This window comes from Mauremys mutica, chromosome 1, assembly GCF_020497125.1.
Source record: "Mauremys mutica isolate MM-2020 ecotype Southern chromosome 1, ASM2049712v1, whole genome shotgun sequence".
Classification (NCBI taxonomy): Eukaryota; Metazoa; Chordata; order Testudines; family Geoemydidae; genus Mauremys; species Mauremys mutica.
Window position 1 is genome coordinate 222,499,528 of NC_059072.1, and position 144,179 is coordinate 222,643,706.

The window sequence follows — 144,179 nt, forward strand, 5'->3', positions numbered from 1 at the left end:
TTCTTTACTGAGTGGAAGCAGTGGGCTTGGGCAGGGGGTTGGCTTTACAGAGACAGTGATACAAGCCAGGTGAAGCTTTGGGAAAGCACAGTGCAGACAAGCAGCTTACATTACTGTGACTCATTATTGAAATGGCTTTTCAAAGCCTCTCAGATACACAGTGCCCTCTCTGTGATCTTTTTATTGCCCTGGTGTCTGGATGCTCAAAAATGGCTGCCATGTGATCTGTCTCAACTGCCCACCCCTGCAGAAAATCCCCCCCCCCCTTTTTTTACAGATATTATGGAGCACACAGCTGGCAGCTATTATGGGGATGTTCTCTTCACTAAGGTCCAACCTTATTAGTAAACTTCTCCAGCGCCCTTTTAAATGACCAAAGGCACATTCAACTACCATTCTGCAGTTGCAGAGCCTATAGTTGAATTGTTCCTTACTGCTGTCCAGACGGATGGTGTATGGCTTCATGAGCCATGGGAGAAAGCGGTAGGCTGGTGTGGGCAAGGGGTAGGCATCTCAATGTCATCAGTGTTCATTTTGTAGTCTGGAAAGAAAGTCCTGGATTGCAGCTTTTTGAACCAACCCAAGTTCCTAAAGATGCACCCGTCATGACTCTTTCCCAACCATCCTGTGTTGATGTCAGTGAAACATGCCCTGTGATCCAACAGTGCTTGCAACACCATTGAAAAGTATCCCTTTCGGTTTATGTACTCTTTGGCAAGGTGGTCTGGTGCCAAGATGGGGATATGCATGCCATCCCATCGCAATTAGGGAATCCCATCATGGCCAAACCATCCACTATGTCCTGCACATTTTCCAGACTCACTACCCTTTGTAGCAGAAGTCGATTAATAACCCTGCACACTTGGAGCACAGCATCTCCCATGGTTGATTTACCTACTCCAAATTGATTCCCCACTGACTGGTAACTGTCTGGCTTCCAAATAACGATGGCCACTCGCTTCCCCACTGTCAGAGCAGCTCTCATTTTTGTGTTGCTGAACTGCAGGGCAGGGGAAAGCTCTGCACAAAGTTCCTGGAAGGTGGCCGTCTGCATTCGAAAGTTCTGCAGCCACTGCTCGTCATCCCATACCTGCAAAACGATGCCGTTCCATCAGTCAGTGCTTGTTTCATGGGAGCAGAAACAACACTCAACAGAGTGCAGCTGCTCTGTGACTGCCAGCAGCAACTGTGAATTGCTTTTTTCAATGGCTTTTCAGGGCTGCTTGTAGGACATCGCTATGTTCCGCATGACGGACCCTACTTCAGCTCTGGAAATACTGCAGGAGAAGGTGCAAAGTGTTTGAGATGCTCACAGCAAGAGTGCACATCTGGGGTTATGGCATACGCATGGCAGTTTTACTGCACGAAAACCACTGGTTCTTTGCCATTGATAAGAGGGAGGGAGCACAGTGCATCATGGGATGCTGACACAATGTTCCCATTCTCTCCTGTGACAATGTTTTGGTCCCATGAGGCATTGCACAAACTTCCCAAAACATACTGCAGCATGATGCACTTTGGGATAGTTACCCACGATGCACTGCTTTGTGGATCAGTGCAGGCACTGCTAGTGAGGACTTACTCCATTGAGACAATGAGCATGGTGTGGCCACACACAATCAACTTAATTAATTTGGAGGCTCGAGGTCAAATTAGATAAAGTCAACTTAATTTTGTAGTGTAGATAAGCCCTGAGGAACATTCCAATAAATTTGTCCTTTCTGTGACATCACAAATATTTATCCTATTTCTGTTCATAAAAAAAGTCTCAGAACAATTTGCAAAGAGTTCTATTGGAAATTAAATAAAAACCCTGAAATGATGCTTTGTCCTACTTTACTTTTATGGTATTATAAATGTACCTATTACATGTTTACAGTCTCAGATGCGGGTGGGGGGGAGGAAGAACTATGAGCCATAGTTTTAAAAATGTATTTTATGTAGTTTAACCCCATTGCTGCTAGTCCTTGCTAAAGTTTCTGTACTACAATGGAATGAAGTGGTGTGTTGGGCAAAGATCTGACATACCTTGAAGGAACCTGATTTCAGAAATACTTAGCCATCTAGATCCTATCAACATCAGGTCCCTTGAAGGTGTCAAGCTGGACACCCATGAACATTTAGGCCAAAATGTTTGGCTACCAATGAAGCATAGAAAAATATTTAATATTAAACATATACTTGAATCGCATCCAAAACAAAATGATTCTAACCATAAAACAGAAAAAGTTTAATTCTTTTCTGAACCTGTGCATCTACCTCTAGATGCACTGCCTCTATGGAACTGTGGGTAGAAGATTGCAATTTGGGAGGAATCTAGAACATCAAGCCACATGGACAAACAGGCATAGTTTTGGCATAAAATGTGGAGTGGTGCACAGATGGCCCATCTTTGTGCTTATTCATATTTGAATCTGAAATTTGGATTTTGACAGGGATCTTCTATTGACTGCCTCTGCTAGCAGGTGCTGGGACCATGCAGTGAGAAGCTGACTCACTGTGGCTAATAGTGGACTACATATTTTTTTGCTAAAAAAGGAAGATTCCAGTCGATCAAAATGTGTCACCAATTCATATCCGTTTTGGCAAATTGCTTAAGCCAAAATGAAAAATAACAAAAAGTTTGGTGCTTTTCAGGCTAGACTAACTGGGAACTTTAGAAGAGGAGATGTCACCTGGCACAGAAGAAGAGGTGGAGGGGAGGTGTGCTAATGATCTTTAGCCCCAGGGACAGGGCACTCATCCGCATAGGCGGCAGGTTATATATGTTTGCGGTGCTCGAGCACCAGGAATATTCAGGGCTGGGGGCTCTGCTCCAGCAATATTTGGAGCTGGGTCTCTCCCCTGGCCCTGCCTGGATCAGGCCCCGGCCCTCGTGGGTCTTCTACCCCCGCCCCGCCGCGTCCCTGCCTGACAGAAAGCAGCGCGGCGCCTCTCCCCTGGCCTGCTTCTGCTGCCGGAGTAGAACGGCTCCCGGCAGAACGGCTGTCTGCTGCCCCAGTGTCCTAGCGCACGCCATCCCCTACTGGCAAGGCAGGCTGCCCTTACCCTGCCCTAGCCCTGAGCCTCTCCAATGCCCCAAACCCCTCAGCCCCAGCTAGAGCCCTCATCCCCCTGCATCCTAATCCTCTGCCCCAGCCCTGAGCCCCCCCCTGCATCATGAACCCCTCATCCCCAGCCCCACAGCCCTCACCCCACACCCCAACCCTCTGTCCTAGCCCTGAGCCCCCTCCTGCATCATGAACCCCTTATCCCCCAGCCCCAGCCAGAGCCATCATCCCCCTGCACCCTGATCCTCTGCCCCAGCCCTGAGCCCCCCCGCAGCATGAACCCCATATCCCCCAGCCCCACAGCCCTCACCCCTGCACTCCCTCCTATCCCCAAACTCCCTCCCAGAGCCTGTACCCCTCACCCCCTCCTGCACACCCACCCCCTGCCCTAGCCCGGAGCCTGCACCCTGCACCCCTCCTGCACCCTAATCCCCAGCCCAGGACCTGCACCCCAGACCCCCCCCCCAACTCCTCCCAGAGCCTTAGGCAGGTGGGGGCAGAGTTTGGGGGGGGTGGAGTTGGGGGGGTGGGTTCTGGGCACCACCAAAATTTCTACAAACTTGCCACCCATGCTCACCTGAGGGGAGGAGGGAACAACTTCAACAGGAGAGATTGAGAGAAACCCATCTCCAGAACAGCCATTCAGCCTGCTTGTTAGGGCACTCACCTGAGTAGGTGGAGACCTGGGTTCACTGGGCTATTGGGAATGGGGAGGGCGCTTCATTTCCACTTTAGTTCTATGAGCTGTCCTTCATTTCCTTTGCTTTTACCGAAACCAAACTGTTTTGCTTGATCCAAAATGAAAATGTCACAAGGTTTTGATTTGCTAAACATTTCAGTTTGGTTCAATTCAAATGGCTTTTTCTCTCTCTTTTTCAGAAATGCCACCATATAAAAAATCAGTTATCTGCCCCGCTCTAGATATTAATTATTAATGGTGTCATTTGTATAAACATTGTGGGAGTGTCTCTGTGGACAGAAGGAATTAGCATCTAGAACACAAAGGTGTATGAACTAAGAATCCAGAAATAGCCAAGCTGGGAGAGAAAGCATAGACTATGGTTTCTGTTTTTGATGATGTTTGAACGACTAACGGGTATGTTTGACATATATTCAGTTTCTTTAGATTCTGTTGAGATCAGGCTGGAAACGTTACCTGCTTCTATGGATCACTAGGTCTCAGTTTAAAAAAAAACGTTGGTGAAATCTTGGCCCTACTGAAGTCACTGGGAGTTTAGCCATTGGCTTCAATAAAGCCAGGATATTGCCTTTAGACTCAGTGGGAAAGCCCTAGTGGTGTTATGCATACAAGGGTAACAATCTGTAGTAGGTATGTTATACTCCAATTCAGATTGGGAATGTCAAAGCAGCTGGCACCAAACTGTCATGTTATTACATAAGATCAGTTACTGAAGGCGCCAAACCAGAATGTCAAATCTCTAAAATCCTTCCTAGGAAAGACAAAAAAAGCATTTAAATATTTATTTTTCCTTTATCAGGTAATTCTGGTCTTAATTGGCAGATGAGTGGATGAACTAATGGTTAGATCAAGTAACATACTACAGCAGACTAGCGGTTGCATGGCACTCTCCTTATTGTCCCAAAGTACTGGGCAAGCAGGAATTTCATGGTCATTTACAACTCTACAGTGATTCCACAAAATAAGGCTTTAAAAATAAATGAGAAGGAAACAAGTTTTCCTGTTGCCCTTTTTTTTTTGTTTTGATTCTAGGGAATCAGTTATATTATGCAGTCCCTTATGTTTAATATAAATGACTCGGATGACAAAGTCCATTACTGTTGGTAAACAACAGAGAAAAGATGATCCATCCCCTCCAAAAAAACCCCAAAACCCCACAATTTTTATTTAAAGTTTGGCACATTACCTGCCAATTATTTCATTACTTTTGGAATGCAAAGGCAGCATTTATGTTTAATGTGGTTAGCGAAAAGAAATGGAAAGGGGGAGGGGGATGTCTTAATTAAGCTTAGTAGTGTGCAAGCTGAAATGCCTTTTTGTCCAGACGGGTCAGACAAACAGCTGTGTGGTTGGTGAACACCCAAATGGTATGGTAGTTTTATTCTGTAACTTTTGCTCACCCCAGAGGAGCGCTTTCTCTGCTAGAGTCCCAGGCTACAAAGAGACTGAAAAAATACTGCAAAGCAACTCCTTTATATCACCAGGGATTTATTTGTATTGCACAGTGTTATAAAAGCAGTGCTAGGAAGTCTATGAGAATGCTACAAATAGCACCGGAGTATGATCTGCCTGGCATAGAGCTACTTAAGTGTGCAGTACCTATTTTGGGTTGAAACTTCTACTCAGGTGTAACATGTTACTTAGTAATGATGAATTGTGATGATCATGCCCCCTGGAGTTTTCATTAAAAGGACATCAGTGCTCATATTGCTGACAGCTATTCAAATCTCTTATTTAACTCTAAAGGGAGAGTCGTTTTCAGATGCATTCCTCTTTAAATTCCAATAAGGGAGGCTTCTCCCAGATTGAAAAGAGACTGATCACAAAATTTCTGTGTGGTCTAAAAAGTGCGAAGAGGAAATCACTGATTTCCAAAGGACTGCTGCTGTGCTACTAGAGCAGTGGGGGGTAATCCACTGGCGGGCTGCCACAGTTTGTTTACATTTGTACAGCCGCCCGCAGCTCCCAGTGGCTGCGGTTTGCCATTCCCAGCCAATGGGAAGCGGGAAGCGGTGGCCAGCATGTCCCTGTGTCCCGTGCCACTTCCCGCAGCCCCCATTGGCCGGAAACAGTGAACCGCAGCCACTGGAAGCTACAGGCAGCCGTGCAAATGTAAACAAATTATCTGGGAGCCCGTGGGCCACAGGTTACCCCGCACTGTATTAGAAGATGTACAAACATCTGTTCTCTGTATAGCGTGCAGTGCTATACAGTCAACAGGATACTTTAGGGGAGCTTCTAGATCAGGGGTTCTCAAACTGGGGAGGGGGGTCACAAGGTTATTACATGGGGGGTCGCAAGCTGTTAGCCTCCCCCCCAAACCCTACTTTGCCTCCAGCATTTATAATGGTGTTAAATATATAAAAATGTTTTTAATTTCTAAGGGGGGGAGGGTCACACTCAGAGGTTTGCTATGTGAAAGAGGTCACCAGTACAGAAGTTTGAGAACCACTGACCTAGATGTACGGTGTTGTTGATGTATCATTAACAGATCTGGAACTGGAAGTTATTCAACACTGGGCAAGTTGTTTCTAGAGAGACAAAACGTGCTCTGTCCCTTGTAGTACTGTTTCACTCTGGAGTTTCCCCAGGTTAATACAGACAACTGTATTCTAAGGCATGTTTTTCAATTGATCATGGGCGGCATGTATTGTAGGCTGGGGGAGGCTATGCCTCCCCAAACAGCCCCGCATGGCCCCGCCCACGCTCTGCCCCGAGGCCCCTCCTGCTTGCAGCTAGTTGGCCCCAGCCCAGGCAGGCTGCTCCCTTTTAAACATCAACATTAATGATTTCACTGCTCATAAAGGCATGTAAGAAAGAAAAGGACATATCAAACTATGACGATCTATACCGGTTTTAAGTGTGGGGGTGTGCTGGAGACCTGCTGGATCTGCAAAGATGTATTAAAAAAAACCATGGATGGACAGGTCTTTAACAACACATAGCAGGTTTAAAGGGTGCATGGTAGGTTTTAGTTTTCCAGAAAGGAAGCTCAGGGTATGTCTACACTTAAAACATTGTAGTGGCACAGCTGCACCACTGCAGCCCCTCAGTGAACGCACTACCTACACTGATGGAAGGTTCTCCCGTTGTTCCTGAGAGGCGGAATCTAGGTCAACAGGAGAATTCTCCCATCTATCTCTCTTTGTATACACGGGGGTTAGGTCAGTTGAACTGCATTGATGAGGGGTGTGGATTTTTCACATCCCAAATTGATGCAGTTGTACTGACCTAATTTCCTGGCGTAGACCAGGCCTCAGCTTTCAAAAACATTAGGGAAATGCTGGTTTAGATAACTGAAATTCATGGTACTAAATTTTTTTCCCCATGCAATCATCCCAATTAACCAGAAGGGCCTATTATCAGGATTCAGTGTAGAATTTGTTGTAGTTAAAGGAATAATGGAAATGGAACTTTTGTAAAACAAAATAGAAAATGTGCAATTTCACTTGAAACGTAGAGAATAAGTTTGTGTTCATTCCAGTAACCAAAGAAGACTTGAGTTCACATCTTAATTTTGTTTCAAACTAAACTGCATTTGTGTGATTACCTGAAGAGAATTTACCTCCACCTGTATGTTTTTAGACTGAGGTTTTTGTTTGATTTTATTACCTTTCTCTGAAGAATCAGATGCTGAGCACCGCTGTAGCCAGGATACCAAATTAAAGGCTTGATTGGCCTGTGTTACATAAGAAGTTAGACTTGGTGATCACATTGTCTTTTCTGGCCTTGGAATCTCTGAATCTTGCTCCTACTGAAGGTAATGGAAAAAAGTCCTCCTATTGATTTCAGTGGGAGCAAGAACCTGGTCCTAAATAGGCTGTTGTGGTATGGGAAACCCAGTGCTCCTCATCTGTCTTTTTTTTTTATGGCAACATTGAAAAACCACTAGACACTCTGGCCTGATTGTCTCTGTCTCTTCTTAAGAGTGTGATTGAATTGTAAGAGGAAGGGTTCTTTCATTTAGGATTAAAGTGCATAGACAAAGCCATAGGGTGAGAAGCTGACCATTTTAGCCTGCACAACATCTCAAGCAACTAACACATATTCACACTGTAGGTCACTAAATTCACTCACATAAGAATCAAATATATGGGTAACTTTCTAGTTAAAAGGCTCAACATTTGTTGTCACTGAAATATGCAGCCCAGGGAGCCCATTGTATTTTTCAGGAGCACTTGCCAAAACTCTTGGTACTTTAATGTTATACAGTCAACCTCTTGATTTAGTTCTCAAGTTTCATAGCTCTTTGCTTAGTCTCCAGGAAACTTTAATACCCTTGTTAAACATAAATTAACCAGGAGGCAAGCTTGAATCATTTACTGCTGTTTTGCATATGGGCTAGCTTGGCCTTCCTCCCAGTTTGTGAGCAACTGGAAATTTTTTTTTCTCATATTGCTCTGAAAACTCTGTGGGGTTTTTTTGTTTTTAATTTATATGACGTGACACTGTGGCTTGTCATGAAATTTTTTTAAAGAGTTTCTTTTACCCAGCAAATATTATTTATTTCAGATAGAGGCTATTCACGGTGAAGATACTGGCAGAGGAGAATGAAGCGAGTGTCTTTGCATTTGTTAGCAGCATGATACTGCATGCTCATTTCTCAAACTGAAGTCTCTGCTATAATACATTGCTTAAATTACTGTAAATCCTTCTTTGATTAGCTACTACCTACATATCAGAATAAATTAGGTATTTTGCTTTTCCAAAAGAGTGTTCTGGGTGGTATTTTAAAATGTTATAAAATGAATAAAAACACATTTTCCCTAATAATAATGCAGGAGAAAGGAAGGGGGAAGGGTATAAATCATGACTGCAGTCACTCCATGTTTAATTATATTGTATAAATAGTCCACAAACACTAAGTGGGAGAATCACCTATCAAACTAAAGAAGGAATTTTTACACTAAGGGTGGGAGTTATGACCATACTGCAGCACATCAAGGAAATACTAACAAAAATGTGATTGTTCACACCATCTGCAAATGACAAAACAAAGATGAAGGCTGAAACAAAACAACCCCCCCCTCAAAAAAAATCAGACTAGTTATTAGAAATACGCAAAATCTTTAGTTTGCAATCATGTGAAACTTGAAGTGTTTTGGTGTTTGATCCCAAAACAAAATTCAACATTCTATTGATGGACTGTCTGTAGCCTGATTCCCCCAAACCCATAGTATCTTTGAGGTGAGGGGGGCTGGGAAGATGACCGGCTCTTCCCAACTCTTCTTTAGCAATAGTGGCCTAAATACTCAACGAGGATCTGGTTCTGTAGTTGAATTTGTCCATTATCTCTAAGCGATAAGCTTCACTTGCTCTTTTGTCTGTGCCCTATTTGAGCCCCAGCTAAACCCCTAAACTGAACCCTAAATGGGCTTGGATCTCTTATCCTTAAGAGAACAATCCTACTCAGCCCAGGTTAGAGCAAACAAAGGAAGTCTCTGTTTTAAAGAACAGCAAAAGAAAATATAGGAGTGGCAGTGAGCAGGGGCGGCTCTAGGCGTTTTACCGCCCCAAACACGGCAGGCAGGCTGCCTTCGGCGGCTTGCCTGCGGGAGGTCCGCCAAAGCCACGGGACCAGCGAACCCTCCGCAGGCATGCCGCTGAAGGCAGCCTGCTTGCTGCCCTCGCGGTGACCGGCAGAACGCCCCCAGTAGCTTGCCGCCCCAAGCACGCGCTTGGCGTGCTGTGGCCTGGAGCTCCCTCTGGCAGTGAGGAACCTACAGCATTGTGAAATATCTTACTTGGGATCCTGCAGAAGTCTAAGAAAGCTAATACTGAATAATACTGGATACATTCTATAGTAAATTGCTGGACCACACTCTGAAATATATTTAAGACACAAAATAGCCAGTGTCAGGTTTATTGTTCTAAGCTAATAATAATTTAGTACATGAAAAATGATCTATACGATACCAGCCCCCAGGAAGCTGTTTTGTGCAGCAATGTTACGTTCACCTTAAGCAGAGGGTGTGCGCCCAAAAATCTAACCCATCAGTTTGTCCCAGTTCTCTAACTTCTTGTTCTGTTCCTTCCTTATCTTTGTTTGGGATACTAGCATTCTAGGTACTGGTCTGTGAAGGTACTCTAAAGGACTGGGGCATAGGCGGTCTGGCCTAGCGGTCACAGCTAGGCTGAGGTCTGCCCACCAGGAACAGGAGTCATTGGGCAGGAGTTGGAAGAATCATAAGGCCAGGTCCTGTAAACGGGGGTCAGAGTCAGGCTGGAGTCAGAGGTTGGAGATCAGAGGCAGTACCAAGCTAGAATCAAGAGAGAGAGGAATTGGGGTCAAAGTCAGGTTGGAGTCACAGACCAGGAAACAAGGAAAAGTCTGGTATTGCAGCAGTCCAAGGTCTGTGCAGTTGCCTAGACAACTTCCTGGGGCAACCCTTGGGGTTAAGTATGGGCACTTGGCCAATCATAGGACCTCGGGGTACTATCACTCTGGGGTACTATCACTTCCTGCAGCACCTACTCTCCACAGTGCTCCCTCAGTCTACCTCTGTATATATAAAAGCAGCAAAGAATCCTGTGGCACCTTATAGACTAACAGACGTTTTGGAGCATGAGCTTTCATAGAATCATAGACTTTAAGGTCAGAAGGGACCATTATGATCATCTAGTCTGACCTCCTGCACAATGCAGGCCACAGAATCTCACCCACCCACTCCTGTATCAAACCTGTCTCTGAGCCATTGAAGTCCTCAGATCATGGTTTAAAGACTTCAAGGTGCAGAGAACCTTCCAGCAAGTGACCCGTGCCCCATGCTGCAGAGGAAGGCAAAAAAACCCCAGGGCTTCTGCCAATCTGCCCTGTAGGAAAATTCCTTCCCGACCCCAAATATGGCGATCAGTTAAACCCTGAGCATGTGGGCAAGACTCACCAGCCAGCACCCAAGAAAGAATTCTCTGTAGTAACTCAGATCCCACCCTATCACAAGCTACAATGATGAAGGAGGTCAATTCACCCAAGCTTGCATGACTTTTTCCCGGTGACTGCAGGCAGCACCTCCTCTGCACCTTTGGGGATGGGATCCCAATGCCCAAGCCTTTGGCCAAATGCTTCTGCTGTGCTTCCACCTCCCCTTGCAGGGCAGAAGCGAGGACCCCCCACTCTTTCGTGGGTGAATACCCACTTCGTCAGATGACATGCATCCGACGAAGTGGGTATTCACCCACGAAAGCTCATGCTCCAAAACGTCTGTTAGTCTATAAGGTGCCACAGGATTCTTTGCTGCTTTTACAGATCCAGACTAACACGGCTACCCCTCTGATTCTGTGTATATATATATATATACACAAGCTAGCCAGCATATATTAGTCAACAAGACAACTTATACATTGTTAATTGTTATAATTAAGGTGACACGTTGGACAAATTAATATATGATGCAGTGGTGAAAGCCTTTATATTGATTTAAAGTGTCTTACCAAAATGTCTAAGCAGCAATACATAATTAACAGAGCTAAAATTAATACGCTTTGTAACATAAGCAAAGCCTTAAATGCAACTTCTATCCTAGTGTGGGAAATCCATGTTTCAAGATCCCCATCATGGGCAAAGTCATTCAAGGCTTGTTTTGCCTTGTGCACATCATTGCTAAACTGAATAATGTGTGTCTTTGTCTAGTAATGTTTTTAAATTTAAAGTGAGTGGATTTAATATGCATGTTCATACTGGTAATACCTTTCAATTTCAGACTGATATTGGGGTTCACTTTGGATAATAGATTTATTTTGATAAACTGCCATAGGCATTATTATAGTGTATCCTACAGTGCTATGTACAGGAGGAAAATATAACAGAAATTTGGAGTAGTGACAAGTTAGGCCTCCACATGTAAATTCCTTGTAATTCTTTATTACACAGTCCAGTCCAGTTATATTGTTACCTTTACTGCTATCCCATTGTCCTAGCGTAAGCCGTTGTAACCACACACTGCAGTTGTGATGTTAAAAACTTTCCTGGAACTACAAGCTGAGTGCAGTGCTCTTCAAGCTTCCATTGCCACATGATACACCAGTAGTTGAGGTAGATCCATTTGCTCCTTGTAGATTCTGTCTTCCAGATAATCTACTGAATGGACAGTAGCTAATTTGTCAAACAATGCTGTGTCAGGATCCAGTACTGGTAGTGATAATGTAAAAGAAATATTCATGGAATTAGACACTGAGCAAGATTGTTTTGAATAATATGTGCCTCGATTAGGATGTAGTGTCACTAACCCCAAATTATGAATGGTACTAAAAAGGAATTTGTCTACATGAGTCAAAACACTGCCAGTTAGTCATAGTTTTTTGTTATACACTGAGGGCATTATCTGTTAGCTAACTGTTCATCTTTATTAAATTCAGGCCTGGCTGGCTGCACAAGTGTATGTGAGATTAATGAACACTAGCATCCCACCCTTTACTGAGTATTACCCTCCAAACAGTTAGGTCGGGACTGCACACTCCTTGGTTTAACTGATGTTTTGGCTAGATGACTCCTGGTTAGGAGAATCTTCATTCCTACAACCAGCATGATATGTGATACTCTCCTGAGACACAAGGCAGGTGAGGCAATGTCTGTTATTGGAGGAACTTCTGTTGGTGAGAGAGCATAGGCGCCAACTCCATGGGTGCTCTGGGGCTGGAACACCCACGGGGAAAAATTAGCAGGTGCTCCGCACCCACCTCCACTCCTCACCTCTTTCTACCCCCCCCAGCGCACCATGTCCCTGCTCCTCCCCCTCCCAGAGCTTCCCTCCCCCTCCAGCTGCCTAACAGCTGTTTGGTGGCACTTAGGACTTTCAAGGAGGGAGGGAAAGGAGTGGGGACCTGGCGTGCTCAGGAGAGGAGGTGGACAAGAGGCGGGGCAGGGGCGGGGACCTGGGGGAAGGGGGTGGAATGGGGGTGGGAAGGGGGTGAGACTTGGGGGAAGAAGAGAGGTGGGGCGGGGCCAGGAGTGGGGGGATGTAGCACCCACCGGGCAGATGGGAAGTTGGCACCTATGTGAGAGAGACAAGCTTTCGAGCTACACAGTGCTCTTCTTCAGGTCTGGAAAAGGTACTGAGATTGTTACAGCTAAATATAAGATCAAGTAGATGGTTGAGCATAAGGAGTTAGTACATATTCTAAGGGACCATTCAAGGTGAAATGGCCTGTTAACATCCCCGTAGTCATAGGACAAAAAGGGGGGTTAGTGGGTGACAAATTGCTGTAATAAGCCATAGATCCAGTGTCTTTGTTCAGACTATGAGTTAGTGTCTAGCCAAGCTATGAATTTAAGCTCCCAGGCTAGTCTTTGAAAGTGGTGTGTGAAGATGAAGACTGACAGGTCAATATAGAGTGATCGCTTTGTGAAAAATATTCATCCACAAGTGATAGGGTGTCTGTTATTTATCACTTTCCTGTGTGAGTTCATTCAAGAGAATAGTGATTGTCTAGTTTCACCCACACAGTTGTTTTTGGGGCATTGAGTACTCTGGATGAGGTACACCACATGTAATAGGCATATGTAGGACCCATGGATCATGAAAGGTGTGTTGATCATTGCAACAGTGGAGATATCTCTGCAGGTTTTGCATCTGTTTGTTGTGGCAGGGTGTGGTGCTGCCTTGAGTTTGTGTTTCCTGGTCCGTGGGGATCTTGTTTCTGATGATAAGCTTGGAGAGGCAGGAGTGTTGTCTGAAGGCCAGAAAAGGAGGTTTGGAAAGATTTCTTTCAGGATGGAGTCCCCATCAACCATGGGTTATAATTATTTGATGATATTACATATGGGTTCCAGTGTGGTGTGGTAGGTGACAACTAGGGATATGCAATTGAAGGGGGTTTTCTTTTTGTATTGAGTAGGTCATCTCTGGGTATTTGGGTGGTCCATTCCGTACTGTGAGCTACTTCTCTGGTGGAGTGTCCTTATCTGGTGAAGGTGTTTTTGAGTGTGTTAAGGTGTATATCCCAGCTATAGAAGGACCTTTACTGTGATGCCCTGTCCTTTTAAATGTTTGAGCACCCCCTTCCCCCAGTGAAAAGCCCCATTTTCATGTTAGTTTCAGTTTTGCAGCCAGAACAATAAACCACCACAACTGTTTTTCTATCAGCTCCCTCTATGTCTATCTCCTTCTCTGCTGGATCCAAATATAACACTTAGGGCATGGTTACACTTGAAGATGTAAAGCATTTTGAGTTAAACCAGCCTTCGGAGAGTGCAGTAGGGGAAGCACTACAGTCTGTCCACACTAACAGCTGCAAGCGCACTGGCATGGCCACATTTGCGGCACTTGCAACAGCATTAGGAGCAGTGCATTAGGGGCAGCTATTCCACAGAGCACCTCTTCCAATTCTGGTGCTGTGGCTTGTGGGAAGGGTGCGGGGCATTCTGGGTCCTGTCCCAATGCCCCATGATGCATCGGTTAGCATCCCAGCAATCCCTGTGTTTCCGTCCACATTTGGTGCCATCTTTCAATGTTTTTTTGTGCTGTGCGCTCTGTCTTCCCTTTTTGGTCTGTGGGAATGGAGCCCAAACTGCTGAGGAATATGCTGACGAGTCTCGCCAGCACATCACGTTTGGCAGTCAAGTTACTCCTTAAGATCCAAACTGACGGTGAGGACTCCAACCATGATATCGACTTGAGTAACACATATGACACGAGATTGCTTGTGACATTCACAGACATGCTCACCACCATGGAACGCTGCTTTTGGGCTCGGGAAACAAGCACTAAGTGGTGAGATCACATCATCATGCAAGTCTGGGATGACAATAAGTGGCTGCAGAACTTTTGGTCGAGAAAAGCCACTTTCATGGGACTGTGTGATGAGCTCGCCACCACCCTGCGGCGCAGGGACACGAGATTGAGAGCTGCCCTGATGGTGGAGAAGCAGGTGGCTATTGCAATGTGAAAGCTGGCAACTCCAGCCAGATACCGATCGGTCGTTAACCAGTTTGGAGTGGGAAAGTCGACCATTGGAATCGTGTTGATGCAAGTTTGCAGGGCCATTAATCGCATCCTGCTCAGAAAAACCCTGACTCTGGATAACATGCATGACATTGTGGCTGGCTTTGCACAAATGGGTTTCCCTAACTGCGGAGAGGCGATAGATGGGACGCATATTCCAATTCTGGCACCAGCCCACCTAGCCACTGAGTACATTAATCAGAAGGGGTATTTCTCTATGGTTTTCCAGGCACTTGTGGATCACCATTGGCATTTCATTGACATTAATGCAGGCTGGCCCAGAAAGGTGCATGGCGCACGCATCTTTTGGAACACTGGCCTGTTCAGGAAGCTGCAAGCTGGGACTTTTTCCCAGACCAGAAGATCACCGTAGGGGAAGTTGAAATGCCAATTGTGATCCTTGGAGACCTCGCTTATCCTTTAATGCCGTGGCTCATGAAACCCTACACAGGGTGTCTTGACAGCAACAAGGAGCGGTTCAACAACAGGCTGAGCCGGTGCAGAATGACTGTGGAGTGTGCTTTTGGCTGTTTAAAGGGCTGCTGGCGCTCTGTGTATGGGAAGCTGGACCTGGCTGATGACAGTATCCCCGCGGTTATATTCATGTGCTGTACTCTCCATAACATTTGTGAAGGGAAGGGTGAAAGATTCACTCAGGCATGGAACTCGGAGGTTCAACACCTGGAGGCTGAATTTGAACAGCCAGAGATCAGGGCTAGTATAGGGGCCCAGCGCGGGGCTGCAAGGATTAGGGATGCCTTGAGAGAGCAATTTGAGGCTGAAAGTCACCAGTAATGTTTGGTGCCCTGCACAGGAGTGAATTGCAGTGGTTCCAATGTTAGTAGTAATCTATGTTTGCTACACAGACTTTCAGTGCCTGTTGCTTTCCTGGGCTAAGATATCTTTTACTTTATGCAATAATAAAGAATGTTTTCAAAGCCAAAAAATCCATTTATTGAAAAGAAAATGCATTTATTGAAAAGAAACACAACTGTTTGGGAAACAGAAAGGGGTGGGGAATGGTACAATCACAGATTTGCATATGTCCTGTTATCATACTCAGCCTTTCTGTCTGGAGTGCTGTGCAATGAGTGCTGTACTTCAGGATGGCTATGCTGCATGGTGATGGGGGTTGAGTGCAGTGGGTAAGAGTCGTAGTTTTCAGGGCTGGGTGGTGAAGCTACAGGTGTTGGAGGCAGCTGGTGGTGGTAAGAATCCGGATGTTGGAGAAAGTGGGTTGGAGGAGAAATGGGGGCACAAGGGAAAGAGTTTTGGGACAAGGGCTTCAGGGGTGGGGCGGCGGCACGGTAGTGCTCCACCTGCATGGCTACAAGCACCTGGATAGAGTCCGCTTGGTGCTCCATGATGCTTATCAGCTGATCCGTGCTTTGCTGCCGGAGCACCGTGCTTTTGTGGCGGCACTCCTCATTCTGCTAGCAGATCCTCCTTTCGCTCTCCCTCCACTCCTGCACTTTTAGATTCTCATTAAGTGACTGCTGCATTACTTTATGCAGCATGTCTTCTTTACTTCTACATGGCCTCTTCCTGATTCTTTGCAGTCTCTTGGCCGGTGATAACATGGATGGCTGAGATCTCAAAGTTGCATCTCTAAAGGCAAAATGCAACACTTAACAGAGGCAGCATTGTTCACACCAGACAGAGAAATGATTCCCCCATACTTAAGGAGGGCAAGCACAGCCTACACAATAGCATAATTTGCCCGTCCCAAAGCGAGCGCACATAACCCATGGGAGCCCCAAAATGGTGAGTAAGAACAGGGTCAAGCATGACTGATTGTTTCACGGCTGTACTGTCCTCTGGGCTGCTGTGCCTTGGGGAGAGCCAACAGCTGCAGAGGGCACCTATACTGAATGCTGTCCTCACATTTTCCACAGGAGTTCATTCTGGAAGATATCTCGCTGTTCAGGGTGACCTGGGAAGCAAGAGAGGGTCTTCTGCTACAATGAGACTTATGCCCTGGCCCATATGCAGCTTGCCTGTGTGCAGCAATGGTCTCCATGCCCTCCACAGCACAGTGGCTTGGACATGTTAGCCTAACTGGGACAAGGACCACAGTGGCTCTCCCAAGAAACTTGCACAAGGGTATTGCCCAAGTTCTGGATGAGACCTTTGAAGAGATCACTGAGGCCGATAACTGCAATATGAGAGAGCATATCAACGCCCTGTTCCGCATCTAGGCATGCATGCAGCCATAACCCTCCTCGCCCCAAGAGCCCACACTGAATAACTTCCTTCCGAAAATAAAAGCTGCTTACCAGGAACCTCCTCTGATGTTTGTCCTTCCTCAAGCACTGGCCGCCATGACTGGCTACTTTCCTCTTGGCTTGAGAACAGTTCCTGGCTGCATGCATCTAGGGATTCCGGGGTGTCTTCCTCCGCCTCAGCACCCTCGCTCCTGCTTTGCTCCTCCTCCTCCTCCTGCCTTGTTGGACTGGGCTCTGAAGTGTCCATGCTGGTACTCGGAGTGGAGGTGGGGTCACCCCCAAGTACCGTGTCCAGCTCTTTGTAGAAACAGCCGGTCACAGGGGCAGCACCGGAGCGGCGGTTTACCTCGCGGGCTTTGCGGTAGGCATTCTGCAGCTCCTTCACTTTAACCCTGCACGGCAGAGCATCCCCGTCATGGCCCCTTTCCATCATGTCCCTTGATATCTGCCCGAAGGTATCGAAATTCCTATGGCAGGAGCGCAGCTGGGACTGGGCAGCTTCCTCCCCACAAACACTGATTAGTTCCAGCACCTCGCCATTGCTCCATACTGGGGATTACCTCGTGCGTGGAGGCATGGTCACCTGGAAAGATTCGCTGAGAGCACCACGCCTGGCTGAGCAAACAGGAAGGGGATTTTCAAAATTCCCAGAGAATTTAAAGGGCGGGACTGATGGTTGGTCACCAGAGGACAGGGCAGTAGAGTTCAAACTGATGACCAGAGTGGCTAGAACAGGCATTGTGGGACACTTCTGGGAGCCGATAAGAGCACATTAACAGACCAGGACATCCACACTGGTGCCACAGTGCTCCAGCGGATGCACATCAAACATTATTCCACTCGCCAAGGTGGATTACCAGGATTGCTCTAGCCACGGAGTCAGAACGTTCTACGTGCCTTGCCAGTGTGGACACGTTGTGAGTTAGAGCGCACTGTGCTGCTTTAATGAACTCTAACTTGCAAGTATAGCCATGCCCTTAGATTCTACTTAAGGATCCAATAGAGGGGAACATGGTCACACACACATATAAGGCCTTGATCCTGCTTAAGCATGGATGTAACTTTACTCATAGTCCCACTTACTTAGGTGAGTAAACTTTATACCTGTGCGATGCTTAAATATTTGCAGATTTGGGGATGCAGTGAAGTCAATGGCAAATGAATCCAATGATATCAATGAGAGCACGACTAGATGATGTAGGGGAGACACAACTCATAAATTAGTTCCCTTTATTTTGGCCCTTTAATTTTTGCTACCTTTCTCTAGCTGAAGTTCCCCCTAGGAATCCCTTTAAAGGGGTGCTCTGCACAGCCTCATGCTATTGGTTTGCTGAGGAATCCCCATATTGTTGTTTGTGTCCCTCCTAGCCCTATGCTGTGCTGCCCCACCAAACGCAAGCCCAGCTACTACCTGCTTGTGAAGGTATAAGGGATACCATTCCTTTGTGGTCAGGGGCCTGCAGCTGGGTGGATTGCTGACTAACCCTGTCTGATGCACCTGGAACTGAATTAGCTGATTCTTGTAAAGAAGGTCAGCAGGAAATGGAGGAGGGGACTGCAAACACCCTCCAGGAAGCTGAGGCGATTAGGGGCAGTCCTCCCACTGGACCGCTACTGAAAAGAGGAATTGCTCCATGAAACCAAATGGACAGAAGGGAGATTATGTGGAGTCTTCTATTCCTGAGGTAAAAGACAAGAAATTTTGGTTCCTGGAATTACTGCCATGAGGGTTGGGGAAGGGACAACTTGGCCTGCCCAGACTTTTTGAGGGAAGAGTTTGTAAGGTTTTGATTTTTTTTGTTCCTAAACCTGCTGGAAACTGTTTCCCTGGATTCCCTGAGAGAGCTCAGAGCAAATTAACCCAGGGAGTGAACTGACTCAGCAGGAGCAAAGCTGGGTCTGGTAGGAGGAGGGCACTATAAGATAGGCCCTAATCTTTTTACCTTGCCTCTGCTCCCTGTTTGTGCAATGCCTCAGTCCCAAGTATTCTGGTTGCTTGGGGCTCTTTGAGTGAGTGTTTCTGGAAGACGAGGGATAAGAAGCCTTGGTTATGGCTTGAGCACATTTTGCATGTGAATTGGGGGTATGATCTGGTCCACTGTAAAGACTTGACCCAGGGTTAGTTCTAAGAAAGTTAGGAATTATAAATGGGAATAGGAACTATTGTCCTTAAGAAGGACAAGAGCTGTGTAAAAAGCTTGAAGGATGGTCCTATAGCTAGGTCCTACTCTGGAGAACTGGGTTCAGTTTCTGTTTCTGGCAGTACCCAAATTCCCAGCTGGGACTCCTGCCCCTGCTTCAGCCAGGTTTTCCCACCATGCTCCAGGTCCACCCAGTCTGCCCCTTCTCCAAACCAGGCCTCTCCCCCCAACATACTCAATCCAGGCCCCTTTCTTCCCCACCCCAAACATACACACAGATGATATGGATCCTAGGACACAGCTACGCTAGAGAGTATAGTGGTGCATATGCAATGGCACCACTGTAAGCTCTCGAATGTAGCTGCTCTATGTTGACAAGCAGTCTCCGGGTCAGCTTACCTTCTGCTGCTCACAGGGGCTGGAGTAGTTATGTCAGTTAGAGAAGCTGACATAGTGCTGTCCACACCAGCCCTTATGTCAGTGTAACTTATGTCACTAAAGAGGATGAATAAATCTTGCAGATATAAGCTGTAATGTAGACATAGCCTTAATCATTCTTTTTTTGGCCCCAGATGTTTAAATTTGCATTCCCTTCATTTCCCCCTCCACTCAAGTTCCCAGCTCATATAGGTCAGGGAGAGGGGCCCAGAAACTCTTAATTCGTCTATGATTCTAGGGTTGGAAGAGACCTCAGGAGGTCATCTAGTCCAGTCCCCTGCTCAAAGCATGACCAGCCCCAACTAAATCATCCCAGCCAGGGCTTTTTCAATATGGGCCTTAAAAACCTAAAAGGATGGAGACTCCACCTCTCTAGGTAAGCCATTCCAGTGCTTCACCACATCCTAATATCCAATTTAGACCTTCCCCACTGCAACTTGAGACCATTGCTCCTTGTTCTCTCTTCTGCCACCACTGAGAACAGCTTAGTTCCATCCTCTTTGGAACCCCCCTTCAGGTAGTTGAAAGCTGCTATCAAATCCCCCCTCACTCTTCTCTTCTGCAGACTAAATAAGCCCAGTTCCCTCAGCCTCTCCTCATAAATCAGGTGCTCCTAATAATTTCTGTTGCACTCTGCTGGACTCTCTCCAATTTGTCCACATCCTTTCTATAGTGGAGGACCCAAATCTGGATCTCCAGATATGGCCTCACAAGTGCCAAATAGAGGGGCATAATCACTTTCCTCCATCTGCTGGCAATGCTCCTGTTAATGCAGCCCAATATGCCATTAGCCCAGGGCCACCCAGAGTGGGGGGGCAAGTGGGGCAATTTGCCCCAGGCCCTGCAGGGGGCCCCATGAGAATTCTGCGGCCCCAGCCCCACCTCCGCCTTCTCCCATCACCCGGCGCCTCAGCGCGCTGAGTCCAAGAGCGGCCCTGGACAGAGCTAAAGCGGCGGGGCTCGGGCAGGGCCTGAGCTCCTCCCTGCTCAGAGCCGCATGGTAAGGGGGCAGGGCTGCGAGCTCCGGGCCGACCGGCAGGAACTTGAGCCCTGCTGGAGCCATGCTGCTGCAGCGCTGTCCAGGGCCACTCCTGGATGCAGCGCGCTGAGGCTCCGGGAGAGGGGGAGGCAGGAATAAGCAGCATGGCAGGGGGCCAGGGGGATTGGATAAGGGGCAGGGAGTCCCAGGGACAGGGAGAGGGAAGAGGTTCTAGGGGGGCGGTCAGGGGATGGGGAAGGGGGGGTTGGATCGTGGGCATTCCGGGAGTCTGTCAGGACTGGGGTGGGGGTGGATAGGGGTTGGGGCAGTCAGGGGACAGGGAACGGGAGGGTGGTTGGGGGGGACCTGGGGGGTGACGGGACAAGGATGGGTTGGGGATTCTGAGGGGAGCAGTTGGGGGGCAGGAAGTGGATGGGGGTTGGATAGGGGGCAGGGCCAGGTTGTTTGGGGAGGCACAGCCTTCCCTACCCTAAATCTCATTAAACAGTTTGAGGCTTGCTGACAGCTATTTAACACAAAGAGCCAAGCTGTTATTTTTTCCGTAGGGGAGGGATCACTTGAGAAGAGCAATATCCTACAACACCTACCTAGTTCCTAACCCTACCAAGGGAGACCCCCGCCCCAGGCATTCTCTGAGGCTTCAGAGGGGTTAATTCAGTGGTTCTCAAACTTTTTTGTACTGGTGACCCCTTTCACATAGCAAACCTCTGAGTGTGACCCCACCCTTATAAATTAAAAACACTTTTTAAAAAATATATTTAACACTATTATAAATGCTGGAGGCAAAGTGGGGTTTGAGGTGGAGGCTGACAGCTCATGACCTCCAGTAATAACCTCGTGACCCCTTGAGGGGTCCCGACCCCCAGTTTGAGAACCTCTGGGTTAATTTAATTTTAGCACCCTGTGTCCACATGCATGTGCTATTTTGAGCATTTTAGTTTTCACAACATAGGCTCGTTCCAGAATCTGGAACAAGCTCAAATGCTCAGTTCGTGGAGTATAAACAGTCTATACTAAAGACAAACCCACAGTAACCATCTCCAGTTTGTGAGGGACCCTGTGGAGCCAGTCTCTAGGAAACAGATACATTCATGGAGGTTAAGTCCATTAATGGCTATTAGCCAGGATGGGTAAGGAATGGTGTCTCTAGCCTCGGTTTTTTAGAGGGTGGAGATGGATGGCAGGAGAGAGATCACTTGATCATTACCTGTTAGGTTCACTCCCTCTGGGGCACTTGGCATTGGCCATTGTTGATAGACAGGATACTGGGCTGGATGGACCTTTGGTCTGACCCAGTATGGCAATTCTTATGTGCTAAACTAAATGACTCCAAAGTTATGGAGACAGATCTGAGTCAAGGAAGCCAGCAGAGTATCAGAAACCTGGAAAAATCTCTGACTGGATGGGCTTAGGCATTTGGTCGCAAGCTGAGGTGATTGAAAAGTTTTGGATTTTTTTAAGCAGAATTCTTTTTATTGTTTCTTTAAACAAACACCACAAGCAGCAAATATTTGGCCACGCACTTCTGAAAACCCAAACCATGTTCAGGTTTTGGCAGACTAATTTCAGCTTTTCAATTAAAAAAAACACAACAAATTTTGAAGAAAAGCAGACATTGTCCGTGATTTTTTTCTGCTTTTTAAAACCCCCTAGTTTTCGATCCAAAAAAAATTTTGACGGAAAATATTTGTCCAACCCTTTTAATGAGCTTTAGTGCTTTTTAGCACTAGCTGATGCTGAGAACCAGTGATACCTTGCAAAGGTGACTTGAAAAGAAGTTTTCTCAAAACTGGGTTTGTGCTGAGATGTGGAAGGCTTTTAAATGTTTATTTTTCCCAGGGCTGCCTGGGGGGGCAATTTGCCTCAGGCCCCACAGGGGCCCCCATGAGAATATACTATTCTATAGTATTGCAACTTTTTTTTATGGAAGGGGCCCCTGAAATTGCTTTGCCCCAGGCCCCCTGAATCCTCTGGGCAGCCCTGCATTAGAATCATAGAAGATTAGGGTTGGAAGGGATCTCAGAAGGTCATCTAGGCCAACCCCCTGCTCAAAGCAGGACCAATCCCCAGACAGATTTTACCCCAGTTCCCTAAATGGTCCCCTCAAGGATTGAACTCACAACCTTGGGTTTAGCAGGCCAATGCTCAGCCTTCTTGTCAACAAGGGCACACTCCTTGAGCTTCTCGTTCACTGTAATCCCCAGGTCCTTTTCTGCAGAACTGCTGCTTAGCTGGTCAGTCCCCAGCCTGTAGTGGTGCATGGGATTTTTCCGTCCTAAGCGCAGGACTCTGCACTTGTCTTTGTTGAACATCATCCGATTTCTTTTGGCCCAATCCTCCAATTTGACTAGGTTACTCTGGACCCTATCCCTACCTTCCAGCATTTCTACCTCTCCTCCCGCAGCTTAATGTCATCTGCAAAATTACTGAGGATGCAATCCATCCCATCATCCGGATCATTAATGAAGATGTTGAACAAAACCAACCCCTGGGGCACTCCACTTGATACCAGCTGCCAAGTAGACATGGAGCCGTTGATCACTACCCATTGATCCTGATCTAGCTAGCTTTCTACCCACCTTATAGTCCATTCATCCAACCCATATTTTTTTAACTTGCAGGCAAGAGTACTGTGGGAGATCGTATCAAAAGCTTTGCTAAAGTCAAGATCTGTCATGTCTACCACTTTCCCCAGATTCTCCTTCTTCCCTTTTTTAAAGATGGGCACTAAATTTGCCTTTTTCCAATCGTTCAGGATCTCCCCGATCACCACGAATTTTCAGAGATAATGGCCAATGGCTCTGCAGTCACATCAGCCAACTCCCTCAGCACCTTTGGATGCTTTAGATCTGGGCCCATGGACTTGAGAATGTCCAGCTTTTCTAAATAGTCCTTAACTTGTTTTTTCACCACTGAGGGCTGCTCACCTCCTCCTCATAAGAGCAGAGTTCCCCCAGATCCCAGAATAAACAGACAGGGAGAAGGGCTCAGACTTCTGTAGTGGAGTAGGGCTCCTCCAAATCCCAGGACAGAGACAGAAAGGGAGACTTACCTTTAACCCCCAAAATTCTCTTCCACCCCTCACATTCTCCAAACACTGTCATCTTCCATCCACTCCCCCTAATCCCTCCCTTCCCCCGCTCCTTACCTGATCTCCCAACCCCTCTTCCCTCCCCTGCCACCTATTCCCATCCCTCACTGCAGACACAATCATCTCTACCCCTATTACCATGTACTCCTGCACCCCATAATCACCCTGCCCATCCCTTCCCAGTGAACATTTGAATGTGTAATTTATTTTCTTTTCAAAAATAGTTTCAGTGCCTTCTGAATTTTCTTCTTTTCGGATTACATTTCTAAAGCAAAAACAAACTTTGACAGTGGCAGATTTCTCCCCCCATGTTCATTTTAAACTTCAAAGTTGCAGGAATCTGCAAATCTTATGAAATGGAGATTCGTTGTTTTTTGTTTTTTCTGGGGGCTGCATCTTGGGAACCCCTGGCTCAAACATCCCCATATGTGGATCCCTACCCTGAACTCCTACGAGGCATAGCAAATTTAAGACAGTCTGTGTAAGCATGTGGATTTTAAAGCACTAAGAAGAGTCCTCCTTTTAACAGGAAGGGCTTCTCAAATCCCAACCTTGGTGAGAGTAGAGCTGGTGGTCCATTATAATATTGTATGAAATTAGAGGAGAATGGAAGGAAAGGTCTCTGCACATCCATCAGAATCAGAGCAGGCACAGAGAGGTGTGAAGTGGCTCATTCATCTCAATAAGATGTTCTCAGAGGACAGAATAGCCAGTGGGGATGAATATAGCCTGAAACAGTAGCTCTGAGATGTGTGAATTGATGGCTCAGTTCATGTTAAGGGTCCCCCCCCACCCCTGCTGGAGAGTTTCCAGTAGGCATCAAGCATACCCATTCTCAGCTCCTCACCCCAGTCCCAGTAGGGTTCTTGGTGAATGCTCTGAGCATGTCTGTTCTGAACTCTGGACCCAGAGGGGCAGGACTTCCCCAGATCCTGGGTCACATTGGAAGGAGTTAAGGAGAGGAGCTCAGACACTCACAGAAAGGTAAGCCTCCTCTCTCCCCCCTCCCCTGGCTCACATGGAGGGACAGACCCTAATAGATGAGAACAAGCACCCAGATACTGGTGTGCATGTGGTGGGCAGGAAGTGGGTCTCAGATGTCCCTGGGGCAGAGTGACCCCAGATCACATGAAGGTATTAAGGAGTGTGGTGCAGACACCCCAGAAATGCAACCCCCTTCTCTAGAAATTGGCTCACATGAGGTAAGACAAAGTGGGTGTCAACTGCCATAGATTGACTGGGGCCTGCCATGTCATGGTTCACACATGGCCAGGCCTCTTTGCATTTTAGTTACGACAGTTTGGGGCATTTTGGTTAAAGGACCGTTACATTTTTTGAGTTTGGGGCCAATAAAATGCTGTTGACCTGGCTGGGAAATACATGAACAAGACTTTGAAAGGGCCTGGCCATCACCCTGATCGTGACCACTGTCACATCCAGTTGGTTAAGGGAGCCTAGCCAGAGCTAGGAGAAGGAAAGAGAAGCTCCCACTTCTTGCTGGGAGTGCCTTTCTGGTGGTCAGGGCTCTTCAAGGATCATCTCTGTCCAAGGGCTCAGCTCAGACTTCTGCATAACGGTGAATAAAGCAGAGTGGCAGCATCTGAGCTCTGTAACATCCATTGCCTAGGAGGCTTATGCTGAAGCTACAGAGAGCAGCCTACCTAAGGAACTCTGGTATGGTCTGCCTTGCCTAGCAATTAAAGCTGAAATGGTGCCAGCTTGGAGCAGCACCGGCAGCACTGACCTGCCAGAATCCTTGGACTTCTCCAAGCCAGGACAGCTAACTGTGTGTGCAGAGGAGGGAAGTGGCCAGAACACATCAGCTACTCACAACTGCCAGAAGAGGAGTGAAGTTGAGACTAGTATTAAGGCACCCTGGAGTGAGGGTAGGAATCTTGCCTCATAGAATTTAACTGCTGATTTTTCCCAGATCTATTCTGTTAACATTCCCCTGCCTCAACCCTCCCACCCTCAGACACACCATAAAGTTTTCTTTATTTTAACCCCTTATCTCCATGCTTATGCATAAAGAAGTATTGCCCAAGGTGGTGTACATAGTTTCCCAGGTTTCTGGGTAGGGGATTGGGCAAGTATCAGTCTCTAGAAGGAACCCCTAGAAAATTGAACCTGGCCTTTTTTGCTACCAACAACACTTGGCAGAAGTTACAATAATAATGTTAATCCTCCATCCCACCCCATCAGCATATGTTACTCATTTCAGATGTCTACTAAATGCCAAATTGTTGCAAGCTTCATAATTCTGCCACTTGCACCTACCAATGTGACCAACAACATACAATGGTTGTATAGTTTACATTACCTCTGAAGAACCTGGTAGAGATGCCCAGCTGCCGTAAATTAATGATGCTATTGTGACTTACACCAACAGGATATCTGGCCCCTCAATACTTGCTTTTTCCAGATGCAATCTGACCATATGCCTAGATCTGCCTTCCTTTCTATGAGGGCAGGAAAGCAAAAGCAAGTACAGCTTAGGTATGATGTTTGAAAGATAAGCAAGGGCTCCATAGCATGCTCCTCTCCTTCAGAAGTCCATGGCCTGATCACTTCACAAGTTTGATTTTTTATGCAGGAATCTAGGGGAGGAACCAGGAAGCAGTCACACATGCAGTATGCTCTCCTTGTGATTCTTGTGGAAGTTGTGTCGCACGGGGGCACAGGACATGGTATAGTACAGATGGGGCAGTCAATGGTTCTATTAGGAATACTTTGACTGGAGAGTTCCTACAGCTGCATAGGTGTCCTTTGCTTTCCCTGTGGATCTTGTGGCTTTAGGGGGGTTGAATTTTTCTACACTGCAGCTAGGAGGTGTGATTCCCAGCCCAGACAGACAAACTAGTGTTTTGCTCAAGCTAGCGTGCTAACAGTAGAAATGATAATATCATGGCATCGGTGGCAGCTCTGGCTGGCTAGCTAAGTGTAAGCCTGCCTAACCCCCTGGATAAAGGTTCAGGTGATGAGCCTGAGGCGCTGCCCATGCTACAGCATCCACTGCTATCTTCAGCATGTTAGCTCAAGCAGAGCGAGCATGAGTCTGTCTACTCTTGCTTAGAATCACACCTGCCTGCTGCAGCATAGACATAACCTTATACTGAAGGATGCAGTGCAAACTCTATGAAGATAATTTTAAAGGGTTTCCATTATACCTACTCCAACCCAGGAGGTTTTTCAGAGGGTGGGAACATCTGGCCTTGTGTTAGCAATAGATTCTGCAAAACATACACTCCTACCATAAATATTCATATACTTTTACTCATGACAATTGGTTTTGGCGATAACTGGGGTCCTGTTATCTTTGGATCAGGCCTTTTGACTGTAATGGGCTTTGGATTAGGTTTTAGATGAATAAAATGTTGGGAAAGCTGAGAAGGAACATCAGATTTTTCTATCAGTTTCTTTGAGTCTATGGGTATGTCTACACTGCAATGTAAGCCGAGTGTTAGTGGGACTCAAGCCATGGGTTCTCTAGCCCAGGGTCAGCTGACTTGAGGGTCTACATTAAGAATTGTCTAATGTCCGCTCAAACCTGGGACTCTGGCATTCACACTACAGCACATAGACCTGAGTCAAACCAACCATATTCCAGACTCCCTCATACTCTCCCAAAATGTGGTTGCTTGAGCCCTTTGACCATGGGAAACCTTGACTGTGCCTCCTGAATGTAACAGGAAGTTTGAACAGTCTGCCAATATATCTTGCAAAACAGTCATTTTTTTGGTCTGTATGCTACCAGCACTGTCGATGTGGAGGAAGAGTCATTGTAAGAACAGCTCTTGCTTGTGCTTTCACTCCTGTGTCAGGAAATGGGCAGAGCTTCCTTGAGATGCTGATGGACATTATCTGCTGCAGGTGCTGTGGCATTAAAAACCTTTCTTCTTCCCCCCCTCCCCCATCCTCCCGAGTATGGCCCCAGATGTGCTGCTACTGCTGCAAAGCCTCCTCTGGGACCAGTTTCAGCAACAGTCACTTCACTTAGCACCTGCTGCTGACTGCGATCAGACCCCCATGCTGGATTCTGGTGCCAGCAGGACACCTTCCCAGCTGACCGAATCATTGTGCACCAACATTGGCTCTGTGCTCAGCATAGTATTCAGCACACAGTCAAACTCCTCAGAAAATGGACATGTTGTCGATGAGTTGCCTGAGGCACGGTCCTGGGGTCTGATTTTTCTGGTACTAGCTCTTGAGCAGCTTAATCCACTCCCTGCATTGGTCACCGGTCTCATAAATTTGCAACTCTGCTAGCTTCTTTGCTATTTCCTGGCATGTGTGATCATACCTGGTGTTACTAACGTCTGCTGACCAAGGGTGGGTGGGGGTGTGTTTCCCTGGAGTCGACTGGAGATTCTTGGGATAGAGAGAATAAAGGAAGTTGGCCTATGAGCTTGTGAGATACTTTTGGTGGACTGCCAAGACCCAAGTCAGGAGGGGCTGCATCTACACTGCAGAGTAATAGCGCTTGAATCTTGGGTCCCATCTTAACTCAAGCTCAAACCCTCTTTTGCTGCAGGCTCCTAGGACTGTAGGCCCAAGCCTAAGTCTGGGAGACTTGTATAGACAGAAGCAGGAATGTGGGGGAGAGGGGATTGGATTCAAGCCTGAGTCTGAGCCCAGGCTTACATGGCAGTGTAGACATAATCTATGTGGTGGACTGTGGAGTCCTTACTCAGACTGATCACTCTATTTCTGCAAGCAGTCTCACTGAAACCAATTAGTCTAACTGTGTGAGTCAGTGGTAAGCTGCCTGGCCTTAATTTGTCTTTCACAGATTTGGGAATTTTACTAACACAGTGCATCAAAATCCAAAAGCTAGTGGTTTTGGATTAAAGTTGTTTCTGGTGAGGATGTATCATTGCTGATTTAATGAATACATTTATGATGAAATGGTAGGAATTCTTGGTGTGAAACTATTAGGTAGTGCGAGACCACTTGGACTTTCGTTATTCTAGTTGTCACATTTTCAAAGTGGTGTTTGCAGACAGGGAACAACAAGATGGCAAGCTCCCTATATGAAATGTTGGATGCTTTGTGCAGGATGAAATAGGTACTTTAATCCCAGAGTGTATGAACCAGACAACTGGATCCTTTTTATTCTAGTGCAAACTCAGATTTCCATTTATTAGTGAAATTATGGTGTTGAAACTGATATTCCAAGCAAACAGTTATTACTGACTTAAAGGTCACTGACATTCAGCTTTTCAAAACTATCCATAACAATATCCTGAAAAAGAAAAATCTGTCCTCTTCACTCAGAAACAAACAACAAAATACAATAAACAAAAAACCTTTTTAATATTGGAAATTTTTAAAGCCAACTATTTTCTGTTAGAATGCAACTTTTTCCTGTGGTATCTCCTCATGTCAAGCTTATTCATCTATAGTAGTAGAGCAGAGAGGGGAATCTCATCTATTTTCCTCAGGCCTAGTCTAGAAAGGCAAAGTACAGCATCTCTGAAAAGGCTGAAAGGATGGCTGGTACATGCTTTCCATGCAATAACAGAAGGTTCATCTGAAGGTGTTTCTCTTCATTACTATAGTGATGCCCAGCTTGCTTTGCTAATATGTTTCTAGGGTAGATCAACCACACCACCAAATATATTAAGGCCCATGTGTGTATATTGATCAATACAAATATCTGTCTCTCTCAAAATATAAGTATACTGAATACTTGCACATGGAAGCTTAGTATTTGCTTTCTACAAGCATTGGTGAGCACTAAATTTGATTGCTTTCATATTGACCAAGGCCCCAGGCCTGCAATCAGACCTTTGTGGGCAGACACCGCCCCTATACACACTGTCCTGAGCACAGGCCCATTCATTTGGAAGGGAATGCCTGCAAAAATCCAGTTTCAGAATTGGAGCCTAAAAGTGAACACCAATAGGATACAAAGCTGAAGAGAATTTATAACGAAATTCAAGCAAATATGGAAAATACTGTTTGCCCACTTCTAATTAGTTTCTTGAGGGGTTACTGTACTTCAATCTACACAAGAATTACTGTAGTTCAATCTACACAATACATCTTGTCAAATTTTAATATGGCACCAATATAAACAATACTATTATAATATGATAGTGTGGCTAGCAGCTGTCTGAATATGCTGACCAAAAAGAGTAACACTTCTAATATCCATGAATATTTACTTTTAGTCCCTCAAAGGGGTTGATGTTTAAAATCATCTCTTTTGGGGGCAAAATGGGCATTTTTAAACTCACACCTCTTCAAAAAAAGAAGCTGTGATTCAAACATACTTTGCATACAAAGTGGATCATCAGTCTATCATTTACCATATATCATGAGCCACATTTTTCAAACTTGGCTGCCTACGGTTAATAGGCACTTAAGTATGTAGTCTGATTTTTCTAAGTTTGATAACTTCAGCCATGCCTCTAGGATTCTTGCTGGTTCCAAAGTGTTTGCATTTCTCTTCAGTGTGAAATCTCCCTGGTGTCTTGTATTCAAATTCAATAACTCCTCTGTTTTGGGGGAAGAGAGTTGACACATCCATTATGGCCATTGCTTGGCAGTTTGTTTTTATTCTTCTATGGTGCCTTAGTCTAACGTGACAAATGTGTTGTAGCATTCTTTCATTTAAATGTGGCACAAGAAATGGTGTAAGATGACTGACTTGTATGACAGATATTTAGTGTGGAAGCTGAGTCTCCAGTTTCCCCAAAGAGGGACCAATCTTCCAAGGTGCTTCATTATCTCCTGTTGGTATTAAAGTGCCCTCAACTGGCAGTGAAATCTGTGGGCATTAGGGTTGTTCAGTCCCTTGAAAGTTTGGGCTCTTGTATCGTAGCCTCTATGAGGTGTGCATTGTGTCTCACTCTATGAATTATACAGTGCCATGCACTCTCTCCTCCACTGTAATTTAGACCTAGCTTTCCTATCAGGCCAAGCCTCCTCTCGAATTGGAATAATTCATTTAAGGGGGGGTGTATTTGGTGTGAATAAGAACATGATTCTTATAGTGCCGTAAGAAAACAGCAAGGCACCACCATTATCATATATTGTGTCTTTTTGCATAGGCAAAACAACTCCTCACTGGAAAGCAAGGCTTGCTGTCCTGATGTATAAATTGCTATATCTGAGAACACACTATTTTGTTCTCTTGTTCATAGAAAAGAGACAAATCAGATAATGCAGCTAAAATATCCTTTCTGCAGGCAAAGGCCTGAAAGGTAGAGAGAGAATTGGCGTTCAAATTGTCCTTGCTGACAATCCAACAGGAGCAGGAATCTCCTAATAAGATATCATTGCATTTTGGTTTCCAGGGGCGGCTCCAGGCCCCAGCACGCCAAGCGCGTGCTTGGGGTGGCATGCCGCGGGGGGCGCTCTGCTGGTCGCCGGGAGGGCGGCAGGCGGCTCCGGTGGACCTCCCGCAGGCGTGCCTGCGGAGGGTCCGCTGGTCCCGCGGCTTCGGTGGAGCATTCACAGGCACACATGCGGGAGGTCCACCAGAGCCGCGGGACCAGCGGACCCTCCACAGGCACGTCTGCAGGAGGTCCACCGGAGCCGCGAGACCGGCGACTGGTAGAGCGCCTCCCACGGCGTGCCGCCCTGCTTGGGGCGGCAAAATGTCTAGAGCCGCCCCTGTTGGTTTCATAAGTACGTAAACCTTCTTGAAAACAAAGAACATTAAACAATGGTGACAGGTTTCAGAGTGGTAGTCATGTTAATCTGGGAGTCGATGGGTCATTACACAAACTAAAAACTATTTCCCCATGCTAACTTTTCCCCCTGTTACTCACACCTTCTTGTCAACTGTTTGAAATAGGCCATCCTGATTATCACTACAAGGTTTTTTTTCTTCTGCTGATAATAGCTCACCTTAAGTGATTTGTCTCATTAGAGTTGGTATGGCAACCCCTATCTTTTCATGTGGTGTGTGTGTGTATACACACAGATATAATCTTCCTACTGTATTTTCCACTCCATGCATCTGATGAAGTGGGTTGTAGCCCACAAAAGCTTATGCCCAAATAAATGTTAGTCTCTAAGGTGCCACAAGTACTCCTGTTCGTTTTTTTTCATTAAACAATGAGTTTCACTGCAATGGATATTTTTAGCATCTGCTGGTATGTTTTGCTGATGCTAGCAACTTTTGATGCATAGTAGGAATTTCTTAGACTATGTATTGAGAGAGAGCACAAAACTGTATACATTATCACACTTGATCATAAGCAGCTGTAAGCACAAAATAACAAATTAAACATGTATCTCAATTTTTGCACCCTGGGGAAATGCAGAACAAAGTCATGCAGTGATTACACTTCCATCAGCATGCCATTAACAACTCCAGATGGCAGCACTTTAGCTGCAAAAATTGCCAGGTGAAGTGAGGAGGCTAAAAATAACTAAACAGTAAGACATGACCTGATGACAAAATGGTGCATATGAATAGACAACAGGGCTACTTTATTTAGCTGACTGGAAAAGAGGTGGGGGGAGGGAGGGAGAGAGACCCATGAACAAGTGCATATAAATGTAATATTTTTAAAGATGAACACGTGCAAACTTTGTTCTATCCTTACATTAGCCATATGGAAAATGTGAATTTCCCTCCTTCATACTCATAAGGTTTGTATAAGGCAGCAATAGCTCTGCTCCTTTTAGTAATGGCTGTGATCCTCACTATCACCTTTTGCTGGTGTTTGTACCTGCCTTTTAGCAGACAGGATTGGCTTAAAAAAAAGAAAAATTAAAGTGAGGCATTGAAATTTCACTACTTGCAACAAAAACAAAGGAAGGAGAGATCTTTGCTTTATTGCCTACAAAATACCATGGCATGTTCAGCATAATTGTCCATGTAACAGAGAATTTTATTTACTTCATTTTCTAAGCACTAATAATCCTAGTATCTATAGGCCTGATCCAAAGCTCGCTGAAGTTCATGGGTTCCCCATTGATTTCAATGGGCTATGGATAAGGTCCTTAATGCTGTACTTCAGAACTGGAAAAAAATAAAAGGCGCCCAGTTCCTGCTCCCTTTGAAACACATGCAAGTTCTACCATTGCCTTCAGTGGGAGCAGGATTAAGCCTATAACTTACAAATTTCTCATTGTTGACATGAGGTGAAATGCAAAACAGCACAATGTTAGCCAGCTCTATATCCAGCACCACCTTGCATCATGCTCTGAAAGTTCACTGTGAGATGGTGAGTGCGTTTCAGCTGAGAAACCTTTAGCACTGGTTTTGGAGAACTCAACTAAATCAACTAGCAGCAACAGCTTCTCAACTCATCTTAACCAGAGTGAGTATATGGCGTGATGCATTTTCCAGGGAAATAGTGAATTATTTATATATCCATCTTAAAAAATCACTATTTACCATAGTAGTATGGAAGTGTGTGATCTATTTTAGCACCAGAATACATCCCTATTGACTTATGTTGGAGGACTTTTTTTTATTGTACTCCTAACATTTAAGTACAAATAAAGTTAAATAAAATATTTTCAGCTCAGAACAGTACACTTATAGGTGGCCATGCTCATCAGTTCTAACAGAAAGGCAGTGTTGAAGAGTTATAGATAATTAAACCACAGCAAGAAACTTGTTAGTACAGAACTGTAAATGTATGTCATGTGATTTCAGTGTCTCTGTATATCCTCTTAGAGAAGGCTGAGTGTCTCCAATATGCCAATAAACAGGGTTGTACTTGACTGACCTTCTAAATAGGTATAGGAGAACAAATTTGGCTAAACTACCTGCAACCATTAGCCATCATTCAATTCAATGTTAATTTAACAATTAATCCTTGTTTCATTTATGTGCACCTCTATAAAGTTCCAGAAGACAATGGAAGCAAAAATACTAAAATACCACAACTTTTTCCCCCCCCACATGGCTTACCAGTCTGAACATTTAAATAATGTACCAGAGGTCTCCCAAGAGACTGGCTAACAGTCTAGTCAAAGGGTCCAGCCTTGCAAGATGCTAAGCATCTCCATTGAAGGGCTGATCACCATCAACTCTAACTGCATTCTCTGGGAGTTGAGTATCAGAGGGGTAGCCATGTTAGTCTGCTTCTGGGAGTTGAGGACTCTCCAGGGGCTTTTTGCATACAGCCAGATGTAATGTACACATCTAGGAACAATGAATTCAGGCCATACTTGCATGATATGGGGGGGGGGGTCTCTATATGGGAAGCAATGACTCTGAAAAACATTTGGGGGTCATGGTGGATAAGAAGTTGATCACTAACTCCTACTGTGGTGCTGTGGCCAAAAGGATGCAATTTTTGGGAGCATAATAATAGTATTAGAAAAGTTTATATTAACTCTGTATTTGGCACTGGTGCAACTACTGCTGGAAAATTGTCTACAGTTCTGATGGCCACAGTTCCAGAAGGATGTTGATTTAAATTGGAGAGAGTTCAGAGAAGAGTCATGAGAATGGTTAAAGGATTGGAAAACGTGCTGGTAGTTATAGACTCAAGGAGCTCATTCTATTTAGCATGAAAAAGAGAAGGTTAAGGGGTGATTTGATCAGTCTGGAAGTACCTACGTAGGAGCAAATATTTGATAATGAGCTCTTCAGTCTAGCAGAAAAGGAATGAGATCCAATGTCTGGAAGCTAAAGCTAGATGAATTCAGATTGGAAATAATAAAAGCCTTAAGTAGCAAGGGTAACTAACCATTGAAACAATTTACCAAGTGTTATGGTGGATTCTCAATTATTAGCAACTTTTTAAAATCAAGATTTTGGATGGTTTTTCTAAAAATATGCTGTAGGAATTATTTTGGGAAAATTCTATGGCCATTAGACAGGAGTCAGATTAGCTCAATCGTCTTTTCTGGCAGTAGAATACATGAATGTTGCCTCACTTTTTGGAAGCCCAAGAGGCTTAAATAAGCAGCCACACTTTGGCAGCTCACCCAGATTAACCTTTGGACCCTTTTGAATGGACTCATTGCTAAATCTAAATTACTGATACTGTCCTGACTAGAAGAGAATATGAGAGAAAATATTCCATCTTTACTGCAACACTAATTTTACTTCAATTTTGACATCTATATATTAACTGAGTGGTTTAAAAGTATATTAAATAATGTGCCTTTTTTGCTCAAATATCCTCTGCCTTTTGAGTTCTCTAATCTGTCTGAACATCCCAAGACACAAACAAATGTGATTTCTCTGAGTCAATGTCCTAGAAAATGTAGGTTTTATTGGCACATAGTACTCACAGCTTCACTGGATATAGCATTTAACTTCACTATTACAGTCTACAAAGGCATTTTAAAGTACTATCCACCCCTCCTTTGCATTCAATTTTAGTTATGGGAAGAGTTTTATGGTTTCCTTTTTTGGAAGTCAATGCATCTTTTCTTCTGCAGTGTACATAGAGTCACAGACTCTATCTTGCCTCCCTCAGAAGGGACTATTGTGATAATCTAGTCTGACAGGCTCCTGCACATCACAGGCTACAGAACCTCACCCATGCCCTCCTGTCATAAACCCCTAACCTCTTGCTGAGTTACTGAAGTCCTCGAATTTAAATACTTCAAATTACAGGGAATCAACCATTACCATAGTTTAAAGCAACAAGTAACTTGCGCCCCCACCCTCTGCCCAAGATCTTTGCTAATCTGACCTGGGGGGAAATTCCTTCCTGACACCCAAATATGGTGATCAGTTAGACCCTGAGCATGTCCGCAAGACCCAACAGCCAGACACCTGGGAAAGAATTCTCTGTAGTAATTTATAGCTTTCCCCATCTAATGTCCCATCCCCAGCCATTGGGAATATTTGCTATTAGCAGTCACAGGTGGGCAGCCTCCTCAGACCATCCCCTCCATACACTTATCAAGACCAGCCTTGAAACAAGTTAAGTTGTTTGCCCCCACTTCTCCCCATGAAAGGTTATTCTAGAACTACATTTCTCTGATGGTTAAAACTGTCGAAGAAAAACTCAGTTCTCGCTTTTTGTTTGGGTGCAGCAAAATCAAATACTTTTTATTTCTCCAGTAATTACAATGGAGGGAGAGAGTGCCATAGGACACAGGGTCCTGGACAGGTCTCTCCACTGGTAAACAATTACATCAAGCCTTTATACCTTTGTTACGGACAAGCTTAGACACTCATGGAGACAGTAAAAAGCAACAAATACATTTTGTTTATACATAAGCTTCTCTGCTATCTTACTAGAAAAAGCAAGACTGCACATTGCAAGGTCGTAATACTTTCACACAGTTCACTCTGTCTTACATTATCTTGCTTCTACAAATCTCACGTCATAAGGGTCACAGTATGGCCTGACTCTTGCTAACTGACTAACATGCATTAAAATCCCCTTCAAATCCTTATTAATTCTTTCCTTGCTTCCACAAAACCTTTGGCTAATTTCAAGACTAAACTTGTCAATGGCCAGTTTATATCCATTTGTTCTTGTGGCCACATTGGCACTTAAGTTAACTTCTCTCTCTGTCTCCCTGGTATTTATCCCTCTGCTGCAATTATAGAGAACAATCATCTCCCCTCAGCCTTCATTTGGTTAGGCTAAATGAGCCAAGATTCTTGAGTTAAGTTTTCCATTCCTCTGATCATCCTAGTAGCCTGTCTCTGCACCTGTTCCAGTTTGAACCATCCTTTTTTTTTTAAAACATGGGTGACCAGAATTACATGTAGTATTCCAGATGAGGTCTCACCAATGCCTTGTATAATTGCAATAACACTTCCCTGCCTGTATTGGACATACCTCACCTGATGTATCCTTGGATTCCACTAGCCTTTTTCACAGCTGGATTATATTGATCACTGGATGATTTGCCACCAACCAATACACCCAGGTCTTCATCCTACTCTGTCACTTCCAACTGATATGTCACCAGTTTATAGCAAAAATTCTCGTTGTTAGTTGGTGAGTGCATGACTCTGCATTATTAAATTTCATTTCTAATACTCCATTTTTAAAGGTCCTCCAGTTCTTTTATGATATTCTAGTCTTCCTCCATTCCAGCAATATGTCCCACCTTTTGTCATCTGCACACTTTATTAGTGTGTTCCCATTTTATGTGCCAAAGTCAGTAATAAAAATGTTAAATGAGATTGGTCCCAAGACCAATCCCTGAGGAACTCCAGTAATAACCTCCCTCCAGCCTGACAGTTCACCTTTCAATATGACCCATTTTAGTCTCCCCTTTAACCAATTCCTTACCCAGATTTTAATTCCCCTATTAAGCCTCATCTTCTCCAATCTAACTAATATCCCATGTGGAACTGCATCAAATGCCTTACTGCAATCCAGGTAGATTAGATCTACTGCATTTCCGTAGTCTAAAAAATCAGTTTTCTTAAAGAGATCAAGTTAGTCTGGCATGATCTACCTTTTGTAAAACCATGTTGCATTTCATCCTAATTATTGTTTACCTGTGTCCTTACTACTTACTCTTTCAAAATTATTCTAAGACCTTGCATACAACTGATGCCAAACTAACCGGATTGTAGTTACTTAGATCACTTCCCCCCCTCCCTTTTTAAAAAAATAAAAATAAAAAAATAGGTACTACCTTAGCAGTTTTGCAATCAGAGGGTATGTCCTTACTATTGGGCTCATAATTTCATAAGAACAGCTATAATGAGTCAGACCAATCATCCATCCAGCCCCGAATCCTGTCTTCCAACAGTGGCCAATCCCAGGTGTTTCAGAGGGAATGAACAGAACAGGCAATCAATTGATCCATCTCCTGTCACCCATTCCCAGCTTCTGGCAAACAGAGGCTAGGGACACTTCAGAGCATGGTTTTGCCTCCCTCCCCATACTGGCTAATAGCCAATGATGGACTTATCCTCCATAAACTTGTCTAGTTCTTTTTTGAACACAGTTATATTCTTGGCTTTCACAACATCCTCTGGCAAAGAGTTCTACAGGTTGACTGGGCATTGTGTGAAGAAATAGTTCCTTTTATTTGTTTTAAACCTGCTGCCTATTACCGGTAACTTCATTTGGTGACCCCTAGTTCTTGAGTTATGAGGAGTAAATAACACTTCCTTACTTACTTCCTCCACACCAGTTGTGATTTTATAGTCCTCTATCATATCACTCTTAGTCATCTATTTTCCAAGATGAAGTCAGTTTTATTAATCCCTCCTCAGATAGAAGCCTGTTCATTTTTTTTGCCCTTTTCTGTACCTTTTCCAATTCCAATACATTTTTTTATTTTAGATTATCTGTCCCTTTCCTAATGATTCCCAACATTCTGTTAGCTTTTGGACTGCTGTTGCACATTGAGTGTATGTTTTCATGTGCCAGTTTCTTTTAATATTCTTACATGGCGATTATCCAGGCTCCCAAATTTGGTCCCATTAAATTGATTGACTTCCACCTCAGATGTCATTACTATTTCCATTGGTCAGCCTGCCACTACCCCAAGCTCCTCATTACCTTTATTTAAAAAGTGAGGGTATGGCTACACTTGAGAGTTGCAGCGCTGGTGGAGGCTTTCTAGCGCTGCAATTAGTAACTGTCCACACCTGCAGGGCACATCCAGCGCTGCAACTCCCTGGCTGCAGCGACGGCTGTACACCTGAGTCTGCTTGGGGTATAACGATTGCAGCGCTGGTGCTGCAGCGCTGCTCGTAAAGTGTGGCCACACACCAGCGCTGTTAGTGGCCTCCAGGGTATTAGGAGATATCCCAGAATGCTTTTAACTAAATTACTCTCTTTGTTTTGCTATGATGCCTCTCTTTGTTTTGTTGTGAACTCGGGGCTCCGGGAGCTGCTTATCTAAAAAACAAACACAGCTCCTGTTTGCTGTGATCAATCTGTAACTGACTGTGAACAATCAATTGAGATAACCCACTACCTTGCTGTGAATGAGGCAGGCAGAGGGATGAGTGTTTGCTTGAGGAGAGAAACAGCGGGGGTGGGGCAGAGAAAGGGAGTCCCTTGGAGCAGCTGCTTATCTGGTCTGCAGACTGTTTGCAGTTAAGAGTAAATGAGGGGTCCGGGAAATTTTCAGATTTTGCAAGGCAGGGAGCTGATACAGTGTCGGCTCCAAAAATCCACTCTCTCTCTCCCCCCGCTCCCTGTCACACTCCACCCCACCCCCCTCTTTTGAAAAGCACGTTGCTGCCACTTGAACGCTGGGATAGCTGCCCATAATGCATCACTCCCAACAGCGCTGCAAATGCTGCAAATGTGGCCACACTGCAGTGCTGGTAGCTGTGAGTGTGGCCACACACCAGCGCTTTCCCTACACAGCTGTACGAAGACAGCTGTAACTCCCAGCGCTGCACACCTGCAAGTGTAGCCATACCCTGAGGCAAAGTACAGTACTTATTTAGGTGCTGGGCCATGCCTAGATTATCTTTAATCTCCACCCCATACTCAGTTCTTAACAGTCCCACTTCTTTTCTTATTTTCTTTTTATTTATGTGGCGACTGAACCTTTTAGTATTGGTTTTAATATCATTTGCAAGGGCCAATTCTGCTTGGCTTTTGGCAGTTCTCACTTTAGCCCTACACTTTCTGACTGCCAAGAGGTAGCTTTCCTTGCTGATCCATCTTCCATTCTTGTAGGCTTTCCGCTTTCTCTTAATCCCCTGTTTTGAGATGTTGGTCTGTAACTCTTCCCTACGAATTTCCCCTCCCTCTTGCTTGAGATGCAGACTTCAGATAGTTTCTGCAACTTTGTTTTAAAATACCTCCAAGCCTTCTCCACATTCAGATCCTTGAGTTCTTCAGTCCAGTCCGCTTTCCTAATGACTTTCCAGGCACCATCCCAAGCCTGAACATCAGCACTGAAATTTTATAGCCCTGAGCTTGAGTTAGTTGGCATAGGCCGGCCACAGGCATGTTATTGCGGCATAGTTATACTCTAGAAGTCCAGTATACTGAGTTATTTTAAGAAAAGCATTTTATTAGTGAAGAGCTGGGTGAATATTGCAAAACAGTACTCTACAAATAATTGCAGAAGCCCTGCTTGCACACCTTGTGTTAGCTCTCCATGAACATTTGAGCCACTGTTCTACTAGCAGGAATGTGCACAGACAGCAAGCTTCAAAGCATTGTGCAAGTAGCTACAGAAAATGAAGCAGACTGCTTGGCCCACATCTGACTGACTTTATCCACAAACCATCAGATGTTTCCCAAGAGGATAACTCAAATCCGCCACCCAAGGAGGGCAGCTGAGATAAAACCAAAGTTGTCCACCACGTGAAACAGGTCTGTGGATTAAGACTGCATAAACTACAGAAGAGGTAGAGAACCTGTGTCTCCTGCACTGGCATAAGAAGTCAAAACACTTTCAGTGCACAGTCAGCGTCAACCTGATAGCATGCTATCCACCTTCCCTCTAATTTAATGTAATGCTGATCATCTGTAAACTAGATTCCCTGGCTTAACACTCACAGGTTAGGGGGCATCCTAGTATGCACTTTATCAATGAAGATAAATGGTTAAAAGATGGATAGCATAAGCTGCTATTAGCGCTCTGTAAAATATCCAGAGTGAATCTTGAATCCACTTTCACTTTTCCTGAAGACAGGCAGATTGTGTAACATAGACAGTTCCTTAACTGTTTGTCATTGTTGATAAGAAAGTAGTGCATAGGGGCTCTGCCCCAAAGTTACAATCTAACTAGACAAAACAGACAAATGACACAATAAAAATATTGGTATCATTCTAATGATGGGGAATTGAGGCCCCAAGTGGCATATTCAGATCCAGGGCTCCTGAGTTCTAGCCCAGTTCTTTAGCCAAACTTCCTCTTGAACTTTCTCACTCCTGACAGGCAAACTTGCAAGATGACATATTCCTCCATGTTCATATTTTTAAAGTAAACACTGACGTACTCTGCCAAAGCTAAAGGGTGAGCAGCGATCCCGTCTCTCACACAGTCAATTGTCGTGCTGTTAGTACCCATAAAATTGCAGCATTTCAGAATAGGAGTAGCAATGTGGAAAACTAGATTGAGCAGCAGTATCTCAGACACGTTTCTGTTACTGACTGAATTTATTACTCACCTTAAGTATGGTTGTATCATGGTTGGCTGTATCACGGGTTCAGCACATTCAACCAGCTAAAAATGTCTGCAGGGTATGCAAGCTTCACGATCCATATCGGGTCAGAAAGTTTGCAGTGATCTTGGGACTGTGCACAGAAAGAAAACTGAGCAGCTCTTTGTGAAGTCAAAAACTCTTTCCAAAACTCTGCCATGAGAGAGCCAATGCACTTCTGCACGAAATTTATTTGTCATGTCCTGCACCCATTTCTAAACACAGCTTTGCAAAAGGCATTAATTCAAAGACTGGGATTTTACAAAGTTCACAACTGCCGCAGCAGCATTTAGCACATCATGTAATTTGAGTTCCATTTTCTTTGATGCAAGGGCTTGGTGATGCAACATACAGTTTCACAATTACCTATGGGTTTATGGCTCGTATTCTTGCTACAACACCACTCCTATTGCCTGTCATAGCAGCAGCACCACCGTCTGTGCAAACAGCAACACACTTCTCCCGATTCAGCTTTCATGAAATCATTCACTAATTGGAATATTTCCTGACAAAGAAAATCTTCCAAAATTTCTCCCAGCCAAACATAATGAACAAAAACTATTAATAGTTCTTTCATCAAGCTGAATTGCCTGTTCATGTGTACATAGCCTTTCAATTAGTTGGAATTTTACATGATTTGAAAGCTCTTCAATTCGTCTACTGTTAGAAAGTGGATGTGGCTTTAAGCTTCTTTGCTGCGTCTTCACTTACCATCATTTTGCACATTTCTACAGTAACTGAAAGAATCAGTTCTTCTCCAGTGGCATGGGAATTTTTTTTTTTACTCTTTGCATTCCAAAGCACTGTTAAGAAAGATACTCTCAGAGCCTTTTCTGGAACTGATATGTTTTGTCATTTGAGTGTTTTCTGTTGATTTGTATTTTCTTTCAATGAAAAGTCTCTAGATTTATCTTTATACTCCAGGTGCCTAGTTTGTGAGGTGCCATCATTTCTACTTTGCTGGTTTCATTGCTTTGTTGGATAGGATCCGTAAGCATACTACGTATTGCAGTCATCCATCACTAAATTCCATAAAACCAACATCAATATAACTTTTGTCAAACTTTGTTTTTCATTTTTTACTGCCCAACTCTGCACTGTCTATGACTTCAGCACAACTAGCAGTACTAGTATGAGGACACTTAAATGTATCCATTTTCAATGTAATTTGCTCACACTCTGTAAAAATATATTCCACTTTCACCCACCAAAGATGTCTCAGTCATCAAAAAAGTATGTCACTTATTTGCTGTTGCAAAGCAGTGAGATTTTTTTTTCACCTTGACACTTATACAGTGTCAGTATTGCAGTGTTGTTCATGCACCATGGAATATGTTTAAACAGAAATCAATTTGTTGGTTTTAAAAGTTAAGCAATGCAGACATGCAGTGAAATTATTATTATTATTATTATTTTTTAGAGTTTTGTAATATTTTGCAGACCTCCTATGAGTTCTCTAAGCACACCAGTCTAAGAACCACTGCCCTAGTGGACAGAGGAATCCCTCTCTCTTGGGAATCACCTGCCCTCTCCTGGCACTATCGTGCTTTTAAGATTTCAAGTGAGAGAATTGGAAGCGAATGGCAAGGTTGTACTTTTTTCCCCTCCTCGTACCCAGTAGCAACTTTACTGAAAAATGAATGCAATCCCTAATACTCAATGTAAAACCTACACCCTGATCTTTCCTAGCCCTGCTTATCTTCTGCTATGGTATCTCCCTAAGATGTTCTCTATCCTCTTCCTGAGATTCTAACGCCACTGATTCCTTCAGACTTAATCACAAAAGATTAGGTCACCCATCCAAGGAGCAGAGCCTCCTGTGATGCGAGTGGCTGGTTACGCAGATGGAATGCCCACATCAGAATAGTGGATGCTTGAAGGAGTACTTACCATGAACAGTTTGTGAAAAGTCTCTAGACTCAATATGTTTTTGTTAAAACAATTTGTTTAACAGTTATAAGGAACAACTTCAGGAAAACTGTATTAGTATGCAGATGCTTCTCAGACAGTAAAAAAGGACAAATCCCCTGAATAAATGGTTTTCAATGAATAATTTAACCAATTCTAGGCAATATACCACTGTGACCTTCTCTTATGAAGAGAGAGAAACCTCTCCTTTATTTTGAACAAGAATAGCATATTTTTCATGTCTGTAAAGTAATTTGACATATAATTTTTCTGTCTCTTTGCTATGTGAATTTATGACTAAATTTCCTGATTTTTCCCCCCCTCTTCTGTATGGGTAACAGATGTAATATCCAGCTTGTAATATCAATTTATAATATTAACATAGGCTTTCAGACTCTGAAAATATTCTTTCCACTCTTTTTAAAACAGCTTTTTCCCCTCACCTACTAAGATGAACAATTTGAGATTGTCTAGTTCCATTTAGCATAGCAAATTGTTTTCATTTCTCATTATCGGTAGGCAGTTATTTTGCTATGCCTCTCTCCTCAGTATTAATTTATTTTATATGGAAGAGGGGAACACCAGAATTATTTTGAGTCATAATGAATTGTTAAATCTACAGTGCATCTGGAACATTGGATAGTCTCTAACTGCCATGTATTTTTATAAATTAAAGGAAGGAGATCACATTCTTTTTGCTTTTTGTTACAAGCAGAGTGAAATACATCTACTTCCCCAGAAACATTATGCTAATATTGGATTAATCACTTCTAAAATTTAAGCAACATTAACACCATTTTGTATTTATATGGCTCCTTCGAATCCTTCAAGATAAAAATATACTTCAGGAACTTCTACAAGTACACACATCACTTCAGTCGGCGCCTGCAACCACAGTTGGGGCATAAGAGGAAAGATTTACCGAAACAAAGCAAAATAAATTTATTGAAAAATAGCATATCCTACTGCAACTAGAGGGAGAATTTAGGGAGGCAGACTGTAATTGCTCAAAGTGGGATTTCATGGGATTTACACTTTTCTTGAGTAAGGGGAAACATGCCACCAAAGGATCTCCAAAATGACCAGGAGTGTCAGGGCCTCTATTTTATGACTTAGGGCAGAGGTCGGCAACCTTTGGCACGTGGCTCACCAGGGTAAGCACCCTGGCGGGCCGGGCCAGTTTGTTTACCTGCCTCGTCCACAGGTTTGGCCGATTGTGGCTCCCACTGGCCACGGCTCGCTGCTCCAGGCCAGTGGAGGAGGTGGGAAGCCGTGGCCAGCACATCTCTTGGCCCGCGCCACTTCCCGCAGCCCCCATTGGACTGGAGCGGCGAACCATGGCCAGTCCGAGCCACGATCGGCCGAACCTGCGGACGTGACAGGTAAACAAACTGGCTGGCCTGCCAGTGTGCTTACCCTGGTGAGCCACGTGCCAAAGGTTGCCAACCCCTGACTTAGGGCATGTCTTCACTTCAGAGTTAACTCAGGCGATCAGCATTTAAGTTGGCCTAGCTCTGGTGAGAACAATACCTGAAGACACCAGAACAATATCTGTTTGTTAGGTAACTGCACCTGTATCCTTTTCTCTGTGGTCCACTTCAGGAGTTCCCAGATCTTCAGCTCTCATGTGTGCCTACTCAGAACCCCTGTCCTACTTCCTTCTGACCAGAGGGCTTTAAGGCTGGGCAGATCCCTGCCTTTCACTGTGATATCCCCAGCAGCAGGCTGTCTAACAGCCAGTGCCTGTGCATTGCTGTCTCTCCATGGACTATGAATCGTGTATTGCCAGCAGTTACCAATTACTACGTAGCTCCTTCTAAGCAAGCACTTTTTTTTTCTTAAGGGAGAAGCATTAGAGAAAACACTAAACCATAGCAGGAGTCATCCATCAATCTTATGGGGCTTTAGTAGGGCAAAGTCTTTCCAAACCTTCACTAGCGTAGGGACCTCCACTGGACAGAAGGTTGTTCTGTATGTTGGATCAGAAAGAATCATGAGTCAGTTCAGGCTTATCCTTTAATACCAAAAGCCCTTTCATTTTTTCTTAGTCTCTGAAACTCAGCTTGAACCAGTATATGCAAACAACTCCAGAGGTTGGACCTCTTTAGAGTTCTTTAAGTTCAGTGGGTATGAATGGCAACACTGGCCAGGTCAGCTGATTTGGGCTAGCGGGGCTCAGGCTCAGGGGGCTATGAAATTTCAGTGCAGATTTTCAGGCTCAGGCTGGAGCCTGGGCTTTGAGATCCTCTCCCCTTCCCCCCACCATTTTCCCTCCCACATGAGGGTCACTGAAATTTTATAGTCCTACAGGCCTGAGTCAGATGACCTGGGCTCTGAAAATCAGTGCTATGGGTTTTTTTATAGTAGCATGGACATATCCAGTGACTCACCTTAATCACCCCCCTACGCACACACAGTTTTTTGGTTCCTGGAGAAACTCTGGTAACTTCCCTTATGGAGTAGCAAACGATCCATAAACCATTCATAAATTTAGTACAGTAGTCCCCAAAGATATTGCACAAGGTTGCAAAATCTGTCTCAGAGGCTGCTATCCTCCCACTGTTGCTGTTACCAAATGGAAGGCAGGAAGAACAAATGTACCTAAGAACTTTCAGTGGTACTTCCTGAGGCTGTGGTCCTTCTGTACATGAGTAGTTGTTCACTTTGGGGACTGTCTGATGAGATGCCAAGAACCACCCACTCACCTAGCCAGCACAATAACTCATTGTGGAAAAATCAGGAAATGAACTCGGACCTCCAGAGTGCCAGTCATCCTTCCTTGGAGGTCTCCTATCCAAGTATTGACCAGTTCTGACTTTGCTTAGGTATAGTGCAGGGTTATCAAACTCAACCTATGAAGAGTTCCAAATTATGTGGAAAGGGAAGGAGGTAGATAAATACTTCAGATGGGCTGAGTCCAGCTTGCAGGCCAAATGTTTGACATTTGTGATGTAGCATGATAACTAGTACATGCACACACCAAGGTGCAGCATGGCTGTAGATTTTTAGATTACTCAGGTGCTGTCTCCAGCTATGGAACTGTAACCACAGGGTTAAGAAGTGGAATTTTTGAGAGGCTACTATGTAAGCTCTCGGGCTAGAGATTACTTCATATTCTGAAGTGTGTGAGATCTGTTAAAATGTTCTACATGGAATTTTTCAGTCAGCCAACAAGCAAAGTGTCACTGTGTGGCCTTCTCTGAATTGTTTTATGTTTACCTACCAGCATTCATTTACTCCAGTTGATTTTTCTATTTGTTCAATAAAGTCACTATACTTTAAACAAAGGTTGCAAACTAATTCCCTTTGGGTTCCTGTGCCTTAATGAGAACTTCAAGTTCAATATCAGTGGCTTGCAGCAGTTTGCTCATCTTGTTAAATCTTTCTAACATCCAATTCTATATGTCAGCAAGTGGGGGTTACGATGTTTCCATCAAATCCATATAGAAAGAATTAGTCATCGTCTCAAGATTAACTTTATCTAACTGATCTGGATCACTTGCAGGTAACTTGAGTATTCTCTTGTATACGACTGTAGTCACCTTACACTATTGTGTTAACATAGTAAAAAGCGGACATCCTGGAATTGAAGAATTGTTTGTCTCACATTCAAGCATGCTGGAAGTATTTCAGAACTGTGTGTGCACATATAGAGCAATCAGCACTTCTGCAGGTGGGAATGAAAAATCATTATTAAGGGCATCTTTCACTGGGTACATTTTTATGTAAGTGGTACACTTTCAGAAGTAAATTAAATACAGGTAACTCATAGTATCACTGGGGCAGACATGAGTTACTGAGCTACATCTGAGTATTAAACCTCCTTTACAATAAAAGTAACAACCCCCCCAAAGTCATATTCTATTGTTTTATTTTAATCTGTTTCATTTAGTGTGAAATGGAGAACAGGACAACAGGATTGGGACTGAAAGAGTTAGTCTTTTACTGTTCCTTATACAGGCTGGGCCAACTATTGATTTGTGCTGAGTGACTTGGTTTGAAGTGAAGTGATAAGTCATTCATTATTCCAGAGCCCAAATCAATTGTGGACCAAAGAAGGTGCCATTTAAGACTTAAAAGATGAGAAATTGCTTATAAATCTAATAAAACTGCACATGGATTAAGGAGTTGAAACCAGCTTACATTTATGATAAAATAGGTGAGGTAATAAAAGGCAGATTTTGTTAGCCCTTACTAACTGGGAAAAACTCTTAGGTTTAGATTACAGCTTCTGAGAAAAGAAAACCCTTGTCATAATGCCAAGGCAAGTCAGGGGATTTGGATGCCTGTTTTATTTGGGGGTGGGGGCTTGCTGAAAGTTTCAGGCAGCATCCTGAGGGGAGTTAGATTGTAGGCTTTTTGTCACAGAGACTATCTGTATTTATGCAGTACCTAGCTCAAGTAGCCCTGACTGGTGCTACCATAGTGTTGTTGCTGCTGTTGCTAATTACTGAATGTACTGACATCCCCCAGAGAATTGCTCCATATCTTATTTTCTCTTCTTTTGCTGAATTCAAAAACATCCAGCCCAGGTGACTTTGGGGCTCTTTGGTTTTAAGATTATTCTCAAGTTCATGGCACACCTGGCACAGAAGGGGGAAGCTTCTGAGGCTACATGGAGAAAAGTGACACGCCCTAATCATACCATCCACTTCTATAAGCAGAGGGAACTAAAACTAAGCACATTGCAGGGCACAGGACACTAGCTTTGAGGCAACATTCCCTTGATAACGTGGAGTGCTCTATGGGTAATGCTGTCTGTGCATTGGGGTGTGGTAAAAGGGAATGAGGCTTGGAGGGTAACTGATCCCCACAACATCCCAATGCCTGGAAACACATGAAATTTCCTAGCATAAGATAACACTGAAATCATTAGCATTGTCAATCAAAGAACCTGCATATGGTGAATAAATTAATCACTTATGCAGAAGCCAATGGCAATAAGGTATTGGCAGCATGACCATAGGGGTCAGTTGGGATTTCAAGCCGTGAAGAGATCTTGGCCCTTCAGGGTGTGACCCAAGACAACTGGAATCTTGGGACATCTACAGGTTTTGGGAGTGAAACCTGTTACCTGCTCCACTGCTCTTTCCCGACCATTAGAAAGATGAGGAAACTCAACAGCTTTTGTGTTCTAAGCAAGATGTTCCTGTCTAGCAAATGATATGGCCTGTAGTTTATTTCTTAATTGTGTATTACTGTGACACTCTGTACATCAAAATAGCACCCTGAAACCCTATATTCACCACTATGATATCATTATGGTGCATTTTGTACAACGTATGCCTTGTCAGGTATCATTTAAGAAGTCTTGATCTGTTGAACTTTACTATCCTGTTGAATTGTGTGTACTATCATTGTATGTGAAGTTATGAAGTATTGCTATGTGTTCTGAGAACTGTGGTTAGTGGGAAATGCCCACAGCTGGCCTTTCAGTGGCAACAAAGGAGCAACACACTGACAAGATAGATTTACATCTAGATTGGCCAGACAGGCATTGCTGGTCCATCAAGAAGAATCCACTCTCCCAGAGACTCCTCAGAGAGGGCATATACACAAGGAGGGCTACCTAACCCCCACCATAGCAAGGACATTTCTAGCACCTGGAGAGAAAGTGTGAGTAAGGGTTGATGACATCACCACTTGGCCTCTCTCCTCCCCCATCTCAACCCCTGGAAGATCATTTGGAAAACAAAGATTCTGAACTGGGGAGATTGGTCCCAGGCTAAAAGGAAATACAGCCTGTGTATTAAGAACCGTGAGCTGCCTGTAACATCTGTTAGGGTTGGAAGAGATGTTTAACAGATTAAGCAAGATTTGAATCAAAGTTAGAATTTAGACACTGATTCTATTTTTATTTCTTATGTAACCAACTTTGACCACTGCGCCTAACACGTATAGTCACTTAATCTATCTTTCTGTAGTTAATCTGTTTTATATTTTTACCTAAAACAGTGCATTTTTGGTTGAAGTGCTTGGAGAATCTCAGGTTAACAAGGGCTGCTGCATGTCCACTACCCTTTGTCGGAGTGGCGAACTAATTAACAAGCTTGCACTATTCAAGGGAGTCTGGAGCACTGTAAGACGGTATATTTCTGGGATGCAAGGCTGGGGTCATTTGCTGGTGCCTCTCTGTATAATTCATGAGTGGTTTAGAGTGCATTCATACAATTTAGCAGGGTGAATCTCCACATGCTCATGGCTCAGTGATCACTGCACTGGAGGGGTGTCATGGCATAGCATTGTGAGAGACAGCCCAGACTGGAGAGTAAAGAGGGAACAGTGGTCCCACAGTTCCAAAATGTATTCCGAGAATCCCGTCACAATTATGAAAGGGCATGCCAGTACAAACATAGCTTAAATAAATCATGAGGCCTGTAAAACTATTGTAAAGGTAATTATTCATATTTGTTGTGAGTAGTTTACCTTAAGGAATTTTGTATTTTTTTTTCTACTCAAATTATTTACAAACAGCTATGTAGGTAGGTGTAAAAATATTTGGTGAATACTTTTTTTCCCCCTCCAGTTGTTGAATAACAGATTTACGGAAAAAGTTCCCTTAAGATTCAGAAAGAGCTTGTTGATGAAACTCTTCTGCAAAAGTTCATATTTGTTTTGTGGCATCATCACAAGTGAGTTTTTATGCTCCTTTTTGGAAGAGCACAGTTTGTTTTTAACAGTTATGATGTTTCCTAAAGTGTGCATGTGCGCATGTTGAAATCACTTGAATAATTCAAACCCATGCTGAGTGCAATCCCTGCACACACAATAATGCCCAGCTTTCTTTAGCTCTCGTGATCTACAAGAACATAGATAAGTAAATTCAATAAGATGAAGCTCTGAGAATAGCCTCCTTCAGGTAATGGAATCACTACCTAATGTCCTGAGTGTGACACTTCCAATTTTTCAAGACTCCGGTGAATCATACTCTACATTACAAAGCAACAAGAATCTTATCTGAGCAAAACCCCATGCTATTTCCAAATTTCATGTGCATTTCTCTTGAAACATTACCAGACAGCTGGTATATTTTTAGTAATATTTTTAAGAAGAGCAGGAATTATGGGGAATAGCAACAATGCCAAGAGAGCTGAAGGTACTTTAAATCCAAGATTTACTTATATAAATGTGGATAAGCTTATCTTCAGCTGCTTGGTTTTGCTCCTTCATGATAAAAAGACACAGAGATCAGTCATTTTTGGCTTTAGTGTTGTAAACTGGGATGGGTGAGGGAAAAAGAGAGGTAAAGTGTTTTAAGTGTTGTAGTCAAGAGGTAGATTGAAATGTATACTGTATATTATAACTTAAAAGAAGAGGAATTGTGTATGTCCTGTAATATTATAATTGCTTTTTATTTTATCATAACGCTTTCAAGTGTTCTAGTATAATTTTTCCCATTTCTGTGACATACACGTAATGCTGGAGTTTGCTTTGATTCTGTACCCCATTGCCATTGTTTCCACACCCCTGCAGCATTACTAACCTTGGAAGTGCAATTCACCTTATCCTGTTTCTGGGAGTTCACTGGGTAAGGCATGGATAAGCTAACAGTGCCCAAAGCATTCTAAAGTCATTTAATAATTCTCCTTGTTTCAGTATAATAGTGGGCTTTTAACCATTTACCAATATAAAAGTGTATCCATTGTACAGTTCTGTTTTCTTTCAGCAAAAACCCCAGTTCCATCAAAAACAAAATATATGTAATCTCCAAGATAACTGCTATGATGCTTCTTGGGGCACACAGGGCCGTGAGTCACCTTGTTATCACCTGCCTCCAGAGCAAGGGAGTCTTGCCTGTGCTGAGTAGGTGTTAACTCCCTAAGAAAATCAGCCTGTCAGCCACTCTCTGCTGGGCTACACCAGCCCTATCTTTGCCTTTTGGGTTGAAAATAGATGCATCCAAGTCCCTTCAAAGCAGTGGTGGGCAACCTGCAGCCCGCGGGCCACATGCAGCCCATCAAGGTAATCTGATTGCAGGCCACGAGACATTTTGCTGACGTTGACCATCCGCAGGCATGGCCCCCTGCAGCTCTCAGTGGCCGCGGTTCACCGTTCCCGGCCAATGGGAGATGCGGGAAGTGGCAGGACGCAGGGACGGACTGGTCGCCGCTTCCCCCAGCTCCCATTGGCTGGGAAGGGTGAACCGCGGCCACTGGGAGCTGCAGGCAGCCATGCCTGCGGACGGTCAATGTAAACACTGTCTTGTGACCCATCAGTGGGTCACCCTGATGGCCACATGCAAGTTGCCCACCACTGGCCCAAAGCATTCTAAAGTCATTTAATAATTTCCCTTATTTCAGTATAATAATGGGCCTTTAACCATTTACCAGTATAAAAGTGTCTACCTGTGGTATCCAGTCTCAGATTACTGGATACCCACAGAAATCCCAGATTCTCTGATCCCACAGTGCCAGTTTAGATCTCAGCTCCTGATTTACACACAGCACAAGCTTAATTCTAAAACAAAAACATTTACTTAAAGAACAGAGATTCAAATAAAAATCAGTGTGGGATGAAAACAAATGATTACATATAAAACACCATTATGTGCTTTCTAGAGGCTAAACTTCACCTTGTTGTTTTACCTCTTCCTGTTAGTTTTCTCCCCAGCTCTTCATTAGCATTTGACTTACAGTAGGAGTCTGTTAGCCTATTTCTGCTAACGTTCTATTACCTGCAACACACACTGGTGCCCCTTAGAAACAAGTGTCTCCCATCCCTGTTCTGGAGGAGTTTCTCAAGCCACTCTATCTTTGTGACCTGTTTTTAATTAGATATTGAGAACATAATTTTCAGCATTTTCCATACATGCATCTCACAGTTATTGATGCCTAGAGTGACACAGGCTTTCATTAGAGACCTTGCATGACATTCTTTCAAGTCCAGAGATCTCTGTACCCCTATATACCCATTGCCCTCTGGAAGTTGGCATCCAGAGTTCTTAGATCACAACTGACATGGTATGGGACTGTCTATGAATGCCAGCCAAAAGAATGAGATTAAACACTTGCCAAGCTGCAAAATCCTACGGCATGCTAATTAGAATATACACCTCTACCCCGATATAATGCAACCCGATATAACACAAATTCGGATATAATGCGGTAAAGCAGCACTCCAGGGAGGGAAGGGCGGCACACTTCTGCGGATCAAAGCATGTTCAATATAATGTGGTAAGATTTTTTTGGCTCCCGAGGACAGTGTTATATTGGGGTAGAGGTATATCAGTGTAACTTTACCATGTTGTTGTTATATGTGTCTGCATAATTCTGTTTGCTGTTCATTTTCTAACATACAACGACAGAGTACCTAGAGCCTGGTTCTCATTTACACTGCTAAAGCAGCTTAAAGGGACCTTAAAGTGAATATACCTGTAAATAACACTCACTCTAAGGCCACTTTACACTGTCAGAATAGTGTTAAAGTGCATTAGTGTAAGTGAGAATAAGGTCCTCAGTGTCTTGATATGTTTAAAGATCTGAAGACACCCGTCTCATAGAAAAGCACAATATAACTGACATGTAATTACATACATACTTATTTAAAGATGAGTTTTTTCCTGATCTAACTTACACTAAGGGCTAGTCTACACTTACGAGCCGGGTCGACGCGGTGAGTTCGACTTCTCGGAGTTCGAACTATCGCGTCTAATCTGGACGCGATAGTTCGAACTCCGGAAGTGATAGTTCGAACTCCGGTACTCCACCACTGCAAAAGGCGGTGGCGGAGTCGACCTTGGAGCCGCGGACTTCGATTCCGTGGCGTCTGGACGGGTGAGTAGTTCGAACTAGGGTACTTCGAATTCAGCTACGCTATTCACGTAGCTGAATTTGCGTACCCTAGTTCGACCCCGCTTCTTAGTGTGGACCAGACCTTAGATGCAAATAAAGCTATTCCAATTACATGGCAAATAGTTTTGCCTACTCATATAGGGATGAATTAAGGCTAACTCATTGATCCTGAATGGAACCCTGCAGTCAGTCAGTGAATGATGAGATTACCAGCAGAAGGTAACACAGTACACATTTTGTGCACTGGAGAGTACCCTAGGGTAGCCATTTTGCTTTCTGTCTTTGTCATCGTCTATGCATGAGAGATCTATTTGTGAATTCCTAGAATCACTCCATACAAATATTGATGGTTTACATATGTAGCTGTCTTTGCTGGGAGCCAGCTGAGGCTGTCTTCCAGATTTTAACAATTTTGGATTATTTATTCCTTTAGAGAAGCAACTGGAAGGTAGTACACAGAAGTAAAAATAAAAAGAGCAAACGGATGCTAAGTGTTCATGGCAGTGGTAAGTTGCTAAATACAGTACAGCACCTAAGCAGATGTATTCTGATGATCAAGGGTGGGCCATTAACTTTCAGATATTTAGGTGCCTTCTCACTTGCCCCACTCTCCCTGGCAAAGTTCTGACCCTCTATATCAGGGTAGGCAACCTATGGCACGCATGCCAAAGGCAGCACGCGAGCTGATTTTCAGTGGCACTCACACTGCCTGGGTCCTAGCCATCGGCCCGGGGTGGGGGGCGCTGCATTTTAACTTAATTTTAAATGAGGCTTCTTAAACATTTTAGAAACCTTATTTACTTTACATACAACAACAATTTAGTTATATATTATAGACTTATAGAAAGAGACCTAAAAACGTTTCAATTTATTACTGGCACGCGAAACCTTAAATTAGAGTGAATAAATGAAGTCTGGGCACACCACTTCTCTATATGGATATTGAAGTGGTGACTAAGAGCCCCAGTCGTGGACCAAGACCGATTGGGCTCGGTGCTGTACAAACATGGAGCAGTGACTGTATCTTTGTTCTAAGTTGCTTGAAATCAAAGTAATAAATATAGGAGCCTGAAGTTAGGCATCTAAATCTATACTAATACATCCATACTGTTTGAGGCGACCAAAAGGCATTGCCATCTGAAGCCCTTGAGATGGTAGTCTCAGTGACTAGTAGCTTTTCCCCTTTCCACCACTTCTTTACCTCCTCCCAGCATAATTGGCACTGATGGCAGACACCTGTTGACCAGCATAGCCGAAGTGCAAAAACCAGGAGAGGCATAGAAAATGAATTGTTTTACCTCTAGAAATGGTCTCCGCATGTGAGATAGGAGGCACATTGAGAAGTTTGCACTGCCTCTGCCATACTGTACCTGTTCTGTGGAAAATAAATTATAAATGTGGTGTCCTATCTCCTGAGCTGTTAGCTGAGCACCTTTCGTCAACTTTAAGGCCTATATTTTCATATCTGGGTGTCCAGGTCTGAAGATGTTGACCTCAAATGCTCACAAATACCCACAGTTAATCTAAATTAGATCTTTCTGAAGACTGGAATTATGCAAATCTTAATCTGGACAAACTATTTAAATTGAAGTAAAATATAAATGTCTTTAGACATAAAGGAAAAATAGAAAAGAGAGAAACAGAAGAGGGGCAATGGACAGAGGATTATATTGTTACTCATGTGGCGGGGGAAGTGTGTACATAAACATTAGTCTTATTCTAAAGAATATGCCTAAATGTTCTGAAGCAGTCTCCTAAACCTCTGTCTCACATACACTTCAAACCTAATTAGGCGGCAGGTTTGTATAATTTTTGGTGGGGCCCAAAATGTTGGGGCCCCCCTGCTCCCGCCCTGTAAGCCGATATAAAATGAAGCTACAACACGTCAGCGCCACAAGATTACAAGGGTCAATTAAAAGTGGAAAGTCAGAAGCAGCACTTGCCTACTTCAATATACAGTATTATATTTTGTTGCACCTGTTGTGATGAAGTGGGAATGTTCTTAATATTTTCTCTGAATACTGTGTGGGTGCCTCAGTTTCCCCTGCAAGATGCCAGCTGAAGGTGTTGGGGACAAAGAGATCAGGTGGCCTCCTTGTCCGGAAGAGACACAGAGGCCAGAGGAGGGAGTGTCAGTTTGGAGCTGGCTGGGGAAATGGGGAGAGACTCAGAACTTGGTTCTGGGCTCCCCACCCCGCAAGATGGACCTGACCGAGGGGTTCTGTTTTCTGTACCAACAAGCTCTGTTTAAACTGTGTTCCCATCATCTAATAAACCTTCTGTTTTACAGTCTGGCTGAGAGTCACATCTGACTGCGGAGTTGGGGTGCAGGGACCTCTGGCTGCCCCAGGACCCCGCCTGGGCGGACTCACTGTGGAAAGTGCATGGTGTGGAAGGGCATGCTGAATGCTCTGAGGTCAGACCCAGGAAGGTGTAAGCTTCTTGCCCTGGAGACAGTCTGCTCAGAGAGGAGGCTCCCCCAGAGTCCTGACTGGCTTTGAAGGAGTGGTTCCAGAGCATCCCAGCATCTCCTTCCACCCCATGCACTTCTCAGAAGTCCACACAGGCACTAACACTCCCTCCTCTGGCCTTTGTCAATAAGGCTAACATCATTTTGGGCTGTATAAGTAGGGGCATTGCCAGCAGATCGAGGGACATGATCATTCTCCTCTATTCAACATTGGTGAGGCCTCATCTAGAGTACTACGTGCAGTTTTGGGCCCCACATTGCAAGAAGGATGTGGAAAAATTGGAAAATCCAGTGGAGGGCAACAAAAATGATTAGGGGGCTGGAGCACATGACTTCTGAGGAGAGGCTGAGGGAACTGGGACGGTTTAGTCTGCAGAAGTGAAGAATAAGGGAGGATTTGATAGCTGCTTTCAACTACCTGATAGGGGGTTACAAAGAGGATGGATCTAGACTGTTCTCAGTGGTAGCAGAGGACAGAACAAGGAGTAATGATCTCAAGTTGCAGTGGGGGAGGTTTAGGTTGGATATTAAGAGAAACTTTTTCACTAGGAGGGTGGTGAAACACTGGAATGGGTTACCTAGGGAGGTGGTGGAATCTCCTTCCTTAGAGGTTTTTAAGGCCCGGCTTGACAAAGCCCTGGCTGGGATGATTTAGTTGGGAATTGGTCCTGCTTTGAGCATGAGGTTGGACCTTATGACCTCCTGAGGCCCCTACCAACCCTGATATTCTATGATACTCTAAACTGACCACCAAATTTAAGTTGCGTGTTTTTCCGGTCAGGTGAGGACTCTGGGGCAGGGCTGGGGATAAGGAACTTGGGGTGCAGACAGGCTGCCCCAGGGCTAGGGCCAAAGAGGACTCCCCTCCACCCTCCCTGGCAGCAGCAAGCTCCAGGGGAGGGACCCCTCCTCTCCCCCGCAGTTCACTGCACATGCTCCTAGGGTCCCTCTAGGTCCAGAAGGCCCACTCGGCTCCCCTATGGTGGGTACCGAGGGGGGAGGTTGCCATCACGTATGGCCTCCCCTGCTGCCACCCCTCACCATAGCCTCACTGGGGATGGGGCTGCCCCTTGCCCAGCATGGTGCAGGAGTGGGGACTGCAGGGTGGTAGCTGGGGAGGGGCACAGTATCACAAAATTCACCTAAGCCCCAGCTGCACAGGTCTAGGAAGCTCCCCTCCCCAGTGGTGTAGCCAGGTTCTAACATCAGGGGGAGCAAACATATCCAATTACTAAAAAAGATGCCAGCCAACATATCCAATTACTAATCAGGTAGTTCTATAACAGGATGCCCTGACCCCATCACCCCCTGAAGCACAAGGTAGGGGTAGGCACCACCATGTTGTGCAACAAACACTTGACAAAATTACTGGACTTAGTGACGGACAATGCAGGCAGGTGGGTATTATGTCATTCAATCATTCAACCCATAAAATTGCACACATTTTGCCTCAGTGAAATTAAATATCCAGAGAATTACTGGGCCTGTGATGATGATGATGACCAGGGCTTGCTCACCTGTGGCTCCCCCTCCCTGTGCTGTGGAGGCACAGCCAGGCAGGTCTGCATCTGCAGGCAGGCACCCTGCCTCAGGTGCAGCTCCCATGGGCCCTGCTAGCTACTAGACTGGGAGCCTCCCGGCCAATGGAATGGGCTGGGCTGGGGGGCGGAAGGCAAAGGGGGAGATTGTAGGGAGCTTTGGAGGAGGGGAGGCAGTGGGGGAGGGGAGTGGGCTGGCACAAAGGGGAGGGCTCTTTGGAGAGGAGTGACAGGGGCACAGGGGTCATTGGGAGTCTCTCGAGGGGGCAGAGGGTTGTGTGGGTCTCTGTGGGGCAGGGAGCTGTGATGGGCGGAGCCAGCTGCAACCTGGGTCTGCTCTGCAGGGGGTGTTGCTATAGTCCCCTCAGGAAGCCCCCCCCCCATCCTGTGTATTTTATACCAGCCCCGGGGTGCCCATTGCTGCTCCTTTCCCCACCCACGACTCCATCTGTCTGTCCCCACATCTCCCCCGGCTGTGTCCATCTGTCTGTCCCACAACCCCCTGGCTGTGTCCTTGTGTCGGTCTGTCCCACAACCCCTGGCTGTGTGTGTCTGGCTGCCCCCACCACCCCCGGCTGTGTGTGTCTGTCCCCCTTCCCCCCCGCTGTGTGTGTCTGTCCCACAACCCCCTGGCTGTGTCCTTGTGTCTGTCTGTCCCACAACCCCCGGCTGTGTCTGTCTGTCTGTCTGCCCCCCACTGTGTGTGTCTGTCCCACAACCCCCAACCCCCTGTCTGTGTCTGTTTGTCCCCACCAACCCCCCCCCCCGGCTGTGTCTGTCTGTCTATCTGTCTGCTCCCCGCTGTGTCTGTCCCACAACCCCCAGGCTGTGTCTGTTTCTCCCCACCAACCCCCCCCACCCCCCCGGCTGTGTCTGTCTGTCTGTCTGCCCCCCGCTGTGTGTGTCTGTCCCACAACCCCCAAGCTGTGTGTGTTTGTCCCCACCAACCCCCCCCTCCCCGGCTGTGTGTGTGTGTCTGGCTGCCCCCACAGCTCACAGGCTGTGTCTGTCTGTCCGTCCCCCCCCTCCCCCCGTGTGTCTGTCCCACAACCCCCTGGCTGTGTGTGTTTGTCCCCACCAACTCCCCCCTCCCTGGCTGTGTGTGTCTGGCTGCCCACAGCTCACCGTCTGTGTCTGGCTGCTGCTCACAATGCCCAGGGCTCAGCCACTGCCTGTGGCTCGCTCCCCCTCCCTGCTGTGGAGGCGCAGCCAGGCAGCTCCGGCACCGCCCCCGGCAGCTCCCATTGGCTGGGGTTCCTAGCCAATGGGCTGGGAGTCCAGTCGCTCCTGAGGCCCCTCCCGGGAGCTGCCGCTGCGGTGAGTGAGAGCGCCGGGTGTTGCAACGCGGGGACCCCCAGCACAGGGCCTGGGGCCCAAACATTGGTGGGGCTGAGCCCAGCTCCTGGATTATTGGTGGGGCCTGGGCCCCATGGGCCCATATAACTCGCCGCCCCTACTATATGAATTTCTATTAATATAATTGGGTTGAATCCCTAAGTTTTGCCTAGTCTTATGTCAGTGGTTCAGACCATTATTATAACAAAACGTTACTTCTGTTAAAGTTGTGGCTTAGATAGAAATCTGGCTTTAAAGCAATCTGTGTTTTACACCCACTCTAATAACTAAAAATATCCCTGAAAGTCTTCTGCAAGTGAGTTTCGCACTTTGGAGCATTCCCAGACACATTTAGTTTGGCTTTCAGTTTGGTGAGTCAGTTTTTTCCATTCTTTGACACATTCAATTAATGAGTATTGCTTTAATTTTTTTGATTTCTGGAATGTGAAAAAAGTCCTTTTAATCACACAATTTAATAAGCAGTGTAATTTGCAGTAACTTTATATTTTAGTGGCATTTTTAACAATACAAACCTGAAACATAAGTTCTGTGGAACACACGAGGAATCAATAAAAAAGATGATACCTGAATTTTTAGCATTGTTATTTAAATACATGTTAAATGATCATGATAGGATGAATATTGATCAAAATAAACTCCAACAGTACTATCAAAGATACATTTTAAGTCCGTATCAGAGCTTGTTATAATTAATCAATATTTAACATTTTTTCTCCTCACTGGTTTGTTCTGAGGACCCAGGCCATTTTTTAAAGAAGTTTTTAAGAAAGTGAAAGTGAAGATTTTAAAAAGAAACAAAAAGCTATTTAGTAATATGGTATCAGCACATTTTATTTTTAAAAAAAATCCACATCCCTCCTCTTTAGAATTCTTTAGTTCTGGAATACCATTCCTAACTGAAATGTAAAATGAATTTTTGAGAAGTATTCTTTAAATAACATTTTTCCCAACTAACCCCTTTGTGCTTTCTCCCATGCTGCCCCATAGACATGGGAGGAGCTCCCTGTAAATATCTGCAAAGCCATTGCGTTGTCTTTCTTCAAATCCCTCCTTAAAACTCAGCTCTGTTGTGATACCTGGAAAAAACACCATGCACTGGTTAGGCAGCTGGTGGGTTGTGATCATTGCTTTTCATGTTAATCAGTATCATTTTGTTATTGCCTTGTTCTTCCCCTGTCTGTACTATCCCCTTATTGTCTCTCAACTTTGGGATTTTTTGCACAGAGTTGCTAGTGTAGATGCAATTACACTGGTATAGAGGTGGCTATATCAGTATAACTTATTTCTATTAAGGAAATAATGGTGCTAATAGTAACCAACAAAATTGGTCATTTTTTTATTGTGCATTTTTAAAGCAGTTTGTGTTCAAAGCTGTGAATTTTTTCAGTAATGCAATTTATAAATATAACTTGGAGCCTGTATAAATTTCTTGCTTGCTGAATATATGCTAGAACCAAAATCTTCAAATATAGGTAAATCATTAGACCCTAACTTTGTATTTAGTAAAGCTGGGTGGGAAACACGGTTTTCTCATCCTGAGAGAGTTTTTGATATTTGAAAATTTTGTCCTATTTTGAATTGGGGTGAAAAGTCAAAATCTCAAACTTTCATGAACCAATAATCTGCCTTTTTTTTTTTAAATTGGGTCAATCTAAATGTTTAATTTCAATAATTTTGAAACATGTTTTGATTTCAACCTTTTTCATTTTTAACTTTTTTTAATATGAAACTAAAATTTCAAAATTACATTTTGTTTTGAACTGGGAAATTAAACTTTTCATTGAAAAAATGATTAAATGTAATGTTTCAGCAACTTCAAAACTTTTTCCCCAAAATGTTTTGAATTGGGAGATTTGTTGAAACCAACCCTTCCTGTGAACAATTTTGGTTTCAACAAATCAGCATTTTTCTGATGGAAAAAACATTTTTAGTTGGAAAATTTCCAACCAACGATAGTTTTTAGCCACCACAGAGCTGAGGATTTAGGGATTTAGGGTGTGTGGACCCCCATGTAGATTCCTGAAATTCTATGCTCTCAGCCCATGCAGCAGAATGGCATCTGTTCCTCTGCATCTGGATTTCTTTACAGTAATAGAGAAGGTCGAAAATAAAGGTATGGCAAGAAAGTTTGGCCCAAAATAAAGAACTATCATTCAGAATTTCTTCTAAAGTAAAGGCAAAAATGTCTTGTTTTTTGTTTCCTTTGTTTTAATACTAAAGGAAGTTTCTTTGTTCCAACATTCGTCAGCTACCTCTATCTCCATAATTGTTCTCCTCCAGGTTGTTCTTTGGATTTAACATATTTAAACACACACATACCTTATTTATTATTTTATATATTTCATATTGTAGGAGCCCCAGTCATGGATCAGAGTCACCTTGTGCTAGACTCTGTTCAAACATAACAAAAAGGTGGCGTCTGCCCCACTCACAATTTAAGTGGCAGTGTACACAGTATGCATCAATGGAGTCCTACTCTCTACCATCTTTGCAAAGACTGCAAAGCATATCATAGCAATTTCTGTGATACTTTCTTGGTCAGTCTGTTTTGTAAGTGATATGGTACTTTTGGGTAGAAGATTTATCTTAAATGTTGAAAAGTTACACGGCTGCCATGATTATATGGGTATAAGGGGAGATATCATACTATTAATAATTCCTTTAATCCATTAGTGAATTCCAGTTGTATAAGACAGAGAAATAAAAATAGCCCTTAGTTAAAACCAGGCTTGCCTACACCTATGTCAATTTAGAGGGATTTCTAAAACACTCTCAAGTCCCAGGAAAAATCTCAGATACATGATAGAATTACAGTTATTTTTTCTGCTGTACTGTGGCTAGTGTATTGCTGCCATGAATAATAACAGCCATGTCAGCCGGCACACCTAAATTAAAAGTGAAAGAGGTTATTCATTCATCGCAAAAATCCATTTTAATGTGAGGAAGAGGGCGTTTTGCATTTAGGCCTATTCCATACTAACTTGGTCTTTTTAAAGTTGTAGGAGGTCCGTGACTGGTGATGTCCTGGCTCAGTGAAGCTTTAAATTGTTTCTCTTAACTCATTTTTCATACTTTTGTTTTTGGCTTAACTATCGTAGGTGCTATGGAGGATTTCCTGTATTGTAGTCTGTGTCATATGATACTTAAAGGGAAGTGGTGATTCTAATACTTGTATGTATAGTGGTCATCTTTTGCCAACAATTTATTACATTGTGTTATGATATTCTACAGCTTTCTTCTTTGCTTAGAATAGAAAATAACTTTGGTATCTGAGATACCAGTAAAGGAACTATTGGCAAATATTTTAAAGGGAAACTACTGTAGATTTTTTTTAACAAAGCTGTCATTTTAATGTACTGCCTTGAGTGGAGTGCAGGTTATTCTACATCAAAGGCTTATGCGGGGTACTGTAACTCTCCTTCTCTTTAAATGTGCTCATTATTTCAGGGAACTTTTGAAAGTACCTCTCAGTGCCTTTTTCATGGCTGTCAGAACATTCAGTGACATACTGCTGTTTTTGGAGGTTACCTTGTCCTCATCAGTGGAGGGCACTTTACAAACTGCTCCTCTGTCTACTGTCAAGATGTTTCCCATAGTTCTGGGTGTAACATGTAATGTGTGGTACTGAAGCAGCTATCCCACATGGATCCTTCATTGTCAAGAGAGACTAAATTAAGAATGAATGATAGATATGGTTGAGGTGAAAGTAAATTTATTAAATTCTGAATTTCTCCTCTTTCTTTTCTGAGTAGGCTGCCACCCCAATAAGAGAGAGAAAGGGCAGGTCCTGTGGTTAGGGCACTAGCCTCTGACTTGTGGAGACCTAGGTGAAATTGCCTGTGCTGCCACACACTTCCTGAGTGACCTCGGGCAAGTCTGTCTCTGTTTCCCATTTGTAAAGTGTGGATAGTAGCACTTCCCTAGCTCACAAGGGTGTTGTGAGGAGAAATATATTAAATATTGTGAGGGACTCAGATACCACCATCCATGCCTTAGCTCACGACCTACCCAGTGAAGGATGTATCTATCTGAGTTTTATATAGTAGGACACACGAGAGAGTTTACTAGACCAGTGGTTCTCAAACTGTGGGTCGGGACCCCCAAGTGGGTCATGACCCTGTTTTAATGGGCTCACCAGGGCTGGCATTAGACTTGTCGGGGCCAAAGCCGATGCCCGAGCCCCGCTATCTGGGGCCGAAGCCCAAGGGCTTCAGCCTTGGGTGGCAGGGCTCTGGTTACAGGCACCCTGCCTGGGTCTGAAGCCACCGAGCTTTGGCCCCACGGCAGCCGGACTTGAGCAGACTCAACCTTTGGTCCCCACTCCTGGGGTCATGTAGTAATTTTTGTTGTCAGAAGGGGGCACGGTGCAATGTAGTTTGAGAATCTCTGTACTAGACTGTCAAGGAATAATCTGGAGCTTTGAGACAAACTTAATTGAATACTTTTAATGTCTTTTTAGGGGTCAATGCTAGTTTGAAGGAAACTGGGAAAGCACAGGGATGAGAGTTAAAAGTAAAATAAAGTGGCCCAAGGTTCCTCCTTGAGCACTTCAGTAAAAATTGTAGTTGTTTAATGTGTGTTCTGCTTCCCTGTGTAATACAGAAATTGTCAACTTCTGTTAAAAATCTAGATCAAACAAGCAGATGTCTGCATTATTCATATAGAACCAAACTTCCACCCGGTTTCAGAGAGAGAAGAGCAAACAGGAAGGAGGAAATAGGAAAGGGGAGGTGAGTTTTATATAATCAGATTCTATAAACTGCTAATATCTGTTTGTGCTAAATGGATGCAATATCTTGTGCAGCAAATATCTGTGATACGGCTAGCTACCTAAATACCTGTGTGTAATTTGGTAAATCAAATAACCTAATGTGTGAGGAAGCATGGAGCAGATTTTCAGTACCAGTGCAGGAAGAATAAGTCCTAGTGAAATTAATGTGGCCATTTCAATATGAGGAGAGGGGAGGAAAAAAATTACAATCATGAGACAGATTCATTGTCTGATGTGAAGGATGGCGGGAAATCCTGTCTACTCTGAGCACAGAAGAAGTGATTAAATGATTAAACCAAGCTGCAAATGCAGCATCTTTGCACATGTATTTTAATAATCTCCTCATTTTGATTATGAATGTAATTCTAAACAGAACTAGTGAAGTACTTTCCCCACCTTATTCTGGCAATCAGGTTTTCTAAAGGAAACGGTGTTTGTTTCATTAAATTAGTTCAGTTCACCACATGTGGGGGTATGATTATTCACTAGTCCTGATGCATTTATTTTTATTGGTGGCACTTACTGGAGATGGGAGAATGAGTGAGAGTAAATTTTAAACCTATTTGAACTTTTGTGGCCTTATAATTTACTCAGGAAACTGAACTGTTAAAAAGCTTCAGTGTGGTTCCTTGCGGCCATAAGTCTTTCCCGTAGCATGCTAAGAGTGTCAGAAGGAATCTGTCCCTCAGTTGCCCCATGAATGAAAAGTGTGGGTTATGCATTCAGGAAAATAAAATCAGTAATTTGGCTAAGGAATTGGAAGAAAAGTCTCTGAGCCTTGTTTTGAAGCAGACATAGGATAATAATGCAAATATCTGGACGAGGGGAAAGGGAAATAAGGGCAAACTTTATTGCAGAGGTTGGAATTAAATATTTCCACCTCCCAAGATTTTATAAAATATCTTATAGGGAAAGTGGCAAACTCGTTGCAATTAAATAGGAATCAATCAGAATCTTAGCTCAAAATGGAAATGAACCTTTTTTTGAGGTTCAAAATAGTTAGCTTGATGCTCTTTGGTGGTTTGTGTTCATTTTTGAGCACTTTAGCAACGCTTATTTTTGGCCAGAAGCAGAAGTCACCAGGCTAATGCAGACTGTCCTCACTGGTATTTCTGATGTGGAGGGGATGTGTGCGCTCTTGCACACGGTAAGGCATGTGACTGACATCATGAGCTAACTAGTCATGGAGATTTTTCAGATCAAACACATGGCCTTTGTTGGATGGTGCTTCTCTTGCCCTGGGTAGGTAGTGGTGCTCTTCTTGGTGGTGGCTGTGCAGCCTGAGTCTTCAATGTTTTTCTCTGCCATTGTCGGTTGACTTTTCACTGGAGCTGTTAGCTGATTTTCACCCACTCTATGTGGGCACTGCTGCAGGAGAACTGATAGGAGATGGGTACGTAACAAAGAGTCTAGGGCTTGGGGGAGGCATAAACAGCTGGGTAGGGCATCAGGTCAACCCACTTCTCAGTAATAGAATGCCTGGAAAGGTTTGGCACAGGGTCTTGTAGACTCTAGAACTCATTTTTTGACTGTAACCAGGAAATATTGGAAGTCTCACAAGACATCCTGTCCTTGTGAGCTTTCCAACATGAAGCCCAGTCCTCCTCTATGCTCCAGAAGGTAGGGTTATTTGGCTCACATTCTTGGAAGATATAAATCCACCATCATAACTCTGCTCCACCTTCATTGCCAGCACCCCATGTAGGCAATATAGCTGGAGAAGAAGGGGTGTGGCTGGAATGTGCCTGCACTCTGATTATCCCCAGAAGTCAGAATAGAAATACAGGTGTGTCTCAGAACGTATTAGAAGTTACCTTATGTTGTGTCAAGGGAGTGGCCTGGTCCTGGGACACCCCAGGTTCAGGCATGGGGTAGAGAGTCATAAATGTGGCTGAAAGTGTCCTTTGTACTTCTCCCTTATTTACCTGTAACACTATAGCTCTGGCATGTCCCAGGATCTGGCCCTTAAACAAGGTCAAATCCTTGGGGTGCTTTTGCAGGGTGAACTTCCGATTTGCCAATCACTAGTATTTATTCAGGATATTGCAACTTGGTATGATGCAGAAATGTGCCAGCAACAATAAATGTTAATTGACAGTCCTTCCATTTGAAATACATGACTTTATACTTTTTAGACGATCAAGAAATAATACTGTAATATTTTGCACCAACATTACAGTAAAATGGCGTAAGTCCACTGACTTGATTAATAATGAATCAAGAGAAATGAAGATTGTTGAATTAGTTGTAACTGACTTCAGCAGCATTATCTAAAATTTTAACTGAGCTCAAGGATGAATTGTCAATGCCATTTTTTGTGAGCACCTTTAAAAAAGGCTAGAAGTTGTTCTTATGAACAGTTACATAATTCCCTATGGACAAGGTTATATGCTTTTTCCCATTGACCCTTCTAGCTGGGGCAAATCAGTGTTTCTAAAGGGTAAACACACTGCTGGCTGCTCTGTTGCATATAGTACTGTATTTGTACTTGTATTCAGTACAAAACCATGTTTGTTTGAGATTTCCAAACAAGTACTTCTCAGTCTGACTACATTTCAGAGAGAGATTCCAAATGAAGGACAAGGAAAACGAATAGAGCAGGAAGCTTAGTGTGGCTTTCACTATGGTAGCAAATGTAGCATTTTCTATACCCTCAGATTCATTACTCTGCTTTTGTGGTGTTGAATAATTAATACACCTCTACCTCGATATAACACTGTCCTCGGGAGCCAAAAAATTTACCGTGTTATAGGTGAAACCATGATATATCGAACTTGCTTTGATCCACTGGAGCGCACAGCCCCGCCTCCCCGGAGCTCTGCTTTACCGCGTTATATCTGAATTCGTGTTATATCGGGTCATGTTATATCGGGGTAGAGGTGTATAGTAAAATGATGGATACATTGAGCAGTTTGGAAGGGACTGAGTTAGATCTAGGCTTAAAATAAGAGGTGCACTGAGGGGTGTGGAAATTAGGAAACTCTTGGAGTGAGAATGAAAGAATTTTATCTCGCGTTCTTTTCTCCCTGGGCCAGATTCAACCCAAGATCTGTGCTGACTTCCGCCAAACTTTGTAAGGGCCTCTTACAGCTGAAGGGCTAGCTAGCGGGAGGTCACAGAGACAGGAAGCAGCCACAGCCGTCTCTTGTAACAAAAACATGGAGGGTGATGACTGGGTTGGATGTGACTAAAGAAGCAGGGGATGTTGTGATTCAAACCCTGATTCAGCAATCCCGTCCTAAGCAACAAAGCACTTGAGCATGTGCTTAAATGCTTTCCTTAATTGAGGCCTCAGTGTGTGTTCTTAGCAGCCTTTGCAGGTTGGGCTTCCACAGGACACCAAGCACAATCAAAACTTGATTGCACGTAGTGGAAATCCTGAGGAAGGACGCAGTAACACTACCTGCCTTTCTTCTGGGTGAAATCTGGAATGCAGGTCTTTAGCTGGTACAAGTAGTAACATTAGTGTAGGGAGGTTTAAATTACACCTGTGACTTGCATATATCCCCCACCTTTTCCATATCATCCTGAGCTCTGCCCACATGCGGGTATGTATTTAGACAGGGCATTTTTCATAATGAGTCAAAATAGCATCTCCAAGGTAATTGGAAAAACACCATTACCGTTGCTGTCTAAGTAGGATTAGATTTAATGGGAAATCTGAGTTATTGACATGACATTAATAAGAATTGAAACTTTATTCTTTTGGGGGTAAATTTACAGCTGGTGTAAAATGAATTCTACTTAGTGGAAATCAATTAAGTTGCACCTAAGTCTTAACTTTTATTGATTAGAGGTGGGTGAACTATTCAGAGTGAATAATACGTTTAATGTAGCCCAATTTTTGTTAATGAATTATCTGTGAATATATTTTGACTTTCAAGACTTTATTATTATTATTATTTATTATTTATTATTAAATGATAGTTTAGTGTGTTGTTTTTACAAGTACCACTCACCATAATTATTTCTTAAAAAATTAATTAGTTAGACTCTATGATTGCTCACTCAATCAAATGGCATTGTTTCTGTTCAGTGATTGGATGGACTCCCAAATGCACCATGAGCTTTTCAGGATGGTTGCAGCAATGCTTCCATCATGAATATTCATAGACAAGCATATTTGCAGGACTATTGTCAACATTTTCCATCCCATGAGATTAGGTCAACAAAATGTTTGCAAAATAACCCAATTTGGCATTTTGTTTTGTAGTTTTACTATTCAGTTAAGACATTTTAAACAGGAAGGTAGGGATAGGACCTGAATTATTTGTGTTGCTCTCTTAGCTAAGTACTTGGAAGCCTAAGTTTCTGGAACCAAAGGTAATGATTTCTGTGTCACACATACTTTCGCTGTCAGTTATGTATGTGTTTATGTATATAGCTATAGATTATAAAGCTGTCATAGAAACACAACTATCCAGTGACAGCTGGATGTTTGGAAGATGAAGCTTTGATAACAATGACAGAAAGATGTCAATAGAAAATTCTGAGTGGTCCCATAAGACTTGTCATACATACCATTTTAAAATTACAACTTAGGGAAGAAGGATAAAACTTGAATGTACCTTCAGTGCACAGACCTAGATAAAGTTGTTAATTTTTTATTTATAAGTGTGGGTACAGAAGTTTTTAATCTGCATTATAAAGAGAATTTTTCCATTTCTTGGAAAGCAAGATCTGTGTGTTTGTGTTTTTTGTGTGTTTGTTTTTTGTTAAGCTGAGAATCTGATACAGAAGTCCTTGTGATGTGAAATATTGGCAACAAACCCGTTTGAACTGATCATAGAGTTCAAGATATGTGTCTCAGCCTGTGTGAAACCTAATTGTTGGTCTCTTTGGACCAAATTTTAGCACTGGTGTTAGTGGGTGCAATTATTTAAAGACCATTAAAGTTAATGGGATTCTAGCCTGCTAACACCAAGACTGTTTGCCCCACCCACGCCTTCTTTCCATTCATTGGCCTGTTCTACTCTACAAATATTACCTTATCAGGATGCCCACTTATTACATGATTGTCCCCTGGCCTAGTTAAAATGTTCCAGCTATAGAGTAGACCGTAATGGTGCTGCAACCAATGCAGGGTTTCAGCTGTATTATAACCAGCCCCCTTAATTCTGCTGCATTGATAGGGTAGATGGGTGCAGAGGATTCCCTCACATGTGATGGGTAAAACTCGGAAGAATTGGGGATTTGATAAAGACACGAAAAGCTCAGATGCTCAGCCAAAGCTTATCCAAATGGTCTGAAACACGTAGTTCTACATGTTCAGGGCAGATATCTTCAAATGTCGAGCTCTTCTGCAAGCTTTATGGTACGTTACCAGTCTCTTGAGCTCTACAAAGTTTGAATGTATGTATTTGTGACACTGAGCCAGAAAGGGTCAAGCAGCCAGCAGGCTAACTGACCCAAATTCAACTATACATACAACATGATGGGGGCTAATTTAGCTACAACGAGTCAGGAAAAAGATCTTGGAATTATCGTGGATAGTTTTCTGAAGATGTCCACGCAGTGTGCAGAGGCGGTCAAAAAAAGCAAACAGGATGTTAGGAATCATTAAAAAGGGGATAGAGAATAAGACTGAGAATATATTATTGCCCTTATATAAATCCATGGTACGCCCACATCTCGAATACTGTGTACAGATGTGGTCTCCTCACCTCAAAAAAGATATTCTAGCACTAGAAAAGGTTCAGAAAAGAGCAACTAAAATGATTAGGGGTTTAGAGAGGGTCCCATACGAGGAAAGATTAAAGAGGCTAGGACTCTTCAGTTTGGAAAAGAGAAGACTAAGGGGGGACATGATAGAGGTATATAAAATCATGAGTGATGTTGAGAAAGTGGATAAGGAAAAGTTATTTACTGATTCCCATAATACAAGAACTAGGGGTCACCAAATGAAATTAATAGGCAGCAGGTTTAAAACAAATAAAAGGAAGTTCTTCTTCACGCAGCGCACAGTCAACTTGTGGAACTCCTTACCTGAGGAGGTTGTGAAGGCTAGGACTATAACAATGTTTAAAAGGGGACTGGATAAATTCATGGTGGCTAAGTCCATAAATGGCTATTAGCCAGGATGGGTAAGAATGGTGTCCCTAGCCTCTGCTCGTCAGAGGATGGAGATGGATGGCAGGAGAGAGATCACTTGATCATTGCCTGTTAGGTTCACTCCCTCAGGGGCACCTGGCATTGACCACTGTCGGTAGACAGATACTGGGCTAGATGGACCTTTGGTCTGACCCGGTACGGCCTTTCTTATGTTCTTATGTTCTTAACCATTGAAGACCTATTAGAGAAGTACACCAATGGCAATAAGGGCCATATCTTATAAATTGCTAACAAAGCCATGTTAGCTATACTAGAGCTTTGAGATGCAAGCCTGTATTGTTAGAGAATTAGAGGTAAATACTAATTGTATTCATATGTTTACTTGTATCTTGTTAGATGTTAACAATGTAACCAGATGGTTCCTGTCTGTCACTATATTCTATTGATTCAGAGATCAAAAGCGAATATCAATGTTTAGATGAAACTTGGGTGTAAAGTAATTGTTTATATTTCTCTTTGAAGTTTGTACACCTCTACCCCGATATAACACGAATTCGGATATAACACGGTAAAGCAGTGCTCTGGGGTGGGGGCGGGGCTGCACACTCTGGGGGATCAAAGCAAGTTTAATATAATGCAGTTTCACCTATAAAATGGTAAGACTTTTTTGGCTCCCGAGGACAGCGTTATATCGAGGTGGAGGTGTAGTAAACTGTCTATGAACTGCTTAATGGATAATTACTTTATGCTGATGAATGCAACTAAGTACCTGTGTACACATAGGAAATAGCAGGTTTTACTTCAAAGCCATAATGCTTCACCCAAGGAATACCTACTGTCCAGGGGCTATCCATAGCCTGCCAGAGAACTATAAAAGTACTCCGGGGCCCCAATCTTGTATCTCAGATCTGCTTAAGCTTGGTCAGGGGAAGCTTGAGTCTCAAGACTGAAGTCTGGATTACCCTGTTACTTCTCATGGAAGAATATGAACAAACTCTGTATGTGAACTGCCTATTTGGACTATAACCTGATGAACTAATTCTGGAAACTCAGCAGCTTACAGTCTGTATTATGAAAATGACCTAAGAACATTATACATACTGATATGTATAATCTTTTAAGCACAATACTCTCTTTTCTTTTTTTTAATAAATCTTAGTTTGGTTAAGAAGAATTGGCTGTAAGCATGTATTTGGGTAGGATCTGAAATATTAATTAACCTAGTGGGTAATGTGTCTGATCTCTTGGGATTAGTAGAACTTTGTATATATAGTGAACAAGATTTTCAGTAATCATCATCATATTTGACTTGGCGGTCTGGGTGGGAGCCCAAGGCTGGATTGCTTTAAGGGAGCTGTGTTTTTCTGGGTAACCAGTAAGGTATTTTTGAAGCTAATTATTAGAATAACCACCAGTTTTGGCGGATCATCTGCCCTAGTCTTTGTAGTTTGCTCCAATTGAGCAATCTCCATGTGGCCCCTCCAGGCAACAATGGTCACAATCTTATTTCCATTTTTACTTTAGTTTTCACCTAACATCACATATTTGACATTGATTGTCTCACAATCAAACCACAATGGCTGCAATTCAGACACATACAAGGTTTTATCATAAATGTTTATACGCTGGTAATGTACCTCCCAAATAGCATTCACATGGTATGATCCTTGTGTATTTGCCCCAGTCTTTGTTCAGGGAGGAAACAGGGGCTTCCCTGCAATTTCTGTTTCCAGCTGCTAGGGGCTGCTGAACCAAATCCATCTCTCTTCCTTCTTCTATCTCACTGCTGCTCCTGCTGATTTTCACTGTGCTGCTTAGTGTATCTCAGAGGTTGGTAGTGGGGAGGAGAGGGAGAGCAGGAAAGGAGGAGAACACCATCGGTTACCTCATCAGTGGCAGTTACCAGCACATCTCACCTGAGAGAGAACAATGAGGGGAACGTGTATGAGGGTTTGAGAATTTCTCCTCTTCCTATATTGATAACCTGTGGAGAAACTGTTCTAGACATGCATCCAATGAAGTGGGTATTCACCCACAAAAGCTCATGCTCCAATATGTCTGTTAGTCTATAAGGTGCCACAGGACTCTTTGCTACTTTTACGGATCCAGACTAACACGGCTACCCCTCTGATACTGTTCTAGACTATGGCTTTGACACCTGGTAATGTCCCACACAAGGAAATACAACAGGCTATATTGAGGCACGGTGCATGCAGCATGATGCCTGAGTAAGGTGTAATCGAGGTTTGTTTGTTTGGACCTTCTGTGTTGCTTGATTGGCTGCCTCTATGTCCAATACCAAACCAAGGACATTACAGAGACAAGACAACATGTGTATGTATGTGTATTCTCACAGGTATGAAAGTAGGAAATGTTGTGTACTGCTACACAAGTGAAGTCACATCCAGCTGTGGCACTCCATTGAGAGCCTGAGTCAGACTGATAGAAGAATGGCGAGACAGGCCAAAGAACATGACTAATGGGGTTGCACTTGTTAGACACCTATGGGGTTACATTGCCCTCTAGTGACAGGCTGGCTATGTAGATAACTTCAGTGCGAAAGCACTTTTCAGGATGGCAATAATACATTAATTGGATCTATAAAACATTCCAAACAGAGGGGCTGGGGTGTTACAGAATAATGACAAGATGCAGGAATTTGATCCAGGAAGTCTTTAAGGTGGTGGGTTTAACCCTGAAAAGTGATTGAAAAGGCTATCATGGGATGTCATGTTTGTCTTTTAATGACTTCCAGATATAAAATAGAATTAAAAATGTTTTTTTTCTAACTGCCAACACCACAAATTGAACTTGGGCTCTGAGAAATCATGCTGGGTTTTTTTTGAGATTTCACCACCATTAATAAATATTTATTATTGGAGATGATGCATGAGGAGGAAAGAACTCTGACTCTCCGAGCACAAGCTGAGTTTGCCATGCTGGGAGTTAGGAAACTAGCCTCTCTTTACTTGAAAACTGAGCACAATGGGTCAGGACCTCCTTGACAGACCAGAAGCATAGAATACCATGATGAGATTTGTATAGTAACGTTTTTGGGGAAAACTACACTTTAAAGTTGCCTCTGAAGCTAAACTGTTTTTTCCCACTATCAGTTTGATTATATCAATATTTGACACGTAATTTTTTCCCTTACTCTCCTTGAGTCTCTGAAGTAGGGCTCTTTTGTGGTTAGTTCACTCCTGCCATTTTCTTCTGCTGCCTGATGTTAAATGGACAAAACATATGTTGGCTCAATCAATAATAGAGCTGGCTGGAGAATGACAGTTCCATTTTGTGACAATTTTCAAGGTTTAGACATTTTTCATTATGTGTTTGGGGAGAAAAAGCAAGACATTTCACAAAACTGAATTGTGTGGAAATCCATTTTCGGATCAAAAGTCAGGTTTTAGATTCGTGTCTCTCTCTCTTGTTTCTTTGTATTTGCACCGATTGGTTGACTCTTGCGGTGAGCACTGCCTCACTGCATGGTGTGCAGTAACATCCAGCTTTCAGAAAACATACTTGAGGGGAAAACTTTTACATAATTGTTAAAAACCGTGTTTCCCTCTCCTTGCAGTATCATATGCAGAACAGGAATTCCTCGCTTACTCAGTTTGTTATTGAGTCAGAAAGGAATGAGGATGACAAAAGCCTTAAGCAACAAACAAACAATTAGTGATTGCTGCAATCCAGCAAAACAAGAAAGGAAAGGAAATAACAATATCAATATGCCAACCATGCATCTTACCTCAGGCTATGGCTGTCCTTTTCCGTTCCATTCATTGCAGAAAGGACTCATATATGCGGACAAAGGTGACACTCAGTTGCTTCATATTTAAGTTATAAGAAGCTATTTGGTTTTATATTTTAATTATGAAGACCCAGACAATTTTAAAGCCATTTATATTGCTTATGTATTTCTGCTCAGTCATGATCTTCTTAGCTTCACACCAGTACATTTAAATGGATGGGGTGACTGTTCTGCAAGAACAGATATGTATGTGACATCTTTTTATTTGTGTGAGAAGCTATAAAGATAAGTACAAGTGTAACACTGCTGGGGAAATTCCTCCAACCAGACTGCATTTCCACTACATTCTACTTTTGTCTCAGAAATCCTCTGGGACATTCAAAGTATTTTGGCATACGTCTAGAATTGCACTATTTCAGTTCTACCTAAAATATTATTTTAAAAGCACGACGTCAACTCAAACATTAGAAAAAAGCATCTAATTTTCTGTTTCTAATTTTACCTACCTTAAATGCCCTACCATGGGCATTATTGCAAAGTGATTGTCCTTGATCTCCTGACCATCAGCCCAGAAAAGTTATGGAGCCTAAAACAGTTTGTGGTAAATTGCTCTGTTAACATGGAATGAAAAAATCTATTCCAGATACACAAAGATTGATTAAAAAATATGCCTAACTGATACCTTTGCAACACTGGAAGAGACAACAATAGTTGAGTGAGCATTATGACTGAAGTATCTTTTTCACCTGCAGAAATGCTCCCTCCTAGTCAGTGTCCCACATCTGTGTCTAAAATGTGGGAAGAGGTGCAATGTTATGCTATGCTGTATCTGTTCTCTGGGAGCCAAATTCTCACGTCCTTGCTTTGTTTTCACTTAGTCTTTACTCCGGCCTCAGTTTTGCCTGAGGGTGAGGACTGAATAAAAACAGACTAACGTCCCCTGGATCTGTCCATGATGAACAGAGAATGTCAGGTTCCCTGATTTTTTTTTTCAACCCGGCACTTCTCAACAACACTAAAACTCAGGTTTTTTTTAAAAAAGTACTACTAGCTGCAAAATTTCTGAATGGTGAAATTCTCTCACGATCACAGTTGGGGAAGTTAATAGTAAACACGGGTCATGATGGGATTCTCATTTTGGTCCCAAATGATATTCTATAAAAAGAGAGGGAGCCACATCAGGAAGCAGTAGATATAAAATCAGTAGCACCTGCAGTGTTTATAGCAACTATCATTAGGAAACTATGTCCATGGCCAGTCCTAGGGCTTGGGTTGAGGTTACCTACTCATTCAGTAAATGTGTCAAGCTAGCAATATTTCACCTAAATGGGGAAGAATAAGGCATATGAATATTTTGGAGCCAATGTGACTAGAGTGGAGCTTGTATGGCTATCTATGTGGTAATTATCAAAATGGAACTTTTCAGAGTTTGACACTGTAAAGCAATAAAACAGGCTGCATAGATAAAATTGCCGGCAGTACAAATTAAGATCATTCAGAGGATTTATTACACCTCAGTGAATCTTAAAAGAAGGACTAACTTTAGAAACCTATTGGAAATGTAGTAATAAGGGAATGCTAATTGGCTTGTTATGGGGTTGCTCAAGAGTTCAGCTATTCAAACCAGGTGTCTTCTCTGGACTTGAACAGAATTTTGTGAAAGTTCCATTGTAAAATACAACTCACCTGCATTCATTAGGTGGACTGTAAGGTGGATAGAAAGCTGGCTAGATTGTCAGGCTCAACAGGTAGTGATCAATGGCTCCATGTCTAGTTGGCAGCCAGTATCAAGCGGAGTGCCTCAAGGGTCGGTCCTGGGGCTGGTTTTGTTCAATATTTTCATTGATGATCTGGAGGATGACGTGGATTGCATCCTCAGCAAGTTTGCAAATGACACTAAACTGGGAGGAGTGGTAGATACGCTGGGGGGTAGGGATAGGATATAGACGGACCTAGACAAATTAGAGGATTGGGCCAAAAGAAATCTGATGAGGTTCAACAAGGACAAGTGCAGAGTCTTGCACTTAGGAAGGAAGAATCCCATGCACTGCTACAGACTAGGTACCGAGTGGCTAGGCAGCAGTTCTGCAGAATGAGGAGCTGGATATGAGTCAGCAGTGTGCCCTTGTTGCCAAGAAGGCTAACGGCATTTTGGGCTGTATAAGTAGGAGCATTGCCAGCAGATCGAGGGACGTGATCATTCCCCTCTATTCGGCATTGGTGAGGCCTCATCTGGAGTACTGTGTCCAGTTTTGGGCCCCACACTACGAGAAGGATGTGGAAAAATTGGAAAGAGTCCAGTGGAGGGCAACAAAAATGATTAGGGGGCTGGAGCACATAACTTATAAGGAGAGGCTGAGGGAACTGGGATTGTTTAGAGAAGAGATGAATGAGGGGGGATTTGATAGCTGCTTTCAACAACCTGAAAGGGAGTTCCAAAGAGGACAGATCTAGGCTGTTCTCAGTGGTACTAGATGATAGAACAAGGAGTAATGGTGTCAAGTTGCAGGTTTAGGTTAGATATTAGGAAAAACTTTTTCACTAGGAGGGTGGTGAAGCACTGGAATGGGTTACCTAGGAGGTGGAATCTCTTTCCTTAGAGGTTTTTAAGGTCAGGCTTGACAAAGCCCTGGCTGGGATTATTTAGTTGGGGTTTAGGTCCTGTTTTGAGTAGGGGGTTGGACTAGATGACTTCCTGAGGTCCCTTCCAACCTGATATTCTATGATTCATTAAAAACTCAAAGCAGCTTTGGTCTGTCTAAAATGCACCGCTGGTAACAAAACTTTGCAGTGAACCATGGCCAAATTTTTAGTTTCACATCAATTTTGGCACAAAACCAGGTGCAACTTGACCATTTAGACCGTGTTTTTGCTTTGGGTTATTAGGTTCATTCCAAGCCAGTAAGAACCTGAAACTCAAAACAAAATTCAGAGGTGTGGCCCCAGTCAAATCAGACCCAAATAAAAGTTTCACAAACACTCCAGTGAGAGAATCACTGGATTTTATATAGTTCTACTGCATAATCCAGAATTTAGGATGAATTCATATTGGCCATACTTGGGGGTATCTCCCAATTTATTTTTCTGCATTGATATAAGAAGCTAAAGTTTTTGAAAGATACTAGCTACCAAGTAAATGGCTTATTCGAGAGCTGGAGAGAGAGAGCAAACACTTTCTTGTGGATATTCCCTTGAATTTTTAGCATAAATTGACTTTGCCCCTTTTGCGTCCCACTTTACCCAAACACTGGGTGGGGCAAGGAAACATGGACCATTTGCTTCAGTGGTGGCCTTTTGGATGTAGGTCCAGTTCAGGCTTAATCTACCACTGAATATGAATGTTCATGGCAAGTGAATTTCAAAGTCACATGTATGAGTACTCACAAACTGAATTTTGAATTTGCACATGTGTTACTTCCAAAGTGCTTGGGCACTTAGCCAATCAAGGAAGAAGAAATAATCATGTGACTCATTTGACCAATCATAGCTAACCAATATAGTGAAAAAAAACCAAACATTCAATACTTGTCAGAAAGCAGTTTTTGTGATTAATCCAGAGTTAATCTCCCCCCTAAAATGTGTTAGATAACTTTGAAGAATAAATTTGAGGAAAGTGTGATCGTCTCTTAAATATTTAATAGTCAGAAAAAATAGCTAATTTATCTAAATATTCTATTGTTTGTTGATTATTCCTTCAGTTCTAATAGATGGAAAAGCCTACTCTCCCTCCCCCCCTCAATAAATCACTGTAGCACAACTGGTTAGGAATAGCTAAGTATGAAAAATATCACATTTAGTACAAGGCTGAACAACCGTTTGTTTGATGCATGCATGAGTAGTCCTATAGGAACTCACTCTACCTGATTTTCAGCTACTTTTACTTTTTGCTAATTTAGAGCCGCACATGCTCAGTAGTGCTGATTATCCAGTTATATGAGGTTCACATTTTATCTTGTACCATCTGTGTATGTCATTATGGGTGTGTGTTTGTTTGTCTTCCTACTTCCTGCTCCTGTTTTGTTTCCTGCGCCCTGACCTCAGCATTCCTGTTCCTGTTTAAGGCTAGGTGTGTATGTGTAGTATTGGGTGTGTGCAGCTTCTCAAGGTCCATTGCTACATAAGTCCAAACAGCTGTTATGTTATGTTTTGTTCAGACAGCTGCTGACCTAACCGGTTCATAGATTCATAGACTCTAGGACTGGAAGGGACCTCGAGAGGTCATCGAGTCCAGTCCCCTGCCCTCATGGCAGGACCAAATACTGTCTAGACCATCCCTGATAGACATTTATCTAACCTACTCTTAAATATCTCCAGAGATGGAGATTCCACAACCTCCCTAGGAAGTTTATTCCAGTGTTTAATCACCCTGACAGTTAGGAACTTTTTCCTAATGTCCAACCTAAACCTCCCTTGCTGCAGTTTAAGCCCATTGCTTCTTGTTCTATCCTTGGGGGCTAAGATGAACATGTTTTCTCCCACCTCCTTATGACACCCTTTTAGATACCTGAAAACTGCTATCATGTCCCCTCTCAGTCTTCTCTTTTCCAAACTAAACAAACCCAGTTCTTTCAGCCTTCCTTCATAGGTCATGTTCTCAAGACCTTTAATCATTCTTGTTACTCTTCTCTGGACCCTCTCCATAGTGGTGCCCAGAACTGGACACAATACTCCACCTGAGGCTTGACCAGCGCAGAGTAGAGCGGAAGAATGACTTCTTGTGTCTTGCTCACAACACAGCTGTTAATGCATCCCAGAATCACATTTGCTATTTTTTGCAATAGCATCACACTGTTGACTCGTATTTAGCTTGTCGTCCACTATAACCCCTCAATCCCTTTCTGCCATACTCCTTTCTAGACAGTCTCTTCCCATTGTGTATGTGTGAAACTGATTGTTCCTTCCTAAGTGGAGCACTTTGCATTTGTCTTTATTAAACTTCATCCTGTTTACCTCAGACCATTTCTCCAATATGTCCAGATCATTTTGAATTTTGACCCTATCCTCCAAAGCAGTTGCAAACCCTCCCAGTTTGGTATCATCTGCAAACTTAATAAGCGTACTTTCTGTGCCAATATCTAAGTCATTGATGAAGATATTGAACAGAGCTGGTCCCGAAACAGACCCCTGCGGAACCCCACTCGTTATACCTTTCCAGCAGGATTGGGAACCATTAATAACTACTCTCTGTGTATGGTTATCCAGCCAGTTATGCACCCACCTTATAGTAGCCCCATCTAAGTTGTATTTGCCTAGTTTATCGATAAAAATATCACGCAAGACCATATCAAATGCCTTATTAAAGTCTAGGTATATCATCACATCCACCGCTTCTCCCTTATCCACAAGACTTGTTATCCTATCAAAGAAAGCTATCAGATTGGTTTGACATGATTTGTATTTTGACATGGTTTTTACATGTTTTGATTGACAACCTACCTGCATTTCTTATTTCCTTTTTTTGTGTTTTTGACTTACTCTGATGCACCACAGAACAGCAACAGTTGTGTTGTATTTTTTGTTTTTGCTCTGATTGTTTTGAAAGTAGGTTGTGCTATGGAGTTGGACATTTTTTGCATATTTTTTTTCCCACACAAGAGCCTAGCCAAACATTCTTACTGGTTTGTTTTCATGTGTTGTTCTAGCCTTTGCAGTGGATGCTCATCCCTGCAAGGGGAGTGAGGAGAAAATATAGTGCTGCTGCTGCTACTTGCCATGATAGTGGCATCACAGGAACATGGAGGTGGGGGGAGAAAACTAGGATGTGGTCCAGAGCAAGTGTTTCTAAGGTCCCTATAGTTTTTGGCTTAGTCCACCTTACTCATTCAAACTCCTATCGATGTCTGTGGAAGTTTAACTGAGTAAAGGCTGAGTAATAACTCAGGGCTTGGTCCTGAAAACCCTTAGGTACATGGACCAATGGACTACTCTTGTGAATAAAGTTACTCACAGGCATAATTCTTTGTAGGATGGAACCCTACATGAAAACTAAATAAAGACCTCAGTCCTGTGCATTTAATTTTCCTTGACCATACAGGGAACACACAAAAATTTAGGCATGGCCAGCGCTGGGCATAAAAGTCTGCCTTGTGACTCTTTGAAAATGGCTTTGGCACTTAGATGAAATGTAAAGGCACAGCGTTAATGTTTAAAGGACAAGTGAGGGGACTAATTAACCTTGAAAATTCAGATCTATACAAATAAATGCACAGTGAATATTTTCAGTTAAGGTATTTGTTCCCTTAAATGGTAACTTAAGTATATTTAAGACTATCTGTAATTTAGAGGGTGTTTTTTCCATATTTTTTCCTAAATGTGGTTCAGCAGAAAATCTCTGTATTGTCTTTGGGATGATGCTATAAAAACTATACATAATTAATATAAAACAAAAGCTGTTAAGCAACACTCACAAGTTTTCCACAGCTCCAAACGCAGAGGTTATCAACTCCACCAGTGATGGAGAGAACTTTCCCTGGTACCGTGAATGATATGGACTTGTAAAGCCAGAAAACAAATTGTTTGAGTAGTTCAGACTAGTAAGTACTGTTTGTTCTTGTTCAGTTACAATAAAAAAGCAGCACTATAGTGACACCAGAAATCTAACCCATACAGGCTTTTCTGTGACTCTTAAAGCCACATTCTGATAGGGAAGTTGGGGCAGAGAGTCTCCACACCAGTAACAGGCACTGGAACCAGTCGTCTTGCATCAGTGTTGATGCAGACTCAGCACCTCCAGGTGTGATTTGAGTTCACACTGGAGTAGCAATTTTGCTACATCCTTTGAAAGGCTGCAGCATGAATCCCCTTCATCCCCCGACTACATCAATCTTACGACAACAGTCAGTATAGAAAAGGAGACAGAGCTAGGACCTGACTAACTCCCTTTGGTGAGTCTGGCACTACTGGCACTACTGAGTCAACGTTTCCTTTGCACTTTGAGGAGTCATGGGATGTATGACAATTTACATCACCAGAGGAACTGCCCTGTCGAGTACGAGGGCTTGGACTTTAGCTGTCCCTTGCTTAGGGGTATGAAAGGGTGAGAGCTCTTGGCACTCTCTCTCCAGTTTGCGCTCCCACTCAGGGTCTGCCATAATCTATTTCTGAAAAGAATAAACCCAAAGGCGCTTGAGTATCTGGTACTGCTCTAGTAAAATGTTTATACAATTTTTCCATTTCATAAAAAAAAAAAAAAACCACTCAGTGCCCACCACAATTTTATTGAGCATGTTGTCAGGGCTGTATAAACACATTGTAATCTAAAGGTCTACATGAAGTCATAACATAGAAAACATCAGGATATTCTATTTTCCATCCTTAGACTGCCATTATTAGTTAACAACACGAGTTAACACTGTACCTTGGTAGCCACTGCACATTAAAGATCTTTACTGGCGTATATGGATAAGATATTTTCATGCTATAGTTAGGAAAATAAGAAAGATCATTTTTATTAAATGTGTTTTTTTGCTCCAAAAAACTATAATATGAAGAATTAATTTACAGCCACTTGTGCAGTAATATGGGGAACTAAATTACAACTGCTGCATATTTATTTGCCATTCTTTATGCTCTCAGAACAGTATAAATATTACCTGAAATACACAGTTCCACACAAAGGGGTAATGTAAGCACTATGAGATCGCTATTATATTCTGCAATATTATTGCTAAGTTAAGCAGGTTTTAATTATTTGGTTCTAATCAAATTGTAATGTATTGGGAGTATTGATTCTTTTTTATGTAGGGTATATGTTATAATGTTGGTGTCCTTAAGCCTACTGAACACAAGTTCAGTTATTAAATAAAATAAAATCTATATTAGCAATCGCAGAACTTTAACATGCTTATAATTTAACTCCCTTATAATGCACTCAGAGCCCTGCAGGGTTCATTCACCTCTAATGCTAGGGCATTTAACTGAGCTATAAAAATGGCATGATAGGCACAAGAAGGTATTCTGAGAATGTGTATGTAACTGTGTTCTAGGTGTTGGCCAAGTGCCATCCTTAATGGGGCTCCTTTGGGTCCCAGAAATTAAGTACAGTGGAGAAGCAATGGGAGATGCTTGTTGGGCTGTGTCACAGAAGACTGGAGTAGAGGAGAGAAGGGCCTCCACAGGGTGAGAATGAGATTAGTAAGAGTAGCAGCTCCTCTAGGACAGACAGAGAAAGCAGCTAACAGTCAAAAGATGCAACGGAGTTGGCACACACAACCGTGACACTGGAAGCAAGCACAGCTGTCCATCTGAAGCATCTTTTAATAAACCTAAGATTTAAATCACAAGCGTACTATGTCAAATAATAATAGCTAGTGAAACCAAATCCAAAGGACAGTGATCTATGGAATATTAAACTATATTTTATATACATTTTCACAGGGTCATCTGGCCAAAGACTTAAGAACTTGTGTTCAATGTGTCTGAAGAATTGGGGAATTCCAGGTAAGCAGCAGCACCCAACTGGTCTCTTTCACAACTTCCTCCTCCCTGACCCAGAGGGAAAATTGGTATTGCTTGAGGCTGAGGTTGAATTTATTTGCAGTTTACCTCCTTTGTGCTGTAAATACTCGGGAAGGTTAGTTACTGCATGTTCTTTAGGCAGCTGCAGTAGAGAGAGCCCTGGAAGTGTAGAACATATTCTTTACAAAGGCCCAGGAGAACTGGTGAAGATGGGAGTTAGAGAGGAATCAAGACAGATGCCTCTTGTATTCTGAAGGGATCCCTTTGTCAGTGTCCTAGCTTCTTCTGCTGAGGGAGGCAAATCACCTGCCCCATGCAAAAATACAAAGGAAACTTCATTAGATGGAACTTGCGGGGTTGGCTCTTCCCTGCATGGGTTATTCCCATGTAGAAGTGCCTGACAGCCTTAGGAAGATTTTGATATATTGTAAAAACACTAACTTAGTTGTCCTTAAAATCTTGAAAGTCCCTATTAGGATGTTAAAAGTAAGTATCTGTGAAATGTTGATGGCCAGAATTATAATGGAGACTGGGGAGCTGGTGTTCGAGACTGCTTGCTCACCATGCAAACAATATTGTATTTATTTTACTTCTTAGCTGCTTAGTACACAAATGTTTGCAATGTTTTTCATTGAAACAAGAGTGGAGGAGAAAAAAAAAGGCATTACGTATATGTTCATTATCTGAAAGCTAACGCTGCGTATGCAGCTGTGTCCATCCTCAATCATTTATTAGTGCCTCATGAAAAGGTATTGTATGCCAGTTAGCTTAATTTCAGCTGCTATGTGCTGTGCCGCCTGCATTGTTCCAGCTCATCGTATGCTTAGATGACTCATGGCGCATGTGGACATGGTGGTATGTAACATAATACATTTTCCCCACTCTCCACAATCTACAATGTAGAGTACTGTTCACAATTAGCATTTTAGCACTATTAAGTCCAGCATAAAGTGTATTCATGGAAACAACAATCCGTTTTATTTTTCAGATTTGACTAAACAAAATAAAATGACAGCAGCCAATGGCGGCTATTATATGATGTGAACTAGTGTCTTTTAACATCCATTGATAGTTAAGTGTGGCTGTTATGTACACTGCTAGGGTTTCTAGAACCAGTCTTAGCTCTTTCTATGGTATGTAATTATACTGGGTTAGATGCACCCTGACTTTATGCTTGGTTCTTTGATCATATGCCAAGAAGCAGGGGCACTTGGAGAATGTTGTGGTATTTGAAAATGGTCATAACCTGTTTTATGTCAGAGGACCTAAAGGAGGCAAAATAGCCTGAAAGTGGGCAATGCTGGCTGAGTAAGGGGCCTGGCTAGGGTGGTTGGCATGTGAATTAATTCAGTTATTTTGCTACACCCTCTGACAGTTGGGCTTTCTAAAGCTGCCCTTCTCTGGCATAGTCCTCAAAGGATGGCAGGGCTGGAAACACCATCTGTACTCCCTTGGAGGCGAGGAAATGAGGGGACTGCTAGCAGCAAATGTAGGTGTTTTGACCGGTGAAAAAGTATTCTGGAAAAATGCAGTGTCCCAGAAAATATTATGAAAGGAAGAAATGGGGCCGGGAGATGAAACAGAAAGACAATTAAGAGAAAGGGAGATGATTGCGGGGAAACAAAAGTCTTGGAGGGAAGAGAACAAAAGAGTATGGGCCCTGATTCTGTGCCCCCTGAAGTCTGTAGCAAAGCTCCGTTTGATTTCAGCGGTGTAGGAACAAGTCCTAAACGAGAGACCGTGGCAGATGAGGGAGAGGAAGAAGAAAGCAGAAATGATGGTTCATGTGGAGCAAAAGCTGTTGTGAAGGTGGAAGTCTGATATTTACCTCCACCTTTAGTTCCTCCTTCGTTTGCTCGTGACTTAGTCAAACAAATTCCTGTTGGGCTGAAATGTTCCATGCTTGGTCTCAAGATATTTATTCCAGAAGGATTTGGAAGATTTAGAAATTACACAGTAGCAGTTACCCTCATAATTCAGGATTGGGAAAAGGGTGAGTAGGCTTTACAGAGCTGTGTCTTTTCTGGAACAAGCCTTAAGATGATTTTAAGGATCTTTACAACATTATGATGAATTCGCTTTTGGCCTATTCATTATAACAGGCTAGCTAAATATCTGCAGCCAGATAAATATATTGAGATTCATTTCATTTAGAAAACTAACTTGGAGCAAGAACTCAGTACCAAAGGCAGCATTGGAGTTACCAAAATAATTAATGTGGAATTAAAACCGTATAGTGATTCAAACATAAAATCTGAATCATTTACAGCAGGCTAAAAAAAATGGGGAGGGGGAATCAATTCACTCAGAAATGGGACAATAAATTAAAATTGGTGTGTCTGCCTGAAAGAGTTGCACACACTGTTGGTCATTTTTAATCTGCATTGTACAGTTCCAAATCAAAAAGTGCCAGAGGTCAGAAGATCTTTAGGGTCTACATTTCCTACACATACATGCTTGTGCGTGCATACACACATAGGATTTGATTTTACTTCTGGGTCCAGTCACTTCACATGTTGCTAGTGGAATGTTTAAATGTTTGTTCATAACTGGTCTCTAGTGGTCAATTGCTTTCTCTAGTTCATGTGGGTGTGCATGGGGGAGGCTGTTGAGGATGTGGGTGAGGAGGGTGTCCTCCCCACACATTATCCCAGAGAGCAACAGCAGAAGTATTCCACATGTCTCAGAAATCTGTTTGTGGATGGTGGGGAAAAATGAGAGTATAACCAATGGAGCCACATTGCCACTGCAGATATACAGGCCTCACTCTCCATATTTCATAACATAAGAACAGCCATACTGGGTCAGACCAAAGGTCCATCTAGCCCAGAATTCTGTCTTCCATCAGTGGCCAATGCCAGGTGCCTCAGAAGGAATGAACAGAACAGGTAATCATCAAGTCATCCATCCCTTGGTGCCCATTCTCAGCTCTTCCTATAAGGCTATTTCCCCCTTCTAATTTCTAATCCTATTACAGCAAAGAGTGAAAGGTTGTTGCACTAAATTTATTGTCATTCAAATCTGAAATCAGCTTCATGCTGAAAAACTAGAGAAATTATCCCCTCTATGCTACAGAAGTCTAGGTGTCAGAATAAAAATTTCATATAAAACAGGAATGAAACGGCTAAAATAAAAATGTTGTCCCTCAGCTATGAGAGTGCATTCATTTTGGGTATTAATTTTCCAGAATTATTTGAGTTGATGGTTGCACTGTCATTTGCAAAATAGCTTTGCTATTACAGTAATTCCAGTGGAGAGAGACATTAGTCTGTCTCATAATCTGCACACTGTGTGTGAGAGCACTACAGAGCATGTAGTTGAATAGGAAAACCATTAAGTTTTTCTTTTTTACTTGTAATTCAAATAAAAATTAAACTCTCGGAGGCAACAATTTTTCATTAATGTAAGAACTTTGGGCCACAATGATTGGTTGTCTTTGGTTCTTTGATACTGAGTTGGAACTACTTATAAAGTCTGTTTCCTGATCGCATCTCTCTCTCTCTCCCTCCCTCCCTCCCACCCCCCAAATGAGAGTTTCTAAGTGACCAAAAAATAAAAGGCAACTGTCTTATACCATTCATCCTTACATTTCCAAGCTATCTGGATTTTTCCTATGGATGGTGGAAAAAAACGTAATGGCTGAGAATTCTTTGGAACTAGTAAAATTATAATCCATTCTCCTTCATTTCCTCAGTTATGAGCTCATTTATCATTTGTATTTGATAGTATCCATGTCATTATGCTCCTCTGGTTTGTCTTGCCTTTATGACCATTTAATTAATGGCTTATAGTTCTAATTTATAGTCTTCAAGAGATCTATTGATGGGTGTTCTGCTGGGTCTATTTTACATCTACTTCCTTTTTCTCTGTATCACATCTTATCAATATTTTATATGCAGATGATACACAGGTCAAAATACTAAATATTATATTTTCTGAAGTTGTTAATCTCCACATCTCTTGCTGTATTAGTGACATCCCCAACTATTTATATCTAACATTTTATTATTAAGCATGGTTTATAAAGATATCCATTATTTTTGACCCATTACTTGACTCATACCTAGAGTTAATTTTTTTCCCATCTCATAGCTGGGTGTAATCCTGAACTCTAAGTGGTCATTACATCTCCATACTGATTCCAAAGTTAAGACGTGATTACATCATTTATTAAATATATTTTTAAAGTATTCCTATTTTGCCTATTTGACTGCCACAACCAAAACATTGATGCATGCCCTGGTTCTTTCCATGATGTATTATTTGAATAGTCTCCTGACTAATAAGATCTACCCTGTTCATATTAGAACATATTTGTAGTCAAGCAACTTGTTCTTTCATTGCTACCATACTCCATTTCTAAAATGTATTCACTGGCTTCCTGTTTTCTATTTGTTTAATCTGATTTATAATCTTGGCATTTAAGACCCTTTTTCACTCTGTAATGCTATCCTATCTACTTAGCATGTTTCCCACATATCCAGTGTACAGTGACTCATAACTTGCACTTAATTTCTGGCTTGCCTCTAGCAGCTACACTTTTTACCATCTGCCAACTCTAAATATTGGGCTTTTGCGTATGTTGTGATGGAATTGTCTACATTGCAAGATTCACACTAGAGACTGGTTCCAAAATTCACAATGCATTATTTTTCTAGGGTCATATTCTGTCTTCATGTATAGTCATTCAAAATGACAATAAATACTCATTGGGCCAGGGAAAGAGATTTAAATTGACTTTATATCCTGGTAGTAGGACACTCACCTGGGAGATGGGAGACCTGAGTTCACATCCCAGCTCCAATTACTTTATTAGTTATAAAAAGTAGAACAGTTTTAATAGAAGAGCTGGTGAGTGACCCACATCAGAGTATCCCAGTGGTTAGGGAACTCTTGTGCAATCTGGGAAACCCAAGTTCAAATTTCTTCTACACATCAGGCAGGAAGGGAGAAATGAATCTAGCTCTTCCATATCCTAAGTAAGTGCTCAAACCACTAGCTAAAGGTACTAGGGAGGCCATCAGGTAAAACAAAACATGTTTCATTCAACATGACTTTTTTTTCTCTTTGCCAAAATAGTTTGCAATTTTTCTATATGGGTTAAATGAACCTTTGATTTTTCAGTTCACTGGTAGTGGGGGAAAAAACAGCTCTCCCTATAAGCCTATTTCCCCCTTATAATTTCTAATCCTATTGCAGCAAAGATTGAAAGGTTGTTGCACTAAATTTATTGTCATTCAAATCTGAAGTCTCGAAGTAGTCCTGTAAAGTCTCATGACTGTTGATCATTCCAGATTCTGCCCAGTACTTTTCAGAAAATTCTGAAACCTTATTTTATTTTCTTCCTTAGATTGTAAATGTGGCTTGTACAAAACAGTGGAATTCACAGTTCGGGCTTGGCTACACTTGAGAGTTGCAGTGCTGGGAGTTACAGCGCTGGTCGTTCAGCTGTGTAGGGAAAGCGCTGGTGTGTAGCCACACTCACAGCTACCAGCGCTGCAGTGTGGCCACATTTGCAGCGCTGTTGGGAGTGATGCATTATGGGCAGCTATCCCAGCGTTCAAGTGGCAGCAACGTGCTTTTCAAAAGACGGGGGTGGGGTATAGTGTGACAGGGAGCAGGGGAGAGAGAGAGAGTGGATTTTTGGAGCCGACACTGTGTATTAGCTCCCTGCCTTGCAAAATCAGAAAATTTTCCCGACCCCTTACGCTTAACTGCAAACAGCCTGCAGACCAGATAAGCAGCTGCTCCAAGGGACTCCCTTTCTCTGCCCCGCCCCCGCTGTTTCTCTCATCAAGCAAACACTCACTCATTCCCCTGTCTGCCTCATTCACAGGGTTTATCTCATTTGATTGTTCACTGAGTTACAGATTGATCACAGCAAACAGGGGCTGTGTTTGTTTTTTAGATAAGCAGCTCCTGGAGCCACCGAGCCCCGCGTTCACAACAAAACAAAGAGAGGCTGCATAACAAAACAAAGAGAGTAATTAGTTAAAAGCATTCTGGGATATCTCCTAATACCCTGGAGGGCAATAACAGCACTGGTGTGTGGCCACACCCGACGAGCAGCACTGCATCACCAGCGCTGCACTCATTACACCCCAAGCAGACCAGGTGTTCAGCCAGCGCTGCAGCCAGGGAGTTGCAGTGCTGGATGTGCCTTGCAGGTGTGGACAGTTACTAAGTTGCAGCGCTGGAAAGCCTCCACCAGTGCTGCAACTCTCAAGTGTAGCCAAGCAGTGTTAATTGTTTGGGGATTCATCATTAGCGAGGCAAAATACATACCCTATTATAGGCCATTGAGGCATCAAAGGTTTTGTTAAATTTCATCCTTACAAAACATCATCTATCAAAATAAAGTCATTTAAGCTCCACAGTTTTTAGAGCAAATGATTTTAGATTGATGCTTGGAAAATGAATGTACAAACTGAAACAAGAATATTTATCTTCAGCCTCTGCATCCTCTTTTCATACATATCTCTGGAGGTATCCTTCCTCAAGCAGTTGGAGAAAAAAGCTGTTTCCCTCTTTCTTCTTGTCCATAAGATCTGAACACTGCTGTGTTCTTGGAGCAATGTTGTAGGTGATTTTTGTATGCAATATGGCATTGGTTCCTGGTAACTGGAAACTATTGTTCCATTGGAAACAACAGCAACCAGAGAACTCCAGAGACATTGTAATTACATGGCTATGCAATCTTCTGATTGACAGGCAAATAATGATTGCTTAAGGGCAGTTTAGTCTTCAAAGAGAATTGTGTTTACTTAGATAATGACTATTTTCAGAAGCAGGAGCAATCAAAAAGCCTTTCAGTTTGAAAATTTATTATGAGAGAGATTCTTTATTGTTCCATTGTACATTTTGCTAAACAGTTGGTGCTTTTAATAAACAGTGTCTTCTGTTTTGCTATTTTGCTTTCATGCCTGGATATTTAATAATAGCAGTGCATTATAGATTAAAATCCTTACTTGTTCTGGCACTGATCGTATTTTACAGCGGAAAATATTGCAAAGAGCATGTTTTTCAATATTATGCTCAGAGCAAAATATTGAAGAATAACTTGCCTTCGCTTTAACCTGCATAATTATAACTGGTTCTTGGAAAGATCTTTACTATTAATTCACACGTTTTTGCTTATGCTTAGTTAAGTGGTTTATCAGCATCTGTGAGATGATTTAACTAATCCAGTACTTGTTGCTTCATTGGGTGCCAATTGCAGTATTCTGCCATTAAGAAAGATGAAATAGCTATTTTCTTCTGATTATAAGCAGGATGGCTTTTCTCCTCCACTTGCCCTATCCTCAGGGCACTATTCATTAGCCATCTGCTTTATGAGATCAGTTCTCCAAAATGCACTCACTCAGTGATCACCTCTGTGTCTCAACATCCCATCAAGCCTATCTGCCTTAACTGACTAATCTACTGGGCAATAGAATTTGAAAACTCTGTACTATTCATCAGATGTTACCAAGCCCTTTCATTGCTTATCCTCATTTATTGCCAAATTTTGATTTTTGGAATGTGGAATGCAACACACTTCAAAAAGATTTACAAAATTTATGGTTCTTGGTTATTTTTTCCTCTCTTTGAGCTATAGGGAAACAAAGAGCAGCTGAAGATGCTCTAGTACATGGCTTAGAGAGCAGTCTAGAGAAGAACCAGTATCCTGGGTCAGGATATTGGAAATTTGACATTACTAGTTACATTGATCATTATACTGCTCTGGGACTTTGGCACACAACCAGGTCATAAGAAAGTCTAGTTAGAGATACAGTACTAAAGGGAGTGATTGATCTGCTTGATATAGGCAGAAGCAAAAAAAGCATAATGTAAGAAAAAAAATAGGAAGGCATATGGAAAATTAGAGATTAGTAACTTTTAGCGAAGTATTATTCAAAAATGTCATTCTTGGTTCTTAGGGCATCAGCAAATCAACAATAATGAATGGCAAACAAAGCTTGTAAATTGTGTGCAAAGGGGTGTGAATCCGCTTCTCAGACACTGTGCAGAGTTTCATTTCACTGTATGCAAAAGTCAGGTTTTAGAACCAAAAATGGAAAAACCTTGAATGGAACCATTTGTAAAGCTCACAAAACAATGTGGGGGTTTGATGGAGTTTGTTAAAATTTAATGAAGAACAAGTGGCTGCTGGGAGTTGTCAACTTTCTCCTGGGCAGACCAAGGACCTGAATCCTACTAGATGCTGATCACCCTCAATTACTACTGAAGTAACAGAGTGGAAAGTGCTCAGCATCTTTCAGAACAGGCAGCCCATTTTTCAGGATTGGCCAGAGGGATACCTTGAGACTGGGATGATGCAAAACTGATTGTTTTGCTTTTGAAATAGAGTTGAGATATGATCCTGTTGTGATGGTTGGTGTCAGTGCTAGGGTTGCCAACCTCCAGGATTGTCTTGGAATCTCCAGGAATTAAAGATTAATCTTTAACTAAAGATTATTTCATGTGATGGAACCTCCAGGCAGACATCCAACGAAAACTGGCAACTCTAGTCAGCGCTTATTGATGTGATCTTGCAGGGGGTCTCTACTGCTCCCTGCCTGGTTTCCTTTGGTTAGTCCCTGATCAGGGCAGTTCTTGGACCCTGGTCTCTAATTATGCCAAGGGGTCTGCTTTGGTCTCTTTGGGTCTCATTCCTGGAGACAGCCTGGTGCAGGGGTGTTGCCCCATTTGCTGTCCCAGGCTTTTCTGCCTCCCCTCCTTTTATAACAGGTCTTATTTCCCTTATTGGTTGCAGCTGAGGGTGCCTGCCTCTGAGGGTATGTCTACACTACAAGAGTAGTTCGATTTAACTTAGGTCGAACTTGTGGATTCGACCTTATGAAGTCGAATTTGTGTATCCACACTAAGGACACTAATTCGACTTTGTGAGTCCACACTAACGGGGCAAGCGTCGACATTGGAAGCGGTGCATTCTGGGCAGCTATCCCACAGTTCCCGCAGTCCCCGCTTCCCATTGGAATGCTGGGTAGAGCCCCCAATGCCTGCTGGGGGAAAAATATGTCGAGGGTGGTTTTGGGTAACTGTCGTCATTCAACCGTCACTCCCGCCCGCCCTCCCTCCCTGAAAGCGCTGGTGGGAAATCTGTTTGCGCACTTTTCTGGTCAGTGACAGCGCGGACGCCACAGCACTGCGAGCATGGAGCCCGCTGCGATCATCGCTGCTCTTATGGCCGTTGTCAACTCCTCGCACCTTATCGTCCACCTCTTCCACAGTCAGCTGCTGAGAAATCGGGCGAGGAGGCTCCGGCAGCACGGTGAGGACATGAAGTGTCAGAGTGGCACAGACCTCTCACAAAGCACGGGATCCCGCGCCGCAGAGATCATGGTGGCAATGGGTCACGTTCATGCTATGGGACGGTGATTCTGGGCCCGGGAAACAAGCACGGACTGGTGGGACCGCATAGTGCTGCAGGTCTGGGATGAATCACAGTGGCTGCGAAACTTCAGGATGCGTAAGGGCACTTTCCTTGAACTGTGTGACTTGCTGTCCCCTGCCCTGAAGCGCCAGGACACCCGGATGCGAGCAGCCCTGAGTGTGCAGAAGCAAGTGGCCATAGCCCTCTGGAAACTTGCAACGCCAGACAGCTACCGGTCAGTAGCGAACCACTTTGGCGTGGGCAAATCTACCGTGGGGGTTGCTGTGATGCAAGTAGCCCACGCAATCGTTGACCTGCTGCTCTCAAAGGTAGTGACCCTGGGAAACGTCCAGGTCGTCAGAGATGGCTTCGCCGCGATGGGATTCCCAAACTGCGGTGGGGCTATAGATGGGACTCACATCCCTATCCTGGGACTGGCCCACCAGGCCAGCCAGTATATTAACCGAAAGGGCTACTTTTCAATGGTGCTGCAAGCACTGGTGGACCATAGGGGACGTTTTACCAACATCTACGTCGGGTGGCCGGGCAAGGTTCATGACGCGCGTGTTTTCAGGAACTCTTGTCTGTTTAGACGCCTGCAGGAAGGTAGTTTCTTCCCGGACCACAAAATAGCTGTTGGGGATGTGGAGATGCCTACAGTGATCCTCGGGGACCCAGCCTACCTGCTAATGCCCTGGCTCATGAAGCCCTATACAGGCGCCCTGGACAGTGACAAAGAACTCTTCAACTACCAGCTGAGCAAGTGCAGAATGGTGGTGGAGTGTGCTTTCGGACGTCTCAAGGGGAGATGGAGGAGCTTACTGACTCGCTTGGATCTCAGCGAAACCAATATCCCCATTGTTATTGCAGCTTGCTGTGTGCTCCACAATCTCTGTGAGAGCAAGGGGGAGACCTTTATGGCGGGATGGGAGGTTGAGGCAAATCGCCTGGCTGCTGATTACGCTCAGCCAGACACCCGTGCGATTAGAAGAGCCCAGCGGGAAGCGCTGTGCATCCGGGAGGCTTTGAAAGCTAGGTTCCTCAGAGAGCAGGGTAACCTATGACTGTCCAGTCTCTTTACAGAGAAGCTGAACCTGCCCCTGTTTCAGTTACTATTGACTTTTTTCAGCGGTTACATACCCCGTTCACCAGGTTTCCCCCCTTCCAACAGACATTTAAAAATAAAGTTATTGGAACATTGTTAATTAACAAAGTTTTCTTTACTAACGAATTCGCGTTAAAGGGCTCAAAGAGGGACGCAGACTGTGGTGGGTACGGTGTGCAGTGATGTACAGACCGCTTCTACACTCGAGGAATGACAGGCTCCTGCTCCTACAGCGGTCTCTGGGAGGAGGACGGTTACAGGAGGGTGTGCAGGAAGGGGTGGGTTTGCAGGAAGGGGTGAGGGGTGTGTGGGAAGGGTGAGTAGGTGTAGGGGGATGATGGCTCTGGCTGGGGCTCAGGGCATTGGAGAGGCTCATGGCTAGGGTGGAAGGGCATGGTAAGGGCAGCCTGCCTTGCCATTTGTGTATGCCAGGTGCTCGGACCCTGGGGCAGCATACACCTCCCAGACTGACCTGGGGCAGCAGACACCTCCCAGAGTGACCTGGGTGCCTAGTGACTGCACTCTGTGTGTGACCTGCTGTTGATCCTGCCCCCATGTCTGTACCCTGGTAATGGTGGCTGTCCTATGCAATTAACAAACCCCTCCCCCACCCTTCACACAAAGTCTTCTGCAAAGAAACATGACGGAAACAGTAATTAACAGCAAACTATTTTTAATACTCAACTACACAGTTGGGGGATGAAACTGGGATTTGGGATTGGGTGAGCCAGGAAGGGAAGCAATTATCATACTTTAGGGAATGAGAGCTGTTTGGTACATGAGCGCTCTGCTGGGGTGGAGTGACAGTTTTCACGGCCCCTAGCGCCCCTCCTTCTTGTGATTTTGGGTGAGGGGGGGACAGGACTTTGTGGCGGGGGAGGGCGGTTGCAGATACAGTTCAGGGGGGCTCTCTCCTCCTGCCTGCGGTCCTGCAGAACATCCACAAGGCGCCGGAGCGTGTCCGTTTGCTCCCTCATTAGGCCAAGCAGCGTTTGAGTCGCCTGCTGGTCTTCCTGCCGCCACCTGTCCTCCCGTTCGCTGTGTGAGCGCTGCTGCTGAGAGAGGCTCTCCCTCCACTGGCTCTGCTGGGCCGCCTCAGCTCTGGAGCAGGCCATCAGTTCAGCGAACATCTCGTCCCGAGTCTTTTTCTTTCGCCGCCTAATCTGCGCCAGCCTCTGTGAGGGGGATGCCGGGGCAGGTCGGGAAACAGCCGCAGCTGTGTGATGGGAAAAAGGAAGTGATTTCCTTGCAAAGATACATGTTTGCGAACACTGAACACAGTCTAGTCTGTTTCTGTGAACAAGACCATACACGGCACCTATCTCATGCGCTCTCAGGACAAGTTCAAATTTTTGGCATTCGCTTTCATTGCCTGGGGTCTTGCACTGGAGATCAGACAAGCGGGGCAGGACAGCAGAATCCGTGTAGCAGCCAGGCCTGGTAAGCCGTAAACTTTAGGCTGCTTAAAATTTAATGTATAGCAGTGCCCTCCTGCTGCAGGCAATCTGGAAAGCATAAACTCTGACCCTGTTCCACCCCCTCGCGGCTGTCCCCGGGAAAGATTCCTGTATGCTTCCCCTCTGCAGCCTCCACCATGTGGCTGTTAAACGACTCCTGTCTGTGTGTTCCATTCTATGCATCCGAAGAAGTGAGCTTTAGCTCACGAAAGCTCATGCTAAAATAAATTTGTTAGTCTTTAAGGTGCCACAAGTACTCCTGTTTTTTTTGCTTATTGTTATGCAAAGGAAAAGTGAAGCATTCCCAATAGTAACATTACACTAATTCCCCTAATTAGATGCAGCAGTCGCCGAGCGAGATCACCCTGAGGCGGGTCACTAAGACAGACAGAGAGCGCATGCTGCGTGAAACCCTGCACAGACCAGGGCCCTATGCTGCCATGCTTGTCGAGGCAATGCTCCCACTGTACGTGAGGATAGCCTGGTGCGGAAGAGTGTGCTTCCACGGAGCACCCAATAAGGCACCTCTCCCCAGGAACCTCCTGCGGAGGCTTTTCGAGTACCTCTACGAGAGCTTCGTGGAACTCTCCCAAGAGGATTTCTGTTCTATCCCCATATACATTGACCTTCTTTTCATATAGTTTTTATTCCTGTTTTTTAAAAAATAAATGTTTACATGTTTATAGCACTTACCGACTGATCCTTCCCCTGATTCAGAGTCCGGGTTAATGGCCGGGGAGGGTTGGTAGGGGAGCTCTGTGAGGCTGATGAAGAGATCCTGGCTGTCGGGGAAAGCAGTATTGTAAGCGCTGTCGCCTGCCTCGTCCTCCACAAACCCTTCCTCATCTTCCCCATCCGCGAACATCGCCGAGAAACTGCCCGTCGACACTATCCCATCCTCAGAGTCCACGGTCACTGGTGGGGCAGTGGTGGCAGACCCACCGAGAATGGCATGCAGTGCCTCGTAGAAGCGGCATGTCTGGGGCTGGGCTCCGGAGCGTCCGTTTGCCGCTTTGATTTTTTGGTAGCCTTGTCTCAGGTCCTTGATTTTCACGTGGCACTGCGTTGCATCCCGGCTGTATCCTCTGAGTGCCATGGCTTTGGAGACCTTCTCGTAGGTCTTTGCATTCCATTTTTTGGAGCGCAGCTCTGAAAGCACAGACTCATCGCCCCACACACCGAGCAGATCCAAGATTTCACGGTCAGTCCATGCTGGGGCCCTCTTTCTACTCTGAGATTGCATGGACCCCTCTGCTGGAGAGCTCTGCATCGTTGCCGGTGCTGCTGAGCTCGCCCCGATGTCCAACCAGGAATTGAGATTCAAACTGGCCAGACAGGAAAAGGAATTCAAATTTTCCCGGGGCTTTTCCTGTATGGCTGATCAGAACATCTGAGCTCAGACTGCTGTCCAGAGCGTCAACACAGTGGTGCACTGTGGGATAGCTCCTGGAGCTACTAAGGTCGATTTCCGTCCACACATAGGCTAACTCGACATAGCCATGTCGAATTTAGCGCTACTCCCCTCGTCGGGGTGGAGTACCGAATTCGAACTAAAGAGCCCTCTAGGTCGAACTAATTAGCTTCCTGGTGTGGACGGTTGCATGGTTAAATCGAATTAACGCTGCTAAATTCAACATAAACTCCTAATGTAGACCAGGCCTGAGATTGGCAGTTGTGGCAGCTACATGGGGGTATGGTCAAGCTGCTTGCTTGTAGGCAGGAGAGGCTCTCCTCCCACTTTTGCCTCTGCTCACTATGGGGTTTGTAGGCCTCATTACAGATGGACCCCTCCCACCACACACACACTTTACAAAGTATTGGAATTAGTATTAATATAGCTATGTAGATGAACTCTTACCGATGCCTCAGACAGTCCTAATAACACCACTGCCATTTGAACCTAATCCTCAAGTAACAGTGTCTGACATGGTTTGTCTTATTCAGTGGAACTACACGTGGAGTTGAATTATCTTCAGACATTTTTTCTAGAGTACAAATCTTTCTGTTTTACTCTGCAAAACTTTCCAATTAAATAGAGATCCCCCTTCTTGGCTTCTGCCTTTGTTGCATTTTTCCTTATTTATCTGTATTCTCTGTCAATTAGCCCAGATACTTAAATAATTGAAATCCTTCTGTTTCTGACTGCATTGCTCCTCATTACTTTACTGTTAACCACAATTTAGTATCAGGAACAAACTTAAAAATTTTACTGTCATCAATAATATAAATATTGAAGAGCTGAGGATCCAGCACTAATCCGTACATCATCCCCTTCTAAATTATTTCCCTCATGAAAATAGTACCTGCTCTTTAGTCAGTTTGGAGTCTAATAAACCAAAGTTTCACTTACCGTACTACACATCGATGCACCTTTAACTTCTGATGAGGTGCTTTGCTCAATGCTTGTTGAATATCTAACTACATTATTATGGTCTCAAAATCATTCCTCAGGCATTGCAAAAAATCTTCTGAGCAAGAATTGTTAGTGCTTTTGGTTTTTGGGTTTGGGGTTTTTGGGTTTTTTTTTTTAACTATTTGTTTACAACCTTTTAATGGTTTTGTAAAAGACAAATAGAGGTGCTTACACATTGATAACAAAATTAAACTCTGAGATACTTGAGTTAAGTTCCATGGTTAAACCTACAATTAAGAAAACCTAAAGAGGAGCCATGCTGAGTACATACCCTTTGGCTTCACTGGGTTTGTACCTGGCATAGCTCAGCCATGCCTCAGCGACTACTACAAGCATTACCATGGCTACACTGCTATTGATACTTGCTCTAGTTCAATCATTGCTAGCTCGAGTATGTGTGCATGATCAGGGGACTCAGACCCTAGTTCGTAGTGTAGACATGGCCTTAGAAATCACAACCCCATAGGGCACATTACCCCACTGGTTAGACAAGCCCTGAGTCACACAGGCACTACACAGCCTGAGGATAGCATTAAAGAGGAGAGTGGGCCAAAGCAACTACACAGAGTGGCCTGTGTACCTCCTGTGTTTTGGAAAGGGAGTTTTGTGCCAGGTGTACAGGAGGAAGCATTCTGCACCTCACAAAAGGCTGTAGCAATAGGCACAGCCTGTGCATGCCCAGGAGGCCTTTTCTTCCTGGTGTTCACTCTAAGGCACTGAGTCACTGGCGCCTAGTGCAATGAGGCCTCACCTGGTTACAATATAAATGTTAAACAATAATAGGTGCAACTGAGCCCTAAGTGTCCTGTTGCTTGCTGTACACGTTCCATGTAGCATTTACTTTCAGTTCCAGACTGAGTGAACAGCAGTAGCTGTAATTTCTAATGACAACTGTCAAAATGGCAGCAGCCCTATATGTTGCTTCTTGGTGTTTGTTCATTGTTCTGGGCACGCAGGAAGAAAGACAAGATGCAAGGGATGTGCTTTAATTAGGCTGCAACTTTATTAACTTAACTCATCTGGGAACTATCAGGCAATAACTGTCAGTGAAGTCATGATTCCTTCCTCAATCATTTCCATCTGCTAGAGGGCTGCAGTCAGCCCCCCCCCATCCCTCCACAGCTGCTGCTCAGCATATGGCTGGGACCCCATCACCCTTTGCAAGGGTTAAAGGCCTGGGGAATGGGGGTTTTCTCCTTGCTGTGCTAGAGGTTGGGAGCCCCAATCCTGTTCCCCAGCTGCTCTAGGGGACACCTCTAAGGGTACGTCTACACTACAAGACTATTTCGAATCTACTTAATTCGAATTTGTGGAATCGACCTTATGAAGTCGAATTTGTGTATCCACACTAAATACACTAATTCGACTGTCTGAGTCCACAGTAACGGGGCCAGCGTCGACTTTGGAAGCGGTGCACTGTGGGAAGCTATCCCACAGTTCCCGCAGTCCCCGCTGCCCAGTGGAATGCTGGGTAGAGCCCCCAATGCCTGCTGGGGGAAAAAATGTGTCGAGGGTGGTTTTGGGTAACTGTCATCATTGAACCGTCAATCACGCCCTCCCTCCCTCCCTGAAAGCGCCTGCGGGCAATCTGTTCGTGCACTTTTCTGCTCAGTGACAGCGCGGGCGCCACAGCACTTTGAGCACGGATCGCGCTGCAGTTATGGCCGTTGTCAACTCCTCGCACCTTATCGTCCACCTCTTCCACAGTCAGCTGCTGAGAAATAGGGCTACTTTTCAATGGTGCTGCGAGCACTGGTGGACCATGGGGGACGTTTTACCAACATCAACGTCGGGTGGCCAGGCAAAGTTCATGACGTGCGTGTTTTCAGGAACTCTGGTCTGTTTAGACGCCTGCAGGAAGGTAGTTTCTTCCCGGACCACAAAATAAGTCTTGGGGATGTGCAGATGCCTATAGTGATCGTCGGGGACCCAGCCTACCCGCTAATGCCCTGGCTCATGAAGCTCTGTGCAGGCGCCTTGCACAGCGACAAGGAACTCTTCAAGTCCCAGCGAGCAGTGAGCAGCGTGACCTGTGACTGTTCAGTTTCTTTACAGAGAAGCTGAACCTGCCCCTGTTTCTTTACCAAGTGACTAGCATCTGCAGTTACATACCCCGCCCACCCCGCTTCCCCAACTTCCAACACACGTTTAAAAATAAAATACATGTTCCACTGTAACTCTACAAAGGTTTCTTTATTGATGACTTTGCGTTACAGGATTGAAACTGGGACACGGACTGTGCTGGGTAGGGTGTGCGGTGATGTAAAGACCGCCTGTAAACTCGAGGAATGACAGACTCCTGCTCCCAGAGCGGTCTGCAGTGCCGGACTGGATGTTTCAATGGAGCCTGCCATCCCTCCTTTTTGGCACTCTGTGTGCGGGGGCTATGTGGCCTTTTGGCGGGGAAGGACGGATACAGATTCCTCTGCTGCGTGGCTCTGTGGTCCAGGACAGGGACCGTTGCATGAGGTCTGTAACCCCCCTCCCCCGCTACAAAGTCACGTACCCCCCCACCCACACAGAACCTGCAAACAACCTCCCATACCGACCAGGGTGCGTACTGACTGCAGTGTGTGTGTGACCTGCTGCTGATCCTGCCCCCATGTCTGTACCCTGGTAAAGGTGATTGTCCTGTCAAATTACCAACCCCCTTCCCCCCCTTCACAGTCTCCTCTAAAAGAACATGACGGAAAAAGTAATTAACAGAAAAGTATTTTTTATTATCAACTAGACAGTTAGGGGATGAAACTGGGATGGGGGCTTGGGTGAGGCGGGAAGGAAAGGACTTCTCAAAATTTAGGCTATGAGAGCTTTTCGGTACTTGAGCACTCTGCTGGGGTGCAGTGACAGTTTACACGGCCTCTGGCGCCCCTCCTTCTGGTTATTTTGGGTGAGGGGGGTATGGGACTTTGTGGCGGGGGAGGGCGGTTGCAGATACACTGCAGGGGGGCTCTGTCCTCCTGCCTGAGGTCCTGCAGAACATGCACAAGGCGCAGGAGCATGTCCGTTTGCTCCCTCAGTAGTCCAAGCAGCGTTTGAGTCGACTGCTTGTCTTCCTCACGCCACCTCTCCTCCCGTTCGCTGTGTGAGCGCTGGTACAGAGAGAGGGTCTCCCTCCACTGGCTCTGCTGGTCCGCCTCGTCTCGGGAGCACCCCATAGCTTCAGCGAACATCTCGTCCCCTGTCTTTTTCTTTCGCCGCCTAATCTTTGCCAGCCTCTGTGAGGGGGATGCTGTGCAGGTCTGGAGACAGTCGAAGCTGTGTGATGTGAAAAAGGGAGTGAATTCCTTGCAAAGATAAATTTTTGCGAAGAATGAACACAGTGTAGTCTGTCTCTGTGAATTCTGGGTTGAGATCCCAGTGCCCGATGGGGCAAAAACCATTTTCGCGGGTGGTTCTGGGTAAATGTCGTCAGTCATCCCTTCCTCCGGGAAAGCTACAGCAGACAATCATTTCAAGCCCGTTTTCCCTGGATTGCCCTGGCAGACGCCACAGCGTGGAAACCATGGAGCCTATTTTGCCTTTTGTGCCTGTCACCGTATGTGTACTAGATGCCGCTGACAGAGGCGGTCCAGCAGCGCTACACAGCAGCATACTTTTGCTTTTGCATGACAGCAGAGATGGTTACCAGCCATACTGTACCATCTACCATACCATAAATTGCTAATAAGATGGGCATGGTTACCAGTCCTTTTGCACTGCACCATTTGCTGCTGTCATAAGTGCCCCTGGCTGCTCTTAGCCAGGGGCGCAAAAGCCAAAATTGGGAATGACTCCCTGAGTCAATCCCTCCTTTTTGGTATCTAAAAATAGAATCAGTCCTGCCTAGAATATGGGCAAGTGTACTAGAGAACCACTGTATCAGAGAACCAAGCTGCTCTGTGTCAGATCCTGCATAGATTATGAGCTGTATGCTATTCACAGGGGGTGCTCCTGCAACAACCCCACCTGTTCATTCCATTCTTCCGCAGCCTTCCTGGGCTACCATAGCATTGTCCCCCCACTTCTGTGATGAAGTAATAAAGAATGCAGGAATAAGACACAGTGACTTGTTAGTGAGAAATGAGTGGAAGGCAGCCTCCAGTTGCTATGATAGTCCAGATAGGACATTAAGGAGCATGGAGGAGAGGAGCACAGCATCCTGCTGCTAGTCCAGGGGCAATTGAATCTTTTGTTTACACATGAAGGGTGGGGGCTGATGAAGCTCAGCCCCCTGTTGCTATGATGAGGACGGTTACCAGCCATACTGCACCATCTACCAGGAAAAATTAGGGCCAGGCGCCCTTGATCAACCTCACAGATGCTAGTACGCATGGTTACCAGTCCTTTTGCACTGCCCCATGTGCCAATAGGCTGATGATGACGATGGGTATCAGTCTTACTGCACCATCAGCCACCCATGGCGGGGGGGGACGGAGCAAGGATGTCAGTGTTCAGTGCTGCACCATCGCGTCTATCTGCAGCATTCAGTAAAGATAGGGTGACATGTAAAAGAGTCAAGAGAGGATTGTTTTCCCTTTCACTTCTGGGGGTGGTTGGGGGGCTGCGTAAATTGGCGAGCTATGCCCTGACCCACCGCGGACACTGTGTTTGACCCTAGAAGCATTTGGAGCTCAGCCAAGAATGCAAATGCTTTTCGGAGACAGCAGGAACTGTGGGATACCTTGCGTCCTCAGTCCCCCCTCCCTCCATGAGCGTCCATTTGATTCTTTGGCTTTCCGTTACGCTCGTCACGCAGCAGCGTGCTGAGTCTGTGCTATGCCGTCTGTCCGAAGATTTTTTAAAAATACTTTGGACCAGGCGTAACATTACAGTAATTCCCCTAATTACATGCAGGAGTCTCCGAGCGAGATCACCCTGAGGATGGTCACTGAAGGAGATAGAGAGCTCATGCTGCGTGAAAGCCAGCACAAACCAGGGCCCTACGCAGCCGTGCTCGGGGAGGCAATGCTCCCTGAGTACCTCATGAAAGCCTGGCGCGGAAAAGTGTGCTGCCACGGAGCACCCAATAAGGCAGCTCTCCCCAGGAACCTCCTGCGGAGGCTTTTCGATTCCCTCCAGGAGAGGTTCGTGGAGATCTCCCAGGAGGATTTCTGTTCTATCCCCATATATAGAGAGACCTCCTTTTCACATACTTCAGATTCCTGTTATATTAAGAATAAAAGTTTACATGGTTAAAGCACTTACCGACTGCTCCTTCCCCTGATTCAGGATCCGGGTTAATGGCCGGGGAGGGTTGTTGGGGGATCTCCGTGACGGTAATGAAGAGATCCTGGCTGTCGGGGAAACCAGCGTTGTAAGCGCTGTTGCCTGCCTCGTCCTCCAGAAGCCCTTCCTCATCTTCCCCGTCCGCGAACATCGCCGAGGAACTGTCCGTCGACACTGTCCCATCGTCAGAGTCCATGGTCACTTGTGGGGCAGTGGTGGCAGGCTCCGTAGCGTCCGTTTGCCATTTGATTTTTTGGTAGCCTTGTCTGGGGTCCTTGATTTTCACGCGGCGCTGCGTTGCATCCCGGCTGTATCCTCTGTCTCTCATGGCTATGGAGACCTTCTCGTAGGTCTTTGCATTCCGTTATTTGGAGCGCAGCTCCGAAAGCAGAGACTCCTCGCCCCTCACTCCGATCAGATCCAAGAGTTCCCGGTCAGTCTATGCTGGGTCCCTCTTTCTATTCAGAGATTACATGAACTCCTCTGCTGGAGAGCTCTGCATCGCTGCCAGTGCTGCTGAGCTCGCCCCGATGTCCAACCACGAAATGAGATTCTAACTGTCCAGACAGGAAAAGGAATTCAAATTTTCCCGGGACTTTTCCTGTGTGGCTGGTCAGAGCATCCGAGCTCGGACTGCTGTCCAGAGCGTCAACAGAGTGGTGCACTGTGGGATAGCACCCGGAGCTAGTAAGTTCGATTTGCATCCACACCTAGCCTAATTCGACATAGCCATGTCGAATTTAGCGCTACTCCCCTCGTCGGGGTGGAGTACCAAATTCGAACTAAAGAGCCCTCTAGGTCGAACTAAATGGCTTCCTGGTGTGGACGGGTGCACGGTTAATTCGAATTAACGCTGCTAAATTCGAATTAAAGTCCTAGTGTAGACCAGGCCTAAGTCCACTTCCAGCTCTGGTTTATCAGGGAATAGGACACCTTAAAGAAGAGTCCTTGCCCTGGATACCTGCCACAAGGAGGTGCCAGGAGTTAGCTTGGCTGCCTCCCACCACACTCAGCCAGGTTCCCTAGATATTTAATAATTCCTGCTCTGAGATAGGCCAAAAATATATCTACTCCCCAGTTAGAGAGGTGTACCATGCTTTCCCTGTAGCACCCAGGCACCCAGGATGATATTTTTAGTGAGTGATTACTAATATTCCCTGGTTTTGATTATTCACACATTTTCCAGCCTTGTCAATCCATGGATGCCTGGTGGCTCCTGCCATATCCTCAGCTGCAACGTTTCTGACCAGTTTAAAATCTTCCCTGGGAAAAGATCATGGATCTACCCTGAAGCTCTCTGTGCCCTGATGATTAAGCCAACTCCCCTTAAATTGTTTTCACACACATGTACAATAATCATTTGGGTGTGAGAAGAGTCTTCAGGCTGGAGGTGCTAGAGCTACATATCCTCCCCCTTGCTTAGGGACCAATGGCTTACCTGGATTCTACTAGCCTGCCCAACTACTCAGGTGAGGTCTTCACTCCTGGGCTTGCCTCATCCTAATTTCCAACCTTTAACTCTTTTTTTCCTTACCAGTCCAGGCAAAGAATCCCTACGCCTTTGAGAAAGCAGAAGTTGCATTTTGAATCACAGAATGGCATCTCAAACACAACAGACATGTTGGACTTCATTTGGAAATAAGTAACCCTTTTCCCTTTAAAGTGGCATTGTAAAACAAAGCTGCTGCACGCAGGTCTAAGTGCAAACTATTGATTTCCGGTAGAGATCTGCTAAGCTACTGAAATGATCTTAAAAAGCATGAACCAGAGAAGCGCGTACTGACTCTCCCTGGGATTGGGTCACTTACAGTATCTATTTTCTGATACATCTAGAACTCTGACATATTTCTTTTTCTAGAAAAGGTAATTTTGTGTACCTGACACAACCGAGACAAGAAATTTGAAGCCATTTTCAAGTAGCCTGAACACTTCCTGTAACCTGTTTTGATGTTTTCTTTATTTCCAGAGCAGGCTGTATTTTAGAATAATAGCAGGATAAAAGTAAGGGAAGTAAAATAGAAGAAGTTCAATTGATTTTCAAATATACTTTGTAGAAATTGGACAGATGAAGAGATTGTGATGGATGTAGTGGTTAAAGAACTGGAAAGGTATTTCTATGCAAATATAGCAATTCCTAGTTAAGAAGACCGAGCATTAGGGGAATTATAGGAAGAAGAAAGAGTAAGTAATATGATTGGATAATTTTAAATTGAAAAAAAGAGATAATGTGCTAGTAAAATATTTGTGTGCAGTCAATTTTTTATTAATGAGAGCTGAACAGGAAAGAGGATGATTAATTTAAAAAAAAAGTGCATGCAACCAATCGCAAGGAAAGGTGAGAAGCTGGTTCATGTTTAGCCTTATGAGTTGTTTTAATACGTTCAGTTCCTAAGCTCTAATTTAGGAAGACACTCAACACATGCTTAACTTTAAGCACCTGCGTAGTGCCATTGAAATCAATGGGGCTAATCATATGCAGAAGTGCCTTGATGATTCTGGGCTGTAACAGGGTAACTTGCCCCAGGGGTTGGAGAGCCTGAGGCTAAGCCAACCCAGCATGAGGGGATCAGGCAGTTCCCTATTCAGAGCAACAGGTGGCTGCAGTGAAAAGGGGGTTAGCCCAGGAGGCTGCAGTGAGGCTGGTGGACACTGCAAGGAGGAAAAATGCTTCTAGGGGAAGGGAAACCCTGAATGCATTTGAGACTGGATGTCACAGTTCCAGTCAGGGAGAGCTGGGAGGACTGCTTGGGAGATTGGATCAGGATGGAAGAAGAGCCTGGAGGAAGGGTGGGGAGAAAACGCCAAAGCTAAGTATGGACTACTCCTTTGTGTTGTTCAAATGGAGTTTAGTTTGGGACTCTGGGTTGTTGTAAACTGTTGCTGGTATTAAACTAACCCCAGGCGACATGTTGGGGAGTAGTTTAACCAGAGAAGGGCTCTGAGAGTTCTTAAATGGCTTTGAAGAGAGGAAAAGAGAGACCCACAGCCAAGAGGGGGTGTTTAATAAGCAGCAGCCCTGTTACACTATGGCGATTGGCCTGCTTAGAAATACTAAGACAGATAAAATAGTTAAATCAGAGTAAACAGCAGAAGGCTTCTTTCCCATCCTTGGGTTGCTGCAAGTTGTCTAGTAGTGGTACATGAGAAGACTGAAAACAGCTTTAGTCAAAAGGAACACACAGTATTTGTAATTCATATGTTAAACAAAACCAAAACCACCCATCCTCTCCACTTCTAAGGGAGAAATCTGAGCATTCTTTTCAAAACCACATTGCCTGAGGGCAAAAATTAAGCTGAAGCCTTATTTGAAAAACTGCCACTTTTTTTTACTAAGGGTGAAATTCATCATGGTTTTGTAGCAAAAGTCTGATTCAGAAAGGCTAATTTTGTCATTGATTAAATTGTATAATTCACATTAATACATGAACATTTGTGAAGTTAAACTGGATAGTTTTGCACTCATTCACTATGGCCTTGAGTCATAGTATAAGGCCAGAAGAGACCACCAGGTCATCTAGTCTGACCTCCGGTGTTTCACAGGCCCCCAACACCACCCAGCACCTGCACATTAACCCCAACAACCAAAATTAGACCCAAGTATTAGATTAGACTATTATGTGCCACAGGCAAAGAATAAGATGGACCAAGGTGCACCAGTGTTCGAGGCCCCCTCAGTGGCAGAGAAATGATTAAGTGAGAGATACCTAGATAATCCTGGCATTTGACCCTACCTACACGATGCTGAAGAAGGCAAAAAGCCTCCAAGGTCACTGCCAATCTCACCTAGGGAAAAATTCCTTCCCAAGCCCACCTATGGTGACTAGTTAGACCCTGAAGATGTGAGCAAGAACCAGCTAGCCAAGCAGGTGAGAGGGAGAAAGCGCAGTGCCAACTCAGAGCACTGGCCTTCCCTGTCCAATGTCCCATCTCCAGCTATGGCCCTCCCTGATGTCTCAGCTGAAGGAGATAAATACCTCCAGAATACATTGCAGGGGAGGGGTGAAATCCCTTTTTCTGACCCCTGCAGGTGGTCGGCTGAATCCCTTAAACATGACCTTTTAGGAAGGCAAGAAACAAATTGAAAGCCCCAAGGCTTCTGAGCCCAGCCCCTACCATCACAAGCAATCCTGTCATACAATCACTCATTTGTCCATCCTCTCTTAAACAAACTTGTTTGCCCCCACAGCTCCTATTGTGAGGCTGTTTCAGAACCTCACCCCTTTGATGGTTAGAAACCTTCTAATTTTCAGCCTGAATTTGTTCATGGCTTGTTCTTGTGCCAAGATTGTCCTTTAGCTTAATTAGCTCTTCACCATCTCTTGTATTTATCCCCCTATTGTATTTATAGAGAGGAATTATATCTGTCTCAGCCTTCCCTTTTTGCCAGACTAAACAAGCCAAGCTCTTTCAGTCTCCTCTCATAAAATAGGCCCTTCGTTCCCCTAATCATCCCAGTAGCTCTTCCCTATATCTACTGCAGTTTACATTAATCTTTCTTGAACACGGGTGACCAGAATTGTACACAGTATTTCAAATGAGATGTTACATGTGCCATGTACAATAACATTAATACGGGAACAGTGAACTGCGGCCACTGGGAGCTGCAGGCAGCCATGCAAATGTGAACAAACTCCATTAATAGCCTCCCTAATTCACCTATCAGCACAACTCGTTGCCTTCTTCCCATTAGAGAGTTCCTTATCCATGTTATGATGCTTGTACAGATCCCCGTCTTCCCTAATTTAATAATTTTCCATGTGCTATCGTGTCAAATGCTTTACTAAAGTCCAAGTATGCTAGATCTAGTGCGCTTCCCTTATCTAAAAAAACAAAGTTATATTGTCAAAGAAAGAAATCAGGTTAGCCTGGCAGATCTAACTTTGGTAAACCCATGTTGCATTTAATGCCCTTTGCTGTTTATCTCTATGAATCTAATTATTCTTTCCTTTGCAATTTGTTCCAGAGCCTTGCATACTAGTGAGGTCAGACTAACAGCTCTGTAATTGCCTGGATCCCTTTCTTAAATATAGTTATGGCATTATCTATTCTCCAGTCATATGATACTACCCATAAATAGATAGATTCATTAAAAATCCTTGTTACTGGACTAGCAATTTTGTGTCCAGTTCTTTTAGTATTCTGGGATGGAAATTATCCATTTCCCCCTGATCTGAGCACAATAATTTCTTTACGGTTTTTTCCCCCACCTCAGATGTGGTGACTTCCATTTCCAGACACTCATTTCCTTCAGGTTTCAGAGTGGTAGCAATGTTAGTCAGTATCAGCAAAAACAATGAGGAGTCCTTGTTTAAATAAATTTGTTAGTCTCTAAGGCGCCACAAGTATTCCTTGTCATTTCCTTCAGCCACTTTGCGTTCATGCACGTGCTCCATATTATACTTATTGAAAACTGAGGCCAAGTATGCTAGATCTGTTCCTTTTGAAGGGCACATATAATTAAAAATCCACAGCTTGAACAAATGCTGAAATGTAGCATTAGCACCCATGATACAGTGCTGTATGTCCCTGATTTAAGAAAACACTTCAACATCTGCTTAATTTAGAGCATGTGCTTAATTCCCATTAACTTTGATGGGAATATACTGCTATAGTTTCCAGTGCTGCGTATGCTCCTCACAAATACCATTTGTGAGAGTTTGCTCTTTTGGGAGCATCTGCTCTGAAAAAACCCCTGCATGGGCTGATTATTAGAGCAGCTGCAATTCTTGACCTGACTAGTATCTCTGGGAATTTAACTACCATCCTCAAGAGTAGTTGCTGGAAACACACTCACAAACCATTTCAGCTAAGGCCTCAGACATTTTACCAATAACAGTATTCTGAGAAATAGTTTGATTTTATTGGAGAATGCTTGTTAGGGGTGTTTTTTCCCCCCAAACAGACTTTTCTTTTTTCCCTCCTCAAAACAAAGAAAACTTGCTCCACTGAAAGTATGACTTCCAGTATTAGAGTGCAGAAGAATGTGTGCTCTAGACAACAGAGCTATTGGACAAGGAATAATGAAATGTTTATACTTGGAACTACTCGCATGCTTCCAGTTAAGTGTATGCTAAGTGCTTTGTTGGGTGTAGGCCTCAAAGCATATCCAAAAGTACATGTTGTAGGACTCATCTTTTCACCAATGGATAATCAGATTTATGGTGATTTTTGCAAACAACTTGCAGAGGAGTTTTGGGCTGCAAATTTGCAGAATTTGACCTTGAAAAGGGACATTCATTCTGGCTAATAAATTACAGTGAGAGAACATTTTCTATAAATAATGCATTGGGAAGATATTTTATCAGTGAATTCACATTTTTAATATTGTATCTGATTAGATTTTATCAGTGAAGTAAATCCTGTCCCCTCCTGTGTGGTTGTGGAAATCCGTCCTGGCAGGGGAATTGATGTACTTCTGTTCAGCAAATGGGGTCTGGTTATATATGTGTGTGTATTGAGGGTCAGGAGAGCAATGTGCTGGGGGAACAGGGTACCCTTTGAAGCTCCTACACTCTACTGTACAGGAGAAGTGAGGAAACAGGAGGCATTTGCTCCTCACTAGTGTGTGTGTGTGGTGTGGGGTTTTTTTTGTTTTGTTTTTTTTATAAATATAAAATGAACAACTTTGCTACTTTAAGGGTGCTACTGTGTATGCATACCAACAAACATTACAGTCTAAAACCAATAACAGTAAACTATAAAAGCTGAGTTGAGGCTACAGAGCCAGAGTTAAGGTTATTTTTGGAATATGCAATGCGTTATTTTATATGACTATATTTAAGAACTCTTGGTATATTTTAATATTTATTTCCCTCGTCTTCATGGTTCACTTCCATACTTTTGCAATGGTTGCTTAGACATAGCTTTAACTTAAGTTTTTAAAATATGTTCTTAATGTTCTAAAAGTACCGTAAAATCTTCCAAAAAGGCCTAAGTGTTAAAAATTGCAGTACTGGGGTTGAGGAGGTTTTTCTAGAGTTGTTTGTTCTTTTAATACCTTTGATAGGTTTACAATTATTTTGTTTTGTGCTTTTAAATTTTGTGCTAGATTCATAAGTGCATGTAGAAATATCAGAATGACATAATTTATTTCTCTAGGTGCACTTAGTGGGGCTATGCTAAAATTCCCCACTATTATAATACAAACATACAGTATACAGGAAAGTCCCAAACAAAGAATAATCCTTGTAGGACTGATTTCACAATCTCCTTAATAACAATGGAGAACCATATTTATTTTCCATGATGTATTACTGAGTCAAACTCAAGGGACTGATAGTGCTATTGACAATGTTCTGCGATTAATGTTTCACTAAAAAGCAAAAAAAGTTGGAAATGTGTTCTTTTTACTGTTAAGTAATTTGGATCAGTATTTTTAATGTCTCAACTTTCCCAAAAGCATTTTACTTTTGTATAGCATCCCAGGCAAGCAGCGTATGACATTCCAATTTAAACGGCTAACTTAATTGTGCTCTTAAAGTAACAGACTTTGCATAGAGACCTAGATCAATAAGTTGAGTGAAGTGTATTACAAATTGTTGTTGTGACCTGAAGAGTTCTGTGTAAACTCAAAAGCTTGTCCGGCCGCCAGAAGTTGAGCCAGTAAAAGATATTACCTCACCCACCTTGTCTCGCTAAATCTCACCTTGTCATTCTCACTCATTTTTATCTGTTGTACAGTGCTCTTAAATCATAAGGAGATATCACTGCTGAGCATGGTAGACAGTAAGTTAAAGCTTCCTCAGATGCAAACTAAGGCTCTGATCCTGTGAACACATGAAGCCAATGGGACATAAAGCTAAGCACTTGTGTTAAGTGTACCTATAATCTCTTATATTCTACCAAGATGTTGATTTTCACTTCCAATCTGCCAGTGATTCCAGTCTTTATTTATCTGTCAATCTTCCTAGCGTGCACCTTTACACTGTCTCCCATGCCACACTGTCACAATGCCAAAACGTTAAAATAATCTCTCCCTAAGTGAAGGGTGCTACATAAACTTACTGCTGATTCTCAATCAGAGACTTGCATGCAATAGGGATTTGGGCCACAATCCTTTAGCTTACACAGGCACACCTGTGTCTAGAGTCCATTGCCTGCAAAAACAGGATGGGCCCAATTCACCTGAGTGTAGTTCTAACATGACACACTTGATCAGAAAATCTGATAAATTACCTTTTAATATATGGATCTCATGTACCAATAAGCTGACTTTTGTTAGTGCTTCTGGCTTCTACTGGAATGAGATATTACCAAAGTTAACTGTGACAGCCTGAAAACAGTATCTTAAAGCACAGCACTATATTATTAATATTGCAGTAATGTAAGTGTGTGAACTAGAATTAATTCATTGGTTAGCAGAACCAAACTTAAATGTTATATGAAATAGACAAATAAAATATTCCTATGTAGAAGAATGGTATGTGCACTGCCATAAATTGAGCAAACATTTCATGCTGAAATATTTACTATATGTAGAAAACTTGGAACTCTTTTCATATACTATATTTTGGAAGATGACTAGTAATTCATATATGCAGGCCCACTCCGAACTAAGGATTTCAAGAAAAAAATGTAAATTAATTAGGGCTGTCAATTAATCGCAGTTAATTCAAGTGATTAATGCAGAACAAATTAACTAAATTAAAAAGTCATGATTAATCACAGTTTTAATTGCACTGCTAATAAAAGAATACCAATTTAAATTGATTGTAAATATTTTTGGATGTTTTTCCACATGTTCAAATATATTGATTTCAATTACAACACAATACAAAGTGTACAGTGCTCTCTTTATATAACTATTTTTTATTACAAGTATTTGCACTGTAAAAAAGATAGACAGATAATATTTCTCAATTCACCTCAGACAGGTACTGTAGTGCAATCTCTTTATCGTGAAAGTGCAACTTACAAATGTAGAATTATTTTTTTTACATAACTGCACTCAAAAACAAAAGAATGTAAAACTTTAGAGCCTACAAGTCCACTTAGTCCTACTTCTTACTCAGCCAATCGCTAGGACAAACAAATTTGTTTACATTTATAGGAAATAATGCTGCCCGCTTCTTATTTAAATGTCTCCTGAAAGTGAGAACAGGCATTTGCCATGGCACTGTTGAGGCAGCGTTGCAAGGTATTTATGTGCCAGATGTGCTAAACATTCGTATGCCCCTCCATCCTTTGACTTGTAGATTGCGCTTTTTAAAAAAAATCTTTTTACAGTGCAAATATTTGTAATAAAATATAATATAAAGTGAGCACTGTACTTTGTATTCTGTGTTGTAATTAAAATAAATATATTTGAAAATGTAGAAAAATCAAAAAATATTTATAATAAATTTGAATTGGTATTCTATCATTGTTTAACAGTGCGATTAAAACTGCAATTTGAGACCTTCAAACCGCAGTTTGGGGACTTCGATAACTCATAGGCTAGGGGTTTGTTATAGAAGTGGATGGGTGGGATTCTGTGGCCTGCATTGTGCAGGAGGTCAGACTAGATGATCATAATGGTCCCTTCTGACCTTAAAGTCTATGAGTCTACGACTATTTTTTATCTCGTGATTAATTGCAATATTTTTTAATCATTTGACAACCTAGTATTAATAAGAGCTTCAGTTGCAATTGTGATGTTTTCACAAAGTAAAGACTCAGGTTTGTACAGATCGATCTTTGTACCCAACAGGGAGTGAGATAGGGCTCTGTGAAGGCACACAGGTCTGCCCATGCTGATCCAATTGTAAAAGTAGGAACAATTATAGATTTGGTAGTAAAACTGGACTGATTTTTTTTAAAGCTTATTCTTTTTGAGAGAGTGGTGGTTGGTTTTGTTTTTGTGTTTGTGTTTTTTTTAAAAAACAAACAACATTGTGTTTGGCAACATTGAGGGTCCCACACAATGACTTTAATTCTGTCATTAATGTTCTATGTGCTCACCTATTTTCCTCCACCTTCCCTTTAAGCAGAGACAACTCCAAATTTAAAGGAATACTTCATACCCAAAATCACAGCCCTCCGAGAAGGAAGGCAGCTGAAAAGTTTGAAATTCAGAATCTCTTCCACTTCTCCTGTAAATGTGTAAAGGCTTATACAGAAGTTCCCCAACTTACGCAAGTGTTCTGTTCTGGAACACTTTGCGAAAGTTGAATTTTGCATAAGTCGGGAATGTATCTCCGACAGTTATGCGCAAAAAAAAGCTTACGGAACTTTTTCCGTGAGTCTGGATTTCCGTAAGTCGGGTTTGCATAACCCAGGAACTGTCTGTACATTCTCTTTGAAAATGCACACATACCTCCAAATAATATTGGTGTTAGTTAATGCACTGACATATGCAGAAGGGGGAGAGCATTCCCCCTCAACCTGCAATTCATTTAAGAATGGAGCTGTAGGAGATGGCATAGTGAGATAAATTAAACTCTAGTTAATGGGGAGAGAAATCATAGGGAAAAACCCTGTGCATTCTAAACTTCTAGGTAATAGAAGCCAAGTCAAGCCATTGTTTTGTTGTACTGCCCTGTCTGTCTCTATCCATCTACTGACTGTTGTCCTATACAGGTTTACACGTACAATGCTGCAGCAGCACAGCTGCAGCACATCTGGTGAAGATGCTCTATCCTCTGAGCAGTAAAAGCTCTGTCAGCGTGAGAAGTTCTCTCACCAACATAGTGTGCTGTGCACATAAGCGCTTATGTCGACATAACGTATATTGCTCAGCAAGGTGGTTTATTCACACTGCTGAGCAACATAAATTATGCTGACATAAGCTGTAGAGTAGACAGGTTTAGATTGTAAGTTTTTTGGGGCAGGGATTGTTTTTTTTGTTCTGAGTTTGTACAGCACCTAGCACAATGGAGTCCTGGTCCATGACTAGGGTTCCGAGGTGCTACGGTGATGCAAATAATTTTCCTTCTTAGACTATATAATGTTTAACCTTTCCCTTCCCAGAGCCAGAATGTAATACACATGCTCACACAAAGTGGTATCTTACTCCAGATGGAGGCCCATTGAAGCCAGACTATTTACAAAGTAAGATACCCTTACTCACATTTTTTAGTAGCCCAGTCTAACTTTCACTTTGCTCAGTGTGTTGTAGCCCTTTTTCCTTTTTACAGATTCCAGGTTTTCATTCCATGAGATAAGGCTAATTATTCTCAATTTATTTGTGAAGCCCTGCATTTGCTATCTATTATTCCAAGAATATAACATAATTTAAATGCTTTTATACCTGGCTGCACTACCTAATTATTCCTCATTTGCTTTTATTCTTTTCCAGCTTAGTATCATCTGCAAAGTTGGAAATCATGTTTTCATATCATAATTAGACTTCTAAGAACCTAAGGAAACCGCTTGGTGAATAAACATTTGTATTTTCCCCCCAACACACTCATTTGAATGGAGATTTAAACTGAGTCAATAACCCTAAAGCAGTACAAAGTAATATGAATTAAAAGAAGCAGTCTGCTTGAGAGAGACATCATGCCACAGCAACCGGCATTAATGTGAAGAACAGGCTATGTCAAGGGGCGTGGTTAGAAATGACATGTGAGGATATGGTGGCATATCAGCTCAGCTATTAACTTCCAAGCAAACACACTATGTCAGATGTACATTTATTTGGACAATATTTCTGCTGCACTGGTGTCAGTAATGTAAAAATATTCTTCCCATTCTGCCCCTCCTACTTTTAGACAGTAATGAGAGGAAGAATCGTCCAATGATTAGAACACCAGTCTGGGTACTGGGAGACCTGTGTTCAAGTCTGTTCTGTCACAGACTTCCTGTGTGACTGTGGAGAAGTTTAGTCTCTATGTGCATCAGTTCCCAATCTGTAAAATTGGGGGAATAGTATTCCTCCACCTCACAGGGGTGTTGTGGTGATAAATACATTAAAGATTGTGAAGTACTAAGGTAATGGAGGCTTCCTTGTATTAACAATACAGTGCCTGCACTGGCTGTATTGCTGCTTCTGCTAAAATTTTTTATTTATTTTGTAATATCAATGAGGCAGGGTAACTAAGGAGCCTATACCTCATTCACTCATGGGTCTCTTACAACTGATGGGCTCCACAGGATAGGAATGATTTTACTTTCCTTTGGCTCAAAGTGTTTAAAATATTTCTTAACATTATACAGTGTTGTAAATAAACCAAAAATCACAAAGTAAATAAACCAAGGACTGCCTTTAAAAGTATCTGCTTCAGCCCTGGTCTTCCTCAGTGGCTTTAAAGCTTCACTCTGCAGCATGCCCAGAAGGTTAACAAATCTTGGATCTGGTGAACCAGTATGATAGGGAGTGAATTCCCAAAGTGAAGATTCCTCACAGGGAATGTTCTGTCAGCAGCTCCTTTTCACTAGATAGGAAGACTCAGTGGCCTTTTTGTGGTTCTACACGAGCACGTAACTATCTCTAGTAAAATTTGCAGCAGACTGTATATTTCCATTAAAGAATCTTATGGCATTCCATGTGTGTCATACTGGTGTGGACTTTGCAAATCTCTGCCAGTACACTTATTACAATCATCATTCTTAAGAAAATCCTCCTCTTTGCCTGCAATGGAATCTTCAAAATAGGGCACCTATCTTAAATTGCTACCTCATGTTGGGTTTACAGCATTGGCTCCCCACTGTCAGTGATCATAAAACCAGAGGACAGACCATGGGAGGTCAGCTGTGCTTTGATGTTGGCTGCTTTGTTGCCTTTGTGAACAAGTCATAAAAAGTGAAGCTTGTTTTCAAAAGTCACTGCCAGTGGCCGAGAGTGAGGCGGCTACTTTTTGGAATGAGACCCAGTGAGCTGTAATACTTATGGAATTAATCAAATATTTGAACATATATCAGACTTTGGACCTGATTCTAATTTAATTTACACTGATGTAAGTGTGGAGCTTCTCCTCTGAGGTCAATGAAGTTATACTTGTATAAAACCTGCATATGGCAAGAGAGATCAGAATCAGGCCTGGTTTTGCATGAAGGAACAGATTTTTAAACTGCAGCCTCTATTTTTGTGCCCACATTTTGCAGATTCAAGGTTATTTAGATGTTTACTTGACATAACACTTAAATCAGGTTATGACCTATGTTGTGCCTGAAAAAATATGCTCACAACTATTTGCAGCTGTATCCTTAACTCTACTCTGTAGGGACGCCAGGAGGGAGGGAAAAAGGGAGAGACGGTGATTTTTAAAAATAATTTAATCTGATCCTACTAAAATATCTTAAGTGTAATTATATGGTTATTTCATTGCATCACTATGGGGCAGAGTTAAGGTTGTTTGACAACTTTAACTGTGTTTTTGTTTACCTTAACATGTTTGGGTTGCTTTTAAGAGTAGCTGTAACTGAATTTCCAAGGTTTGTAATGCTTTATCTTGGATTTCGACAGCATCCCTATAATGCTTTTAACCGTTAAATTACAGGTGTATACTCTCAACCTTAATTCCATTTTAATGGAGGTTTGTTTGTTTTTGTCTCAGAATTTATAGATGTTTGTGATTCAGTCAATCATTTGAAGTCTACTATTTCTTTCTGAACTGATCACATTGAATATTTGTTAATTGTTCTCTGTGTTGCATGTCTGGCCATGCTGTATTGTTTCTGCTCCCAAATGGGACAAATGAAAGTTTTATTAAGCAGGAAAATAACTAATGACAAATAAGCTGTATTCAGACAGGTGAGCAGTGTACTAAAATCTAAAACTTCTGGAATTCAAGAACACTTTCAAGCATACCCAGCATTTGTCCAAATATTCTGCACAATGAATACTAAATCTTCATGAATCATAGCAAATTGAACTTGGTGTTTATACTGAAAATTATTTATTAATTATCTTGTAAATATCCAGGCATCTTTAAAAATGCTGAAGTCCAAAAGAGAACAAAATTTTTGGAAAAAAATCTGAAAAACCTACTCATATCTCCCTCCGCCCTACGTGCAGGGGCAAGAGAGACTGGACTTTTCACAACTTTAGCCAGTGTGAGTGCTGAAGATATATATGCATAGCTACTCTGTTCTCATTCACTTTGTAACATTATTTCTCAGCCTATTTTTTCAAACTTAGCACAGCCCACATCATCCCGCATTCATGGCTGTGTGCAAGGCGAGTTTGAAATGTAGGTTATATATTAGTTGTCCAAGCACACAAATCACCAACCACCATTTTTAAAACAAAAACGTGCCACAATTTTTTCTAAGCTCTCTAAACTTAGAAGAGGATGAGAGATGCTTTGAACTTCCTGTGCACCAAAAAAAAATTCACCTTTGGGATGAGAGCACAGAAAGAAATCTTACTTCAGACAGTGACGTAAAATGTATAATCTCTTGAAAATAAGAGGATGGAATAGTGTGTCACTTTAACCATAACTGCAGTATATCCTGGCTACTGTGGTACTACAATATTGGTTTGGTCTGACTCACTCCTAAATGGTTAAATCTGTTACCTTTCTCTCTGCACAATGCTGAAGTAAAAGGACTTTGTGTGAGGAACTGGGGGGATGAAATCCAGCCCTCCAACTCACCATACAACTTCTGCAGGCAATATTTCAGCCTGTGGACTGGCCTGGAATAATGGCCTCAACCATTTCCTGCCAGCTATGGAATTGGTTTAGGCAATGCGTGAGCATGGAGCCCATGTCTCTCTCCTCCAGACCATCTCTGGCCAAATTAAAACATTTTCCTGCATAATAGCCAATGAAAGGCTAGCATGGAGATGTTCTCTATGGCAGGCAGAGAGGTCCAGAAGCCCAACCTTACTGGCCACTCTTCTTGCTTTACCCCACCGCATACAGCGAATTGCAGAGAGCCTTGTGTCAGTCCTCTGTGCTTGGCTGAGTTTCAGTCAAAGATAACATACAACATAGTCAGCTAAAAGTGTAGAATCCACATGTTACAGTTGCCAGTTTGTGGGATTCTTCCTACCCTGGGACTGATCACCCCTAAATGCCCCTTAAATACTTAAATGCAGCATGGTGTTACTATAATGCTTGTTTGCTTTAACTATTTTATTTTCAATAAAGCTTTTAATGTTATCATTCATTGTATCATTCTGACTCCTCCACTAAACTAAATGTTCTGTAACTGCCCTGGAGGCTCAAACCTTAAAGAATTTAGTTTGGTTTTATTCTGTATTTTTAAACTACTAATTGGGAACATACATATCAAAGATTATAGTGTTAAGCCATGGAACTGGTCCTCATTTGAAATTAAAAGTGAAGTGCTTTTAACTTTTTCTGTTCTGTGTGTACAGTCACACAGTAGTTCATCTGAGACAGGATTCAGATTATTTATACTGCAGTTGCAGTAAATTTGAGTTGTACCAAATTTCTCTCTATAAATGTCAGCTCCTGGATGTTCTCAAGACCTAGTTTTCAATCTGTTACAGATATTACCTTTCCTCAAATACTAAAAATCTTCAAAAAGGAACATTATTTGGGGAGCAGCAAAAGCATTTGACAGTGACATGCACTATGGCAGGCCCTCTATTTTTTTTTTCTTGTAAAGCAAACACAATGGCCTACAATATATTTTAGGTACATAGGATATGTGCCTCTTATTAGTATTAATGGAAATGACCTGTGCATATCCATTGTACAGTACAGGATCTTGTTAGTATCTTTTCTTGGACTGAATTAATATCAATAATTTCAGAAGATGATTAAGTTGCAGATTAGCAAAGAACAAATCTCAGAAGACTTGGAGGTTCAGTTCGTGTAAGCACCTAAATGAAAACTCAGAACTTTTAGGATCTGAAAGTTGTGCTGTGAAAGAAAGGAAAAAAAATGCTTTCTTGTAAGGTGCCAAGTACGTTGTGCTTTAGAGTGTGTGTGAGGGGAAATATCATAAATTCTTTGTTTACAATATTTCAGCACTTCCATTCTTGGCTAGAAATCAGATGGTCCATATGGAAAAATTTTAAAAAAGGTGCCAGAGGGGAAAGTTCTCTGTGGAATCTTGGAAAATGTTGAGCTGGTTCACTTTGAGTTTTATGTAGATCAGATCTGTTTGTATTCAAACAAATAAAGGCTTAATTACATTGTCAGATAGTATGATTATATTTTGCTTTCTGTATTTTAGTAGGGTGGATGAAAAATCCTATTTTGATATTATGCAATGGAATACAATATTATGAGAGTATCAGAGGGGTAGCCGTGTTAGTCTGGATCTGTAAAAGCAGCAAAGAGTCTTGTGGCACCTTATAGACTAACAGATGTTTGGGAATATGAGCTTTCGTGGGTGAATACCCACTTCGTCAGATGCATGTAGTGGAAATTTCCAGGGAAAGGTATATATAAGCAAGCAAGAAGCAGGCTAGAGATAACGAGGTTAGTTCAATCAGGGAGGATGAGGCCCTCTTCTAGCAGCTTAGGTGTGAAAACCAAGACAGGAGAAACTGGTTCTGTAGTTGGCAAGCCATTCACAGTCTTTGTTTAATCCTGAGCTGATGGTGTCAAATTTGCAGATGAACTGAAGCGCAGCAGTTTCTCTTTGAAGTCTGGTCCTGAAGTTTTTTTGCTGCAGGATGGCCACCTTAAGATCTGCTATTGTGTGGCCAGGGAGGTTGAAGTGTTCTCCTACAGGTTTTTGTATATTGCCATTCCTAATATCTGATTTATGTCCATTTATCCTTTTCCGTAGAGACTGTCCAGTTTGGCCGATGTACATAGCAGAGGGGCATTGCTGGCATATGATGGCGTATATTACATTGATGGACGTGCAGGTGAATGAGCCGGTGATGGTGTGGCTGATCTGGTTTGGTCCTGTGATGGTGTCACTGGTGTAGATGTCTGAGCAGAGTTGGCATCGAGGTTTGTTGCATGGATTGGTTCCAGAGCTAGAGTTACTATGGTGCGGTGTGCAGTTACCGGTGAAAATATGCTTCAGGTTGGCAGGTTGTTTGTGGGCGAGGACTGGCCTGCCACCCAAGGCCTGTGAAAGTGTGGGATCGTTGTCCAGGATGGGTTGTAGATCCCTGATGATGCGTTGGAGGGGTTTTAGCTGGGGACTGTATGTGATGGCCAGTGGAGTCCTGTTGGTTTCTTTCTTGGGTTTGTCCTGCAGTAGGAGGCATCTGGGTACACATCTGGCTCTGTTGATCTGTTTCCTTATTTCCTCATGCGGGTATTGTAGTTTTGAGAATGCTTGATGGAGATTTTGTAGGTGTTGGTCTCTGTCTGAGGGGTTAGAGCAGATACGGTTGTACCTCAGTGCTTGTAGACAATCGATCGTGTGGTGTGCCCGGGATGGAAGCTGGAGGCATGAAGGTAGGCATAGTGGTCGGTAGGTTTTCGGTATAGGGTGGTGTTAGTGTGACCGTCACTTATTTGCACCGGGGTGTCTAGGAAGTGGACCTCCCATGTAGATTGGTCCAGGCTGAGGTTGATGGTGGGGTGGAAGCTGTTGAAATCGTGGTGGAATTTTTCCAGAGTCTCCTTCCCATGGGTCCAGATGATGAAGATGTCATCAATGTAGCGTAGGTAGAGAAGGGGCGTGAGTGGACGAGAGCTGAGGAAGCGTTGTTCCTGGTCAGCCATAAAAATGTTGGCATATTTTGGGGCCATGCAGGTGCCCATATCAGTGCCACTGATCTGGAGATATATATTGTCATCAAATTTGAAATAGTTGTGTGTGAGGATAAAGGCACAGAGCTCAGCAACCAGTTGTGCTGTGGCATCATCAGGGATACTGTTCCTGACAGCTTGTATTCCATCAGTGTGTGGGATGTTTGTGTAGAGAGCCTCTACATCCATGGTGGCTAGGATGGTGTTTTCTGGAAGGTCACCAATGCATTGTGGTTTCCTCAGGAAATCAGTGGTGTCACGGAGATAGCTGGGAGTGCTGGTGGCATAGGGTCTGAGTAGAGAGTCCACATATCCAGACAGTCCTTCAGTGAGAGTGCCAATGCCTGAGAAGATGGGGCTTCCAGGATTTCCAGGTTTGTGGATCTTGGGTAGTAGATAGAATAACCCTGGTCGGGGCTCTAAGGGTATGTTGATTTGTTCCGGTGTTAGTAGGGTGTGTCCTGAGTAGATGGTGCAGTTTCTTAGTGTATTCCTCAGTGGGATCTGAGGGAAGTGGCCTGTAGAATTTGGTATTGGAGAGTTGTCTGGCGGCCTCCTTTTGGTAGTCAGATCTGTTCATGATGACAACAGCACCTCCTTTATCCGCCTCTTTGATTATAATGTCAGGGTGGTTTCTGAGGCTGTGGATGGCATTGTGTTCTGCACAACTTAGGTTATGAGGCAAGCGATGTTGTTTTTCCACAATTTCTGCCTGTGCACGTCGGCGGAAGCATTCTATGTATAGGTCCAGACTGTCATTTCGACCCTCAGGAGGAGTCCATGTGGAGTTCTTCTTCTTGTGCTGTTGGTGGGAGGGTAACTGCGTATCAGTGTGCTGTTCAGTGTTGTCCTGAAAGTATTCTTTGAGTCGGAGACGGCGAAAGTAGGCTTCCAGATCGCCGCAGAACTGTATCATGTTAGTGGGTGGCAGGGCAGAAAGAGTCCCCGAGATAGGACAGACTTTTCTTCTGGGCTGAGTGTGTGGTTGGATAGATTGACGATATTGCTGGGTGGGTTAGGGTTACCACGGTTGTGGCCCCATGTGGCAGGTAGGAGTTTAGACAGCTTACAGTCCTTTTTCCTTTGGAGAGAGGTGAAGTGAGTAATGTAGATCTCCTGTCTACAATATTATGATAATTTTTACATAGAGGTAGACTAGCCAAATTTTGTGACGATGAGGTCCTCAGAAGGCAGCTTTTGAGTTGGTAACTAACTCTTAAGTAAGCACTCTGTCTCTGAGGAACTGTGACAGAATTATGGCAGATAAGAATTTTTGCCAAATAAACAAAAACCCAAGTCCTTAAACATAGAGATTTGTAACACAGTGCCTTCTGACCCATACCAACAGCTGTGCTACTGTGATTGGTCCTGCTTTGAGCAGGGGGTTGGACTAGATGACCTCCTGAGGTCCCTTCCAACCCTGATATTCTATGACTTGGGAGCAGTGGTGAGACAGATTGTACTCCTATGCAGAAATATTGCATGGCTTATCTCACGGTGTTTCCTTTGGACTCTTCAGTTGTGGAGTGGAGCAGAACCTGGGAAGCCCCAGAAATCTCCTGGCACCCCCAGTAGTCTCACAAGTCTCTGGACCCCTGTGGCTCTACCCTGCTTCACTGAAGTTATGTTGCCAACCAAGGAATGCTCATTGATTGCCCTGTTTAAGAGGGTTCCCCAGAATAGAGATGTTGTGACAAGAAGGTTAATATGGCCTCTGGATGTGTAAACTTGTCTCAGGTTGTCTTTTGGATACATAGAGTGGCGATAAAATTCCCTGCCCATCTCTCCCCTATGCACAGATCCCTGTACCCATGGTGAGCCCCCTGTAGGGTCCAGAGGATAGTGTGGATGCTGCCAGGAAGTGCTGCCCTCCCCCAAATGGGGCGGGGAAGAGCCCCACTCATGTAGTGTGTCCTCTGGGTCATGCCCTACACATCATGTGTGACTTTGCAGTACAGTGTTTTTGATCATTCTAAAATGTTAGTTTCATAGGGTGAAATCCTGGCCTTATTGGAGTTGACGACAAAGCTCCCACTGACTTTAATGGTGCCAGAATTTCCCTCCATAGTTTCTAAGAGCTAAACTCTGACCTATGTTACACTGGGGTAAATCTGGAGTGACTGCATTGTGGCCAATGAAGCTACACTGTTACTAGTGTAACCTAGAGCAGAATTTGGCCTTTGATTAGGTACAAGCGCACACAGCTAGCTAAAAATATAATTAAAAAGGTACCAATTCCCCTTTCTTCTGAATTAGGTGCAGATGAACAAATGTAAATGTCTGGCTTTGATGGGGCCTGGAGCAGTGGAGATACAGAGTGGGGCCAGGGGGATGGAAGATCTCATCCCCAAACAGCTGGGGCAGTGCTCCATTTGATCCCTCTACTACCCCCTTGCCTTCAGCATGTATCTGGGGGCTGCTTCTAGCTCTTTCTGCTTCTCCCCTCCTCCTTTCCTCCCTCCCCCCCTGCTGCAGGGCATTGAGGCATGTGGGGTTGCAGCACAAGCTGCGTCTGGGCTGGGGCTCTGGCGTCCTGCCCACCACGGCTACCATTGGGCAGTGGAGGTTGTGCAGGGGCCAGGTGATTATCTCCCATCTGGAGGTGCTAGAAGAGGGGATTTGTTGTTGTTTGCTGGGTAGCCAGTGTGAGCTCCCTGTCTCATTCCTACCCTTAATCTACTTGCTGGTAATGCTGGGGCCTCAGTTGATCACCAGGTTTGGGCTCTGGCCAGATGGCAAAATTAGCAAAGTGCTGCGTAGGGTTTTTCACATTACATCTGGCATCCCGGCGGACTGAGTTTTGGTGTTTAGAGTACAATTGTACGTTTCAGTGCAGCAGTTGGTCACAGCACTGCATAGTGAGGGAGGTTTCTCATAGCTTGTGGCTCCCTGTATCTCCGGTGTAGAGGAGGGGAGAAGCTTGGGACTCTGGCTTCCAGTCAGGGTTCCTGGGCAAACCTGAGGCTGTAGAGGGGGCGTGGCCTTCACACCCACCCTAATATTTATAGTAACCCAGACCACTGGTGCCAGTTGAAGTCTGCACTGGAACAATCCAGCTGGATAGTCTGGGGTGGTTACCCCAGTTAGGGTAATAGTTTTAAATACAGCTGTGGCCTCCATATTTAGCCACAATGTGGCATCTGTCATTGTTTCCAGCTCCACATCAAATAACCTCTGTGAATAAGAACAAGCATCTCACATAACTACTCCTTAAAAAAATAACTACAGGGGGAAACATAGTTTTCCTTGTGTGTGCGGGAAATAGAAGTCTGAGTTTTACAGCATACTTTGTGATTTCAGTTGAGACGTATGGACTCTGCAATGCAGGCCTAATTTACCTGTATAGTCCTTAAATATTATTGTGCTGGGTGCCATAGAAAACCCTGAAGTAGGCAGGATGGATAGATGAGAATAATCAATTCAGCTAAGGCTCCCAGAGCCAAATTAAAGGAAAAACTGAAAGAATAAGCTTAGCTGTTTTGAACACTTGTATAGTCTAAGTGGATGTCTTCAGAATTAGAATCACCTGAGAGTGCAAGAAAATTGAGCACTGGTCTGTACATTTGTGCCATAAATCATTATACTCTGTTACTAGCGTGGCATTCTGCTTTCAGTAAAGGATGTTTCCATTTCAGCTGTAGCTCCCAGCCTGAACTTGCAATTCTGGGTAAAAGAAGTTCCATTGCTGTGGAAACAGTTTAATTTCTTCATCTGCAGTGTGTGTCTGTCTGGTAAAGTAGATTTTCCCAAGCATATTTCCTAGATCTGGTTATTCTGTTGTTAGGGTTCAGATATTAAATGCTTTTTATTTATAACATCATATAATGTCAGAAATAATCAAAAGTCAGAGATGGCAGTAGAAAAAAATCCAGCTTGTGTGACGTTTCTGGGTCACACTTTTGAAAATTTCACTGTGGAGCCGGTTCTGGAAGCAAAAATTACCATATTAACAACAAATCAAATGCACAAACAGAAGTTAACAGACAAGGAAGCATTATCTCAAAGTAGCTTTGTTAGGACAGGATTAAGGTGTTTAGATTTAAGTGGATCCACCCAGGGAGCTTGTATATTGGATTCGAAGCCTAAGAAAGACTGACTCCCTTGATCTTGGGTCAGGCTTCTACAGGCCTCAGTCACTCCTGTTGTCTCCCTTCAGTCTTGAGTGAACATGTGAGTATCCCTGAGGAGCCTGATCATGGAAGTGAGATGGTATCTCCTGAGTTCTAATCTTGCCTCTGCTATTGTCACTGTGTAGACTTCAGTGCGGTGGTGCCCAAACTTTTCCTGTCGTGCCCCCGCTTACCAGTAATGGAATCTGTCCGCACACACACACCCCTCCATTACAGCACAGTTGGCTCAGCAGAGGAGCTGGGGCTGAATGTGGAGCTGGGGGGAGAACTGGGGATGGAGGATAAGCTGAGGCTAAAGGTAGGTCTGGCCTGGGGGCAGAGAGGGAATGAGGGCACAGCGGGCTGGGGGCGGAGCGGAGCTATGACTGGGGTGGAGCAGGGGGCAGAGTGCAGCTGCCACTGGGGCAGGAGCTGTGCTGGGAGTGGAGTAGAGCTGCAGCTGGGGGCAGAGTGGGGCTGGGTGTTCCTCCCTTCCCAGGGGGCTGGCCTGTGCCCCGCTGCACTCCATCCTGAACATTTCTTCAGGGCATGCTCTATAGATTGGGGACTACTGCTTTAGTGTGTCACGTAGCCTTTACATGTCTGTTTCCCCATTTGTAGAAGGGGCGGAAGGGCAATTCATTCCTACCTCAGTGTGCTAGGTTTAATTTAAGCTTGTAAAAGTGCTAATGTACATATTTTCTAAGAGTTATAAATAACTAAATTATTATTCTGTTTGTTGATTGGCTGAAAATAGTCATGTGGTGTGTTAATAAATTTCTCTTGTTGGGAACCTGAAGCATAACTCAGGTTCTCTACATTGAATTTTGTCTGAGTTATGACACAGATTTCCTTCAGCATAGGCTTGACTACCTCTAACAAGCCATCTTGATATTCACCTCAAGAGAAGTCATGTTTGATCATAGAATAAAAATGTGATCATAGAATATCAGGGTTGGAAGGGACCTCAGGAGATATCTAGTCCAACCCCTGGCTCAAAGCAGGACCACTCCCTGGACCTATTTTTGCCATAGATCCCTAAATGGCCCACTCAAGAATTGAACTCACAACCCTGGGTTTAGCAGGCCAATGCTCAAACCACTGAGCTATCCCTCCCCCCATGAATAACAAAAAATTGTTTGTTATTAGCAAACAATATGCTGTAAGGAAAGTGTGCATTATGCTTTTAGTTCTGTACAGTTTTAATATTTTAATATTATATAATATAACTGGTATTGAGGTAAACTATGAACCAGATCTTTAACACTTTATAACTTTAAAAAAATAAAAACCAGTTTCCTAAGGTATTAGAATATTAAAAAATCCTATGAATAAAATAAATTCCCCAGCTGATTGTTTTAGAATCTACCACACAACCCAAAGACTTTTGGAGAAGAGGGATATTATCTTTTGCACAGTTTAATTGCCTATTTTCAATTTTTTGGATAATGAATTTTTTGGGACATAGACTGTGCCACCTTATACATTTCGGAGGCACCTACCACAACACAAATGATGAATGTTGCTGTTCACTAGTAAGTCTTATATCATTATGTAACTCAGTGGTTAGTTATAGCATATTATTGATGCAGGCTGAAAGCTGAGTGGGCTTTCAGAAGAAAAAAATAGAATTAATGAAAATTATGTTTTAAGCGTAATATAAAAATCTCAATATTTTAACTATTTTGATCAATGTGTGTCTAACCCAAAGCCACTGCACAAAAATGATAGCAGCTTTACCCTTCTGAAAGTAATTGTTATTTTAACTGCACAGTTTTAAAAAGAGAAACTTTGTTCCCCAAACAGCAGAAATAAGAATGTAAGAATGGCCATACTGGGTCAGATCAATGGCCCATCTAGCCCAGTATCCTGTCTTCCAACAGCAGCAGGTGCCAGATGCTTCAAAGGGAGTGAACAGAACAGGGCAAGTTGAGTCATCTATCCCCTGTCGTCCAATCCCATCTTCTAGCAGTCAGAGGTTTTAGGGGCACCTAGAGCATGGGGTTGCATCATTGAACATTTTGTTTAATAGTTTTGTTTAACTGATGGACCTATTCTCCAGGAACTTCTCATTCTTTTTTAAACCCATTTATAATTTTGGCCTTCACAGCATACGCTAGCAACGAGTTCCACGGATTGACTGTTCACTTGTATGAACAAGTATTTCTTTGTGTTTCTTTTAAGCCCATTGCCTATGAATTTCATTGTGTAAAAGCTGATTCTTGTGTTATGTAAAGGGGTAGACAAGGCTTCCTTATTCACTTTCTCAACACCTTTCAAGATTTTATAGACCTCTGTTATAACCCCCTTAGTCATTTCTTTTCCAAGGTGAACAGTCCCAGTCTTTTTAATCTCTCCTCATGTGGAAGCTTTTCCATACACCTAATAATTTTTGTTTTCCTTTTCGGTACCTTTTCCAATTCTAGTAATTTCTTTTGAGATGGAGTGACCAGAATGCCATGCAGTATTCAAGGTATGAACATATCATGGATTTATATAGTGGCATTGTAATATTTTCTGTTTTATTATCTATCCCTTTCCTAATGGTTCCTAACATTGTTAGCTTTTTTGACTGCTGCTGCACATTCAGCAGATATTTTCAGAAAACTATTCACAATGACGCCAAGATTTCTTTCTTGAGTAGTAACAGCTAATAGATACCCCATCATTTTGTATGTATAGTTGGGATTATGTTTTCCAATTTTCATTACTTTAGATTTATCAGCATTGATTTCATCTGTCATTTTCTTGCCCACTCACCCAGTTTTGTGAGATCCCTTTGTAACTCTTCACAGTCTGCTTTGGACTTAACTATCTTGAGTAATTGTGTATCATCTGCAAACTTTGTCACCTGACTGTTTACCTCCTTTTCCAGATAATTTATGAATATGTTGAACAGCACTAGTCCCAGTACAAAACTTTGGGGGACCCTGCTATTCCTACCTTATGTTTCCTATCTTTTAAACAGTTATTGATCCATGAGAGGACCTTCCCTCTTACCCCATGACTGTTTACCTTGCTTAAGAGCCTTTGGTGAGGGACCTGGTTAAAAGATTTCTGAAAATCCAAGTACACTATATCCAGTGGACCCCCCAGTCCACATGTTTGTTAATCCCCTTCAGACAATTCTAATAGATTGGTGAAGCATGATTTCCCTTTACAAAAGTCATGTTGACTCTTCCCCAACATATTGTGCTCTTTACTATAGGTTCAACCAATATGCCTGGTATTGAAGTTAGGCATATCTGCTTGTAATTGCCAGGATCGCTTCTAGATCCTTTTTAAAAAAAATTGGTGTTACATTAGCTATTTACAAGTCATTTGGTACAGGGGCCAATTTAAGTGATCAGTTACATACTACAGCTAGTAGTTCTGCAATTTCATAGATTATTAGGATTGGAAGGGACCTCAGGAGATCATCTAAGTCCAACCCCCTGCTCAAAGCAGGACTAATCCCCAAATGGCTCCCTCAAGGATTGAACTCACAACCCTGGGTTTAGCAGGACAATGTTCAAGGAGTTCCTTCCCATCTCTTGGGTGAATACTATCTGGTCCTGATGACTTATTACTGTTTTAATTAATCGTTTTGTTCCAAATCTCCTCTGTTACCTTAATCTGGAACAGTTCCTCAGATTTGTCATCTAAAAAGAATGGCTCAGATGTGGGAATCTCCCTCATATCTACTGCAGTGAAGACCAATGCAAAGTAATCATTTAGTTTCTCTTCAATGGCCTCGTCTTTCCTGAATGCTCCTTTAGCACCTTGATTGTCCAGTGGTTACACTGTTTGGCAGGCTTCCTGCTTCCAATGAACTTAAAAGAAATTGCTGTTAGTTTTTGTGTCTTGTTAGTTGATCTTCAAATTCTTTTTTGGACTACTTATACACTTCACTTGCCAGAGATTATGCTCCTTCCTATTTTGGATTAGACTTCCAATTTTTAAAGGATGTTTTGTTTCTAACTGCCTTTTTTACTCTGCTGTTTAGACATGGTGGCATTTTTTGGTGGTGTTACTGGTTTTGTTGTTGTTTTATTTGGAGCATAGATGTAGTTTGAGCCTTTATTATGATTTTGTTTTTTAAAAAAAGTTTCCATGCAGTTTACAGACATTTCACTCTTGTGACTGTTCCTTTTAATTTTTTTTATCTTGCCGCCTCATTTTTGTGTAGTTCCCCTTTTGGAAGTTAAATGCTACTCTGGTGGGTTTCTTTGGTATTAGTTCCCTACAAGGATGTTAAATATGATTACATTATGGGGCCTAATGCTGAGTGGCAAAGCAATATTCACCTCTTGGACCAGATCCTCTACACCATTTAAGACTAAATCCAGAATTACCTCTCCCCTTGTGGGTTCCAGGACCAGCTGCTCCAAGAAGTAGTCATTAATATTGTCTAGAAGTTTTTATCTCTGCATCCCATCCTGAGGTGACATGCTCCCAGTCAATATGGGGTAGTTGAAATCCTCCATTATTATTTTTGTTGTTGTTTTTGTACCCTCTCTAATCTACTGGAACATTTCACAATTACTGTCACTGTCCTGATCAGGTGGCCAGTAGTATATTGCTACTGCTATACTCTTATTATTCAATCCTGGAAATTCTATCCATAGAGATTCTGTGGTACAGTTTAATTCATCTAAGATTTTTACTTTATTGGATTCTATCCTCTCTTTTACATATAGTGCCACTACTCCACTAACACAACCTATTCTGTCATTCCTATATATATTGTACTTTTCATTACTATCAACTTCCACTTTCTTCCATTAGTTATATATTAACTTTACATGCCAACAATCTGGCTCTGTTTTCATAAAGATGGAGTTCATCCTTCCTGTATAGGCTGCTCCTTTCCCAGAAAGTTCCCCAGTTCCTATTAAACCTAAATCCCTCCCTCAAACACTATCATCTCATCCACACTTTGAAAGCCTGTAGTTCTGCCTGTCTCCCTGTGCGTGGAAAAGGAAGCATTTCAGAGAATGCTGCATTGGAGGTCCTGGACTTTAATCTCTTTTCTAGAAGGCTAAATTCCCTATGTCACTGATACCTACATGTACCATGACCAATGGCTCCTCCCTAGCACTGCAGATCAGTCTGTCTAGATGTTTGCAGCCTTCACACACAGTAGGCAATTTACCAAGTGGTTCTTCGGGTCATCATGAACCCAACTATCTATATTTCTGATCAAAGGATGGCAGGCTAGAGTCTCTTTAGGAAGCTCTCAGCCTTGCTTACCAAGCTCAGCACACCGCCCACCCCCAAACAAACCACTCTATAAATGTCAATCAAGCAGGCATAGGGCAAGAAAGCAAGCCCACAACAAACAAATAGCCAACAAACTCACTGCAGGGGTCATGCAGTCACTCCTTCACCTGGATAACTCCCTCACAAAACTTCCCTGTTGGCAGCTCCTGTTTGCTAGCTCATTAAAGATCAAATGAGACAATTATTCCTACCAGAGGAGGAATTGTCAGCTTGTGCTGAGCCTCATATGGTGAACAACTTCTTAAGGGAAAAGGCAGTATTTCCACTACAGTACAAATTCAATAACTATCCTAGAAAAGACTTATGGGATCTCTTAATGCTGACTTTGAATTGGCTTTTATGTGTAACTTTCCTACTGTTGCTGTTATATTTGCTGTATGTTAAAAGGATGCTATACAGAGCTCATTTATTTATTTGTTGGCAGGCAGCGCAAGTTTCTGCCATGTATCACATCACACACTATTTGTAGATTAAACAGCTTTTGCTAGTGAAAAAGGAAGATAATTTGAAGCACAGAGCCATTTTACAGACCCTCCAAATGCAGCCCTTCATAAAGCCCTTACATATCCACCAGCCCATAGATCAGGGTTCCCAAACTTGGTTTGCGGCTTGATCAGGGTAAGTCCCTGGCAGGCTGCAAGACACTGTTTACCTGAGCATCTGCAGGTACAGCCACTCGCAGCTCCCAGTGGCCACGGTTCACTGTTTCTGGTCAATGGGAGCTGTGGAAAGCAGCGTGGGCTGGGCCACCACTTCCCACGGCTCTTATTGGCCAGGAACGGCGAACTGCAGGCACTGGGAGCTGGGAGCAGTCATAACTCCGTGGGTCCCACACTTCTAGGCGGTTTATGCTAACCTCAGAGGCTCACTGCGACCCTCCACGTAGCCCTTCTCTCTCTAGGGCCACGGTTACAGTGTACTGAGCCCTTTTCATCATAGGCCAGCAAGGAGGTTGGTGAGAGAACTCCCGCAGTCTCTGTTGTCCCTGGGGGCTTATTTCAGAACAGTTTAGCCTCCTGTCCTGACAGGGGCCTGACTTCCCCTCCCAGGAGCTGTTCCTGTAGTGGTGGGTTGGGGGGAACCCGGGCCCACCCTCTACTCCAGGTTCCAGCCCAGGGACCCTAATGGCAGCAGCTGTTGCAGGCCAACCTTTCACTGCCAGAGTTGCTACATTTCACTGGGCCACTTCCCCATAGCTCTCCTGCTTCTCCCTTCTTCACCCTTACCTTAGGGCTCCCTTCCAGTGGCTTGAGGGTGTCTTCATTACCCAGCCCTCCAGCCACACTTCCTTTCTTCTGGCTCCCTTTTCCTTCCCACAGCCTGCCTGGAGTGAGTTCTTTTACAGTATCAGAGGGGCCTTAATTAGAGTCAGGTGTTCACATTAGTTTAACAGCCTCACCTGACTCTTTGCAGGTTAATTGGAGTCATGTGTCCACCCCAGCATGGAGCAGCCCCCGCTCTGGTCAGTCAGGGAACAGAAAACTGCTTATCCAGTGGCCAGTATATCTGCCTTCTATTACTCTGCTGTACCCAACTGGCCTAAGTCTCTCACAGTACTTAAAAACGGTGGAGATTTATATCCTAAATAATATATTTCAGTTATATACAACAGTATCTAGACATTTTAGGGGCTTCAGAAAAACACAGATAAGAATACCGGCCCCAGTTCATCAAGTTACTTAAGCACATGTGGAAACCTTAAACCTGTAAGTATTTCTATTGATTTTAATTAGATTACTCCCAGACTATAAAGTTAGGCATGTGCTTAAGTCCCTTGTTGAATTGGGGCCATTAGTGCAAGTGTTTGGGTATTTCTGCAATAATATTTAATTCAATCATTGCAGAACACTTGAATCCTGACTCTGCTTGCCTTACTCATCTCAGTGAGCACTTACTCAGACAAGTAACTCAGTTGACTTTGAGTGCTCCCTAACATGACAACTGGCTCCTCTTCAGTATGATAGAACACAAGAGTAATATTTCTAAAATATTATCCTTCTATTAGATATTCAGTATATAATACAGCATGCATCAATGAACAAATCCTATCAAGGCAGTTTTTGTAGCAAGGTATAAAATCTCTCCTCTTGTTGGTACAAGAGTCAGAAACTGAACTTTTGGGATCTGGTTTAAAAACCTGGATCTTTAGGTTGTGGTTTAGTTTCACTTCTAAATTCCTACTTCATTCCTGCCCTTGAAAATCTGCAAAGTGTATTAATCCAAATATTCACAAATCCATTTCCTATGGTGTTATCCTTTGCTTTTTCCGCAAGTAAATCACCAGTTCATAAAATACCTACAAGAAAACCAGGTTCCAGGCATAGGAAGTGCTTGATGAAAAATCTGGAAAGCAGGAGATGTAAGTTAATCAGGGCACTTTATTTTTAAAAAGGGTTATACAAGTCAATATAGAAATGATGGAAGCTGCAGGCTTGAAAAGCAGCAGTGAGGTGCAAGAATGGCATTTTAAAAAGGTAGTTACAACACACAAGTAAGATGAAACATAACAGAGAAGTACTCTGGGGAAAAAATGGAAACTGACAGCATGAAGCTGTCTCAGAATGCTAATGAGATCAATGTAAACTGAATCAGAAAAATCACTGGCATGGAATCATTGAATGGCAAGGATGGGGAAGTCATGTGTGAGAAGGGAAGCATCAAATGTAGATGGCTGCAGTGATTTCAAGTCAAATCTTAACAGGGATTTGCTATTACTTATGTAATGACAGCTGACTATGAAAGAAGCCATATGTAGAGAGTTATGTAGAAATTGGATTTTTTTAAAAAAAATTTGAAATATTAACCTGTCTATATTATGGTGTAAACTATTCCAGGAAAAGACTGGGTTGTCCTGTGTGTTTGGAGAATACAGTGTCTGGCTTTTGGCTGCTAATGTGAACTAAAGTTTATGACAAGGGACCATGTAATAATAGCATTTGGTCTTGGCTGTGTAGCTGAAACGTTTAACCGGGACTTGTGTGCTTCATTTCTTTAAGCCTTCTCCGTGTCCACGTTGGCCATATAGCCATCATCCTTAGTACAATAGAGAATTGCATCATCGCCACTTGCACCAATGTCAGTTGTAACTGTAGTTCATCCTTGCTAGTCATCCTTTTTCTGGTGCGCTCCATTCATAACAGCACTTCAAAGAAGAGCTGTGCATCATGTGGATTGTTGTGTATGTCCCATGATACGCAGAAGCACATAATGTGCATGTCTATGGTAATGTATCTTTAGACCTGTTTGTATTTTGGCTTGTTATAATGGATGTTTCAAATGGTTCTGTCCTGCACAAGGATCCACTCGGCTGTTGGAGACAAGAGCTACAGACTTTTCTGACCTCATACTTGCAAATGCCAGGTGAACTCCACACAAGGTGAGCCTAGGAAAGTTTACTTTGATTTCAGTTTAACAACTTCTGGAGTGAGGTAGTGCTCAGCTTGAACAAGTGTGGCTGCTTCTGGCTCCAAGAATAGCTAAAGATGATGAACAGCCTGTAAGCAAAAATTAGTCTGTAATGCTGATAAGAAATGGTAATAAAATTAAAATGAAAAAAGGCAGCTAGATGGTCTTAACTTAGTATATTTTCTATGCTTTTTAACAGGCAGATACAGTTTTGAGACCATAAAGAGGCATGAATGAGAACAATTGGTAGTGGAGGAGTAATGTTTCAGACAATCCATCATGTTTTCTCTTCCATCATGTGGTACAATATTTCTGAAAAAGCTGAAGGTCACATCTGGAAGACTGGAATATAATTTTTCTGCAGAACATAGTAAAAGCTTTACAATTATGCCATAGTTAGGTATATGGAAACATTAAAGTTTGACAAGGCACTTGATCCAGATGAATTACGTTCCAAAATTCTAAAGGAAGCATCAAAAATAAAGCAAGAAAAACATCTGGAAGTGATTTTTCATATCATGTTAAGGGCAAGAGAAATGTCAAAGTTCTGAGGTTAGTGGGTGTAGTTCCCATATATTTAGAGAAGAATGTAAGAATGTCTGTACTGGCATGGGCGCCAACTTATATGGGCTCCTGGGGCTTTAGCCCCAGGAATATTCACAGTCAGGGGCTCTGCTCCAGCAATATTTGGAGCTAGGTTTCTCCCCTGCTCTGGGCTGCCGGCAGCCGCTGGGAGCCCAGAGCCTTTTAAATCCCAGCCGTGGCCAGGAGTCAGAGGGCTCTGGGCTGCCCACTGCGGCGGGGAGCCCAGAGCCCTTTAAATCCCAGCCGCGGCCGGGAATCAGAGGGCTCTGGGCTGCCCACTGCGGCGGGGAGCCCAGAGCCCTTTAAATCCCAGCCGCGGCCAGGAGTCAGAGGGCTCTGCGCTGCCCGCTGCGGCGGGGAGCCCAGAGCCCTCTGATTCCTGGCCGCAGCTGGGATTTAAAAGGCTCTGGGCTCCCCGCGGTTTCAGGCAGCCCAGAGCCCTTTAAATCCCAGCCGCGGCTGAGATTTAAAGGGCTCTGGGCTCCCCGCCCCTGCGGGCAGCCCAGAGCCCTCTGACTCCCGGCCGCGGCTGAGATTTAAAGGGCTCTGGGCTCCCCGCCACAGCGGGCAGAGCAGAGCCCTCTGATTCCCGGCCGGGGCTGGGATTTAAAGGGCTCAGGGCTCCCCGCGGCTGCCAGCAGCCCAGAGCCCTTTGAATCCCAGCCCCTGGCCGCTGATTGCCCCCTCCCGAGACCCCTGCCCCTAACTGCCCCTTGGGACCTCATCCCCTATCTAAGCCTCCCTTCTCTTTGTCCCCAACTGCCCCCTCCTGAGACCCCACCCAACTTCCCCCCAGGACCCTCTTACCTGTCCCCTGATAAACCTCCTGGACTCCCATGCCTATCCAATTGCTGCCTGTCCCCTGACTGCCCCTCCGAACCTCTGCCCCATCCAACCCCCCCTGCTCCTTGTCCCTTGACTGCCCCCCAGAATCCCCTACCTCTTCTCCAACCCCCAAACCGCTTACTGTGCCACTCAGACCAGCGTGTCTGGCTCCGTGTAGCTCCAGACAGTTGCTGCCATGCTCCCCCATGGAGCCCACAGCCCTCTCCCACCCCCAGCACCTGCCTTCCAGATTTGAACACCTCAAAATTCAGGTGTGCTCAAGCTCGGTTTGGGCAGCTTTTACTACATTTCTCCCAAATCAGTTTCCCCTGCAAGGTGCCAACTGAAGGTGTTGGAGAACAGAGAGATCGGGTGGCCTCCTCATGCCTGGAAAAGAGACAAAGGCCGGAGGAGGGAGTGTCAGTGCCTGTGCGGACTTCTGGGAAGTGCACGATGTGGAAGGGTATGCTGTGATGCTTTGGAACAACTCCATACAAAGCCAGTCAGTACTCTGGGGGAGCCTCCTCTCTCGGAGCATACTGTCTCCAGGAAAAGAAGCTTACACCTTCCTGGGTCTGACCTCGGAGCATTCAGCATGCCCTTCCACATCATGCACTTTCCACAGTGAGTCTGCCCAGGCTGGTCCTGGGACAACTAGAGGTCCCTGCACCCCAACTCCGCAATCAGATGTGACTTCAGCCAGACAGTAAAACAGAAGGTTTATTAGATGACGGGAACATAGTTTAAACAGAGCTTGTTGGTACAGAAAACAGAACCCCTCTGTCAGGTCCATCTTGGGGGGTGAGGAACCCAGAACCAAGTTCTGGGTCTCTCCCCATTTCCCCAGCCAGCTCCAAACTGACACTCCCTCCTCTGGCCTCTGTGTCTCTTCCGCACAGGGAGGCCACCTGATCTCTTTGTCCCCAACACCTTCAGTTGGCATCTTGCAGGGGAAACTGAGGTACCCACACAGTATTCAGAGAAAATATTAAGAACATTCCCACTTCATCACAACAGGTGCAACAAAATATAATACTGTATATTGAAGTAGGCAAGTGCTGCTTCTGACTTCCCACTTTTAATTGACCCTTGTAATCTTGTGGCACTGACGCGTTGTAGCTTCATTTTATATCGGCTTACAGGGCGGGAGCAGGGGGGCACCACCATTTTGGGCCCCACCAAAAATTATACAAACCTGCCACCTATGTGTACTGGGTCAGACCAATGGTCCATCTAGCTCAGTATCCTGTTACAGATTCTTCAGAGGAAATTAACAGAACAGGGTAATTACTGAGTGATTGGTCCTTGTCACAGTTTCTGGCAGTCAGAGGTTTGGGACACCTAGAGCATGGGGTTGCATCCCTCACTATCTTATCTAATAGCCATTGATAGATCTACCCTCATGAATTCTTTTTTGAACTTGGTTATACTTTTGGCACTCATAGCATCCATTAGCAACGAATTATCCAGGTTGACTGTGTGTTGTGTGAAGAAGTACTTCTGGTTCTTGTGTCATGTGATAAATAACACCTCTTCACTTTTTCCACGCATTCATGATTTTATAGACCTCTATCATAGCCCTCTATAGTCGTCTCTTTTCTAAGATGAACAGTTGCAGTCTTTTAAATCTCTCCTCAAATGGAAGTTGTTCCATACCCCTAATCACATTTGTTGCCTTTCTCTGTACTTTTTCCAATTCTAATATATCTGTTTTGAGATGGGGTGACCAGAACTGCACACTGGTGGGCATGCCATGGATTTGTATAGTGGCATTATGATAGTTTCTGTTTTATTATCTATCCCTTTCCTAATGATTCCTAACATCCTGTTTGCTTTTTTTTTCTCTGCTGCTGCACATTCAGTAGATGTTTTCAGAGAACTATCCACAATGGCCAAGATTCTTTCTTGAGTGGTAACGGCAATTGAGACCCCGTCATTTTCAATGTACAGTTGGGATTATGTTTTCCAATGTGCATTATTTTGGATTTATCCACATTAGATTTCGTCTGCCATTTCCTTGCCCAGTCGCCAAGTTTTGTGAAAACCCTTTAACTCTTCACTGTCATCTTTGGACTTTACTATCTTGAGTAATTTAATATTGTGTGCAGACCTTGCCATCTCACTGTTTTACCCACGTTCCAGATCATTTGAATATGCTGAACAGCACAGATTCTTGGGGGAACCCTGCTATTTATTCTTACCCTTTGTTTCCTATCTTTTAACCAGTTACTAATCCTTCCCTCTTATACCAACATTACCTACTTTGCTTAAGAACCCTTGGTGAGGGACCTTGTCAAAGGCTTTCTGAAAATCTAAGTACACTATACCCACTGGATCCCCCTTGATCCCCCTTGACTCCCTCAAAGAATTATAATAGATTGGTGTGGCATGATATCCTTTTACAATAGCCATGTTGACTCTTTCTCCCAACATAGACACATAGGTGAACATGACAATTCTGTCCTTTACTATACTTTGAACCAAGAAAATTCAGGATATTTCAGATCAGGGCTGCCCAGAGGATTCAGGGGGCCTGAGGTCTTCGGCAGCGGGTCCTGGGGTGGAAGGACCCCCCGCCACGGCTCTTCGGGGCACTTTGGTGGCGGGTCCGGAGCGGAAGGACCCCCCCGTTGCTGAAATGCCGCCGAAGACTTGGAGCGGAAGACGCTCCGGGGGCCCGGGCCCTACGAGAGTTTTCCGGAGGCCCCAGAGCGAGTGAAGGACCCTGCTGCAGGGGCCCCGAAAAATTCTCGGGGGGGCCCCTGCGGGGCCTGGGGCAAATTGCCCCTCTGGCCCGGCCCCCCCCCCCCCGTTTCAGATCTGCACATTTGACTTAAGTTGTGTGAAGATATTGGAGATGCTGCTCAGGGAAAGGATTATGAAGCATTAGAAATGTATAATATGGGAAAGAACAATCATTACTGACTTATGAAAGGACAGTCAAACCTGATAAATGTGCTTGATTTGTGTGGACATTTCTGAATAGTTAGATTAAAAATATAATACATTTTATCTGGATTTAGGAGCTTTTTGATACTGCACATGTCCCGCTCCTCCCACCCCGCAATAAAAGCCAGTGTGGTATAAACATGGAGAGCTAAATAATTGGACTGAAAATGGGAGTAGGAAAAGGGAAAAAAAACATAAATGAAGGTGAATGCTTTAAGACAAGGTCCATCACCAAAGGCTCTTAAGCAAAGTAAATTGTCATGGGATAAGAGGGAAGGTCATCTCATGGATTGGTAACTGGTTAAAAGATAGGAAACAGAGTAGGAATAAATGATCAGTTTTCAGAATAGAGAGAGCTAAATAGTGGTGTCTGTACTGGGACCAGTCCTATTCAACATATTCATAAATGATCTGGAAAAGGGGGTAAAAAATGACATGGCAAAATTTGCAGATGATACAAAACTACTCAAGATAGTTAAGTCCCAAGCAGACTACGAAGAGCTACAAAAAGGTCTCACAAAACTGAGTGACTGGGCAACAAAATGGCAGATGAAATTCAGTGCTGATAAATGCAAAGTAATGTACATTGGAAAACATAATCCCAACTATACATATAAAATGATGGGGTCTAAATTAGCTGTTACCACTCAAGAAAAAGATCTTGGAGTTATTGTAGACAGTTCTCTGAAAACACCCACTCAATGTGCAGCAGCAGTCAAAAAGTGAACAGAATGTTGGGAATCATTAAGAAAGAGATAGATAATAAGACAGAAAATATCATATTGCCTCTATATAAATCCATGGTACGCCCACATCTTGAATACTGCATGTAGATGTGGTTGCCCCATCTCAAAAAAGATCTATTGGAATTGGAAAAGGTACAGAAAGGGGCATTAAAAATGATTGGGGGTATGGTTGCCATATGAGGAGAAATTAGGGAAATGACTGGGACTTTTCAACTTGGAAAAGAGATGACTAAGGGGAGATATGACCGAGATCTATGAAATCATTATGGGTATGAAGAAAGTAAATAAGCAAGTGATATTTACTCCTTCTCTTAACACAAGAACTAGGGGTCACCAAATGAAATTAATATACAGCAAATTTAAAACAAACAAAAGGAAGTATTTTTTTCACAACACACACAGTCAACCTGTGGAACTCTTTGCCAGAGGATGTTGTGAAGGCCAAGACTATAACAGGGTTCAGAAAAGAACTAGATAAGTTAATGGAGGATAGGTCCATCAATGGCTATTAGCCAGGATATGCAGGAATGGTGTCTCTAGCCTCTGTTTGCCAGAAGCTGGGAATGGGTGACAGCATAGGCGCCGACTCCATGGGTGCTCCGGGGCTGGAGCACCCATGGGGAAAAATTGGTCGGTGCTCCCCTCCCACCCTACCTCACCTCCACCCCTGAGCATGCCGCATCCCCACCCCCAGTGTTTTGCATAGCAAGCTCCAGGAGGGAGAGGGAAGGAGTGGTAATGCGGCAGGCTCAGGGGAGGAGGCGGGACCAAGGTGGAGATTTGGGGAAGGGGTTGGAATGGAGGTGGGGCAGGGGTGGAGGTGGGGCAGGGGCAGAGTGGGGTTGAGCACCCATCAGTGTGAGTAGAAGTTGGCACCTATGGGTGACAGGGGATGGATCACTTGATGATTACCTGTTCTGTTCATTCCCTCTGGGGCACCTGGCATTGACCACTGACAGAAGACAGGATGCTGGGCTAGAAGGACCTTTGGTCTGATCCAGTATGGCCATTCTTATGTTCTTAAGATGACAGATGAAACAAATGAGGCAGTACCAGTGGTCAAATCCAGTAGTTCTCTACCTTTCCAGATTACTGTAAACCTTTCAGGAATCTGATTTGTCTTGCGTACCCCAGAGTTTCACCTCACTTAAAATCTACTTGCTTACAAAATCAGACATAAAAATATGAAAGTGTTACAGAACACTATTACTGAAAAATTGCTTTCTTTCTAATTTTTACTATATAATTATAAAACAAATCAATTGGAATATAAATATTGTATTTACATTTTAGTGTGTAGTTCATACTGCTCTATACACAAGTCAGTCTGTATGAAATTTTAGTTTTCACTGACTTTGCTAGTGCTTTTTATGTAGCCTGTTGTAAAACTAGGCAAATACCTAGGTAAATTGAGGTACCACCTGAAAACCTCTCTGTACCCATAGGGGAACATACACGCTTGGTTGAGAACCGTGGGTCAAAACTATATGCAAACTTTTCCCCATATTCAAAAGGTCTGTGAGAAAAATGGCTGAATTCACTAAACAAAAAATGGACTGGTCTGAAAAATATGGCTCTGAAGATAAAATAATTATTGTAATTCTTTATTTGTATTAGGAGCCTGCATGCCTCATGTAATTTAATGTAGTGAAGCAATGCAACTAAAACCCCTAAAAAAGCACAGCATTGAATGTCAGTCATTAATGAGACTGGGAAATGAATGTAGCTAGAACACTAAATCTAGTTTTATAATATTTAGTAATATTAATAGCATAGACTATGCCATTTTAGTTTGTATATATGGTGTGTATATATGTAGTATGGTTTATATTCTTACTACTGTTAACAGCAAAGAGAGATGGATAAAGAGCATTCATAATATTATGCTGTGATTGTAAAGATTTTATTATAAATTTGGGATATCAGTTTATATCTACCTATCTTAAGGGTTTATACTGCTGCCCATCAACATAGTATGAGTGCCTTCCATGTAAACTCAATAGCAATACTGAAGTCCCCAAGTGGACTGTGTGACATCACTGGCACTTCTCCATTTTCAAGTTTAATTGAAACTCTGCTTTCAATAGAGTTATGTTTTTTTAATTACTTTTATTGCAGTTCTGAAGGCTTTGTTTCAGGGTTGGAATTTTTTTTTATTTTGCTTTTAGTTGGTTTGTTCTAGGGTTTGAGGTTGAGGGGTGCATCCTTGTTGCATGTTGGATATTGTGACAAAGTTCCTCCTATACCTTGGTGGGTCCTGTGCTTATTGGTGGATTTGCTCACCTCACAGATTCATCCTGTGAGTCAGGAAAATAGCCCAGAGACCTTCCCCTCTGGTAGAAGCCACAGTCCAGGTCAATTCCTCCTGTATCTGATCAGGAGTTGGAAGGTTTCGGGGGAATCTGGGCCCACCCTCTACTCCAGGTTCCAGCCCAGGGCCCGGTGGACTGCAGCTGTCTAGAGTGCCTCCTGGTACAGCTGTGTGACAGCTACAACTCCCTGGGCTACTTCCCCATGGCCTCCTCCCAGCACCTTCTTTATCCTCATCACAGGACCTTCCTCCTGATGTCTGATAATGCTTGTACTTCTCAGTCCTCCGAGCAGTATGCCTACTCACCCTCAGCTTCTTGCTCCCATTTCCTCACATACACTTCCTCTCCTCTGGCCTGACTGGAGTGAGCCCTTTTATAGGATCAGAGGGGCCTTAATTAGAGTCAGGTTCTTAACAGCCTCACCTGACTCTTAGCAGGTTAATTGGAGTCAGGTGTTCTCATTAGCCTGGAGCAGCCACTGCTCTGGTCACTTAGGGAACAGAAAACTGCTTATCCAGTGGTCAGTATATCTCCCTTCTACTACTCTGCTGTACCCAACTGGCCTGGGTCTATCACAATATATGCATAACTCATAAATGATGAGCCCATGAATGAGTTATGCAGGTCATCCCAATTAAATGCCAATAAAAACTTTAGATTAGATGCTATCCTCATGTATCTCATGTACGTTACAGATAAGCTAGATTACAAATGTATTAGAGTTTTTTAAAAAATGTTTTTTAAAAAGTAAAATCTTTGTGCTTGCAAAACTATGTGCCTGAGCACTACAAGTTCAACTCTGCAAGGCTCTGAGATAGCGGGTTTTGTGGCTAAAAGTTTACTAAAAGGGACCTTTTCTCTCTTAAAAATATCACCCAGCCCTGCAAGGTTAGCAGTAGATGCTGAATCCAACTGTGAAGGTGGGAACCTCCTCTTTCCAATGCTACTGTATAAAGCTACCCTTTCTAGCCCTGCAAGGGCATTGCCTATTGAACTTTAAAACTGTAACACTTTTATGTATAGAAAAGCTGTTAGTGGTGCAGGCTGAATAGTTTCTCTCACGGACCTGGGGCAGAGTTAATTTTTGGGGAAAGAAGGAAACATTTCTTGTGGCTTTTTTTTCTCCCTCCCCAGAAAAGGATGTTTGAAGCTGCTTGTTGGTTTGAAATGTGTTAAGTCTCGGAGATGTATGAATGGGCAGGGGACAGGTGAGACAATTGCAGGAGCATGAGAGATCCATTTATAACATGGTTTCACAGTTTTTATGAGATTAATAATATACAGGGGCACACACTCTCCACCATATATGTGCTGTTGATATCTGGGTGTCAAATTTCTCTCTGATGGACCTTTTTCATGTCTCAAATCTCAGATCAGTTTCAAACAATCTTATAAAATAACCTAACACAAAAATGTTACTTCCTTTCCCTTGGTTGTGAAGATTTCCTTTCAAAACTATGTCTGCCCAGAGCCTAGGATAGGCAATATTTAGTCCTGGATCAGTGAAGCTATTAAAGTTTGATATCTCATCACTCCAAATGGCTACATGTGGGAAGGTCATCTCATAGGATAAACATCTGTATAAGTGGTTTTTGTTGTTGTTTGGAGGTTTTTTTGTGTGGGTTTAAATGCATTTCTTGCTCAAACCTGTAAATTAGGAAGCAGTCAGAAGTGAACAGGGTCTGTTTTTATTATATTTCTCATAGCAATAGACATAGTGGGGCAGATTCTGCATTTTCCTGTGCCTTGCATAGCCATTTACACCAGGGCAAAATGGATTTAGCATTTAGCAATGATAATGATTTACACCTCTTTGCAGTGGTATAAATACCTACACAAGGTACTGGGGAGCCAAGAATCAGGTCCATGGTTTTATGCTATTAGTCATCCTATTTTGACTAAGAGACTTTGTTTGTTCTATGTTTGGAAGACTCCTGTGTCACAGAGGAGGGATCTCTCCTTTCAACTCAAGCAACAGGACAGAAAATATGGAAAACCTGACTGATAACTGCAGAGCTGGAACAGAACACTGTAGACCATTATTTTTACTAGTAGATGAGGTACGTAATAGAACAGTTGGTTTCACGCTTACTTACAGTCTAAATTGCAGTGTATTTCTGAGCACTTTGTACAAACACTGAAAATTCCCAAGCTGCTCATAAAATGCTAGAAACGGAAAGGGATCATTTCCTCCTAGATAGCACAGCTCTTTCAGGTTAACTCCATGATGGCACACTCTCAAAGTACTTGATTTATAAAAGAATATTAAAACAACATACAGGTCAGGAACATAGAACAAAACTGATATAAAACGAGAAAGATGGAGAGATGACAATTTTAGTAAAGATTATATGGGGAAAGACTTTAAAACTGCTAAGGCCATTTTAAAAAAAAAATCCTAACTCTTATATGCCATGCAATTGTTACAAATAAAAGGAAAGCTATTTATTTCCCTCGTAATTGCTGAGAATTGGAAATAGAAGTAAAGATTCTCTTTTTCTGGCAGATGGATTGGTGCCGTAATGTCAGAGGAAAATGACTCTCTCTGGGATTCCTTGCCATTGTCATGTGGCTTGTAGAGTGTCTTGACTAGTGCCAGATTGGAGTTTATTTGGATTCAGAAAACTTGTGCCCAGTAGGACTATCTGGAGGACTTTCTTTCTGAGGCCTGAGTATTTCCACCAACCCCACTCACATTCGTGTCACCTGATTAGTGGATTTTTTCTGGCTACTGGCTCAGAATGCTGGCACAACTTTGCATCCAAAGGGTTCTGTTGGCTTCAAGGAACCTTTTGCCCACAGTAATGAAAGTATATCCCTTAGAATACGTGTGTGCATTCTCTCTCTTTCTTCCTCTCTCCATATATATGGGGGGGGGGGACACAACAAAACAACACACAAACTTGCTTTCTTACTTTTTATTTAGTTACAGAGGTGCTTAGGGGCCCCAGCAGGACTGGGGTCCCATTGTGCTACCTGGAGTATAAATAGCAAGAGACAGAGTTGACAAAGGGTGGGTGGGGAAACAGGCTCAGCTTGGGGAAGTGATTTATACAAAGTCACCCAACAGGTTGGTGACAAAGCCAGGAATAAAGTCCGGGTTTTCTAACCCCCAGTTCAGTATCCTATCAATTCCACCATTACTGACAGCTGCTTTGGAATACACTAGTCATTCCATAGTTTAAAGTTTTATTACCTCACTTTCCAGCCAAATGATACACATTTGCTCCAGTATTGAAAGTGGGTTAATATCTGTGAATGTATCAAATTCTCATTGTTAATCTCCACACAACTTGACACTGGTTGTGGACAATTCATCTGAATCTTCCTTTTCAATTCCTGCTGCAATTTAAGATTGAACCAAACAGGGTCCAAAGTGTTTCCCACTCTTATTTTAGAGACTAGATTGCAAGGGAACATTTATTTAAGGGAGGTTGGCCCTTCCCCGTGCGGGCTTCATTTTGTACACAGGAAATCTATGAAATAGTTATCCTGAATCAAACTGTTTTGCTACTTCTCCTTCTGCAGTGGCAGAAAGGGATGTTCCTGGTCTATGAACTCTGAATAAAAATTTCTAAAAATTCAGATGCTTAAAAAGTCTCTCTGATAATGTTTCCCATTGAAGAGGATCTTTAGATCTCTAATTAGAGGACATGGGTTACTAAGTTGGATTTATTATTTCAGAAATTACACTCTTGGCAGAATGCACTAATATATTTTAAAAATCGTGTTACTCAGGATGTGGTTCATATCATAATGTTCCTTTCCCCTAGCTTTTGCCAGTGTTTGAGAGACCAAAAGACACCTTTTATTGAAAAAATAGATGTTTTTTTTCTGCCTGCAACACCCTGTTAAGTAAAGCCCTTTAGCAAGGACAAAGAGCCTCTGAAGACCATCCCTTGACGTGGAATGTTTACAGACTGAAATGCGAAACCCATTGCTTTGCTTAAAAAAATTTTTTTTAGCAAAAAGACTTCATTGCTAATCTGTCACTCCCTATAGGTTTTTTTTCATGACTTCAAGTGCTGAAATACCCTGTTTGTTTCTGTTTGTTTCCCAAGAAAGCTTATTTTTCCACTTGTTTACACTGGCTTTGCAGATACATTTCAAACATTTGCTTTTGTGTCTAACTTGCATTCTTCAGAAGTATATAAACTACAGGAATGTTAATTGGGAAAATGTCCTTCCTGGTGCTGGATAAGCAAGGCTCTGAGAGTAGCAGAACCACTGAATTTCTGGTGAACGGGAGTGGGATAGCCGAGCCATTACTATCGCTGACCCTTTTTTCGACCCAAGTGTGTAGCCAAAGTTTGGGACAGTTGGGATTAGACACTGGTGAGTCAGGTATTGCTTTGAAGCAGTTTTGTTTATTTACAGAGGACGTACAAAGTTCTGTATCTCAGAATGCAGATGGAATCAGATAGCAGAAAACAGTTTCCTTTGCTCACTGCACGAAGAACACTCCTTTCAGTCTGAACCCAACCCCCAAAGCCCCCACACAGTAGAATCCCCCTGCCCACGTAGTGCTAGTTTCGGGGGAAACTCTATGGGTATGTCTACTCCACAATAACACACCCGCAGCTGGCCCAGGTCAGCTGACTCAACTCAGTGCTGAAGGGTTATAAAATTGCAGTGTAGATGTTCGGGCTTGTGCTGAAGCCTGAGCTCTGGAACCCTTCCTCTCCACAGGATCCCAGAGCCCAAATTCCAGCCTGAGGCCAAATGCCTACACAGCAGTTTTATATCCCCGCAGCCTGAGCCCAAGTTAGCTGATGCAGGCCAGCGGTGGATGTTTCATTGCAGTTTTAGACATACCCTATTAGGCCCTGTTTTAGCTATAGGGGCTCTGTAAGTGTTTCTTACAACTGTATTAAGTGAAGGGTGCATTCACACCCAATCTCAAAGAGGTCTGTGATTCATGTACTCAGCAGTGGCTCTCAGCATAGCACTGTGGTGCAGGTGTCTGTGGCAGGGGGTTAGGATCCGGGAGAAAGGTGTGTGTGGCCAAGTGTGTATCGAGAGTATAGTGATATGCTAGATAAATCACCTCCAAAGAGTGGTAGTTTTTGGCCAGGCTGCAGAGTGGCTGTATGGCCACACTCTATTCGGGTTTGACGTTTGTGTATGTGGATTAGCGGAGGGCAGCTGAGGCACTCAAAGAACCATGGTATGTTCAATGTATCACATGGCTACACAGTTGTACACTACAGAGGTGTGTGTATGTGTGTATATATATATATATAAATAAAACACACACACACACACATATATATATATATACATACACACACACACACACACACACACACAAAACCACAGGTGGAGTTGACATCCATGGGATAAATATCTTCATAATGGACCTAGTCTACATTCTAGACCTAAGATCTGCTTCAAACACTGTTTTTATCCCCAACCTCCCCCCCAAAAATTTCCTTCTTCCCTTTTATTCCAATTGCGTTTACCCTTTCCCTTCTGTAAGTATGCCATGCAAAAATTGTCACTGGGATGGGAATTTAACTCTGAAAAATAGACACAAATATTACTCAGAGTTTAACTTTTCATTACAGGGTAACTAATTTACTTGGCTAGTAACATGGAAAATAAAGTGAATATGTATTAATAATATGCAATACTACCTATTTCTTTGTGGTTATTTATTCTGATTCCAGTGAGATGAATGAGAGTTTGCCCCTGGCTTCAATAGGAGCAGTCCCTTACTAAGTACAAGGTAACATTCATTCAGTTTCCACTCAGGTTTAGAAAATAGAAGCAGCCTTGTACTTATTTCAGCATTCGGCAGACATCATACCTACAGTAATTAAGCTTGAGTTCCCATTTCAGTTATCCCCTTGTGTTGTATAACTGGGTGCAGAATCTGATATTAATTAGGAAGTTAAATATAAAAGCCTGTATTTAGTATATTGTTAATCAGCAGCTGGACATAGGAGACAGCTATGTTCAGCTCCCTGATTCACTACTGAGCAGAGGGATGCATCCTGCATTTCAAAGGACTTTCGTAGGCACAGCTATATCCCCTCTCACGATCAAGCAGGGAGGAATGGTCACTTGGCTCCAAGATGAAGTGGGAGGGTACTCCTTACCAAAGATATCAAAAGTGAGGGGAGGTTCTAGGACTCCTTGAGGTGTGACAGGAGGGAAAGAAAAGTG

At 43.3% G+C, this 144,179-nt stretch overlaps 1 long non-coding RNA gene across 1 annotated transcript; it reads left to right on the forward strand.

Moving 5' to 3' along the window:
* Window positions 1-18,480: 18,480 nt before the first annotated feature.
* On the forward strand, window positions 18,481-80,687 carry LOC123361717. Its single transcript, XR_006576200.1, has 3 exons — window positions 18,481-18,600; window positions 62,305-62,404; window positions 80,624-80,687. It is a non-coding gene; the product is annotated as an uncharacterized LOC123361717 (long non-coding RNA).
* The last annotated feature ends 63,492 nt before the right edge of the window (window positions 80,688-144,179 follow it).